The 121896-nt window shown below is 39.9% G+C and overlaps 2 protein-coding genes and 1 long non-coding RNA gene across 3 annotated transcripts; all 3 read left to right on the top strand.

The window, feature by feature from the left end:
* The first annotated feature begins 2876 nt into the window (after positions 1–2876).
* Positions 2877–59066, top strand: LOC119720233 (phosphatidylserine lipase ABHD16A-like). Its single transcript, XM_038189854.1, has 19 exons — positions 2877–3014; positions 3946–4002; positions 4629–4695; positions 6309–6395; positions 8842–8927; positions 10988–11058; positions 13094–13278; positions 17251–17393; positions 18856–18919; positions 22500–22549; positions 23632–23796; positions 25062–25125; positions 25301–25364; positions 26786–26842; positions 27719–27781; positions 28384–28460; positions 30808–30906; positions 33177–33226; positions 57214–59066. Exons 1-19 carry the CDS (start codon positions 2946–2948, stop codon positions 57325–57327), a joined length of 1632 nt encoding a protein of 543 aa, XP_038045782.1. The 5' UTR covers positions 2877–2945; the 3' UTR covers positions 57328–59066.
* A 14492-nt stretch (positions 59067–73558) lies between these two features.
* Positions 73559–106441, top strand: LOC119719943. The gene is made up of 8 exons (XM_038189427.1): positions 73559–73893; positions 84867–85090; positions 95330–95389; positions 97182–97466; positions 99193–99513; positions 102971–103103; positions 105400–105451; positions 106101–106441. The coding sequence occupies exons 2-7, from the start codon at positions 85009–85011 to the stop codon at positions 105416–105418; spliced, it is 900 nt and encodes a 299-aa protein (XP_038045355.1). The 5' UTR covers positions 73559–73893; positions 84867–85008; the 3' UTR covers positions 105419–105451; positions 106101–106441.
* A 12959-nt stretch (positions 106442–119400) lies between these two features.
* Positions 119401–120984, top strand: LOC119720835. Its single transcript, XR_005270127.1, has 2 exons — positions 119401–119454; positions 120108–120984. It is a non-coding gene; the product is annotated as an uncharacterized LOC119720835 (long non-coding RNA).
* Positions 120985–121896: the final 912 nt, after the last annotated feature.

Below are 121896 nucleotides of genomic sequence, written 5' to 3'. Positions count from 1 at the left end.
CCGATGATGAAGTCGTCCTTGGCATATTGTAGTGGCTGCAAGATGCGTAACAGTATACCCTTATAAAGTACTACATACTGTGGGTCTCATCTTCATTTACATGTCTTTAATAGGTTTTCCCGCACATTTTGAAAATCAAATTCATACACGGTTACTTCAATTTCGTCTCGAGAAAACTGGAAGGCGCAAATGCTACAACGAATGTATTCATTGGTCATTCCAAATGATCAATACATTTCAACATTGTCCTTTCGATGTCGTCAGATTTCAATGGAATTTGTCTCACCTGATGATCATCTAGAACGATTAAATTGATTTCAAGAATGGTGTATTGGAAGACAAGAAATTGAAGGTTTAACAACCAATCCAAAGGACAAGAACAAGAGCTGAGTTGACTGTTGCCGAAAGATGTGAAACTATAAATGCATTTTGCTTTTCATAAGTACATAATTAAAGGCCTACTTATTTCTTGCATGAAATGGAAAGTACGAATTTTTATTTGCCTGTGTATATATTCTTTCAGTTGTGGATACAAAAAAAGCAAGTATTAACATATTATTTTGCATAATAATTATAACATGAACAATGCTTATTTAAGGTTATAGACCTACGTCAAACAGGGAGAAAACAGACACAAACAAATAAAGTGAACATGTTTGAAAGTAGAAATGAACAACAGCTGAAAACGTGAAAACATCGAAGATAGCATACAATCATGAGACGAATTTGAATGAAATGTATTGACATTGATTGCAAAATTACCGAAATGGCTTCATCTGACGTTATTAAGTTCGGCATTTGCAGACGACACAATTGATTGCCTTTCACGAAAAAAAAAGTATGGCTAAGGTAGGCCTAGGTCTATATGAAATTACGAAAAGACCGAAGATAAAATTGAACATGGGGAACAGCAAGATCATGAATTTTCGACGTAATGGAAGTAAGCCGTTTATGAATTGTAATGAAAAAAAGTTTTAAAATGTGTGGGAAAACTTATAATAGACAAAATTTCCCGCGCCTTCATTACCTAATTGATGGTAGATACGTGCGCTACATAAGAACTCTGGTATATAATTATTATAAGGCCTATGAGGAAAACTTTGATTTTGTTGGTCAGAATTTGAAGTATATAGGATTAAAACTGGACACAATAAGATTTAGATTTATACGGTGAAGAATTTTTTTTAATTTTTACTCAGCACAGAAACAAGAATTCACAGTATCAGGCAAGTACTTATGTATATTGGGAGAGAGTAAATTTGCTTGTGTAAGGACTCTGAAACAAAACTGGTTAAAAATGAATAAAACATAATGACTGTCTTGGCATATCACCAACATCATCATGGGAGTATGAAGGTTGAGCAAGAACCATATTAACTGAAATTGTAAGAACAATTAAAGGGCTGGTCTAGTGTAATTAAATCACTTCAAGTAATATGTTTGGGACCTCCTCGGTGCGAGGGGAAGGTGATGCATGCTTGGGGGTTTAACATCTGGAATTGTGATTGTGGGCTGTTATTGAGAAATGGGGAATATAACTGGAAAAATGGGAAAATATATAACTTAATATTTGCAGTGTATATTATACAAGAAACTTTGATCAGTGCATTATATTTGCTGCAGTGTTCATAAGTCCACTGCGATACAAGGTCTTGAGCCCCTATCTTGTTTCTAGTAAGCGTTGTCATTTTTGCTTTGATTGGAGATTGATTCCAATTTTTGATCGAAGTACGACCAGATAGTTGTAATGACTCGAATCACAATTGTTGGTGACCCGACTCGACTCGAGTCCCTCAGGCTGCGGGTAAATGACTCGAGTCACTACCGTGAGCAAGTTCTCGACTCGAATTGAGTCTCTCACCACCAGAAGACTCTACCCGACTTGAGCGAAAGAATAAGACTCGATGAGTCACAAAAATTAAAGCAAAACTTTGCGAAACATATTTGCAATGACTCTTCAAATACGTATCGGAAACTTTCGCAGATCGATTTTAGGGGGTTTCGTGAATAACCCGCAAGTGCTTAGATGAGGGTAAAATAAATTAAAGTTAATAAAATAATTTGAAAGGAAAACACGATCAAACAATATTTATTTACAGGGAAAGTTAGTCTTGCACTGGCTTGTGGAAAGAGGATGCTCAGCACTAAGAATTTAGAGAAAGAATAAAATGGTGTTGTCGGAGAAAAAAAGGCAAATATTCAAGACTCTAATACTCAGGGTATTATTGTGGTGATTTAACAGATAGATTTAACTGTGATTGCAGTTGCAAACTGTTAACTTTCAATAAAGCAACTGCCTGCTGTGTCAGGGCTAAATATTTTCGTTTTTGCAATGAGCCGGGTCTCAGTAATTATTTCAAACAGTCAAGGTCATTCAGGAACAAAGCCTGTCTACATGTACATGTTTTCAAATGTACATTTGACAATGACTCACGCCTGGCCTGAGACAAATAACACCAAATGGCCCACCGTATGACAGACGGTGGCTGTTTTTTTTTCTATTTGACACCTCACATGGACACAAAATTTTAACTTTAGAAAATATTTTGCCTTTTATCTTGAGAACAAAATATGCGTGATTCAAAAGTCTTTTTGCTAAAGCTTTGGTCTGCGGATAAGACTTGTATAAATTTTACGGTGACGAAATGAAAACGCCAACATGGACACACAAGCTAAATAGAGCCAACTTTTAGCATAAATTTGGGTCATGAAATGACTCCAGATCTCCTGGAAATATAAGGATTTTTGTACGATGAGCATCGAATGGAAAAGATAATGAATATGCAGCTTCTCTACTCATTCGTGAAAATCGCGGATGAGTTGACCACCAACAGACGGCAGATTGCAGCTCTAGTTCACCTTGGCGTCATGCGCGTTTACCCATCTGCCGTAAGCGGCGCTCTTTCCCATAGCCATATCATTTTCACGACGACTGATTGTCAAGGATGGCATCGCTTCGCCGTTGTATTTTTGGCCCCCAACTCTACAGGATTCATGCTCAGCAAGATGCTCTGGTGAGGAGGATTTTGGATAAGAAATTTTATTTAGCATCACACAACGCATGTTGGTATCACTGTACGTTGTACAAAGTGTTTAACACTAGGCTACAACATGCACCGTTTGCCCAAGTGTGACCCAGTTTCCGGACACGACAGTTTGAATGGGGCTCGTAGTGTACTGTAACGTTCCATTATGCGCCTATCAATTGTTTCCTCCACCCCTCCCCTCCCGGGCTGCCCCACCCAATACGTGGGCATTGTCACTTTTGAAGTGACAAAATCCCCACCCCTCAGGCGAAATTTAAGTGACAATCCCCGACCTACTCCTAGAACTATGACTATGCTCATAGTCATACATGACAACCCAATGATAAAATTCAGGGCTGGGTAACTCCAGCTAACCATGCCCCGACTTACATACGTGTTACGGTGGGGCACACTAGTGATTGCCTTTGAACTTTCCATTACATAGTACGCCAACATTAACAATTTGAGTGACCAAAATCCCCACCCTGGGGTATGAAAACGTGACCAAATCCCGACATCGGACCTGGGGCAGCGCGGGGAGGGAGGGGTGGGGGAAACATTTGATAGGCGCGGGGCATTAGGGCCCCTTAGCTGTTTAGTTTCGATAAAAAGACGACTCCAGTGTGAAATGAAAATCGGACTCCTATGAAAATCGGACTCCTTAGTCCTTTTCCCTATTAATGGTTAATCCCTCCCACGTGACAGGTCACTCTCCGGTATAGCTGGAGTTAAGCTTCAGCCATGTCATACTTCTAGTATGTGAGAATCGTGCACAGCGAGCGCGTCAGAAGGGCCAGCTTGCAGACAAGCTTGCCAGAATTTCTGTAAGGGCCCCATCCATGTCTGCAAACCCTTAACGTTGTCCCCAATCCCATTCCCAATCGTAACTTATAAATTGTTTCCTGTTCTTAATTTACAGGGACATGAGTACCAACCAAGTGTTTTGGAACGCCAGGGAAACAATGTTGTCAGAATTGTGAGTGGCTGTGACTTTTCTAAAGGGATTTCCAGTTGTAATTTCGAGCTCTTTACCCAGACTTAGACCCTGGTTGTGGAAAATCCCTTAAAGCAAAATTCAGCAAACTTTACTCATTCACATGTGTATAAGACAAACAAGGTATTAGCCCTAACCCCTACGCTCTTTTGGCTAGTAAATGTTAGCAATTCTGCAAAATCCTCCAATTGCCACCACATAAAAATTTGATTCAGCCTCAGTCCTCCAAACTAATCAGTTATTTGTTGACTCTGTTCAGTGGAGGGGTCTAGCTGCCTCAATCCCTCAAAATCCTCCGACAATCACTGTTAATGGGTTGGGGCAGTGCCAATGACATTCAAAAGCAGTGTGGTATTGAGCGAAATGCAGGACTCAGTTATGCACGGATGAACATAAACAATGCAGGGTACAGCTTACGTGCTAAACACAATGCATCAGTCACAATCAAATGACACGTGTGTGTCATTCAGCCTCAATCCTCCTAATCGCAAGGAGCCTTGGAGATATATGTGGTCGCTGCTGGAATCATTTAATGAACATTACCAACCAACCACCAAAATATATTCATTTAGTAAATGTATTTCAACATGTTTTTTTTTCATTAACAGATCTCATTGTGCTGGTCCTTTTCTTACTACACATCTCCGTTCTTATTGGCCTACTTGTATCGCAAAAGTAAGTGCATGTATCAAATATGTAGCCAATTCCTCACGTAACATTCATTATCCCTAACAACCCTGAGCCCATCAAGCTCCAACAGCGGGTTTTGCTTGATTTTGGCAGGGTTGGTACCGAACACTGGCCAGCTGGTGTTGGACTTTGATTGACTGGGTACCAAAGGCCCAGGGAGACCCTGTTGAATTTTGTGAGGTTCGGGGCAGAAGGGCATGAGATTTGTGAACATGTTGGAGTTCACTGGTATTTTTTCGTGGGTATGCTCACCCACGGTCCTCAGCACAGCTTGTGGTCAAATGTGCATGTACATATTGCTTTATTTTGTTAGGTTTGGTACCATCCCTATCCAATCACTCGACAATGCATAGGCCCATCCATACCAAGTCAATCATACTCCAACAGTTGGAGTTTGGCAGGTTTAGTACTGTTCCCCGTACAAGGCCTGTTGGAGTTTGGCAGTTTTGGTACCAGTGCTTACAGACCTGTATGCAGCTGTTGAAATTTGTTAGGTTTGGTATACTTTCTAGTGCAAGAGCCTAGGGGGTTAGGGTTACATGTTGTATGTTACCATCCCTGCTGGAGAGATTCTGTTTAACAATCAATCTTTGTGCTTGAGTTTTTTTGTGGAAATAAACTTGAATGACGAGGCTTTTAATTAAATCCTCCTACAGACATATAACTGTCCTAAACCATCCAAAAATCTGTCCACTTCCACTCCCATAGCTTTTGTACAGGCTGGTTACCATCTGCCAGAACCCCCATGGATTAAATCATATAACAGCCAAAATCTGTTTAAGGGGTTTGAAAGAAAGGATGACCTTGAATACTGCTTTGTGCAGCAGCCATCTTAGAGGGCAATGTCATTGTTTTGCTGGGATATGCATGAGCGAACCTTCTTTACATTCATTGTCACTGAACTAATTAATCCATCATTGACAAGCACTCATCAGGGTTGACCTATCATATCTATCAATGTCAGTTAAGGCATTGTTCCTGTATTTGCAGTCCGCTGAATTACATAAAAGCTTTGGAAAAAATGGGCAAATTACACTGTGAGGTTTTTAGCGGTACCTCATAATATATCTCATATTAACCCTCGGTGTGGCCACGTGGTGATAAAATTCTCCACATTTTCCAAATATGGTCATAACTCTTTTTTTCAATGGGCCAATAAGGCCAAGATTCCATGTAATCTTCACCCCTAATATACACCACAAGCCTGTAGACTCCCATTGGCCAGACCCTAACCACTGCAGAGTATTAAAGGAGTGTTGAAAGACAGCAGCCCCAAGAGTCGCCTAATGCCTTTGTGCAGTAATTGGAGATCTTAGTGGCCAACCCCTTTGTGCCGCCGATCTCTCCGTGTCAACCCCTCTTGTGACTCGAACTTGGACTTGACCTTTGTGACTTGTGACTCGGACTCGACCTGCATGACTCTGGTCTCGGACTTGGGAGAGGTGAATCAGACTCAGACTCAACGTTTGGTGACTCGAATACAAGTCTGACATTTGCACACTTTTAACTCAAACATGACGCAATGAAAATAAGTATTGGACCAATGAAATTTCAATATAGATGCAATTAATCGTTGGTCTAATTTTGCTGTTTCACAGATTATTTCAGCTATGAAGGTATGCTCGGTATTGGCAAGGTAGTAGGTACAGTCCTACCCATACTTGCCTTCGCACTGTGTATCCGAGGTGAGTTGCTTCAATGTTAAAAGTACATGTAAAGTATCTCATTTGCAGCTACCCAAGAAGTTTACAGATAGAAGGCCCTTAATGACATTAAACTCCCTGTGAAATTAAGTCATTTTGAAGAAAATTGGAAAAGAAAGTCATTTCCAAAGATGCATTTTTGGAAATTTCCGTTAGTATTCCCTTTTTTATGCCCCGCGGTGAAGCCGATGGGGCATACTGTTTCCGCCTTGTCCTTCCGTGGGTGGGTGGGTGTGTTAGTGGGTGGGTGGGTGGGTGGGTGAGTTTGTCTTACATACGCAGTGTGGACTTCCGAACAAAAGACGTCCACATAATGTAGGTAGCACCGACGTTGTGTGGACTTGCCCCACGTCCACACAGTGTTTCCCCATTTCTGGAAAACAGGTTTAGAGGCATTTTTGGGTTAGGTTTATCTGTAGCAGAATGAAGAGAAACACTAAAGGGAATCATAGAAAAAAAATTGGGTTGAAAGAGTTTTCACAGTTTGAGAAAAATGAGTTTTTTCACTGGTTTTTCTTAACTACACGAAAGCAATGGAAAGTCCACACTAGTCATGTGAAACAAGTATGGGTGGGTGGGTGGGTGGGTGTGTGTGTCCGGACAAATCTTGTCAGCGCGATAACTTGAGAAATACTTAACATATGAACTTCAAATTTGGTTTGTGGATTGTCCTTGGTAATCCTAAGAAAGTTTTTGCATTTGGGGCCGAAAGGTCAAGGGTTAAGGTCACAGTGGCTGAAACAATAGAAATTTTGTCAGCGCGATAACTTGAGAAATACTTAACATATGAACTTCATATTTGGTTTGTGGATTGTCCTTGGTAATCCTAAGAAGCCTTTTGCATTTGGGGCCGAAAGGTCAAGGGTCAAGGTCACAGTGGCTGAAACAATAGAAATTTTGTCAGCGCGATAACTTGAGAAATACTTTACATATGAACTTCAAATTTGGTTTGTGGATTGTCCTTGGCAATTCTAAGAAGCCTTTTGCATTTGGGGCCAAAAGGTCAAGGGTCAAGGTCACAGTGACTAAAACAAAAGAAATTTTGTCAGCGTGATAACTTGAGATATACTTTACATATGAACTTCAAATTTGGTTTGTGGATTGTCCTTGGCAATCCTAAGGAGCCTATCGCATTGGGGGTCGAAAGGTCAAGGGTCAAGGTCACAGTGACTAAAACAAAAGAAATTTTGTCAGCGTGATAACTTGAGATATACTTTACATATGAACTTCAAATTTGGTTTGTGGATTGTCCTTGGCAATCCTAAGGAGCCTATCGCATTGGGGGTCGAAAGGTCAAGGGTCAAGGTCACAGTGGCTAAAACAATAGAAATCTTGTATTTAATCTGAGATCATAGGGATTAGGGATTAATTCATATAAAACCTACAGAAGACACTAATGCTGTCAATGAACGTTCCATTTGACCAAGGTACATGTAAGTTGATGTTAGAGTGGTGTTATGTCATGGAAACAGTCACGGTTGCGGGGCATTTGTGTTTGTAAACACACTTGACTTGTTTATCCTGCAAAGCCATGAATGGGTGTGCACAAGCATTGACACGACACACACTCGCATGTAGTTGCTACAATTCATCGGTTCAGTGTGTGACATCACGTAGCTGCAATCGTCCGAGTGAGAAGATGTCCCATAGACCCAGACCCGAACGCTGATTTCGGGCCTAACTTTTGAATTGAAATTGAGATCCCAGAATATGGTTTGCTCAGAAGATACTGAATTCACTGAGCTACATCTTCATTAGGGTAGTGGTTCAGCACCCTTTTTTAGATTTTGAGCTCTTTTGTTGCTTCAAGCCAAAAAAATGCACAATGATAAATGATATACTCTACCCTTAACAAATTCCAAACAGTGTTTTTGGATGGGCAAATTTGAAGCCATTGAGGGCTTTTCAAACTGTCCAAAAAAATTTACAGACGACCTTTGTACAACCCTGTTAAGGCCAAAAATAAAATTCTGCTTCCAGTTTCCCGATCGACCATATTTTTAAGCTGCGATCCTAAAAATGTTATCGGCAAGTCAAAAATAAATAAATAAAAAATGAATAAATAAATTTAAAAAAATTTATCCTGTTGTCTTCTGTGTCTTCGCAAAACACTTCTCAACAATCCTTTTGCGTCAAAATTACTTGAATGTATTGTTTGCCTACTTAACATTCGCTATTTCTTTGGAAGAAACCTCAATGGTCAGGTTGGTACACCTTATATCGAGCAACCAAAATCTGTGTTTGATAATTTTTGTATTCCTCCTTGGCAGTCGCTATCCAACTTCTTTGCTTGTAGGTCACAGTTTGTGAGCCCCTTCAGCTAAGTATTTACTTGAATACATTTTTTAAGTGTCATTTTTTATCAAGTTTTGTCCTGAAAAGGTAAACAAATTAAAACTGGATTTCTATGCGTGCCTTTTCACTTCAGGGATCGGCCGTTATACTAATGAAGAATACTGCTCCTTCCTGGCATTGCTGGAAAGTGCCAAAGTAAACGACAGTCAGGAACTAAAGGTGAGACGGACACGCTGGAGAATGATACTCAGCAATGGAGCTATTTTTAGGGCCAATGATTTTCCGCGATCGCGGAAAACGGACGGAATTCGCGTAATCTGCTCCTCGAAACGGAAAACGGAATTTGAATCTGAAGAAAATAATTTCTGCAATTTTATTGATAAAAAACATAATTTCGTTAAATTTATTGAGTACAAAACGAATTATTGATGATTGATTGAACAGACGAGCAGTGGCAGTGCAGTATACGACTTGACTGTGGTGAAGTTAAATACTACATGTATGTCTGTACATTGATCGGCCGTTGATAAAATAGCAATCTTTTTGGGGCAGTTTTCCCGCGCTCCAACCAAACGACTATTTCATTATGGTCTTGGAATTATTTACTGTGTACATGGTATATGTTTAAATGCCTTTTTATGTATTGAATAAATGTGAAATGGAATTTTTCAGCCTGAAACGGAATTCAGGATTTTTGAAAACGGAATTTGCACTTTTCTGAAACGGAAAATCATTGGCCCTATATTTTGAAATATTAAAGTGATAATTCACTGTACAAATGAGCCTGCTGGACGCATCCATGTTGGTGCACAAGACAGGAAAACTCAAAACTTAGTAAGGTTTTACTAAGGTTTTTTTTCTAACTGCATATGACACTGTAGCAAAGAAAATGGGTCTCAAAGTTAACACAGCTAAAGCTGAGTGTATGTGTATTGGAAATCCAGCAGATTTTTATGTTGATGGAGTAAAGTTGATAAATGTTGACGACTTCAAGTACTTGGGCAGTCAGGTCAGCAAAGATTGCTCAATGAAAAAGGAAATCAATGCTCGAATCCAAGCCACATCCTGTTCTTTTGGCAGACTCAGAAAGAGGGTGTTTGATTCTAGAGATCTAACAGTAGAAACCAAGATAATGGTCTACAACCAATGTCTCATGCCCTTACTCTTATATGGAAGTGAGACTTGGACCCTTTACTACCATCAAGTTTGTCAACTACGTACTACACAGCAGAGACATCTGAGGCTAATTTAAAGATTGAGTGGGACGACTTTATCACTAATGATGAAGTCCTAGAGTTAGCTGGTGTTGAGGACATTGAGTTGAAACTGGTCAGGAACAGGCTGCGCTGGTTCGGCCACGTTGCAAGAATGGACGACGAAAGACCAGTATAGAGCATAATGTACTGTGAACTTGCCAATGGCTCAAGATCAGTTGGCAGGTTGGACGTCCTAAACTCAGGTTTAAAGACTCTTGCAAAAGTGCACTAAAATGTGGGAATGTACTTGATGAGTGGAGTAGCACTGTAGATAATCGTCCAAAATGGAGAAAACTTGTTAATAATACATGTCAAAGTATAAATGACAAAATACTTCAGCAAAACAAGAAGAAAAGAGCCAGAAGGCACATGAAGAAAGAATCTATATTGAAACCCATTTCGGGCAGATAGGCGATGTATATATTTATCTTCAAGTAAACTTGAATCCTCGATCCTGATTGGTCGATCCGTGGCAACAAGCTGTGCTACATATAACCATGTAGCACAGCCACGGTCCATACCGCACTCTGCGTGTTGTGTATTCCAAGGTGGGCACGCCATTACACGCACCTGTAATTTAGATAACCGCTGAAAATCTTTTTAGTGCGTCAAGTTTGCTTGAAGATGAATTCGTTATCACGCTCGCGCTCGTGAAACACGGAAAATGTAGTGCGTCTGTGTCCCACATACCACTCGGCCGGGACACAGACGCACTACATTATTCCGTGTTCCACTCGCGCTCGCGGGATAACTTATAATATTTTACTACAGCTATTTGCATATCTGCGTTTTGTATTCTTTAGCAGTGCGGTATCTGCGCCGATACACCCAAACCAGAAACACACAATTAGTAAATGAGCATTTCATTTTGCTCTGGCGCTGCAAACTTATGCAAATGCTTGCGCGTAGGACTGAATCATGAATTAGATATCAGGGTTAATTGACTCTGTCACAGACATAACACTTCCTTTCATAACGCTGGCATTGCCCATACTTTATCTACACTTTTTGTCATTGTTACAGAAGAAGCTCCAGTTTTATGACTTTGAATTCAGCCATTGGCCAACAGATTTCAGATGGAATGACATCAGCGGGTAAGTCTGCAATACCTTCTCTTGTCTCTTGTCTGAATGGCTAAGGCTGTGGCTATTAACAGCAGTGTTATAATAACAGCCACAGCCATATTCCTTGCTCCACATTATTCCTTGCCCACATACTTGTAAAGGATACAATTTGTTCCTGTTATTTGGACTTAAGTTATTTTTGTCATACGATGGATCATACGCTCTCTTTGCTCCGTCTTTCCCCTCATTTGGGTTACTTACGTTTGGCAAAAATCACCACATTTTGCTTGCTTTTGGACCTCAGAATGTGCGTGGTGAACGAGATTTTTTTTTTCAATCAAAGAGGGTGCTGTTTGCACGCGGCTTTGTGTAGACTTCGTATCAACCGCTTTCAAGGACTCCTGCAACTCCCAGTACAGCTAGCTGTGGCCAGTCAAGGTTCGAAAACTTGATAAACGATGTGAACGAGAATAGTGTGCACGTGCGGTACCGCACCGTACCGTGTGCTACATGTATCTATATACTACAACCCACCAGTCTACTCTGTTCGTGGCATTCGCGGTCCGGTCACTTATATCGCCCTATCGCGCGAGTATCACGTTTCAAAAACACAAATAAAAACATCCACAACGACTTAGTTTTTGCGATCGTGTATTTATTATCACTGAAAGCATTATATAGTTTGATCAAAATTTTAACAGGTAGGTTTAATACTGAATTTTTCACTAGCCCACCGGGCAACCAAGGAACCAAGTTTAGGTAGCCCGGAGCATTTTTCGCTAGAATTTGTACGCCAGGCTAGTACTATTTCGAGGCCTGTATAACGTCAAGCATTTAGTCTTGCCTTACCTTCTACTTGGCTACCCGAAGACTTATGGGATTATTCTGATATCGTTTTTATAATACAGCATGGTTTCATTTAACTGAACTGTCACGTACCTTAAATGTGATCCGTGGACAACGTTTAAAACAATGTTTGTGTTCAAAATTCTATAACTCGAAAAGTGTATGAGTGATTTGAATGATTCTTGTACTAGGAGAAAGCTTATTAATTGGGCTTTCACATCCTAGATCGTGAAAGCCCTGGATGCAGAACTTCTTAACAAAATAAGGGGCGCCATTTGGGTTTCCTTAATACTCACCCTGTAGATTCATTCATGAGACACCGTATATGTAGGTCTTCACAAGCCAATCACAAGTCATCAGGTTTCAAGACCAGTCACAAGCTATTCAAATGAACGGTGACAAAGACATTCCTTTGTCATTGTTCATCACCTGTTACTCTTAACCTGACTTGTGATATGACTTGTAATTGATTAATGAAAGGTTTGCGGAAACACCGTATGCGAATAATTGCTCAACTAAGAGAATGGTTCTGAAAAGAACCAGAGGTATAAACTTGACGTTCCGGTCAGTATGCTCTGACCGTCTTCAGGAGAGTGCCTAAACTCTAAGAAAGTAAATACTTAAGTAGCAAAAGCGAAATCGATGAAGTGTGAAGTTGCATCCTGTGTGGATGCCAAGTAGCTGGGATCCTAGAGCAAGCTTGGTGCCCACTGAAGTGGAACAGTAGGGTTGCAGTGTCAGTAGAGGGAGGACCTAGGGTATAGGAGACCCATCAGTCTAAGGTGGTAGCTGAGGACCTAGGGTATAGGAGACCCATCAGTCTGGAGGAGTGGGAGCCAGATGTCGTTGAGGTGAAACCCGATGTCTTGCGGAACTGTGTTGTGCTTGCGGATCTCGATGGCTTCCCATATGCGTCTTGGATGCCAGAACTGGATCGGTGCGATGAGTTCGGCCGCATCCCAATCAACTTTGTGGTCGTTGATGTGGGAATGTTTGACAATGGCCGATTCCGGTCAGCATACTGACCGGAACGTCGAGTTTATAACTCTGGTTCTTTTCAGAACCATTCTCTTAGTTGAGAAATTATTCGCACATGGTGTTTCCGCAAACCTTTCATTATTTAGTATCTCCACCATGCAAAGCCTCAAATCTTGTAATTGATTCAAATACATCTCTAATAGTGACTGGAAATGCTGAATTGTCTCTACTCTTGTTATAGTGATAAAAGCAAGATCAAGTCCTCACTCCTCAATTGGCCCAACCCAAGGCAAGCGGCATCGTCCGGAAGCCTGCTGTCTCGACTTGCTGGCATGCCCATGCAGTTCCTGAGCTACACCGTCATGCATACCGTGGGGAGAATGCTCATCTATCCAGGGCACACACCACTGTTCAACACACTCGTCTGTGAGTAAACCAACCGCAACGGACAGAGTCTTTTTAGTTGGACCTGAAATTCACCCCATGATTAAAGATAATAATAATAATAATAATAATAACTGTATTTTTATAGCGCTTTTTGCCAGAGGATACAAAGCGCTGGGGGAGAATGCAACCAAATCCAGGTAAATGAAGTATATGAACATATGAGACCCATTATGTAGCACCTTTTTGCTAGGTGCTGCGGCGCATAATTGCTGCCACTGCCAGAAACACCGGGGCAAACCCCTCCTCTTAGCGACAAGTGTTACTGGGTTCTTCAATGTGCATTACACAACACACGGGACCTACGGCTTTCCGTCCCATCCGAAGGACAAAGCAATAATGGTAAAGTGCCTTGCTCAAGAGCACAAGCACCATGTTCCCACGGTCAGGATTTGAACCCGTGTACCACGGCACACGAGTCGAACACCGTAACCATTGGACCACAGCGCCCCATGCTATTTTGCATCTCGCCTCGAAAAATAGATTTGTTGTCTTGTGATGGACGTGTAATTGACTCAATTGCTATTTTCCTAGCAATATAAAAGTTATGCAGTTTTGAATAAAACATTGAACAAAAACATCCACCAACGTTAAGTAATTATTATTTCTTCACAAAATTTCAAATTATTGACTGCCAGACAATAATTGGGTTCTTGTAGGGCGGGTTCATTTGTGCGCAACATGGCCCTTTTGCAGAGGGTTGCAGACGTCAAGAAAGGATTTACCCTATAACCTTCCCAAATTCTCCAAAATGCTCTTTGCAAAATGGAGGATTTTGCAGGATTGAGGCTACCCGTTCCATTCACAAGTACCCCCTCACCGGCAAAGAGAATACAGTTGGGGGTGACCGACTGACGCCATCTTGCCCGACTGCAATTCATTTGGCGCGAAGCGCGGCCACTGCGTGGACATAGTACAAATCCCCTGGTGAACGTGCGTCACATACAAGGAATGGTGCGTGTTAACCAGCGAAATGTTCCGCCCATGAGACGTTGTTGCTAGGTAAAAGGGCGCCCTCTTTTGTTGGTGCATGGAACCCATATGGCACAAATGTGTTGCTGATTTCGAAGGATGCACTGTTTCAAGGTCATGAAGGTCTTAGGCTGGACCTTGTGTTACATCGTGTGTTTATGTTCTGCGGTACATAAATTTAGGCCAATAATACAATGTATACTTGAAATCCTCCACACTGCTCCAGGATGTCATTGGCTCTGCCTCAATATACCGGCAGTGATTGCTGGAGAATTTTGCAGGATTGAGGCAGTGTCACCCCATTTTAAGGACCACATGCAAGAAATAACAGAGGATTTTGCAGGATTGAGGCTACATGTATGTTTATTTACATGGAGGCAAATGGAGGATTTGCAGGATTGAGGAAGGTAGAGCCCAGCAACATCTACTTTACATGGAGCTTGGTTCCCTTTGAATGTTTTCGTCACCATTTTCACGAAGGGGCGAATTTCATGAAAATCGTCTGTTTTTCAAAATTTGGGTTTTTTTGGTGAAAATTAATAAATATATCAATATCTACAACCTGGTGAGGCTATACTTTCAAAAAATTAATTAAAATCTTAATTAACCTAATTAACGAATGGGCGAATTTGCCAAAAGTGCCGTTTTGCGTTTTCACGAAGGGGCGAATTTCCGCACAATGTGGTATTAATACATTTTCAGTAAATAAATACATTGTAATACATGGCGCGTATATCACGAAGGGGCGTGCAATAAAACGTTTTCACGAAGGGGCGTATTTCAAGGCGCATGCGCAGTGGGGCAGAATCTGCGCGTACTGTCCAAACAATGCATTGACTCAGACCGCAGAAGGGCGAAATCTGCGCATAGTCACTTTAGCGTTTTCACGCAGGGGCAAATTTTCTAATTGGTCTTTTTTTTTTGCGTTTTCACGAACAGCCACTTCTCTTAATTGATTAATTCTGCAAAACTAATCACCAAGTTTTCTTAAAGTTTGCCACATTTAGGAAGGTCAGAAGCTCTTCTTTCCTCTGATATCTAAATGTTGCATACTTTATGCATCTTTAGGTTTCAAATTGTCAAATGAAAAAAGGACCAACTTTAAACGCGATTATCTCGAATGTTTGTTCAGACAGTGAAATACTAAATTCGCCTCTTCGTGAAAACGGTGATGTTTTGCTGTTGGTTTACCATAGAGTGGAGGGTTACAGAGGATTGAGGAAGATTCTAAAGAAACAAGCTCAGTGGGATCTCCGGGAAGCTGCGGGCCAACAAATTCATGTTCAAGAATGAGTCACGTGATTGTACCATGTAATTTCTGGAAGGAGTAGTGTTTCGAGTTATAAAAAAAAATTAGGTTTTGGACCCTAGGAACCCATGATGACCTTTGACCTCAGTTTGGTCATGTGACATGTTGGGGCTGGGCTACTGGTACTTTTGACAAAGTTTGGGTAAAATCGGTCAAAATACGTAGGAGCAATAGACAATGTCAACGTTTGTTACTAACGGTGCCCTCAAACTTGGTAAACAAGCACCCACTTTTGTTGGCACACGGAGCCCATAGGCCGCAAGGCCCTCTTATAATACAAAAGTTTCTGTGGGATCACAAAATATTAGTGAGATCGCGCTTGAGGAAGAATTTACAGATATTGAGTTATCTTCACCCAGGGAGCAAGGATCAAACTCATACATTGCTATTAGTGCGCAGGCGTAAGTTACATCACAAATTAACCACTAGAAGCACTAGTAGGAGAAATGTCTAAAAATAGCGTTATTCAATGTGGTACATCATACTGGAATAGTCTAGATGACTTCTTAAAATCATCACCCTCCTTCTCTGTCTTTGTTAAAAACCTGAGATCACATCTACTCAATTCTTATTTGAACAACTAGTTATAATTTATGAATCTAGATGATTATGCTCTCGTATCATACCAGTTTGTGTTTTTTAATTTTTGTTTTTTACGTTTGTTCGAATAACTAGTTATAATTTATGAATCTAGAAGTATGCCCTCGTCTCATACCAGTTTGTGTTTTTCTAGGTTGTGTCTTTCTCACTGTTGTCCATTTTGTCCTTTGTCACTGTCTCTGTTTTTCTCGGTCATGTCCACTTGTCTGTCGATAGGTTAGGGTACAAAAGCATGACGCTAATTCACCTTATACCTAAATGTTGTCGTAAATTTGTTCTAGTATTGATCCATGTACATTATTATACACAACTACATAATTCATTGCATTTTGCTCTGTCTATAATATGTTTACACGGCACTGTAACATTTTATTGTGTGGAAATGGCAACATTGAATTAAATGTTTCTACTACTACTACTACTAGTCGACTAATAGTCCTTGTTGGAACTTGCTCTTAGTGGTCCAGCTGCACACATCAATCACTGAAATTGTTAAAGATATAGTCCATCATTTGTAATTAGTGCATTTTGTTCGTTTGAAGCAACAAAAGTGTTCAAAATCTAATAAAGGATACTGAGCAACTAACCTGATGAAGTTTCAGCTAAGCTTCAGCTGTACATTCCGAGAAAAACAGCATTCTAAGATCTCAATTTTAAATCAAAAGTTACTGAATCATGTTATGAATTGTTTTGTAATTGCAGCTATACGCGGCGTCGCGCACTGATCCGACGAATTATAACAACCGCGCGCGCGTGTGCGTCGTTCCAATACTTGTGCGCGCTGCGCTGAATAACAAAACGAACTACTAATTTAAATTTTCCTACGGTGCTTCTTAAGAATCATCGTTGGAAATGCCTTTTTTCGTTGATTACTTCAAAATGACAGCTTGCCAGAAAGAATAATTTCTCAGGGAGTTTAGTTCCCTTACTATCTTTCAACCAAGTTTGTTTTTCAACAGTAATTACGCCAGTTACTTTTCGGATGGCTGCAAGTGATGGACTATAGCTTTAAATATTTTTGTCATGTACATAAACATGATAACTGTGCTGTTGACATTGTTTCTCATTCACAGGGCCTGCTTTAATTGAAGGGAGAGCCAAGCTGTTTGAAAACAACGGCGCCGTGCGCTCCAAACTCATAGCAAGAGATGGCAACGAGATCGATATCGTGGTCATCGATAAGAGAAACAAGGAGTCATCACACGGCAACAAACTGGTATTGATGACTCATTTGAAACTTTGTCGTTTGTGATATCCTTTGGCTTGGGTTATTATCAGCATCCAGATTGCAACCGGTCTTAACATAGTGTTTAAAACTGGCCAAACACATGTTTAGTCCCTTATTGAAACACATTACATGTATCTAAAGGGAAGATGCAACATTTGCAAACATCAAAAAAACGATATGATCAAATAATGATAATAATAATGTAAAAATTTCTACCGCGCATTTTCCAAATAAAATTGATCAAATGCGCCTTACAATAAGAACAATAAGACTTTAAGTTATTTAAAAATTCAATAAAAATACACGAAAACCTACAACAATTAAGTCAAATCATTAAGATAAACCGGTACGTGAATACTACAGATAAAATACAAGTTACTCATTTAAAACCCCATTAACTGTTAAGTTTGAAAAGAATAATCCCCGTTCAATTAAATAAACAGAAAATTATCACGAAATGTCTTACTGGATTGTTAGGGAATGACATTCTAAAGCACCGACCCTGTGAAATCATGGCTCCTGGTGTGCTGACATTTTAAAGAAAAATTGTATTTTTCCAACGCTGGTCGGCCGACCAGCGTTGGAGAAAACTGGCTTTTTTTCAAAACTGCTCTAAATTGTTCATAATGAGTTTTTTGCATTTTGTTTGCAATCGATTACACACCTGTGAAGGGGTACAAGCCTGCTGGACTGTAACCTTACATTTCCCCCGGAAGTCGCCAAACTGCTCTGTTTCTTCTTAAGTGGGGTCAGGGAACCAGACTACAAGAGCATGATGTTTTTTGAGGTTTTTCCAGCATGTTCAAGCCCAAAACGTGAACAAGTCGGTTTAACAATATTTGCTATAATATTCTAATCCCTCAAATCCATTTACTACTGAAACGGCAAACATTGTATATTCCCTTTAATGTAAAGGTCTCCGTTAAAGGGAATATACAACATTTGCAAACATCGAAAAATAAAACTATCAAGTTTTTGCGATACCTTAACAGGATGTTGGTAAATGACAGTCTAAAGCATCCTGTAAAATTATGGCACCTGGTATACTGTCATTTTCAAGAAAAGTGGTATTTTTGTATCAATTTCCAACGCTGATCGGCCGATCAGCGTTGGAAACAACTGGCTTTTTTTCAAATACTGGCCCCAATTGACCATTGCACTTGTTTGCAATCGATTACAAACCTATAAACGGGTACGAGCCAGCTAGACTGGTTCCCTGACCTTACAATTCCCCCAATGTATGTAAACTGCTCTGTTTCTTCTTATATGGAGTCAGGGAACCAGACTACAGGAAAATGATCGTTTTTCTTGGTTTTTATAGCATTTTCGAACCCAAAACCTCCAAAAAGTTAGTGTAACTATATTTGCTTTATATTTCCAACCCCCCAATTCCACCCATTTCTGAAAATTACAGCAAAAGCAAATGATGTATATTCCCTTTAATCTGCAGGTTATTTGCTGTGAAGGAAATGCTGGCTTCTATGAAGTAGGCTGTCTGGTGTCACCATTAGAAGGTACGGTTTTTATCCGCTCATTAATTATTGGCCCAACCCGTCCACATCTGCCCATTGTGCTGCTATGGACTACATGGGTATTTGGCAGTTACACCACCTAAAGACAAAAGTTTCTAGACATCTTCATCATCATCATAATCATAAATGCCGGCCTAATGGGCCATAAGCGCTCTTGGCAGACTTTGCTTTAATTATCAGGTTAAAGGGAATGTACATCATTGGCTTTTGCTTTAATTTTCAGAAATGAACTATTTAAGAGGTTAGTATAATAGATCAAATTATTGTTGCACTGACATGTTTGAAGTTTTGTGTTCGGAAATGCTGGAAAAACCAAGAAAAACAAAAATGTTCAAGTAGTCTGGTTCCTTGACTCCACTGAAAATTAAATGGATCAATTTATAGATGCCGTAAAATTGTACGGTAAGGGAACCAGTCTAGCTGGCCTGCCCCCATTCATGAACATGCAACCAATAGGAAACAAAATTTGGACTGAAGAAAAAATGATAAATTTTGAGCAGTAGTTGAAAAATAGTTAGGTTTTTCCAATACAAAAATACCATTTACTTGAAAATGACTTCACACCAGCTGCCATAATTTTACAGGATGCTTTAGACTGTCATTTACCAACATCCTAGTAAGGTGTTTCGTAAAAACTTGGTAGTTTTATTTTTCGATGCTTGCAAATGTTGTAATTTCCCTTTAAACAAAGAATTGACTGGAAAGGCGCTCGAAACAGTGACCTACAAAACTCCATACCAGAGACACTGCCAACATAGGGCTAGATTGTTCAGTTGCTAGAGTGCCGTTGTGGTGTACAGGAGGACACATGTCCGATTCTCGCTCAGGTCAATTTTTTTCCCAAGGTTATGGGCTCTGCGCCAACAAGAGAGGGCGCTTTTTTAATACTACTTTTGAGAGTCCACTGGTCGGGACACACCACATTTGCGTTCTGTTTCGCGTGCATATAGCGCGAGGTACGCACAACTTTTTAAAATCGGAATGTGTTCGTAGCCATAATGTCTTCGTGTGGGTGTCAGGCGTCTTTGGCAATGCATTTTAATTCGAACATCTCTCTCGATTGTCTCCCCCAACTTTCCCTTTCTTGCCAATGAGGGGGTACTTGTGCATGGAATACAAATTGACTATCTATTGACCCAGAATAATATAGTGTGTCTGTGTCCCATGTGCCACAAGGGCGAAGGCTGAGTGGCGTATGAAACACAGACGCACTACCATGAGCATGATTAGGATATAAACCAAGTTATCTCCAAGCATGCTTGATGCACGGTATAAAGATGGCAGGCGCATGCTGTTGGAATTTTTCAGCGGTTATTCTATTACATGTAAGGGTCTTTATATGTGAGCTGATTCGGTGATTAATTATGCAAAAAAAAGACTGCGTCTTGACCTGGACATTCTGACCATTCAGCGGACGCTTTCTATATCGGGTCTCGTCATGGATATCTGTAAATACAACCTAGACACGACCTCTATTATTCTTTTTTACGCTGTGAAATTGAGGCCAAACAAAAAAAATGGTGTGTTTACGGTTACGGTCTGGAAAAAAATCCAGGTAGATAGGTAGGGAAATAATTTTATTTTGTATTTTTTTTTAAATTTCAGTTCTGCAGGCTCATACGTGTTCTTTTGCAAAATATTTGTATAAAAACATTATTCAAACATTCAAGATACTCAATCGATACATTTCATTCCAAATTAATTCGTACCGTCCCAGGGTTCTCCCCAGGATTTTTCAAACCTGTGGGGGAAGTTTTGCTGTGATTCAACAACCTGCGAAGCCATGGCGTGGGGTTCGGGGCCCGCTTTCTAAGGGCCCCGGAAATTTTTGAGAGAAGATCTTGTAGGCCCCTATTTTTTTGAATTAAAGAAAAAAATCAAAATTACATTTACAAGTAAGTTTCAAATTAAGAAATTAAAGTGAAGAAAAAAATCATTTTACTTCCGATTACATGCCTTTCAAAATAGCGTCAATAGGTCGGAAAAATTATTTCGCCAATTTTTTGGGGGTGCTGATTAATAGAGCATCTTGTTTATTTTGTGCCTGGATTATTTTCATTTGAGCCACGAAAATTACCAAGACTGGCCATCAAAAGTGATTAAAACTTGCCTCACCTAATAACAAATATTTTTGAGGTGGGTGATTCCACTATATGCTTAACATACATCACGGCCGCTGGCGCCGCCGACATTCAGTCTGGCCGGCCGTACATCGCGCCGTGCTCACGGCCCAGTGTCAGTGTGCATTACTGCACTGTGTGCGGCCCATCCCACGTGGCCGAAAATCTTGCACTACTGCAGAAACACGCTACGATGTTATGCCACAAGTTGGAGCTTAGCAATCTTGTCATTTTAATGGAAAACACATACACAGAAAATAAAGATCAAGTTCTGTGAATTAATTCACAGAAATTCTCTTTCTCCACCGATGTTTGTTTAGTATTTTACGACCCAACTTCGGCCGACGGCACAACATCATCGTGGTACGACATTTGTATAGGCAGTAGTCACCGGTTCCGGTCCTTCATTATAGTATTGATTCCGTTGGCATGCAAAGGGAACCAGTGTACCATGCTGTATGCGCTGCATGCCTGTCAGCTGGCGGTCGACAGAACCTGTCATCGTGTGCATTTTGATCACACATGCATCAGAAAAACAGGATTTTTGTCAAGATTTTGCATGTCAAGATGAAATAATGGCGTATGTAACGATTATATTGTGCATTTAAATGGCGTGAATAATAATTATATTGTGCATATCGGGGGCTGAAAATGTGATCGGCATTTTTGTCGGGCCGATTCGCAGTACGCACGTTTGTACGTGGGGAGAACCATGCCGTCCGTCAGCCAGGCGCACCAGTTCACCCCGATGTGTTTGTGCAAAAATAATCCTACTTCATGTAGTTTGAGAATTCAAGTTTTGAGATCGTTGCGATTTTCGCACGTTTAACACAGGTATGTTTGTGTCAAATCATGGTCAGTTTCAAGTGTGGAAAATGGTCTATGTTCATGGCAATTAATTAAAAGTACTTTTTGAAATTTGTTCATTAAAAATGATCAATATCAACCTTCAAAATGGCAATACAAAGTTTGAGGTCGGCAATTTGGCCTAAAAAATTTCAGGTCGGTCGGGTTACCGTAAACACACCATTTTTTTTGTTTGGCCTGAGCAAAAAAGTCTGCGTTCACGTGCTCTTTTTATGTTACGGGATACGCCAAGCAATAAGAGAGCTGACCATTCACGGTCGTGTCTAGGTTTTGTAGATCTGTGCGCGCCCGGCCGTTGTTGTATTTCAAAAACACTACATCTGCTACAAAACACTAAATTAAACACTACAAAACACTAAATTTGTATTCCTAGATATATTAAATGTAAGGATCAGAGTTAGGGCTCCATTACATGTGTGTGCAGCAGGTAAAGCACGCGCAACTCAGAATAGCGCGATCTTGCAATATGCACTATGCTATCTGGGATAATATCACACTGTTGTTGCCATTAATCAACCAATCAGGATCAAGGAATCATGTTTGTTTGAAATGAGTTTGTTTTATTTCATTTCTAGCAAAGTACTCGGTGTTGGGCTGGAACCATCCAGGATTTGGCGGTAGCACTGTAAGTATCTTTTCTTGAAATTAAAAGTAGATTTGGGGAAAGTGTGGTCCTTGTTTTATTTTTTGTCCTCCCCTGGAAGGTAAGACAGTTATTTTTAATTTTATAGTTGACAGTCACTGTGGTAACAGTGCATGCCATTGGCCCGCAAATCAATCGAAAAATATCTGTTTGAATGTCGACGACCTACAATCCTAGGGCTGTCACACATTAACTTCAACCAGGCTTCCTTGCAAAATTTGATACTGATGAGATTTCCCTTAGCCCCCAGAAAGTCAAATTTTGTGCCTAAAAATTACAAACCAACGGACTGAAATAAAGCAGCCATGACACCCTCGTGCCCACTTAACTTCGCTTAAAGGGAAAATACAACATTTGCAAACATCAAAAAATAAAACTACCAAATCATTTTGAAATACCTTGCTGGACTGTTAGTGAATGACAGTGTAAAGCATCCTGTAAAATCATGGCACCTGGTATACTGTCATTTTCAAGAAAAGTGGCATTTTTGTATCAATTTCCAACGCTGGTCGGCCGACTAGCGTTGGAATAAACTGGCTTTTTTTCAAATACTGGCCCCAATTGACCATTGCACTTGTTCGCAATCGATTACACACCTATGAACGGGTACAAGCCAGCTAGACTGGTTCCCTGACCTTACAATTCCCCAATGTATGTAAGCTGCTCTGTTTCTTCTTATATGGAGTCAGGGAACCAGACTACAGGGAAATGATTGTTTTTCTTGGTTTTTGTAGCATTTTCGAACCCAAAACCTCAAAAAAGTCAGTGTAACTATATTTGCTGTATATTTCCAACCCCCCAATTCCACCCATTTCTGAAAATTACAGCAAAAGCAAATGATGTATATTCCTTTTCTGACCACACTTAAATTGAAGTCACGAAAATAAGAGCGGCACTTAGTAAAAATGTTTAATGAATACTGCTTAAATATTAAGACTCATCTAAGTTGCATATTGCCTATGCTTTGATGACTTAAGTTGTTTTGTGAATATGGCCTCTGGTCAATAGGAACCCATCACACCCGGTCACATATTCATATATTCCTCTTGTTTTTCCTGTACCAGGGCAAACCTTTTCCTGAGAATGAGGCCAATGCAGTGGATGTTGTCATCCAGTATGCTATCCACCGACTTGGGTTTGAGCTGAAGGATATCATACTCTTTGCCTGGTCAATAGGAGGGTATACAGCGAGTATTGCAGCAAAAGAATATCCTGATATAGGAGGTGTTGTAAGTAGTTATTATCCATTCTTCTGTTTTTTCAAATATTGGTAGTACTGTCATCTCAAAGCTCATTTTAATATTATTGTATAAAAAGACTTTGAAAATCTGCTTGACAATTTATCCAGGTGTTTTATGATCAGAAAGTCCTGTGAAAACTGCACAGTTTGTCATGGAAACGTCTAAGAAATGAAAGGTGGAAAACTTACAGAAAAGTTGTGCACTGTCATGGAAATAACTGTGAAATTTCATGAATTTTTGTTGTGAAATTTCAAGTATTTTCTAGAGCCTGAATACTGCTTGGCATCTGGCATTGAAATGAACTGATACATGGTACCCTGTAGAGACATGTGCATAATAGGGAACAAAAGATTGTACACCTCTCCACAGGGCAATTTCTATAGGTGAACACGTCTCCACAAGGTTGATTTTACTCAAAAACTAGGCATTTCCCAGGTGTGTTGATCTATCGCAAATAGAAGTATTTTATGTGAGAGATATCAATTCCGAATTTCAGCCCAGGAAATTAGTTCTGGTTAAAATAGGAGCATTTTGAAACTACACTTTCAAACTCTAAAATTTTAGTACATGAGAACAAAGGAATGACTCCACAAGAATACATATTCCAGTTTATAACACCTCACCCACAGACTCTGTAACTTGATTGGCCGAGGGTGAGTCCCATGGCAATGTATTTTTTGCTATCTTGCTGTGCACGGCCAAAAGTACTATACCCGTAGCAACCAAAGTACAATGCCCATAGAAACCAAAGTGCTACCCATAGCAACCAAAGTGCTATACGCATTGAGTGTGCAAATTAATGTTGTGTAATATTGTTTCCAAGCGCTAGCGCTAGAGATGGGTTCAAACATTTCGTGAAGGGGTAGTTTGGAAAAGTGCAAGTTAATTTTCAACTAATTTTGTATTCAAATGCATGTAGAAGTAAATTGTTATTGTATTCGCATCAAAGTAATCAGTTATAGCTTAAAATCAAGCAGAATCTGTGGGAGAGGTGTTATAAACAAATATTGACTGCTTTATCTCGTGGTGTAGTAAAACTAGCTTCGCCTTGGTGATCCATGGAGCTTCATGGATCACCTCGGGAGGCTAGTTTTACTACACCACTCGAAGCAGTCAATATTTGTATAATATGTGCACATACATGTATTATGTTACATTTAGATGTAACTTTAGAAGTATTCTAAAAATGTAAAGTTTCCTGCAATGAGGTGATGCATAGCTGATAGTTTTTTATTGTGCCCTTTTTGAAATAGATTCTAGATGCAACATTTGATGATCTAGTGCCTCTAGCTATTCCGAAGATGCCTGAATTCATGAGTAAGTGAAGTTGTTATTAAGACCTACGTTTGCAGAACTAATCTCATGCAGACTAAAAAAAAAAGTTGGGTACAAAGTTTTTCTTTTACCCTATTGTCCATATTGAAATTACTGACAGTATGCTTAATTGAGTCACTAATGTCGTCAACCTTTTATTTCCTTGTCCTTTTATTAGGCAGTTTGGTGGTACACTCCATACGCAACTACATGAATCTGAACGTATTTGATCATCTGTGCAAGTAAGTTTGGCATCCCAAACTATTTTGCCTGTGCCAATCATCAGTTAAGGGGACGGGGATGTTTTTGAGTCTTTCGTGAGTCCGCAAGTCCCAATTCAACTCACAAGCTATGCAAATCAGCTTTGACAAAGACATCCCTTCGTTATTGTTTATCCACTGTTACTTATAACTGGACTTGTGCATGGACATGTGATTTACTTGTGACTGGACTCGACTACATTCCTGTGAGGGAACGCATTACAGTTACCCAAAGTCAATGACCATTGATTGATCATTGTAATTTGCTTATTTTTCACTACTAAACGTACTCTGTGCACGAACAGCTCTTGATGTGCTTTTTTGGCGGCTTGTGAAGGCTCCTTTTGAGGAACACACCGCATGGGCGCACAAAATGGTTCGTGCACGTAGGGCATGATAACACACAAATTTTGTTTTGAATTAAATATGCACAAACCTTTAACGTATTTGTGGGAGCAGTAGGCATACAGGCAGTAGGCTAATGCATACCAGTGTCTCTCCATTGTGATGTCATTTATAAACTTTTTAGGGGGTATTTGTGCATAGATATTGTGTGATATTTGACCTAAAAGTGCCTGGACAAATGATCTCTTCCCTCACAGGTACCGATTTATACTCCTGGGTGGAGAGGGGCAATTGTATTAAAGTGTATTGCCCAAGGACTCAAACGCCTTATGTCTTCCAAGTGGCATATGGGTTGAACACCATAACCATTGGCCCACCCCACTCTAAACCTTTGATGGCTGACAAACATTTTACACTCTGTGAGATGACAACAATCCGAATAGAGTCTGTATTCAACATTTGGGTTTTGTCCTTCATGGACATAATCTCATATTTACTGTATAATTGGTGCTGTAGGAGGGTGTTATGCAGGATGAAAAGTACAAATTTACTTGGATCAGAGTCCTGTGTATACTAGTGCAACATCTTGCCTCGGTTTGTCAATCAGTTGAATTTATAACGCCTGACTCAATCCCTGTCATTTGATCGTTGGATCGTTAATCACACGTCATTGAATTTTCGCCCCAATACAGTCACACCATAAAAATAGGAGTTCCATTCCACGGTAAACATAACTTCCATTGCACGGTCACACACGGCTTTTGGTGCTGTACGTTCATAGTACCAGTTTACAAGTTACCAATCAGATGACGCGTATTTATTGTATCAAACAAATAATGAAGGAAGAAAAAAAATCATTGCATTCAATGACAGATGGAATGTTCCATGCTAGTCAACTTCACCTCGTGGCATGGAACATTCCATCTGTCTTCTACCTCATGAAATTATTCTTACCATTGCACTCACGAACGTTCATTTGTATACTGCGATATAATACATATTGATCAGAGCTTTTATATTTTTTCCCCTGAATAACTGCTTTTCCTTATCTATTGCAGATACCCTGGACCTATTCGATTAATACGTCGTTCAAGGGATGAAGTCATAACTACATCGTAAGTAGCTCTTGTCAAAAACAGCCGCTGTTATGAATTTCAGTATTTGCTACTCCAGCCCGTTTAACAAGCAGTGTTATTTTAAAAGTGGTCGAGGAAAGTTGATATTCCAAGAACAAATTCGATCAGATCGCGGAAGCTGCGGGCCAACGAATGCATGTTCATGCATGAGTCAAGTGATTGTGCCATGTAGTTTCTGAAAGAAGTAGTGTTTTGAGTAAAAAAAAGATCAGGTTTTTGATCCAAGTGATCCCACAATGACCTTTGGCCCCAGTTTGGTCATGTGACATGTTGGGGCCGGGCTACTGATACTTTTGACAAAGTTTGGTTGAAATCGGTCAAAATATTTAGGAGCAATAGGCAATGTCAACCTTTGTTACTAGCTAAACGGATTGACAGACTAATGGACTAGTGGAGAGACATGATAATTTGTTGAGCTGCTATCCCGTCAGCTAAAATGTCATAGAATCCATACATGATGATGTGTAATATTTGGCAGTCTTCAAAGTTCCATTACGGGTGTTGGCTCCAAATTTTTCTGACAGTTTCTGTCATCCATCATAGCTTTGAAGGCTTGCCTACCACCTAGTTAATGCGGCACTGTACGATCTTTGCCTACTATAATGGTGATGCTGGCTATCCAGTACCCAGATATAGGTCAGGTCACATTGGTCAGTGAGAGCCACTTTGCCCCAAACGGCTCCAGCTCTCTCTGGTTTTATGTGGATTCCTCAAGGAGTAAATACAGTGTAATACAATGTAGAACAAGTTCTAATGGGTTTAAACAATTCACATCTCTTCAATAAATAGAATATTTTGTATGAGCTTATAGAGTAAAGTTGAGTTTTTTTCTCTCCGATATTTTCACTTCCACAGTTTGACTCCAGACATAGCCACAAACAGAGCCAACAATCTGCTGCTGAAACTCTTTGAAAATAGGTGTGTATCAAGATGAAAAATGCCGGAAAAAGTGATCATTTTCCCCAATGCGCCCACACCAAGGTCTTGCTTCATTAAATATCAGCCGGTGCCACAGTAAAATGGGCTCAATGGAGGAACAAGTGACAGTTTAAAAAAGTTAAAAAGCACTATAACACCTCACCCACAGATTTGGTTTCTTGATTTACTATTTTGCCTTAGCTTGGAAGATAGCTTGTAACTGTTCCTGGTAACCCAGCCTCTTCAAAATCAATTGGTGGGTGGGGGTGGGGCTGGATACCATTTGACTTTTGGGAGCCCTGTTCAATCTTGTAAAGTCTTGGCCGTTATCGGAAAATAGGTGGCACCATTCGTTGCTGCATATTTGCAGACCAAAATACAATGAAAGAGCCAGAGGGGAAGGGGTGAAGTCATTCAACCCCCCCCCCCCCTTCCCCGGTTTAAAGGTTTTCATTTTACACTTCAATCTGGAGTCATTTCAAACAACTCCAACATTTCATCCTTGCACACAGTTGCCCCTGACTGTTTCAAGCGTTGAACTTTACTGAGATTCAAATCTCTGAAATGGGTGAAATTCTATTTTGTTATTCCTTATTATACAGATATCCCAAGTTGATGGATGAAGACACAGTCAAGGTGCTGTGGCAGTATATGCAGGCACCAGACCAACTCACTGCATGTAAGCAAAGATTAATCATGTTAACAGTCATGAGATAACAACCTTCATTAGAAACTCAAAACATAAATACTTGAATTGTAATTGCGCCAAAACACACAGTCAAAGTTAACATGCCGTTAACCCTTTACACTATATAGGTCACAAATGGGAATAAGTACGGCTAAACTCTGAAATATATTTCTCCTGAATTCATTGACAAATCTGAGGAATTCAAAATGTGAAGAACTGAGCTTTTGCTTGGGAAGGACCACTGATTACACCAAACCATTGACCTGTACTTTTGATAATAATCCATTGTACACGTGGCACCCACACAGAGCCTCAAAAATGTAAGCCGTCAATATTTACTGGTGGGGAAAAAAGTTCCCAGATATAATACCTTGGCTTGTTTCAAAAGTAACCAACTTCTACAAGTAGTGTTGATTTATTCATAAGATGGGTTTGCCCTTCATCTACTACGCATTTTTATATACACTGTATACAGAACAACGCCATTATAATGGACATGATGGGGTCCATAAAAAAATGTTCGTTATAGTGGTCGCTCATTATAAATAGTGATTGTGCATTGTAATGGAATTGAATATTATGAGAACCAAAGGGGGATGTTTGTTATAGCTAAATATTCGTTATAGCGGTTGGTTATAGTGCCATTTTATTGTACTCAGTATTGTCCCGAGTGATTGCAAGAAAAACTACTCGGGTGGGACTCGAACGCACGACTTCCTGCTTACTAGTGCAGACGTCTTGAATTGCCACTATCTTCCGCATGGTGGACGTAGTGTTTCCATGACCAGACAATCCTGACAGCTAACCGTCTCGTTGGTCATGTAACCGTCACATTTTAAAATAGAACATGACGCAGCAAAGCCTAGCTGTCCCTCGTAGGAGTGCATCCTTGAGGCATTACATATGCACTGGACATGCAATTGCAGCCATCCGAAAAGTAACTGGCGTAATTATTGTTGAAAAACAAACTTGGTTGAAAGATAGTGAGGGAACTAAACTCCCTGTGAAATTATTCTTTCTGGGAAGCTGTCATTTTGAAGTAATTAACGAAAGAAGGCATTTCCAACGGTGATTCTTAAGAAGCACCGTAGGAAAATTTAAATTAGTAGTTCGGTTTGTTATTCAGCGCAGCGCGCACAAGTATTGGGACGACACACACACGCGCGCGGTTGTTACAATTCGTCGGATCAGTGCGCTACGTCGCGTATAGCTGCAATTCAAAATAATTCAAAACATGATTCAGTAACTTTTGATTTGAAATTGAGATCTTAGAATGCTGTTTTTCTCAGAATGTACAGCTGAAGCTTAGCTGAAACTTCATCAGGTTAGCTGCTCAGTATCCTTCATTAGATTTTGAACTCTTTTGTTGCTTCAAACGAACAAAATGCACAAATTACAATTGATGGACTGTAGCTTTAACATACATGTACTGGGAAATACGTGTGACCTTGAAATTCTAAAAGCAAGCCATGAATGTAAGAAATAAAATTTTCAAAAGTGAGAACAAGCATGACATATTTTGTTGGTAAATAGAATCCATGTAACACCCGATAGCACCCGCACTATCGCAAACATATCCAAGTGTCTACTAAGGCCAAAAAAAAAAAAATAGTTCTGCTTCTAATTACATGGCATTTGAATATAGGGTAGGTAGGTAGGGAAATAATTTCTTTTGGGCCTTTTTTTTTGGTGTACGATCATATCGAGGCGTCTGCGTGTAGTCAAGGGTAAAAGGTAGAAATTGATGGTTTTGGGTGTTATTTTTTTCTCTCCATTTTTCCCATTAAAAAATTAGGGTAGGGGCTGTCAGAATAGGGTAGGTAGGGAAACCGGAAGCCGAACTATGTTTTTTTTGGGCCTAAATATATTCAGTAAACCCCGGACACTTTTAGAAATTCCTGCCCCATTTGGTCATGTACTGAGCTGCCTACCTTTCCTAATGTTTGTCAGAATTGACCTATCGCCGTTTGCGAGTTAGCCACGCCCCTTAGACAACCCTATGGAGTTTTTGTACACTAAGTTTTGTTTGTCTCAGATTTTGCGCCTTCCGCATCCATTTTTATATCATGTAATTGGACAATATTTCACAAGCTGCGTTGATGCAATTCTACTGCGATTCTACCGCGATAGGTCAATAGTCAAGAGTCTATTGGTCTGGGACCAGACTAGAACTGTTACACATGACTTGTGCAACCTATGCCAACTTTTCGATTTGGTGACGGTCACGTTCTTACCAATAAAACCAATTGCCCTAAATCACCCATGGTGAGTTGTGAGTATAACACTCCCCAACAATTCATGGCTGACTTATTTTTGTTTATATTTGTGTATCTTTCAGTGTCCTTCTATGAGACCTATGAGGTTGAAGATTCGGCATGCCAGCGCGTCATGCAGGACTACGTGCTGAGACACTCAGGCAGCTTTCCTATGCTCATAGGTAAGTAAGTGCAGTTCATGGTGCAAAGTATCCTGCTTAGGAACACAAGGCATTTTTATTGGTCACCAGTTTCACAAAGGGACAGGCATGTGGATTTTGAAGAAAAAACGTTTTCGAGTTAATTGCAACAGAAGTTTCGCCATTTTTAAATCTGCATAAACTACTACTTTGCAACAACTTTATGCAATAAGGAAACCTTGACGTTATTCTTTGATAGGTAAACTTTCATTTGAACCCAGTATTATAATTGATACAGTGGTTAATTAACCTAAATTAACTAGTAAAGATGCCCATCCCTTCGTGGAAACGAAAATCCCACTTTTCCACATTCTTGTTCAATGTGTTTTTCCATAGGGAAGGGGCGGCGTGATTACGCGCGCGCAGCTGAGAATGTAACAAAGATGCCCGTCCCTTCGTGAAAACCAAAATTTCTGTTGACCTACTTTTACGCCTTTCTGTGCAATACGTTTTGTACGTGTTCAAGGGGCAGGCATGTTTGCGTCTCTTCGTGAAATCACAACATGCAATTATCGAGATGCCCATGACGTCATTCATGTTATTCAGGAATTAATGATGTTTTGCTTACGGAAACATGTCGGACTGCTTAAGTACCATGTTTTAAAGCAAAGTAGTGAACAAACGCGAAATCGAACAAATTGTCAATTTTGACATGCCCGTCCCTTCGTCAAAACGAATTGCTCACATGTCCATGATTTTTGTACATGAAAAGTTTATAACCAAAATGTGATATACGCCATTTTGTTCCCTTTTAGAATCCTGCTCTCTCCTGGCTGCCCAAAAGCAATTTCGACAGCTGTTACATGTATATACTTAAACACAACTTAAGCATACAGTGAAGCGAAAAATGAAATTTTGAGACACCTGTTATACTGTTTTTATTCTTTAATGTTTTATACCCATGCAAAATTTTCACCTTTTTTGTTTCAAATGGATATGTCGTGTTTTGGAAATATTCGAAACTCGCCGATCAAGTTTTACACATGCCAGCTGCAAATGAGTGCCCTGCCGGTCAAACGTGGCATGCAAAGCCTGCCGGTCAAAGTTTGCGTGACAGATGATTGTTCCTAACCAAAAAAAAAAAGAACTAGGCAGTTTAGTACTAAGGCAGTTAGGGTTTAAGGAATAAAAACATGTACTCATACCATCCAACAGCAGGCAATGATAATGTAACTTGATCTACAGAATAACACACACAAAACCAACTGGATTATGACCTTTTACAAAGTGTCCATTTAGTTGGTTCTACTTATGGTAAGCTATTAACTCTTTCAGTGCCCGCGAAATTTGAAAAGTTTAACCCTAAAGTGCCCAACTTCGAGCGTTTTTGTTAATTGTTCGAAATTCTGTAAAAAAAAAAGTAAATAAATTTTACTCACTAAATTTGTTGTTGTTGCTCTCTGGTATATCCTTGATATATTGGAAAGTCAAAAGTAGTCACAAACATAGTGATACACCCTGAAACACTGGCCTGAACACAGGGGAATTCCGCACTTTTTGCAGAAAATACGAGATTTAGTGCTGCGCCCTCTCGCAAGAACTCGAATGAAAAAATAAATACAGGTCGTACATTCATGAAAACGGTACCATTAGAAACAGCGAGAGCCCCCCCTTTTGATAACATATTTACTCTACCTCGTACATGTACGAGGTTTGGCAATTTTAAGTACGAACATTTACGAACATTACCTCGTACATGTACGAGGTTGGCGCTTTTGTACTAGCAAATATGCCTCGTACATGTACGAGTTTGGCACTGAAAGAGTTAAACTCTACTAAGTGCATGTGAAATGGAAAATTATGCCCCAATGATTAGAGTATTTCACACGTTGGCAAGGATCTTTGGATTGCGTGCGTGGGCACATCACAACATTGAGGATTCTATGCTGACAGGGTTAGTTAAGAATTTCTGTGCTACTTCTACTAGCACAGAATAGAACAGCATCAGAATTCTGCTATCAGCAGAACCACGTAATTGGACCCTTGTGCTTGCCTGCAGGCAAGTCCGTCATTTCACTGCGAGGTGTGAAAGAACAACCGCACCGTGCTGGCCACACGCCGACCTGCATTACTTCTGCTCCAGATACCAACTAGACTGATTGGATAACCCAATCCCATCAAGTCCCATCACCAAAGTACCCTCTGCCCACCAATCATACAAATGAAGTAATCTAATTGTTTCATTAGACTCATCAATTACTTCAGGGATGAATTACTTAATTGAAGCGTAATTAATTGTCTGATATGTACAGGTGACAAGGACCTGCAGTCGGTGACAAGGGTGCAACTTGTTCTATACTTGGTAAGTTGCGCTTTTGAATTCCAGCTTTTTATCAAGCAAAATTGAGCAGAGTCCTTTCAAGATTCGTTCCATTATAAATGTACACCCCTCCCCCCCCCCCAAAAAAATTGTTCTGGATCCACCCTTGCATCCCTCCCCACGGATTTACGCCCCTGAACACCGACATTTTGATCTAGTAAGTGGGGGAGTGTGTCCTAGTGGCTAGATTTGCGACTCGTAATCAGAACATCGGGGGCTCAAATCCTGCTGCATACGTGTATGTTGTGTCCTCGGGCAAGCCACTTTAACCCCACTTGCCTCTCTCCACCCAGAGTACAAGTTGGTGTAGGCATTAGGTGGGGAGAAACCTGCAATTGACTTGCATTACATTGGGAGGAGAGGGGAGTGTAGAATTATTCTCAGTAGTGGAGTGCCGTGGCCTCGTGGTCTGGAGCATTGAATTCGTGGTCTGCGGGTAATTCTGCAGGTTGTGGAATCGAGTCCAGCCTGCGGCTATGGTGTGTGTGCCCTACGGTGTGTGTGTTCATACTTTGACAACGTTAAAAGATGATTTTATCATCAATTTGTGTGTGTCTGTGTGAGTGTTGCTCAAGTTGGGTGTCCACATCACAGACTTGTGTGAATGTGAAAATAGAAGAAACGCAATGTCTTGACCGAAACATTACGAACGTCAGTCTTAGACTGGATTCACAAGTTTGAAACAAACAATCGAAAGCGAGTGGAATGCTGTGGCCTCTTGGTCAAGGGCACTGGATTCATGGTCTGTGGGTAAAGCTTCAGGTTGTGGGTTCGAGTCCAGCCAGGGGTCATGGTGCGTGTGCCATTGGGCAAGGCACTTTGTCACTCATTGCTTTTCTCCACCCAGGAGTAAATGGGTACCTGTGAGGGCAGATATGGTTATTGTGGTTGATTTAAGCTGCTTTGCGCAGCTGAAGTGGCAGCATCGAGCTGTATACTCCCCAGGGAGCTGAGATGGTATTTGGAATGTTTGTCCAATGAGTAGGGTGATATTGAGGTAGCACCTTGAGCACCAATACTGGTGGAAACGTGGGCTTTATAAATACCCATTTATTATTATTATTATTATTATTTTTTCATGCCCCAGAAGCATGAGATAAACACTGGCCCGATGAGCCATATTGTCCTGGAACAGACAGTTCTTTTAGTAAATCCTTTTGGCAGAGTATCTCAATTTCCCATACCAATATGTCATCCCCCATAAATAATAAAAAAAAAGCATGCATGTTTACGTTGCTTGCACTGCTTGATACAAATGCCAAAATACAGAATTTATCGATTGGAATTATTGGGTCATAAATTTCCAGAGTTCACCTAAAAATTTATTATCCATAGTTTATACCTAAAGCTTTTTTTCCCCAAGGCCATTAGTAGGAATCTCCTACATTGTTTTCTGAAATTTTATAGTTCTGAATAATTTTTATGACATGAATACATGTACCACTAGGTTTGAAAAGCAATAAACAGCAATCATAGCATTGCAGTATGGTACATGTACATGCTTCAAGTACAACACTTTGCAGTTGCTGGCCTTCCATTGTCATCCATTTTCATTCCTGATATGTATGCTTGGGTTAATCAATGCAAACCAAAAAAAGTAGGTTTCTCTGCGCTTGCTGTTCTTTCTGTAGATGCAGTACTCGTATTGAGAAAAATATTTTATAAAAAAATTGCTCTTATTATGAAATAGTTCTTGACTGTTCACTGAGCTATGACCCCTTTGAAATTAGAGGTGTGCATTTACGGGTACTCAGGTAACCGTTAAAGAAATCCAACCCCAAAATTCCAATCTCGGAAGTTGCTGTCCAGATTGTTCATAAGGTCAGCACGATAATACTACCACATGGGTGCGTCAATACAGCATGATACAAGTGTGTACAGTGAGCTTTTATAGCTTTACGGTGAAAACTGCAACTTTCGCGAATGTCATAAACATGAAAGTTGTTTTATTTTGCCACGTAGCCTGGTTTTCACTTTGAAAATTCCCCACAAATGAAAAACCTTTCTATTTAATTGTCAAGACTTACTCAGTAATTTGTAAAGTTGGTGACGGTGTACGTACCCGATTCCATAATCTGGATGCAGTTCATGACATCAACGGTCGGGTACTCGGATACACGGTTCCGATGCACAGCCCTATTTGAAATGATTTAATTTGTGTCTTTGTTATTGATTTTTTTAGTGTTTTCCAAGACCCTAAGCCCCATTATCTTGGTTAAACAACCACCCACATATACTTAGTCTATAAGCAAATCGAGTATTATGCTTGCTGCATCAATTGGTCGGATAGCAAGCCACTTGCATTTTCTTTTGAGGAAAGCATCTGCTGTACAAGTATTTACACAGTAAGCTGCTCAAAGCAACTACAATAATATGAAAAGGACACCCGTCAATTCTGCGTCTACTCTGTAGATCAGTGAACCGATTTCAAAAGCTAGGGATATGGTCATCCAAGATCATCATCCTTTAGAGTTGTTTGCAAATTTTTGGAACAGGACCACTGTTGAGGCCATACTGCATGCAGTATGTGACAATCTTCAAAGCCTTCATTGTAAGATTCAGTGGCGAGTGCACAGGCTCAGCAGTGGCTTAAGGGTCTGTTATTCCAGGGAATTGGCTTTTAGGGAAAGGTTGGTTTGTGTAACTGGACTAGACTCTAAAATCCTTTGGCTTCCGTTAAGACGTCGAGAAATGACCAATACGGAGAAGAACAGATGTCTCCAAATCTTTAGCGTGGACACATCGTGTGGCTTTATGTTTAACGTGACCCTCATTCTAAAGGTTTGCGACTTTGTTGAATTCGTGGAGCTTATGGAAATACTTTGCATGTAGGACCTGTGAACTTTTGAAACAACTTTCAGAGTAATTTAAGGGCACTGAGTCTAAGTGAATTATCAGAGATTAAATACATGTACATAAAATTGTAGATGATGCCAGCACTATACAGGAGAATTTTTTTTTTTTTCAAATGAGCGTTAGTATCTGGAATGAGGTCAGATTGTTAAAAAACGTTTTTGTCTCTTTAAAACCCGAGGTAACTGGAGACCATAGAAGTCTTGGCGTGAATGCGCAATATATGGGGACTGTTGCGATGACAGCAGATTTGTGAGGCTTATTAAAGCACAGATAGGCATCTGGCACGAAGAGTGATGGAGATTATAGTATAGGTGCCAACTGACAAAAAGAGACACACACAAAAAAAATCATACATGTACTTGCGTCACGTATTTTGACTTTTGCTCTTGAGCATAATAAGCTGCTGCTATCTGTTGACCAATTAGCTGGTATGTCCTGAAACTTTAGTAATATACGAAATAAGACGGCCTGATGTTTGTACATACACAAATGCGGGAACGTTGTCACTTATCACGAAGGCACCCTTCACTGTGGCGAAAACATTGTGGTAGCTACATTCAAACAATCGGTCATCAGGTCATAGGGCAGTAGTTTTGCAGCATTTGCACAATAACTGGAACAAAACTTACACCATTGAAAGGGGCCTCGCGAGGGTATGGTGATCACGTGCCCGTATTCGTCTGAAGATATACAATCTTCCGCAGTGGCAGTAGTTGGGTTTACATGGTGTACGTCATCATTGGTAATGCTTGTAGCGTGTGTTGTGGACAGCTGTTGATTGAGTGGATGTGTTATTTTAGGCTACAGTAGGTTGTGTGCGAATTACAGCCTCTAGTGTCGCACAGTGTAAATAAGTACTATTGACGGACATTGTTTGTCAGAAGTGATTGCTGCAGTATAAATCTGTGTCAGCTAATGTGGCGAAGACATTGCAGTTGTTTACTTCGTTCGTGAGGTGCCTCCGCATGTAGTGCATACAAAGGAAAGAGGTTTAGACGACTTACGTAGCGTGAAAATTGAGGACAAAATGTCATTTGGCTTGAAATGCCCTGAAAAAAACATGCACATTTGTAACAGTATGTTGATATATTATGTTAGCTTTTTTTATTTTATGACCTGCTAAAAGTAGGTCATAAAATAAAATATCAAAAGATGAGACAGACTAATTAAATGTATTCTAAATGATGTCATAGGTATCAAAAAAATGCTTTTCATACATTGCACAGTACAATGTACACGATCTGCTTTGAATTGTATTGAGAGCTATGATTTCATAATTCTGTACTTGCTCTTGATTGATCATTTTCGTGTACTAAACTCATATTGTTTTAACAAATGATACGAAATCAATGTAGCGAAGGTAGACTCATATTAACTATCATTTGTAAATCTCTCAAGCTAAGTTATTTATTTGAAATGCTTCCCATATTTATTCTTCTCGCCTTGAATGTGCCTTTTAAAAATCCTGTTACACTGTATAAAAGTAAACTGTCGGACGATGACGATAATAAACACATACAATCGGTGATAGAAACGGCAGCGCTCAGCGCTGTGATTTATGTTACCAATCATGCAGTGAAACCCAGGCATCTCACGACTGGAATAAAAAAAAACCTCTCCAAAAAACCTGACAATTTACGACCTTATATACCGCGCTGGATTCTGATTTTACCGTAAATTAAATTGAAGAGGAAACCGAGCCATGGAGCCTGTTGTCGAGGCGTTCTCGTCTTTCTTGAACTGGACTCTTACCGTTGCGGCAGGTTGAGTGATTTCTCCAAAAAAGATGGAGTGGCCGTGTGGGAACCATTTCTTGTGTCTGTATGTGTGAATTCACGCGTTCTGACATCACCGCCCCATTAGGGCTCTGGTTAATACTTCATCTTGAAATGGATACTGCCGTTACGGTAATGGATCTCGGCTGTTTGTACAGCCCTCGAAAAAAAATTCAGCAATTTTCTTCTGGTGTCGGCGTGGAATACTTCTCCTTTAGCTCCTGCATATGAGAGTGTTGTTTGTTTCAGTTCCCTGCTCTAGTTTCAGACTTTTGTTTTTACTATTGTCCCTGAAGATGTAGATCATTTCAGAAAATGAATTAGCTTGCGAACCACAAAGCTCTTTAAAAAGAGCATGTCATCATTGCAGCGTGCACGTTCATTTCCCCAAGACATCGCCAAAAGGCACAAGTTTTGCATATATTAATATGTTAACCAAGATTACCTCGATTGCTTGCTGGTGACATCTATGGCTAGGTGTATCCACGTCCACTTGCTAGCGAGGAACATTAGCTACTTTTGTGAAAACAATCTGTACAGCGCGTCCCAAAAGATCCGCCACTTTTTTTGCGAGGCTCTAGCGTCGGCGCAGAAACACGTACCACCATTATTTTTATACCATTTTAAAGCTTGAAATCTGAATGTTATCCCTGGCAAGTATTGGTTTGATTGTTATAAGAGTTTTAAAACTATTCGTGTTCAAATAAACGCATGTCGAAAACAAGCTCAACCGAATGCAAGGAAAATCGATGATGTGATACATCAGATACAAACTCAAGTCACACTTTGAGCGCGCTTTTTGAATAGGTACATACTTGCACGTGAATTTCAAACTTGAACTTGATACGAAGAACAATATTGTGAATTCATTTAAGGTGTACTCTACATGGATTGAAAAGAATAGGAAACACAAAAAGTAAAAGGCAACGAATCGTCACATCATGAACATGATGAACCATTTCCACATTAGGGAAAATGCGCATGATTGATTTTCCTTGAAATCGGTTGATTTTGTTTTTGACATGCTTATGTAAACACGAATTATTTCAAAACCCTTTAGAAAGTCAACCAATACTTAACAGGTATAACAGTTAAGAATCCAAGCTTAAAATGTTATAAATATAATGGCGATACGCATTTCCGCGGCGACGCTAGAGCCTCGCAAAAAAAACTGTTGCGGGTATTTTAGGCCGCGCTGTATATAACCTAAAGAATGTGTGCTTTCTAAACACGATACATGTAGCTAGGCAGTGACACTCAACCGTTTCAGATATTTTTAAAACATATTAACTGTTTACTATGATAACGTACACTGCTATTTTCAAATGCAAACCAGGGATATTGCAAAAATGAGGTAAGGTTAGGAGTCATCTAACAAAAAAACCTGTGGGAACATTTATCCACAATAGGCCCATTGGAATGGGTATTCGTTGCAGGATTCTTCAAGACTTCCCCTTGTTCAGAAAATCTGCAACTTATACCCGATACAGTGGCCCTATTGCGGTGAACGTTTGTGTATTGCACTCGGGTTTATGTGTTGCATTCGGGTTGCTAGTGCTCATTTCGAAGTCCAATCGAGATTCCTGTACATTATGTCGGGAGGAGCAATTGGTTCTTTTAGCTGGGAGGCAAACAGGTGTTAAAAAGCAAGGGTGGGATGACTTCTGCCAGTTGCCCCACTAAACCAATGTGCGTGTCTCGCCTGCAGCCATATCCGGACAAGGGGGCTTAGCACGTGCCCAGTTGCGAAACAGAATCGATGCTGTTAATTAAGCATGAAAATAGGAAACGGAAAAAAAACAGTACTGAAAGCTCTTTGCGAGCTAGGGGCACATGTGCAATTTGCGTTGGCTTCATGTTGGCTTCGCTGCCAAAAAAATACAGTATAAATTGTGTACCGGTGGCATCCCGCCAGTTTAAACATTTATACCGGCGGTTCTATAAGGGTCATTCTATAAATTCGGGGTCCACTGTGTTTTTTTTCTGTCTCTGTTACATGTGACATCTATGATTTTATAATTCCTTAATGCAGTCGACCTCCAAGAGTGATGAAGAATTGCAAACTACCGTACCAGCCGAACAAAAACGAAATCGTTTGAAGTCGTTCTTAGTGATACTTGAATTGTAAATTACCACGGTAACAGGAACAGAAAAAAATGGGACATTTTCGACCCTTAATTTATGGTAGCGCCAGAATCACAACTCCAGTTGTACCACTTATGATAGTTTATGTTTTTCCTTTGAATCATTGCAAGACACTTAGGTTCTCGTTCAGAAAACAATGGGACATTTTCGACCCTTTATTTATGGTAGCGCCAGAATCACAACTCCAGTTGTACCACTTATGATAAGTTATGTTTTTCCTTTGAATCATTGCAAGACACTTAGGTTCTCGTTCTCTTTCCCCCTTAAATTAAAATTATCTCAAAGACAAACTCAGAGGAGAAAAACAGTCGATGAAAATGAGCAGCGACGACGTGGATTCGAACCAGCGATCTTTGTATCCATAGCTCATGTCACTATCCAAAATGCACGTAGCGGGTTGACTAAATGACAGCAATGCTCTTGATATCATTGTTCTGTTCTCATGATTAAACATACTGGCCCGTTGATGTAAGAATAAATTGCCGTACGTGGTACCACTGGAGCTGTGATACTGGAGCTACCTTAATTTATAGAACGACCCATATCGACAACACTTGCTTCAAGTTTAGCACCGCTGTTTTAACCATTACCCCTTAAGCAATTTACTAGAAAGTATCCTGAATGCGCCAAAATCCACCTATTGTGTCATGCACAAATATTTTGATGTTGGTGACTGCTCAGTATGGAGGTATCCTGAATCCATCAAAATCCTGCAGTACCGCTAGGCTTACAATCCTGAATCCATCAAAATCCCCCGGTTTTCAATATCATATGGAGGCATCCTAAATCTGCCGAAATACTCCAAAACAGGGGTATGGATTTTGTTTGATTCAGGGTGGTTATAGGGTTAATCACTTTTTTTTTAATGTTTGGACATTGAACATCACTTGGAATCAATCACTCAAACGAAACAACCAGTCAAGATGCATTTTGATCCAAAGTCGTGTATGATTGATACTTGTAGTTTAGTTATTTTGAAAATGACTTCACTTCTAGCAGTTAAAATGTATTTCTTTTATTTTCAATTTGTTTGTTTCCTTTCAAATGTGAACACTGGCCGTGTCATCACTAAGACTGTTCAAGTACATACATGTACATGTATACTGTACGGCATGTAAAAGTATGTGATCATTGGTAATAAACACATTGCTTCAGATTATCTCGATATACTAAAATACATTCCACCATGATAATGTACAAATATTTAAGTTATGATTTTAGCACATAACATATTAAGTCTTGATTTTTTTCAAATAAGAATATCCTTTACTAAATACTTCGCTCCTGCGAATGTACGTTAACATGATATTATCATCATCATCATCATCAGGCTAAAATTTGTCCATTTGTTGGACAATGGCCTCATCAATGAACACACCATTCCCCTCTCTGTCTAGCCAATCTTGTCCAGGTAGCCGTACCCATACATGTTGTTATGTCACATCTCTGCTCCCGACAAACCAGCTAAATCATACACAATAACCAAAATAAATTTAATTTATATTAAATCAACTGTTTTAATCTTGCAAGTGTAACAGTCACCCGCACTCTTTTTTGTAAACGTCTTGTTGCAACAGATCTACTGATTCCGTAAATACAATGACATTGCGATAACATTCAAAAATACAAATTATGCAAACCATGTATGTACCTCTTGGTCGTCTTGGCTTAACATCATTATATGTTCATAAATTCGCACGATCCTGAGATAGGTGAAAAACTAGAGATAAAACCTTTTACTGTAAATTTTAGGACAAAACTCTGGGAAATTCCTATCTGACCCCCGAATGGCGATCAAGCACTACTTGAATCGATTTAACGAGCTCCAGGATCTGCTATATACTTGTAAAATTAATGAAACCAAAAAGTCAAACATTACTTCTTATGAAAAAAAAAACTATTGTGTGGCATGGTGACTGCGAATGCCACCAACCAGCACTCCAACGCCTTATAACCACACCCTGCTACTCGCATCGATGCACACTACTTTGCATACCAAATGCAACACTAACTACTCTGCATACCGCATGCACGACTACTTTGCATACCAAATGCAACACTAACTACTTTGCATACCGCATGCACGACTACTTTGCATACCAAATGCAACACTAACTACTTTGCATACCGCATGCACGACTACTTTGCATACCAAATGCAACACTTACTACTTTGCATACCACATGCACCACTACTTTGCATATCCAATGCACCTGTAACACTTAATCTCACACTTACAATGAGATAGTAATTCTCTTTTTACGTACCTGCCAAAGAGAATTTATAATTCTCCATTTTCTTTTTTGTCTTCCTCTTCTTCGTTTGCCTATTCATGGTTGCCTATCTGTCAGTTTTATAACATTACATAGGTGATAACTAATAAGGTACACTTTCAAAAAAGTCTCGCCGACATCAGTATGAAATTCTGTTGACAGTTTCTGGCACCATTGCTGCTGGTTGCAAACTATTCTCCACAAGCGTGGCAGCTCTTTCAATCCATTAAAAAAACTCGGACAGTTATGGAAAAAAAACTCACAGTGGCAGTTAAAATTTCAATAAATAAGTAAAAGAATCCTTGAACAATCAGAGAATGTCCCTAGTGGCGATATCAGCGTGCAATCCAAGTCTGGTTTCCTGAGCTGTAAAACTACATGTATATAGAGTGCTGTGAGCATTTTACCATCTAAAGCTCTCGTAAAAACAGAGAACTAGGCCACTTGAGTATAAAATGATCTTGGTAATGATTTATACTTCAGTTTTAATGGCTTTTACTTCAGCCCATCCGTTTGGAATCTGGGCGGCCTTTGGGTAGAGAATTTAGCACTAAAATGTCAGGTGCAGAGATTTCGTTTTATAGACTTTCTTATGCAAAGCGATGACGGAATCGAGGACTTATATCCGCTGGGGGATATATATTGTTTCTGTGAAACTTGCAGGTGCTGTCATGAATGCTGTGTCGTGTAGGTGATGCTGGCTATAGAGTAGTGAGTTCTTAAGGCAATTGGACCGGGCGTGTTTAAGTTTGAAATGGACTAAGTAAATGTTGACAGCGAGAGCACTAGTAAGACGAGAAAGACTTCACAGACAGGCCTGCTGGAATACTGTTTTCTTGAATCCCACAAAAGTGTTCCAATATTGTTTGTGTTTGAAATACCGTGAGCAAAATCGGGAATACAAAAAAAGGGTGAGAAAGAAACCTGAGAACAAATAAGTTACATTGGCAGCAGTCAGGAATGCTCTTTTATTTCAAGGAGTCTGTGTTGAAATCGTTACAGCTGTAGTTTTTTACCCCTCAGCCGAGAGGCTCGAGGGGTATTGTCATCGCCTAGGGCGTCCGTCCGTCCGGATGTATGTATGTCTGTCCGTCCGTCCGTCCGTCCGTCCGTCCGGGCAGCTTAGTTTCCGGATGATAACTTGAGTTAGAAATGTTGTTTGGGGTTGTAACTTCGGTAGGGGGTTGCCCTTGGGAGTAGGCAAGTTGGGATTGGTTTTGAGGTCAAAAGGTCAAAGGTCAAGGTCACCGTGGTGAGTTAAATGTAAATGGTTTCCGGATGATAACTTCAGTTAGAAATGAGATTTTGGTGTCTAACTTTGGTAGAGGGTTGCCCTTGGGAGTAGGCAAGTTGGGATTGGTTTTGGGGTCAAAAGGTCAAAGGTCAAGGTCAGCATGGTGAGATAAAGGTAAATGGTTTCCGGATGATAACTTGAGTTAGAAATGAGATTTTGGTGTCTAACTTTGATAGGGGGTTGCCCTTGGGAGTAGGCAAGTTGGGATTGGTTTTGGGGTCAAAAGGTCAAAGGTCAAGGTCACCGTGGTGAGTTAAATGTAAATGGTTTCAGGATGATAACTTGAGTTAGAAATGAGATTTTGGTGTCTAACTTTGGTAGAGGGTTGCCCTTGGGAGTAGGCAAGTTGGGATTGGTTTTGGGGTCAAAAGGTCAAAGGTCAAGGTCACCATTGTGAGTTAAAGGTAAATGGTTTCCGGATGATAACTTGAGTTAGAAATGCGATTTTGGTGTTAAACTTTGGAAGAGGGTTCCCCTTGGGAGAAGGCAAGTTGGGATTGGTTTTGGGGTCAAAAGGTCAAAGGTCAAGGTCAGCATGGTGAGATAAAGGTAAATGGTTTCCGGATGATAACTTGAGTTAGAAATGAGATTTTGGTGTCTAACTTTGATAGGGGGTTGCCCTTGGGAGTAGGCAAGTTGGGATTGGTTTTGGGGTCAAAAGGTCAAAGGTCAAGGTCACCATTGTGAGTTAAAGGTAAATGGTTTCCGGATGATAACTTGAGTTAGAAATGCGATTTTGGTGTCTAACTTTGGTAGAGGGTTGCCCTTGGGAGTAGGCAAGTTGGGATTGGTTTTGGGGTCAAAAGGTCAAAGGTCAAGGTCACCATTGTGAGTTAAAGGTAAATGGTTTCCGGATGATAACTTGAGTTAGAAATGCGATTTTGGTGTCTAACTTTGGAAGAGGGTTCCCCTTGGGAGAAGGCAAGTTGGGATTGGTTTTGGGGTCAAAAGGTCAAAGGTCAAGGTCAGCATGGTGAGTTAAAGGTAAATGGTTTCCGGATGATAACTTGAGTTAGAAATGAGATTTTGGTGTCTGACTGAGGTAGGGGTTTGCCCTTGGGTACAGGCAAGTTGGGATTGGTTTTGGGGTCAAAAGGTCAAAGGTCAAGGTCACCGTGGTGAGTTCAATGTAAATGGTTCCGAATGATACCTTGAGTTAGAAATGAAATGTTGGTGTCTAACTTCGGTAGGGGGTTTCCCATTGGTACAGGCATGTTGGGACTGGTTCTGGGGTCAAAGGTCAAGGTCACCACGTTGAGTTAAAGGTTAATGGTTTCCGGATGATAACTTGACTCTGGCTGAGGGGTTTCAACAGCAACGCTGTTATTTTTTTTATTATGGAATGTAACTAAATGCTTGTAGGTTATCCTGAATTGTGAACATTGCTAAGTAGATGTGTATTGATGGTTCACCATCTTTTACCTGTAACTTCCTATGCATTTTACAATGAACTTTCCTGAATCTTCCAAAATCAATCACTGTTCGGAAAGCTTAAAGTGCACTTGCAAATTTAATTCTAAAGGAGCAGCATCAAACCTCATGTAAAAAAAAAGTCATGGCTTGGCTCTGCCTTCCTTAATCCTACAAAATCCTCCAAAACTTCCTGTTGGATTTCAAAGGATCTGTAAATGTTCTTGAAGGGTTAGGTAATGTTAGCATTGTTGGTGCTGTCTTCACGATAGAGCGTTGGTTGATCTCCAAAAACGATAGAAAAACTGGACATGTCATGTGATTGTGACGTGGGCAAACAGGGCTGTTTTCTTTGCTCGTATTCATGTTTAATAACGGCACATATGACAAAGAAAAATGACGAGTTTCAACCAAAGTGGACCTATACATATTCTTTAGATATTGACTTTCAATGACGATAATAATAATACTGGAGTCTTATAGCGCACGTATCTACCAACAATTAGGTACTCGAGGCGCTAATGAATTTATTTTAAAGACAGGTAAATGTAGTATTTGAAATATGAGACCCATTTTATGTAGCGCCTTATGATCGGGTTTACAAGGTGCAGTGGTGCATTAAGCAGCCACTGCCAGAAACACCAGGGCAAACCCCTTCTCTTAGCGATTAGTGTTACTGTGTTATTTTACATGCATTACACAACACACGGGACCTTTACGGCTTTACGTCCCATCCGAAGGACGAAGCAATAATGGTTAAGTGTCTTGCTTAAGGACACAAGTGTCAAGACCGGGACTCGAACCCACACTCTGCTGATCAGACACACCACGGAGCTTGAGTCCGGTGCTCTTAACCGCTCGGCCATGACACTCTATGGATGACATGTGATGACGTTATCATGACGTCACTTCAATTTTAATGTGACTTGTGACATTTTCAGAACCTTTCCAAACCCAAAGACTCTGACTATACTCTGACTAATCTTAGGTCAGGTAGACGCTACGGCTAAAAATAGCGTGACCAAAAACAGGCAGGATTCTGCCCGTTCGCAACTGATGGTTTTTATTTACAAACAAAATGCCTGTTATCAGTTTTGAAAACATTGAGTTAATAAATTCATTACTTGTATTAAAAGAAATAATAATAATTTCAATGCCAGGCATGTTACCCAGTATCTGTATTAAATTTCTAATGTAGACATTGTTCTTCCGGTATGCACTCGTACGTGGGCTGGGCTTTGCTGCATCATCATCCCTTTTTGAATCTGACGGATACCTGAACTATAGGAACTAAGATTTATCAAGGAATTGTTTGGTCTGGGTACCAGACAACTGGCGTGACTATGCTGTGAAGACAACCAGTCCAGAACTCCCGGATTCCCCTGAGCCACATCTGAGTTGCGAATTCAGTAGACCGGAAAGAATCCAACGTGTGCAGCTGTCGAGACTCCAACACCAAAATAGCCCATAACTTTATTTGGCTTTTTTTTCTGCCGGCCACCTGTCATACTTATGTGTTCTTGCCTCGGGACATGCGCTCGCTTGTCAGTATGGATCCTTTATTATACAGACTCTTCACGTGGTTAGAAGTGCACTGTACTTCCCTTTCCACTTGTCAACAAATATCCACATTCAGGCTTGAGGCATGCATGGTTTATATTTCTTCATGTTCACATTATCAGGGCTGTTGGGATGAAGGGTTGAATCTCGTGTTACATGTACAAGGGTAGAGAGACACTGGTTTCCTCATGAAAAATGAGATACGGATGCATGTACATGCTGAAATTAATGCAGCAACTTATGAAAGCATCCACATCTGCCATTTCAAACATCAAAATTGCAGGTTGATTCTGATTGTTGTCGTGTTTGTGATTTGGACTTTTTAAAGGGAATATACAACATTTGCAAACATCGAAAAATAAAATTACCAAGTTTTTACGAAATACCTTAATAGGATGTTGGTAAATGACAGTCTAAAGCATCCTGTAAAATTATGGCACCTGGTATACTGTCATTTTCAAGAAAAGTGGTATTTTTGTATCAATTTCCAACGCTGATTGGCCGATCAGCGTTGGAAACAACTGGCTTTTTTTCAAATACTGGCCCCAATTGACCATTGCACTTGTTTGCAATCGATTACAAATCTATGAACGGGTACGAGCCAGCTAGACTGGTTCCCTGACCTTACAATTCCCCAATGTATGTAAACTGCTCTGTTTCTTCTTATATGGAGTCAGGGAACCAGACTACAGGAAAATGATCGTTTTTCTTGGTTTTTATAGCATTTTCGAACCCAAAACCTCCAAAAAGTCAGTGTAACTATATTTGCTTTATATTTCCAACCCCCCAATTCCATCCATTTCTGAAAATCACAGCAAAAGCAAATGATGTATATTCCCTTTAAGGACTGTCTTCAGTTGATAACATAAAATTACTATAGGCTACGTGTATACACATATGCAGTGATCGTGGTAAAGAAAGAACAGCAGTTTTGCTTTTTCGATCTAAACACAAAAAAACCCTGGTTTTAATTAATTACCTGTGGTAGTCCGAAAATGGACAATTTAAATAGGTCGTGAATTTTGATGGACCAAAAAAAAAAAAAACCAGTGGACTCGTAAACATGTACATGTGTATCTCATAATGGTCTCGTACTTTGGCAAATATCGACCTCCAAGAAAATGTGATCATGTCCCGAAGAAATACTCAACGACAGTCCTGAATAGTCGCCAGACCCCTGGGGCCAATTTTGCACCTTCCCTTCAATCCGTGCTCCTCTTCAATTGCACTCTTGGTACCTCGACATACTTTTTTCCCTGTCCACATAAATCAGGCAAGCACTCTCATTTGTCAGAATTTCATCACAACTATTTGTCCGCGAGGGTTACTGAATATATTCCCCAATTACTAGGGTCTGTTCGCAAGCAGAATATAGGATCCCGAGTATGTCATGCGGAACTAATATCATTTTTAGAGTGATGAGTTTTAATCAAGAGCATTCCGACCTGAAGTACGGTCAAATAATATTTTACTTTTTATCTAAAATGGGAAATACCTGCGTCAGTCACCGATGTCCTGAAGCCAATAATCCAGACGATCTGACGGAAGCCAGGCCGGTTGGAATTATTTGGCCTAGATCGGGATCGCGCGTCATCACCATGGATCAGGCGCTTGCCTCTGCTCACATTTCGTCACGGTGTGATTACATTGCCACTGTCCTTGATAAGCAGTTGAGATCGGAAACATGAACCACTTTCCACTGGTCATGTAGCGGCGTTTAGGCTCACATTCCCTTTAAAGTAATCAGATGGTTGTTTGGTGATTTAGGTGACACTGTCTCGGCAGCTTTGTCGAAGAGGCTGACGTTTTAATCATCATTTTTGCTCATATTTAATTATCTTTAAGGCAATCTCTCTCATGAAAACCAACAGCAAGATAACAATCATTGAACAAGAAAATCATGATAAATAAATCACTGCAGTGAATGTGAGGTATCATTTAGAATACAGTAAATCTTACTTATTGGTGAACTAAGAAACCAAGTACAATGGAAAATAGGACCAAACATTGTGCCACAGTTCTACATCGGGTGCATACCTATGTTCCCCAATACCGATGTTCCCGAACCCTTACCCTAATATTAAGGATTTTGGGGAACATCGGTTTTGGCGAACATCAGATAGACCCCTTCTACATCATACATATACCCGTTGTATGTTTATGCTGAAATACTACTAGTAATACGTTGAGATTTTAAACTGGGACATTAAAATACGAATCACCCAACATGTACCGGTGTACGTCGGTATGTGTAGGTGTTACGGTACGTAGTTTTAGTTTGCATGCAATTTATGCAGTCATAACCCGAGTAATGTACCCGTATTTAAGTACCATTAATGTATGTGTCATTATAAGATTTTTGCTCCCCTCCCCTGGTTTGTTTTCCATGTTTTCCACAGTTCAAACTATAATTTTGTTGTTATGTCACAAATGCACATTACTGCAAGCATATTATTAGTATATTGTGTCTGTGTACCACAGATATCCTGTCTGTTGGCAAAGGCAGCAATCTCGCTGTGTACACTTTAATACATTTCGCACCTTGAAATCACACCTCTTCAAGAACTATCTCCCAGCAATCATCAGTGTTTTGAAGACCCAAGGTTCAACTCCCAAAACTCAGAAGAAAAAACAAGAATTGTATCTCTCCAATTTACTTGCATGTCATGTTCTTCTTGCCTCGCAGCTTCAAAGTCATGGACACAGCAGTGTCTTCTCCCTGAGGGTAGATACAAGAAGCAATCAATGCTCCTTATGACAGTGGTTAAATTGGGATTTGTGAAATGAGTCAAAGATGGCTTTGGGTGCTGGCGTTGAAGTAAAATCAATGGTTTAGTTTGATGGCTTCCTGGTCAGGTCATCAACACTGGAATACAACCCTTCTACCTGCGAGCAGTGTCTGAATAAATTAGTCTATCCATCATTTAGTAGGCCTATTCCGTTTATGACTATCTCGGCTTTGAACCGATTCATAACACGTCACTACGTGCTTTGGACAACTCCGTGAATTTGCCTCACAAAACTACCTCAGCGTATGTTGTGATATATATTTTCTTTCTCTTTTTTTTCACGGGAGTGACCGGCCACTGACATCGTTCTTGACCTTCACAAAATTGAATTATTATTAAGAAGGTGTAATAATTGTTGTGATTGTGTGTTAACATAAATACAATCAAAGAACGACTGGTTCAATTTAAGTTTTGTAATCGTCAAACTTATTATTAGTCGTAGAACTGCTCATCTAATACTATGCATCGTATATATATGACTAAGATCTCAAGGTTCAACGCAGTGGAATCCTAAAACAAACCTTAGTTTGAGCTGAATCTGATATATCTGTTGGAGTAGCTTAAAATGAAAGTGCTAGTACCCAAATATCAATACTATACCTAAATGTTTGTTTTGTAATCGTAAAACTTATTATTAATCGTAGAACTGCTCATCTAATACTATGCATCGTATATATATGACTAAGATCTCAAGGTTCAACGCAGTGGAATCCTAAAACAAACCTTAGTTTGAACTGAATCTGATATATCTGTTGGAGTAGCTTAAAATGATAGTGCTAGTACCAAAATATCAATACTAAACCCAAAAGTGTGTTTTGTAATCTTAAAACTTATTATTAATCGTAGAACTGCTCATCTAATACTATGCATCGTATATATATGACTAAGATCTCAAGGTTCAACGCAGTGGAATCCTAAAACAAACCTTAGTTTGAGCTGAATCTGATATATCTGTTGGAGTAGCTTAAAATGAAAGTGCTAGTACCAAAATATCAATACTATACCTAAATGTTTGTTTTGTAATCGTAAAACTTATTATTAATCGTAGAACTGCTCATCTAATACTATGCATCGTATATATGACTAAGATCTCAAGGTTCAATGCAGTGGAATCCTATAACAAACCTTAGTTTGAGCTGAATCTGATATATCTGTTGGAGTAGCTTAAAATGATAGTGCTAGTGCCAAAATATCAATACTAAACCCATAAGAATACATGTACCATTTATATAAGCTTTAAAGTAATAAAGGCCTATTGAAAATCCCCATATTTCATTAGAAGGCGGCTATCGATAAAACGTCTTTAAAACTTGACCGAGTTTAAATCGGTCTGTTTTGTATGTTTCAGGTGCTTTTGTGTGAAACCTGGCCTTTATGGCGGAGTTCAGCCTTAACCACAATGAATCGCTACTTACTAAAAACCGCCTTATGTTCCTTGCATGCCATCCATCATTCATTTTATGGCCTAGGTGGTGCAGCTTTTAACCTTTAATAATCATCCCTTCTCTGTGTATGAGGCTGAGAGCATCTATTCATCTTAATGATTTCAAGTAGACTATTATAGTCCAACACCTTGACAGCTGTTCAACAGAGTCTTGGTTTCTCGGCTTTAATGGCCCTCATACTTTTGCATCCTAACTCTATTCTATCATTCCCCTTCTACTCTAGTGGATGGGACACGTGTGGGTTGAGAACGTGCACATTGATCTTCGGAGATGGCATTTAGAAAAACGGTAACATGTGGTTACCAGTGATGGTGTTGTTTGCCTTTTGCTTTGAAGGGGCCCTAAAAGGGTTAAATCTTACATGGAAGCCAAAGTTGTGTACACCTGTCGAAAGTAGCCATTTTCGAGGGCAGTTTTTTTGTTCCAGCGATAAACATGATGAACAATTCTAAATATAGGGTGTGTAGAAAAACAAACGAACCCTCAAAGTGTCCTCTTTTTTCACAGTGTTTAAAAAAAAATACATCGCAAATTTATATACATATTTAGAGAGTATAGGCCATTGGCTTTTCAACAACGAAAAAAATAGTTCCAATCTGGTAAATATTTATTCAGTTATGGCCCATTCAAAATAAGTGCCGAATTTTCAATCTGCCCACGGTTTCAAATGTCATTTATTAGGAATGTAATGAATTTGGGGTGAGGTGGTTGTTGTAGATGTTGTTGTTGTTGTTGTTGTTGTTGTTGTTTTTGCAGCAGCAGCAATGGTCTTTTATCCTTTTGGAAGTAATGGTAGTAATTTCGTGTTGTTTTTGCAGCAGTCATACTATCAGTCGCCGTGGACATAATGAAAAAGCGGTGCTTGTTTTCAATTGGCCATAACTCAATAAAAATGATCCGATTGGAAATGTTTTTTCGTCGTTGAAAAGCTAATGAACTATTCTCTCTTAATATGTACAGATATTTTTGCGATGTATTTTTCTAAGCTGTAAAAAACATTACGCTCTGAGGTTTCGTTTTATTTTTTAGACACTCTGTACATTGCAGTAGGTGGACCTTAGATTGCCTTATGCTTCAATACATTTTTCGGATCTTTAAAGGGGCACTAGGTCCTGAAGTCCCCCAAAATGTCATGTTTTTGATGGCTTACTTATCCTCACATCGGGTTGAAAGGAAACCAACCAAATATCTTACCGTTCCCGAGAACAGACGAAAAATACCTGGTTGTTTACATCGGACACGACGGAGTACGAATACGATTTTCCTGTCGTGTTCATACAATGTCCCATATACGTTGTGTGTGTCTATTATATCACACATACACAGCACCGCGCTTCTGAGCAGATGAAATCACAGCCAGCACCCAAGCAGCTCAACTTTTGGGGGTCGCAAAAGTGGACCCCGAAAGTCGTTCTCGCGCGCAAAATACAGGAATAACGCATACGCCCAGTTTTTAAAGGATAGTTGTGTGGATGTTTATATCCTACTTTTAAATGTTCTTTCCGATTAACATCATTTCGTTCAAAGCGCGTTTTGTACTGTAGCCCAATCGGGCTGTTCCAGGACGCAGTAACATGTCAGTCATATGTGCAGTGATTTTGTGTGAAGTAATGAAGTGGTTTCATATTCCGACCAAAGAGCTGTTTGAATACTGATTCGATTGATATTTATCATGTTTATGCCTTGATGCTTTTAAACCATCTCAATTTCCCCAATTTGCGTGGTGGGAAAGTGTATATACGTGTGTACTTGGAACTCCATAATGATAGGCTTCTTGAAATATTTTCAATATGGTGGACATGAAATATCATGCAAAGCAGATGATCACCCGATGGAGTTGAGTCAGAATCAGAATTGCTAATTGCATTACATATGTGCATACAATTTTTATTAGTGACCTTGAATTCCTAATAGACTGGAAAGGGCTCTGTTCTCTGGAGTCCCTAATGCGTTCATGGGTGGACACATGTAACCATCATATTAAATTACAACCACGAACGAACATTTTGTGGTACCAGCATAAGTCATATGGATAACTGTGGGGAGACAAAATAGACCCGTGTTGCTGTGGTTACTAATGTTGCCAGAATTTGATATGGTTAGAAAGGCCAGCCGCAAGACAAGAGAAATATAATTTCATTTCTATACTTCTCCGTTGTACTAACGTCACTTGAAAGTAAATTGCATTACTTTATCCCAATGCAGCAAAGAATTCTTTGACAGATGTCAATTTAAAGTGTGGGAGCATTACCTTATACATGTGTACGTAAAACCGCAATCTATACATAGTCTATACATATGGGAAGTTAGGGGTACCGCCATTGTAGCCGTTTACTTCCCTACTTTTGTTCTTTGTTTCTAGTATTTCTGATACCCTGTTAAGGTTACAATCGGCGCAAGATGTAGGAAGGTACCGCTAAAAACCTTTAATTCCATCACCCGGACGTAGGGATTAGGCCTACACCCCCCGCACAACTTGTGTCCCGTTCTTTTGTTCGACTTGATCAGTCCCACTCCAGTTATACATATCTATCTTTCGTTGTCTTTTTTCCCCGTGCTTTATTCAACTTTCATTACAAATTGCCCTACAGGTGTTATATTGGATTTTTTTCGTAGTTGTCTGTAAAGGTTCTTGTATCGGATCCCATAGGATGCCTACCATAGTTAGCCTTTCCTGTAAGATAATGCACCGGGTGTAGGTCTATAAAGATGATGCTCCAACCATATTTGGCTTGTATATATAAGGCTGTGAAGCACTTTTGGTATGGACGCATGTGCATAACTAGTTTATCAGCTTTCTATTTAATATCGTACTTGGTTCGTGTCCGACACTTGTGTTCAGAGCTACGGCTATATCTGTTAGTGTGACGATGTGCTGAAGAACGTGTACATTGTAGATGTATTTGTTTACTACCTAGACGCAGCTCTAGGCAAGAGATTTGAATGCAGCCTCGCCTCACTGTAGAAACGAATGATTGAGCTCCAGCATGTTCAAAAGATAAAGCTTAAACTTCCTTTTTTGTTAGTTGGCCTGCTTCAGTGCATGGCAAGATTCGTCCTTTGTCATCCATGACTGTGGCGTTCTTGAGAGTTAAAGTTGCGTTCCCCCTTGCTATTTTCGAGTATCATACCGGAAAATAGATTCCTTTTCTAAATTGCTATTTATCCATAAAAAAACCCAAAAGTTATTCATTTTTGAATGAGACATCGTCGACCGAAACAATCCGCCCATGTTAAGTTACTGAATTATTACTTTACTGTTTCGAATTATTGGCTGCCAGACAATCATTCCGATCTCGCGGGGAAGGCTGGTTCCCACCCCACATTCAGTATCGATAACGTACGGAGTGGGAGCCAGTCTCGCAGAGTAGATCGCAGATTGGTTCTGGTTGCGCTCAAAACAAAAAGCTTTTTTTTCAGAGGGTTGCAGACGTACAAAAAAAAGTAAAACTTGAGGTTTTTTAACAGATTTATTAACAGGGAAAAATCGAATTTGTTGAAGAGCCCAAGGAATGCAACTTTAAGTAATTAGTTATCGATGGAACACATAGCAGCGGTAAACCATTCTGTGTGAAGCAAACATCCTGGCAATGTTCAGTCACAACTAAGACAAGCCAAGCTATATGTTTTATCTCTTTCAAACACTTTATGAAAGTCTTATCACCGCCTCTTGGAAGATGTGGCGAAAACCTTCTCGACCTTTTTAGGTATAAACATTTCTTCATCGTGTTGTGCACTTGTGCTACGTGCACTTGAAGCAAACATCCTGGCAATGTTCAGTTACAACTAAGACAAACCAACCTATATGTTTTATCTCTTTTAAACACTTTATGAAAGTCTTATCACCGCCTCTTGGAAGATGTGTCGAAATTTCTAGACCTTTTTAGGTATAAACATTTCTTAATCGTGTTGTGATCTTGTGCTACAAAAATTAACCATGGAAAGAGTTCCATACCCTGGTCCTTGACACCCTATGCACAAACCCTATGAGACTGGTCTGAAAAATTCCTGGTTTTTTTTCAGTAAATGCTTCAATGTTTTCCCTGTTAAATTTGACTTTTTAGGACATGTTATCGCCTTCTGATGGCTGATACATGGAGGTTACTCCATGGAAAACTTAGTGATGTCCATGTATGAAATTCTTCCCCTAACCATAACTCGTTCAGTATGAAACATGCATCTTTTTACTTGCGAAAGACACTCGAAGATACTAAACTTATTAAAAAGGGTGAGTCAAAAAAGCGGAACCTAAACCCCCCAAAATGTATTTCATATTCAAAAAAATATGTTGCACCGAAAATAATAATGACTGGCAAGCCAATTTCATAAGCCTCTTTAAGATGAACAAATTACTGAAATTGCTCAATCCGTTCAAAGAATATCACCATTTAAACGCAATGACCTTAAAATCTGTTTCATCCAAAAAAAGCAACTTATTTTGTCTGTTTGGAACAACAAAGAAAATGACACAGAATACTTGTTTCAACAACTGTCAACAACTGTAGTACACAATATCTTTATTAACAACCCTGGTTAGGCAAACGGTATGATTTATAAAATCCATTTTTTTTTAAGACGGGCCTTCAAAAGGACTTTGTGAATATTTTTAACTTTTAAACTGAGGTTTTATCGATGATGGTGTTTGAAGACAAATGTGACGACGATTCTTGAAATCACATTTTTGGACGAAAGAGGTTTAAGGGTCATTGTGTTTAAATGGTGATACTCCTTGAACGGATTAAGCAATTTCGGTATTTTTTTTTCATCTAAAAGTAGCTTATGAAATTGGCTTTCCAGACATTATTTTTTTTGGGTGCTACATATTTTTTTTAATATAAAAAATTCACATCGGAGTTCTCGGCTCACCAAACCCACTTTCTGGATGTCACCGTCCGCAAACAAGGCAACTCACTAACCACTGACCTGTATTCCAAACCCACAGACACCCACCAGTACCTCCACTCCTCCAGCTGTCACCCCAGGCACTGCAAAACTGGCATAGCGTTTAGCCAGGCACTCAGACTCAGAAGAATTTGTTCTAATGATTCCGATTTCTCCCGCCATACACAGATACTGAGGAACAACTTGGTGGCCAGGGGTCACAGCTCTCGCCAAGTTCATCGTGCCATTGCCAGAGCTAAAGCTATCCCCAGAAATCTAGCTCTCACGGGAAAGGCCCCTGATGCCATGGCCAAACCCATGATTCCCTTGGTCACCACGTTTCACCCCAATCTCCCTCCCCTTCGTAAAATCACTAATGACAATCATCATATCCTCCATACTTCAGATCGCCTTGCCCGCGCCATCCCCAACGGCCCCACATTGGCTTACAGGCGTCCTCGAAATCTACGGGACTTGATTGTTCGAGCTGAAGTCCCATCCTTAGATGCATCCCCTCCCACCCAGCATGGTACTTTCAAGTGCAGTTCCAGATGTGTTGTCTGCCAGATTCATATCCAGGAGTCTGACTCCTTTTCTGGCCACTCTTCTGTCACTACCCACAGAACCATTGGTAACATCACTTGTAACACCCCTAATGTCATATATCTCATTTCTTGCAGGGTCTGTGGAGTACAGTATGTAGGTGAGACTAAGAATACGCTCAAGAAGCGTTTCTATGCCCACCGGTCAACGGTCAACACCAAGAAACTAGACACCCCTGTTGGTCACCACTTCAACCTGCCTAACCACTCCATTTCTGATATGATTTTGCAGGGCATTGAATCTCTTGGCCATCGCAAGGACTCAGTTCGCCTCAGCAGAGAGAAAGTGTGGATGAATCGTCTTCGAACTATTCAACCACATGGTCTCAACATCCAACTTGGAAATGATTAATCTTTTTCTTCCTCCATTGTCTTCTGTTACAGATAATCCACCTGGTCTTCATTGTTTGTGTTTACCCATCTTCCCCCATCTTTCATCCCTTTCCACCTCCATACTGTTCCCCCCCCCGCATAATCCCCCTTCACTCCCACACTCTTTTGTCCGTTCCCACTCCCTGTGACCTTTGATCCTTCCCCTTTCTGGTCCCTCCCCTGTTCATACCAGACCCCTTGTGGTTTGCCATCTCCCTTTGTTTCTTTGTTCTCTCATCCACCCTCCCCTGCATCTTTCCACGCCTGTCCCACCTAATCCTCCTTTTGTGTTTCTTCTTTCACCCCTGCATGTTTGTGTGCACCCCCTTGTTAATGTATGTGCCTCTGTCATTTCTGTTTTAGCCTCTGAAGAAGAACTTGCTAAGTTCGCAACGTCAGGCCACATTAATTTTTAGATTTATAAAATATATTTGTTGGGGGTTTGGGTTCCGTTTTTTTTTTTTTTTTTTTTTTGTGACTCGCCCTGTATATCACACACCTATATTTTCTTTACAAACAAACAAAAATAACAAACTTATTTATTCATTCATGTTTCTTTTTCTCAAGGCCGGCAAATACATGTCCGACTTCGACGCCACTCACTGTACTCCTCTACCATCGCTTCTGTTCGACATGCCCTGGTCTGTTCAGGAGGATTCATTTGACACTGACATGGACTAAGGAAGACTTACCTAGTCCATCAATCGGTTTGATGTAACGTGCTTGGTTTAACTTAGTAAAGCACATGGATTGATTACTAAAATACTTCAACTAGTCAGAGAAATTGATTTACCTGCAATCCTGTTTACATGTCGTGTAACTAACGAAACTTGTAGAATGAAAGGTTTTAACCTGTAAGTGCCACTTAAACAATCAACTAATTAACTAGCAATCTGGTTTAAATGTGTGAAACGCAGGCATGGACAAAAGAAGACTTTCACCAGTTAGTGGTTTGTAGTAATCAGTTTGATTAACTTGCAACCTGGTTTCATTTTAGTATAGTTAAGTTTATAATCGGTTTTGTACAATTCACAGTACAATAATTCGTTTTCGTTTTCAGAGCGTGACTATAACAAGGAATATTGTATCTTTAAATGGTAACTCGTATTTAACAATTGTTGACTGCTGTGATGTGGGATATGACCTTTTTAACACCCGAGGGGCGCATAACACACGAGCCGAAGCCGATGGTGATATGTGCCCAAGAGGATTATATATGCTCTATCCCACATCACAGCAGTCAACAATTGTTTTGTTATATCGTGCCAATAAGTTGAAAAGAAAAAGATGTGTAACCTAGTAGGCAAGAACTAAAATAAAACACTGCAGTGTTAACTTTTGATGATTGCAAGCTTTCTTGCCTGACATTGTTATATGCAACTCGGTATATCAGGTACATGTATATGAAACGCAGTGTATATGAAATAAACTGTTATTGTTATTGACTGGACACGTGGCCGTTCTGGAGCAATGAAATGACAGTATCAAATACACGATATAACAATCTTGCTTGTTTTGTCACAAGAAATTCATTGATGAATCTTGATGCCTTCATTTTGAATCATGTTTGCAATTCCCGCAATGATATTGTAAGTGTTTTCTCCTTTTTTAATAGAAGTTTTCGAAATGATTTTTGGAAGTGAAAGCAAAGGGCTTTATATACTTGCGACCGCTAGGATATATAATCGTGGAATATGTATTGTTCGTGTTTTTAATTATCAGCCCGTAGCTCGTCTTTAACTTTCAAGATTCTCCTTAACAATTTTGACTGACGTTATCGATGTAACTCTGCACAAAAAACATTACTCCTATACATTTCAAAACGATTATATGTCTATTCTTATCAGCGACGTGAACGCGTGAATTTATAGAACGGAATTAAAATCTTCAAAAGTAAAAGTAAATGATGTGTTCCCATTTCTCGGGAATAAGGTGACAATTTCTTAAGCTGCTAATGTAGGATAGATAGGATTAAACTCGCTCTTTTAAGAAGTGTAAATAATCATTCATAAATACCCAAGACAGTTTACCCATTCCTATTGGTCGAAAGCCCGTCACGTGTGTGTTTTCAACCGCCCGTAAAACACAGCTGCGTTCTGTAATTTGCATATATTAAGGAGGTTTTTTTTTTTTGCACAACGCGCGCGAGGACAATACCATAGACATGGCCAGGGGAGTGTTTCACAAAATATGAAGTAAATTTGCTTCACAAAATATTATTGTTCGAATTTGTCATATTGAGGTATTTGACTTTTTGGCGAAAAGGGTATTTATGAATGGGAATAAATATGTGCTGAGCCGGTTTCAAACAAGTATTTTTAAAGCCTGGATAATGTCCGTCGCCGATTATTATTCCCTTATGAAAATTCACTTTAAAAATAAAAAGAATATTGTGCTCTGAACGCACCAACTCCTTTAAACCTTTTTTCATTTCAACTTTTCACCTTTTCACCTGAAGTTTAGGGTGAGTAAAAAAAGAAGTGGAACCCCAACCCCCAAAAATATATTTTATATTTGAACAAATATGTAGCACCAAAAATAATAATGATCGGAAAGCCAATTTCAGAAAGTATTTAGATGAGAAAATTACTGAAATTGCTCAATCCGTTCAAAGAATATCACCATTTAAACGCAATGACCCTAAAACCTGTTTCGTGTCCCCCCCCCCAAAAAAAAATGTTGTGTGTTCTGACTGTTTGGAACGACAAAGAAAATGACAAGGAATACTTGTTTCAACAACTGTCAACAACAATTACTGTAGTATACAATATCTTTATTGACAACCCTGCTTAGGCAAATGCTATGATTTACAAAATCCATTTTTCTTCAAAAGACGGGCCTTCAAAGGACTTTGTTGAATATGTTTAAATTTTTGAAATGAGGTTTTATCGCTGGTAATATTTGAAGACAAATCTTGAAATCGCATTTTTGGACGAAAGAGGTTTTAGGGTCATTGTGTTTAAATGGTGATATATTTTGAAGGAATGACAAAATGAATTCCAGTCATTACATGTATTTAGCAATTTAAGTACATGTAATTGTTTTCATCTGAAAGTAGTTTATGAAATTGGTATTCCAGTCATTATTACTTTTGGTGCTACATAATTATGGAGGCAGTTGGAGGATTTGCAAGGATCGAAGGTGCATCCTAGCAAAAACAAGCCTAGGAGGTTAGGGTTAATCGAATCATGATTCGGGTTCATCAATTAAAGTATGTCACGAATTCGGTGTGATGTAAGTAGGGGTGTGAAATCTCCGATTTTTAGCGGATTCCCGCGTTTTTGTTGAGCGTACCAGATTTTGTTACAGTACAGTATGCTACTCACAGGAATGGAGTTCTTGAACGGACGTTAAGACACTTTGTGTCTTGATTTTACTCGAATTGGTCAAGGATTTACTCTTTGTATGTAGATAATTAATCTGAATCTGTACCAAAAGTGAAAAAAAATTGCAGATCAAGATCTACATGTATATTGATTTAAAAAACAATATCTGCTGAGATGTTGATTGAATTTGTATGGATGAGGTAAGAGTAAAAAGCTGTGTTTTAGGGTGATTTTTTTTTTACTGTGAGATTCAAATTTAAGTAGACAGCATTAATTGGATACAAAATGTGAGCTTATGAAATGGTGATAGGTAATAAAAGCAACTAATCAATTGGAGAATCCAGTCAGCGCACAAGAGAAAGCTGTTATTCGAATTCTTTTAGAGAATCATAATATAGACCGCTTGCATAGAGCGCCCTCACTGAGGGACGGGTATGTGTCCCTCTACGATACGCAGGAGTACAAGTGCGTTTTATTGTCACTGAAATGAAATTGCAAAAGACCTGTCCCTCCCGAGTGCGCTCTGTGCAAGGGATGTCTTTGAAATCTTTATACTGGGCCCCGCTCCCACAAACATAATTATAAGAAATGGAGCGTTTATAATTGGACAGGATTTACTCGTGCGTACAGACGAAGTTCTATTTTAGTAGTGACGTTCAATTCCTTTTGCATAAATAAAATGTCAGTCAATCATATTGGATACTACGTGCTCTACCTCCACGTTATAGTCAGTGGATCTTACACTTTTCCAGAAAACAGTAAACCACGCACACCATTTCATTACGAAATACGATCTCGTTAGTAGCCCTATTCCAAAAATTAGTCACTCGTCATTGACTGATCGTTGGGGAAACACAGACATTTTGCCGAAGTAACAGCAGATCCGACGGAATAAATTCACGGGGTGTTAGTACCAGTACGATGCTTAATTTAAGTATCAGCTTATTAATAATTCGGTGGGTTACTTCTGGGATACATGCAAATGCAGCAAGGGAACACGTTTAGTTTCTACATCTCGGACGCATAAGGATAACCTGCCAATATGCTTAACCTACTTATTCGCTACGTCAACGGAAAGATGATACATTTTTAGTCCCCGAAATAAAGGTAATCTAGGTTGGAAATGTGAAACCGAATGGGCCATAAAGCGTGGAGCGACTAGACGGAGTACCAGACGGACGTAATTGCAAGGTCTCCTTAGCGAGTTGGGTCAACTGCCTATAGCTGGTTCCCTTCACTGTTGTAGAACGATCTAACGGGTACCCTGCGGGGCTGCTCAACCACTCGAGTTCTCAACAGCGTTCATTCGGTTACCACTCTCGAGTTTGGAGAGGTTGCCGGAGGGATTGCAATAACGGGATCTAGATCGAGACCCTGCGTTGGAATATCTGAAGTGTTCTGATAAGACTTTCATGGGTTCTGCATGGGTTTTGTCTAAAACTTTACAGATTCCCGACTAGAGCTTTAACAAATGCATTCTTGTGTTCAACAATAACTGTTGGTGTAATACAACCATATAGGAATCGGTATCATTATGATTGCTTTACATAACGAAGCTGCCTTAAGGATACAACATTATTCTTTAAACCTTTTGTCAGTCGAAAATGGAAGCCTAAAATTACCTCTAAATAACAATGTTAATTAAAGAACTAAGTTAATATTAGAGAAATGTTAATTTCTAAAAAGGCTTATTAAAAACACTAGCCACATGTAACGATCAATGTTTGCCCTCAGCTACTGTTTCAGGTTCCCTTGTCATTCGCGTGACTGCGTAGAAATATTACTTGCTCGGTCGAATTTCACGAATTCTGCTCGCGATAACCACGCTCGGATTTCAGGAAGACTGTCACGTCTTCAAGTCGCAATTCCGATGCTGACATGACCGGGTTCACTCGATGTATTTGAAGCCATTACGCCCTGTCAATTGAGACACAATCCTTGCCCAGTCAATTTCACAGTTGTGAATAAATCATTGCGCTGCTTCCGAAATATCACTCCGCGCCCCAATTAGCCGCGTGATGAGCGGGAATAAGTCGGATGCCTGACAGAAACGATTGGGCAAGTCAAGTTTGGATGCCTAACGGGCCTGTTCAAGAGCGAAGTACCAAAATGACAGACAGTCAAAGGGATATTAAAAAAAGCAACACTTTTATTATCTACAAAACAGTGTTATTGCTACTTAAGCACAAACATGCAAAAGTTGTTGTTTGTTAATTGTGTTTTGTTGTTGATTTAGTATATGGTAGCCAATCGTTTAGGGAAATTCATGTTCATTAAAGGGAATGTACAACATTTGCTTTTGCTGCAGTTTTCAGAAATAAATGAATTTGGAGGATAAGGATGTTATAGCAAGTATTGTTCAACTGACTTGTTTCACGTTTTTGGCTTGTAGATGCTGGAAAAACATAGAAAACCAATCATGTTCTTGTAGTCTGGTTCCCTGACCCCACTTAAGATGAAACAGAGCAATGTGTATACTTTAGGGAATTGTAAGGTCAAAGAATCAGTCTAGCAGGCTTGTACCCCTTTACAGGTGTGTAATCAATTGCAAAGAAAATGCGGAATAGCTAAATATGAAAAACTAGGAGCAGTTTTTGAAAAAGCCAGTTTTTTTCCAACGCTGTTGAAAAATACAGTTTTTCTTGAAAATGTCAGCACATCAGGAGCCACGATTTTACACGGCTTTAGACTGTCATTCCCTAACAATTCAGTATGGTATTTCGTGATAATTTGATCATTTCGGTTTTTGATATATGCAAATGTTGTATCTTCCCTTTAATACAGAGCAATCATCTGTCAGAAAGTAGTATGGATGTTTCTAAAACATTAAACGTTAAACCCCTAAAAGAATGGGCCCATATTTTTATGCAGTTCATAGGCAAAGATACATTTGCACACATACAAAAATGTTGTTTTATTAAAATTCATATCACAAAAAAATTACATGTACGATTAAAATCAGGATTGCTATCGCAAAGTCCTATATTAAGATCCCGAGCTGACAAATTAAAATAAAGGATTATACTTTTGTGTTTCTCTGAAATGAGGAAAAAAACATCACCTGGGGCAAAGAAGACCGTAATTCCGGATTACTTTATGCTTCTTAAGTACTTATCTTATCAGATGTCTTCAATTGTTGCCCGTCCACCCATCTCCAGTCAAAATAACATTGTGCAGTTGTTACATATATGGAAATACAATTTTCCTATTTTTCATGTATTGACTTATTTGTTTTTATCTTAGCAGAAATGCAAGATTTTTACGTTAACAGGTTCACGGGCAGTTAAGTTTTTGTAGGCTCTGGTTTCTGAGGGTATTGTTTGTTTTGAGGTGTTTTTTTGTCTCTTGTGTTGCCTAGCTTTTGGATGTGTGTGGTTGTGTTATTGCTGTTTTTTTTTTTTTCTTTTATGCATGTATTTTCCTATGTTCCTATGTTTTTATTCGAATTTTTGACGAACCTCTTTTTGGCTTTTTTATGGGGAGGTGTTTGGGTTTTTTGGGGGGTTTAGTTTGGTTTGGTTTGGTTTTGTTGGATTTTTGTTGGGTTGTGTTCTGTTTTGGGTTTTATTGGGTTGGGTTGGGTTGGGTTAGGTCGGGTCTGCGCGGGCTGGGTTAGGTTGGGTCGGGTCAGGTCGAGTTGGCTTGGCTTTGGTTGGGTTGGGTTGATGAGTCGGGTCGGGTCGGGTCAAGTTGGCTTGGCTTTGGTTGGGTTGGGTTGGGTTAAGTCGGGTCGGGCGGGTCGGGTTGGGTTGGGTTGGGTTTGGTTGGGTTGGTTTGGCTTTGGTAGGGTTGTGTTGGGTTAAGTCGGGTCGGGCGGGTCGGGTTGGGTTGGGTTGGGTTTGGATGGGTTGAATCGGGTCGGGTATAGGGTCGGGTTGGGTTCGTTTGGATTTGGTAGGGTTGGGTTGGGTTGGTTTGGCTTTGGTAGGGTTGGGTTGGGTTGGGTTACGTTGTGTTGGGTCGTTTGGGTTGGCTTGTGTTGGCTTGGCTTTGGTAGGGTAGGGTTGGGTTGGGATGGTTAGGCTTTGGTATGGGGTTGGGTTGGGCTGGCCTGGGTTGGATTGGGTTGTGTTGGGTTTTTGTTTTGGTTTACGGTTTGCTTTTTGTTTAGGCGTTATTGTTTCGTTTTGAATATCCATGCACCTTGATTTTGTTTCCATTTGATTGATCTTGAAAATCGAAAACAGTTGAATGTCAACAATTTGGAGATAATCATGAACATTAAATATATATCATTTCAGTGCAAGCGTTACCTGTTTCTCCCGTTATCATTTAATGAACATTGTTTCGAAATCATTTTTTATAAGAAGCATAGGTTCACGTTTCATAAAAACATAGACTTAAACTGGATTATTAATCATGCCAGGAGTATTTATAGATTTTTCTTAACCTACATTTACAGGGACAGTTTATCCTGGATACTAGAATTAAGACTATCAGACTGATCACGTGTCGCATCCTCGAAGCTAAATCCACTGACCTATCGGGAATTATTTCCACACCACCCCGCGACCGAGTCGTATAATCACCCATACCTTCCTTCCTGTGTATCGCAGTCCCGAAAGCCAATGACCGATGATGAAGGGAAGGGGAAGAAAGCTGTCACCTTGATCGACAAAATGCCGCCGGACGAAAATTAACGGCTCTCTGATGATGGTTGTCAGTTGTTGATGCGCCTGCGGGGACGGGTTCCCATGGCGCCTAAGTACTGGTCAGTCACTCGCTGTTTTTTTTCCCGCGCTTTGTTTTTCCCGCTTTTATTCCCCTGCGTTTCGCATATGCCATCTCAGGCCTGGCGAAAAGAAGAGTTGATCGGGTCATTCGCGATACGAATTCATTGGGGGATTATGAAGACTATGTTTCAACTTAAGACATTCGCAAGGGGTGTGGACGGGTTATTGATTACCGCCAAGCCCTATAACTTCTATTTTTAAATCTCATATTAACTTGTTTCAGAGAAGGGATGAAGGTGCATGCTTATTGTGTAAGTATTGATTAAATATAACGACCTTCATACACATTTTAGCCATTGGCATGACTACAGAATGGTTACTTAAATTTGATAATTTGTTGTTGTTTTTACTACATCTATCTGTTTTTATTGTTGCATATGTCTTAACAAAACATCTGGAAAATAGTTAAGAATAATTTATTTCCTATTTGATTTACGGTGTATTTGTTTAGGTTATCACCAATCTGTTAATTCGAATGCGATTCCAAGCTCTTCCTGTTGGAGTGTGGCGGATACACCAGGTGAAGTGTCTTAATTCAACTCGACGTTTCGGTCAATATTCGTTGACTGTCAGCCAGAGAATGCCTAAAACTAACGAATACACAACATCATAATCTTTACATGCACACACGTTTGTCAGTATGGTGGGGCAAAAAACGTGGACATGCCATTGTCCGTCGAGTTGTTTCTGCTAAACCTTATTGCCAGTACCTCTCATTGGTTTTGTACACATTTTCCAATCACGGTTCTTACTTGGGTACATGCACTCAATCAGACATGGACTTTCCTTGTGTGGTCCTCGATTCACCATAATCATGTGCGTGTTGCGTCCGTGTCTCGCACCAGCATTGGTATTCCCGCACGACCTAATTGACTTGACCGATTGCCGCCGACTTTACACATTGATTTCCCTCAATGATTCAACGATGGCATTCCTTTAATTCCGCTTCTTCATCCATGCATTGACTTTACTATAACTTACTGACTTTGGCCTCTACTATGGAAGGTAATTTAAAAAAAAAATTAGCGAAATGAAATATAATGTAATTGAAGTTTAATTATAATTCTACCGATCTCTATACCTAGCACTGAAGGACTTACGTGAGATTGCCCCTGTCACCGGTATGTTTCTTCACAGTTGAGAGAACCCATTGTTGAACAAATGGTTTCCCCACTATATAACCGCACCCGAGGCTCATGCGAAGCTGTCCGTCAGAAAAACGGAATGGGTAAATATTATGGTCATCTCCAAAAGTTTGGGTCGAAACGTAAGTCCTTCAGTGCTAGGTATAGACACGGTAGAATTATAATTAAACTTCAATTACATTATATTTCATTTCGTTTAATATTTAAATTCTACCTCCTTATTCCTAGCACCTCGTAGTCCTTACGTGAGATATTTAGAGACCACCTGACGGACAAGAACAAGAAGTCACCAAAATCATTCGGACTCGTGAACTTCAAAGATCATTTAATCTCTTTAAGCTGTATGTTTCTTCTCATACATTCTTACGAAACTACTTATCGTAATCAACTTAATGATCAACCACTCAGTTGCGTGGTATTTACTTAAACACATTTGCTTCTCGTCTCTATGGACGTTACGAAACTAATTGTCGTAATAAATTAATACTCAACCACTCCTTTGCGTGGTATTTACTTAAAAAATTCTGTTTCTCGTCTCTATGGACTGTTTGCTTACAATAAAGTAATACAGAATCTGGTGTGTTCCACCATTCTACAATTTTTTAGTCATGAGAACCGATTAAGCAAACTTATTTTGGCAAACTATCGGTTTTTTTGTAAAATTTTGCAAAGGTGGCGGACTGTGTCCATCCAGCTGATTTCATAATAATGTTCAGCGGTGTTCCATAACTTAACGCAGCACTGCAGGCTGCAGCACGAGTACTATGGGCCTGAAATGTCCCTGTGTCAATGCCTGACATCGTCAGCGTGGACTTGACCCACCGAGAAATTGTCTCGGTCCCTACAACTTTGTGAGGTCGAACATAACTGAGAAATAAATATATCTTATCTTTCCTAAGTGGGCGTGTCTTTTGCAGGTAAGTTTTCAGAACACGCATTACACAAAGGAAGCTGTCATGAAGATAAACCTCCAATACAACATAAACAGGAGCTTTCCCTGCTTTACTAGTTTTAGTCATACTAGTTTTAGTCAACTCAGAAATGACAAAGGTTACACCCTTAGCGGTAGGATAAGCATTATCTAAATTCATTAATGCCAGTGTTTGGACAACGCTGCCCTGAAATCAGGGATATAAGCATGGCCAGTTTCATAAGGCTATTATTTGGCCCTAGACTTTTAAGGTAATTTAATACCACAGTCACATCCCATGTACATGAATATCTTGGCTTTGGTGGTCGCAAGTTGAACGCGCCAGTCAAAAAGCGTTTGACGAGTGGGTGAGATCCCACGGTGATTCCATTCTTTGGAAGCACCACAGCTGATAACGCACTTCTCAGAGTGTTCAGGCTGCTGTATTGTGAACCATTATGAAATTGTTCATTCAGGCAGGCAATTACAGATGTGACATCAGCTCGAATCGGATTCGTTTTTGTGCGAGCACAGAACTGAAGCCATGTGCTCAGGGCCGTTCTGTAGCATCTCTGGGTAGAAGCTCGCCAGGACGCGATGATGACATCGGCAGCCCTTCCTGATATGCTGTCTGAGTGTTTCCCTGACAATAGGCATAATTTCACGTGGATCTTATATCGCTATCAGATAAATTTTCAGTCATCTTTTAGCATCATTTGAGCATCCCCTTCAGTGGGAATGCATTGCAACATGCAGCAGAGCGTATTCGTTATGGAGGAATCAGAAGACTGGTTTTAGGTGCATTTAATGTAGCTGAATAAAAAGAACACCATCTAAGATACGTGCAACGCACATTATCTACACACAGGGTAAAGAAGGTTATTTTAATAGATAGCGGTATGCTGCAGACCAGAGGCTTAGACCAGATAGGCTACTTTAATACAGTACTTTGTCTTCGGGAAAGCAGGTAGGCCGTTTCTTTCTTATACCCAAGACTGAACAGCTTAGTATTGGTCATGTAGGGTAACAATACAAATCACTGTCGCAAATAATGTAGTGATAACTTGATGGAAATGAACAATCCTTTTTACGCCGTACATTGACTTATTGCCTGCACAGTGCATCATGTCAGTGATAGACTTAAGCAAGTCCAATTCACAAGTGACAGTCGTCGAGATAGGTAACCGGTCTAATTGACAAGTGAGAGTCGGTCAGTGAGATACCCAAGTTCCAATTCACAAGTGACGCTATTAACAGTCGGGGAGATAGCTAACCTAAGCCTAATTCACAAGTGACAGTCAGTCAATCATTTAGTCAGTTGGGTACAAAAGGAATAGGCTGGCTTCTCTGGAAGCGACAATTCTTCCCAAGCGGTCCTCAAAATATTTCTTATTAAGGCTGGCTGAGAATTGTACCTCTTCAGTTCCATAATTATATCTAAAAGCACCGGACACTCTGCTTGCAAGCGTCTATCAATGGCAACAGTTCTGTTGCACATTTCTTTCATGTCGGACGTACACATGTGTCATTCTATATTAGGGTACAGCCTGAGACATTTTTTTCTTGTTCCTGAAAATGAGGTCAAACTGTTCTCATTTGTTGGGTAGTTTGCTTGGTCACTGCGCGATAGTCCGTTCATTATTTTTTCGAATGTTTATTAGTCCGAAGGTTCAATAGCCCGAAGGTTCGTTATATTAAACCTTCGGATTATGGAACCTTTGGACAAATGAACCTTCGGACTATCGCACCAAATGTTCGGATTAACGAAGCTTATTTCATCATGTTCGGACCAATGAACCCCCGAGTGTAGGAAATGTGTGTGTTCGGCTTATGAATGAAACTTCGTTCGTACTGTCAAGCGGACCCCGTTTGCTTTTACGTATATCACTCGTGGGGAGAAAACGCGTCAGGGAGTTTATCCACAGTTGCACAACGCATTCAATTCCGTACTATGGTCCACACTTACAAATCTCTCAACTCCTCTGCCCCTGATTACCTCTCTTCTCTTCTATCAATTCGAACCGGGTCTCACTCCCTTCGCTCTTCTCATGGGAAATTTCTTGTTGTCCAGAAAACAAATAAACTCGCAGGTGATCGGGCCTTCTCTATTGCTGCTCCCCGATTGTGGAATAGTCTACCCATCCCTATCAGAAACTCCGATACTGTGCCAACCTTCAAGAAGGCTCTCAAAACCCATTTTTTTCCACATCATAGCTGGTCGTACGCCCTTGTTGTTTTTCTGTTGTTCTTTCTGTGGTTCTTCTTTCTTTGTTTCAGCGCCTTGTATCCTTTGGCAATTTGGCGCTCTATAAATCCAGTTATTATTATTATTATTTTACAAAATCGTTTACATTTCTGTCAGATTTAACAGGGACAGTAACAAGTTGATCCCAAATTTATAGAACGACCCCTTTATCCACAACACTCCAATGACATGACTACTCATCTTCATGACACTCGTATCTGTGTAGAAGCTTTTTTTGACTAATATTCCTTCTGGCAGCCCAATAAACCCAAGAGAGCGAGGGATAATTCGATCTGTGTCAATCAATAACCATATCCTTCTCCACCCCTTGCACCTCTTGTCAAACAGGACACGTCTTGTGGTCTTATTAAAACAATGGTTGCTGCGCGTAAATCGATAGTGGGCCACGTGACATGGGGTTTTTGTTTCCTGAATGACCGTCGATGATGTTTGTTCACTGCCTCGTGGAAGTGGAACGAAGGCAGCGCCTGTGACCTGCAGCCAGGAATAATAAAGTTGAAAGGATGCTGCGCATACAAATTGTGATCTATTCGATTTTGCTGCATGCACGGTTTTCTTAATGCATCTATCTATATGATCCAGCCATTTTAAGTCTAGTTCCCTTGAAGCGTAGCATTGCATTGCACCATGTTGGAAGTTAGAATAATACCACCAGACTAAACTTTCCCATTAAGCTTTGCCATGGTCTGATAGATATGAACGGAAACAAACTTCATTTAATACTTCAGAGTGCACATAATTGTAGTCGACAGAGATGACAAAGTCCTCAACTGAGCACTACATTCTGTTTTATACAACACCTGAATAAATCCCCGTCATCTGATTGGTGGATCATTGATCACATGTTATTGAATTATTCGTTCCAACGCGCGGCGCGCGGCGCACACTGAAATGGAAGTTCCATTGCACGGTGAATAGAACTTCCATTGCACGGCGTCATCGCTGCTGGCGTTGGCGCTGTTTTAAATCGAGATTACTTGAATATGATGGTTCTCAACCTGTTAAACAGTTTAAATATAATAAACTTCCTTGTCAAACTTTAAAACAGTTTTTAACCTGAATAAATTGGCTATTAAAAGTCAACCAATCAGATGACAAGGATTTATTCAGGTGTTATATAAAACAAACAATGACTGTTTTACGTTCGTGCAATGGAAAGAATCATTTCATTCGGTGACAGCTTCGCCTCGTGGAATGGAACACTTCATCTGTCACCTCATGAAATTATTCTTACCATTGCACTCACAAACATTCATTATTTGTATACCATTCATTTTTTCCTCTTTGGCCTTACTATTGTATCATGTCTCTTGTTTAGCACAGTGATGTCCAGGACCCTTGTATATAGAAATCTGTACTGGTTATATTCTGAAATAAGAATACAGTTACAAAACAAAAGAAACTGAATAAATTGAGTGTCCTGTACTCTCGACAATCATCATATAAACATTGCTTGACATTTAAAGATGTCGTTCTAGTATAGCCACTTGAGTTGTTTCTTGTAAGATCTCTAGTCGAGCCAGATGTTCCTTTCTATCAAACCACTCCCTTCCCTTAAAGCTAACGTTCCAGTTCACTCCATTCATTGAAATTGATTTCACACCTCCGTCGCGGTCCACACTGTTGTTGTCTGCGCCCAGGTCCATTACGATCGATGTATAATTAAATAACTGTGGGAGAAAGGAAAAGACGCTATTAGACAACTTGCGGGTTATACACTGGGATAGAGCGCGCGATAGGCCGGCGATCTATTTTCCTTTGATCTATACCGACTAACACGGGTAATAACCTGACAAATTTACACGGAATATGAAATACGTACGGTGAATGAAATAAACACTGAATATACGATGTCTGGTGCAACATACTGTTTATAGTATCGGCAGGTGTTTTCTCATCGAGGCGTAGCTTTATATTTCTCATAATGGCTCTTTAATCCTGGAATTGGCACTGTTTTGAATAATTCAAATCGATCTTTTTGGCTGCTAACAAAAGCTAGTTACCAAGGAGGTTAACTCAGCCAATAAAATGTTAATTACCAAATAAATAGGCCCATATTCATCAAATTTGATTAATAAATGCACACATTTCTAGATCTATGTGACCTGAGGAACAATTTATTAAAAATTATTTTCGAAGGGGCTCTGCATTTATCTGAATTAGCATTTTTTGCCCTTTCTACATGTTCGGTTTGAAGAAAACGACAAAATGCAATAGATACATACCGGTACAAGTTCTAGACCATTTTTAACATACTCACTGGTCCTTCTTCTATTATACAGGATTCATAAATACCTCAGACAGTTTAGCTATTCCTATTGGTCGAGAGCCCGTCACGTGGCCGGTCTTAAACGGATAATAGACCGCTTGCAGACGCGATCGATAATTGACGCGCGAAGGTGCACGACGCCATGTTATGGGACAAAATGTGCATGGATAGATATACGCCTGTCCCACAACATGGCGTCGCGCGCCTTCGCGCGTCGATTATCGAACGCATCTGCAAGCGGTCTATAAAGACATGGCTAGCTGGTCTTAAATACTTTTCCATTGTCACCAAAAAATGTGGACTCCTAAAAATCCAGTGCCTCTTACCGCTTTATTGGTTGAACGTTAACAATCCTCACGTAGGCATGCGCAACACTACCAGCGAGTCAGAATTTTATAGTTCTAATTTCAAAATGCAACGCCCCAGGTGCGTTCTGCGCGACATCGCGCAGTACTTGCTACGCGCGCGTCAATCTCCATAAAAGGGTTGTTTACATCTTACTCGCCAGCTGAACACTGCATTATTTTGCTAGAGGGATGTTTCAAAAAGCATGAAGTGAACTTGTTGAACAAAATCGGGTTTTTTGAACGAATTATTTGATTTTTTTTTTACCAAAAAGGTATTTATGAATGGGAATAAATATGTGCTCGGTCGGTATTTATCACTCTGTTTATGACCGCTTAGAGTCTGGGTGCTGATAATTACCCTCGCCTCCGGCTGGGGTAATTATCAGCACCCAGACTCTAAGCGGTCTTAAACAGAGTGATAAAAACCTCCGGAGCACACATTTATTCCCTAATAAAGAGTTTGCTATTTTCCATTCAAGTTGAATTGCTGGATATCTCTACCACAGAATCTTCTCCCGATTGCATCTTTCTGTTGATAATGTTAAAAAATATACTTCTAATATGAGGAAGGCTTTTTGGCCGGGTGGTATAGAGCATGCAGTGGGGTATGCAGCGATGGTGGGTGAAATTCGGGATTTAACGTCCCTCACCCACCCACCCACCTACTCAAAAAGGAAGAAGAAAAGAAGACAGAAAAAAAGGAAAAGTGTCAAAAGTCAATATTGTACTGTGACTTTCACGTAATTCAATTGTAGATACTGCCGAAAAGGGACCAAAACGCAGTTATTATGTATATGCACGATTTTTTTTTTCAGAATTCCCCACAAGAATGATTACAGTAAAAAGTGTTAGTAACACCTGCTTGCTCGGTTCTTCCGAGGAAGTGATTCGTCTGATGAGATGCCAGCCCGGTCAGGCAAGCCGCTGCAGCGACCGTGGATGCTGGAGTCGTTCGCCGGGCATTCCACTTACACCTTCCCCCCACGGCGGATTAATTACGTCTAGGCTCTTCATCGCCGCACCAAAAAGTCACCTCGTGCCGGAAGGAAAGTCGGTTGCAGTCACGACACATCATTAGTGCAAATGGGAGCTCATGCCCTACGGGGATCATTGTGAAATATTTTTATGAGGTGTTCCATAAGGCACTTCCGGGGGGACCGTACTTTTAATGTGCCTTTTATTATTAGGAAAGTAGCCTTAGTCGCACATGTTCTTCCGTGTATGTGTTAACAGTAATTCACTTCAAAGCATGCAGGAGCAATATAAAACGATAAATGAAAATAATGACAGAGAAATTTGATCAGAAACAAATAATTTGATATTGCTTGTTAACTAACTAACTAACTAACTAACTAACTAACTAACTAACTAACTAACTAACTAACTAACTAACTAACTAACTAACTAACTAACTAACTAACCAACTAACTAACTAACTACTTAACTAACTAACGGACGGAGATCCCTGATGATTTGGTGCGCTGCTACTCGCAGCTGAAAAGTTACATTGATTGTTATACTTGCAGTTTTTAGTCTGACAATTTGTAAATGTTATTCGAGACAAGCTGAACTCGACACTGCATTCGATTTTTTTTATTTGCAACAAAATTGTGTAAACTACACCTTTAAAGAAAATTACACTGATATATAATAAATATAGCTGGCAGAGCGAATCTAACGATAATTGCATGAAGTGTATGTTTCTCCACATGATTGGTAGCGCAGGCACTTCTACCGGTCGGTTTCTTTGCATTGTGCGATCGCATAGCACTATTCTCCATTATTGTGGCTTTGTAAAACAAGTAGAGGCTTCATCAGAATGCGGACATGCGCAGTGAGATTTTGCACGCGGCGTATAGATAGCGTCTGTTGATGATAGTGGATCGCATCATCACATCATTGTGATGAGGCAGCGCGATCGGTGATGTGTGAAATAAACATACGGCTGGCGTGTCTAATTCGAGCAGTACTTTTGTGTGTTGTATATTAGTTGATGAGCAGGCGTCACGGTGTTGGCCATGCGTATGGAGGTTTGTTAGCTTATAGCCGGTCGGACAGAAATCGTGACTGAATCGAGCCAGCTTCACTCCAAGTGATTTTTGTGCCTGATTGGTCGAGGTTGTTGTATCAACTGGACCATTATAGTTAAATTTCAAAGGTTACTATAGCGTTGTAAACTCCCGGGAAAGTTCCGGGAATCCATTGTGAGATTAATCCTTTCAACTGGCATCAACACTGCTTAATAGTTCAGGTAAGTGTAACTCCATGTATGTATTTTTGTCTGTAATATTATTGCTTCAGTTACAGTTTACGGCGTATATCAGGAGTGCATTATTTATGCGACACATTCACTTTGTTGTCTACTCTTGCGTGTATCGATAAGGTAAAAGGGCGTGTGCTATCAGTATCAGAATCCAAAACGCTGTTGTAAAGGTTGACTAGCGTTGACGAAGCGTGTTGTTACACTAAAACTAGAAACAAAGACTGTTAAGTTAGGTCTTATTTTGCTAAATAATTGGGTTCGTAATCATTATGGCTGTAATTACAGTGTTAAAAATAGCGTGGAAAGTCTAGCTGCAGGCACAGAGATGGTGCAAAGAAATATTCAATGAGAAACTACATTCTCAGTGAATGTATGGCTTTTATTCATTAGAAAGAATTCAAATTAGGTTTTGCCCTTTCCTTGGCGTATAAACACTGTATACTCAGTGTGCCCCCCCCCCCCCCCAGTGAAAGTTGGAAATAATCACTCGGGTGGGACTCGAACCCACAACCTCCTGCTTTCGACCACCGAGCTAACGGGATCGGTTGGCTGGTTTTGAATCAGATGTACATAGCAGCAGGTACCGCATTAAATATTCATAAGATGGAATTTTTGCGTCAGGGTGATGTAAATCAAATTAGCTTTCGCCCTTCATCGACGTATAATCACTGTATACTCAGTGTGTTACCTCCCGAGTGAAAGTTGGAAAAAATCCATCTTTTGAATAGTAATGTGGTACCCGTTGCTGTGTACATCTGATTCGACCCAGCCAACCGATCCCGTTATCTTGGTGGTCGAGTGGTAAGACATCTGCACTAGAAAGCAGGAGGTCGTGGGTTCGAGTCCCACAGGAGTGTTTTTCCCCAAAATTCACTGGGGCGGTGAGACACTGAGTATACAGTGTTTATACGTCGGGGAAGGGCAAAACCTGATTTGATTTACATCACCCCGACGCAAAAATTCCATCTTATGATTAGAAAAAAATATTGTTTATTGATACGGGAGATACATCTGCATTGTCGCTGTGGTGGACATACAATGATTATTTGGGGAACTTATTCCATGTTTTGCAACAAGTGTCCAAATGCGATCATTACCGTGTTATCAATATCCGTATCTTCAAATTCGTATCTTTAAAGTTCGATATTTTGCAGTTGTACCGTGTGACTGCTAATCTAGTATCCAAATGCGATCATTACCGTGTGATCAAATCGTTTCGTCAAATTTGGTCAAGGCTTGTCCTCTTATCAAAAGATGTTCGCGATTGTCTCCAATTGGACTGTCCTTTCCTCAATGGCGGCTCAAAACCCCTGGCCAGGAAAGCCATATCCAATCTATATGAGGCCGTATATTATCCACCTTTTGACGTGGCCGTAGATATCAGGCCTAACGCAAATATGCCGATGATTACCTCTCTGTTAACTGGCTAATTAAATTGCACGCAGTATGCAATGTAACCTTGACTTTGTTGTGGGGGTGTTCCTAATGAGATCTCACCATAGATGAAACCACTTATACCTGGTTACTGCGACAATGTGACTGGGTGAAGGTCACTGCTACGAATAAGGCCTTGCATAAGCATATCTAATTATTACAGATCATTATGATGTGAGTAAAACTGTTTTATATAGCACTCGGATGGTACATTTATAATTGTATCACTGTTTTTGTATGGCGTGCAAATTTAACATTTAATCACGAAAATTTTTTATTTTCTACCAGACATATCTCTATTTTTGCTAGATAGAACTCTATTTCTACTAGACATATCTCTATTTCAACTATTAACTATTAGAAAAAGAGATATATCGAAAAACAATTAGATTTATGTAAATTTCTAACACATATCTCATTCTTTCCATTCTCGCACGCTGTGTCAACTGTGAGGTCATTATTGCCTGACATAGTGCATTTAATTTCTAGCGAGCCAAAGGGTCAACTATAAGAAGGAAACGGCGCGATTTTAGCCTCAACGATTCTATTATTTTTATACCGCAACAATCATTGAAATGGAGATATTCCTAGTTTGGGATAAAATGGTACATTGGCACATCTAATAATAGAGACATCTCTATTTATCTCCATTTTAATTGAGAAAATCTCTATTCCGAAGTGAATGTTAACAGTGCTTCAAGCAACGACTACAATCCATCCCCATTGAGTCACACTTATAAATGACTGTAACATCATCAATCGTTTGTCACTGTTCATTACCTAGTTATTTGAAACTGCACCTGTGTAAAGACTTGTGATTTACATGTGGACGTACTTCGAGGGACTTATAATGAACTCAACTGCACCAATTATAAGCTGTCTCGTCATTTTTATACGCGAGATTGCACATCGTCTTAGTTTGCCCACGTTGCATAGTGTGCCCTCATTGGTGACCTAATTAACCACACGAAAAGTTATAAAATCGGCAACATAATTATTCTGTGCTGCATAAACGTGCGTACGCATTATTTTTTGCACGCATAATTTTTTTCTGGTGCATATAGTATGACGCGAGAAGGTAACGTGTACTGTTATGTGCTTTCAATTCCACTGTCATTTTCCTAGTACCTTTTTTATCCACGAGGATTTAGTAATATTTCAAGGGTCTACCATTAACATTCACCTGTGATTTTTACCATTTCGCTGGATTCTAACTTCAGCTCGATATTGCTGTTTAATAATGAAATAATGTCAAAGAGAGTGATGGATGAAATGTCGTCGCTACTTTTGCAATGATCCACCAAACGCCTCATCGTCACCTGTACCAATATTACAAAAAATGTGTCTCGCATGAGTATATGAGTGTCAATGCAACCCACAACTGTGACCTACAACTATACCTCTTCAGGCTTATCGAGAACCCATCAGATATTTAGGATCTCTGATGGCACCAATAGTACAAGCGATTTATGGCGAAAGGCTCTTGCTTGGTCAGCTTTTAAGCGACTGCGTGGAGGAGCCCACAATGCACATCACAACAAAATTCAACAATCTTACTGTATTTTTATGAATCCTGGGTCACCACACAGAGATGGAAAATAACGCTCAATATCAAATAATGTTCAATATCAAACGCATGGACCGTGTTACAAATGTATGCATCCACAACATCACCCAAACCACACATCGTTGATCAACAAGGTCAGATCTCACCTACTAAGATTTTTTGGTCACAAGTTCCTGTTGGTTTCAAATTTCCTGTTGACAGGAATTGCCAATTATAAATATCTGGTTTCTGCAACTGGTTTCTTCAACTGGTTTCAACTGGTCCCTGTTGACGAGTAAATACCAGTTGGTTGCTAATTCTTTCTACTGGTTTCAACTGGTTCCTGTTGACACCACAAGAACTGCCATGGCGTTGATAACTGGGTTCTGCAACTGGTTTCTTCAACTGGTTCCTGTTGTTGACACAACAAGAATTCCCAGTTGGTACTCCCTGCGGATGTCAGATTAAGAGCCTGTAAGAAGATATTCTGTCTACATTCCATCGCACGGCAGAAAAAAGGCTAGGGCGACCGACAAAAACTTGGGGAAGAGGACAATTAATGTGCTGCTACCAAGGCAACTTGTCAACGTTTCAAGTGACCATAGGTGTTGGAAGAAATGTGTGGTCGTCTGCGTCAAGCGAACGATGATGACTACGAAATCTTGCCTTAGATAATGGTCACCAGATTTTCCAATCGTAAATCGGCATTTCAAAACTGCAGCAAGCAATAACAGCATTTTTTGGGAGCAAAAGAACATTAGAATAGTACCCAAATACTTGTGAATACTTCTGGTAACATCTACCATCAGACAATGCTATGCGTGTAACATCATTGTAATATTTGACACATTCTGTGTTCACGAAATGAATGTTGTTATCGTCATTTGTCTCACACTGTGACTGAATGTTTATTTCACTCCAAGAAACAGTGTTTAGTTCTTACATTCCATGAAACAAAATCGACTGCGCGTGCGATGTTTGGCACAGGAGCATGACCGATCGAGAGTGCAAAGACACCATTATCGATAGTACCTCATGAACATCAACAGCTAGACTTCCAAGTCGCAAAGGTAGGACTTGAAACACGAAACATCCTCCAAACATTCTGCAAATACTTCCTTCTAATATCCGAAGCGAAATTCGCTCAATTCGAATAAAAAATCACTCCATCCGACTAAAAGTATATTGGGGCAAGGAGATCAATTTTTAGAGTGAGGTTTATTCGATCAAATAGATCAAGTTTTCACTCAAGTTTCTACTGATGGACTGATTCTCTTTCAAAGTTTATTTCAATCTCAAGTAAGTGTTGATTTCAAGCTAAATCATCTAGTCCCTGTATACTTCCGTACTGAGAGAGAGAGAGTATAATCCTTTGGAATTGTTACGATGTCATTTCACAGTTCTATTTCCCTATTGAATTGATTTTATTTCACGTTATTTTGTTTAGGCGCTACACCATAGCGCTATACGCCAGCTCATGTTCCACGCGGAGTAACATCAAACGCTATCGCATTATTGTCAACATTCGCCTCCTTCAATCACATTCAGTGCAATAGACATACAGGTCATTAAGTTTGTAATGTTCAACCATTATTGTGGAATTGATTCCATGCTATATGTGTCCGTCGACCATGTATATGTTTTCAATCACTATGGAGAAAAGATAGCCGCATGTATTTATAGAGTCACTATATAAACAGCAGTCTGATACGATAACCGGGTGTATAGTACTTCATTACTGTAGCTATTTTTGATGCTCATGGTATCGATGTTACATTGTATATCCTTTCCATACGCCGTCAATTAGGCAACGTCTTTGTTATTTTTGAGGAGTATTCCACATGGTATTCACTGGCCTTACTCCAAGCAGTTCAGTATCCAGAGATTTGAAGATGTGCACGGTGAGGATATCAATATGTGTTACGGTCGACACCAAGTGACAATCTCTTTTGTGAGTTTGTGATATTCTGAAAACGACATGGGAACTCAGTTTCCCCGGTCCTTTGGTTTAAGAACCTCACAAATTCACACCAGAGCACGAATTGTACTGAAACCGAGGGCATCAGTGCTGTCAGTTTTGTTGAATGGATTAAAACTAAGAAAGGTCCTCAGTTCATACAATGGCTTAGCACTGGGACTCTCTGTTTCAATTCCAATTTGAAATCGGTCTATTGCTGCAATTTTACCAACTGAGTTGTTCAGTATTATTGTAGTGTAGTGTTTATTGTGGAATTCATGCCATGTATCGCTTTCTCCCAAGGAATGAAAACGTAGCCACACCCATGTCTAACAGTGTAATATTGATTCCTACAAGTACATGTAACATTGTTAGAACGATCACGTGTTATTACGTTCTTGAAATCTTACATGGAAAACGCTTACATCGTTGGTACCCACGCTATATTCACCATGTTTTCACACATGAGTGGGAGCAGCGAACTAGTAGACGATCAGCTGTTTCGAGCACAGTACGCGACATGCATTTGAGTTGACGTTCGATTGTTGTGTTTACTGCTGTTTGTTTTCGTGTTTTTAAAGTCCAAAGGATCCAAGACAGGGGTATAACAAAACAATTGTTGACATGCTGTGATGTGGGATATGACGCTTTGAACACCCTCGGAGCGCATAGCACCCTCGGCTTCCCTCGGGTATGCGCCCCTCGATCGGGTGTTCAACACATCATATCCTACATCACAGCAGTGAACAATTGTTAAATGAAGTTATGTTATCCGTGTTAGTTACAGCCGTGGTAGAAATATGTTGTCAGCACATGACGCCCTTGCTATTTAAGAGAGGTAATTACTTAGGTTTTGATAGGTTTGAGTAGTTAGCTGTTGATAACATATTACAGTGTTTTCGTTGAATGGTATTTCATGAAACCTCGTGTGAATTGTTTTTTCGTACTGTAATGATGGCCGTCATTTTCGTCAACCATCGGTTGAAAAAAAATGACGTTTGGTTGGACAAAAACCGAAAGGCCTATTCGAGTACTTTGAAAAAAAAAAAACACTGTAGATCTTAACTCATCATCGTCCGATCAGGATATCTCTCATCGATAGCACACGATTAACCATACCCACCAGCAACCGTCTAGCAACGCAATACATCTCCTCGGTATTTTAATATAAACACGTTTCGTATAATTCTCGTTAGTTTTTTAAACAAGATAAATCATTGTGACATGTCAATTTGAACGAGTAGCGGTAATTCGCAGGATCGCTTTCCGTGTCTGGGACACCCAGGGGAATGTTAGCGCACTTTCGCATGTTCTTTGCGTCTTAAAGGTGAACTTTCGTCCAGAGACCGCCACAGTTTCACAGCTCTGTTTTACAGAAAATCCACATTACGTCCAAATGTGCGTACAGAAAATGTTGAAACCTCGCTTGTTTACACCTGACGCGACAGTGATTTTCGTTTTAATTGGTGGTTTTCTGGTGATTTGTTGGCTGTGAGCCGGCACCAATTGTTATTGTAGGGATTTACTATTCCTCTAATTCTTATCATTATTCTCCTCAGCAAATTCGTTTTCCAGAACTGTTGTCAACATCAAAACTGATATCAATTTTAATTTGAATCGTGGATGCACAACCTACTGACGATATGCAAAAATAGAATGACGTGATGACGTCATCATGTATCAAATTACAGGCAATTAAGGATTTCTAGATTTATTCTTTGAAAATCAATACAAAATTAACAACGAGAGACACGAACTTAACTTTTTCGGGAAATGATAGAATAATCCAGGACCTTCATTTATCTCAATGTGTGCCAAATCACGTGACCCTTCCTTCCGGTTCAAACAGGAAGTGCCTTATAATTTGAAATTGAGTGGAAAAAGTTTGAACCTGCTTGCAACGATGTTAGTCTTTGGCTGGGTTGCACTTTACAATAACATTACCGGTGACGTTATAAAGTGTTAAAGCGCCCTTTAGCGGCAGGTTTAAACCGCCCCCCTTCCCTCATGGTGCGCCACTGTAGCAACTGACGACTCTGTTGCAACAGGTCGATGTTTGACGACCAAAATTGTGCAAGGACGTGTAACTTACACATTGTACGATCTTCCCAACTGTATTATAATTTCGTGAGAAACGCGTTTTAGAGCATGGCGGGATTAGGTTGTCCCTTTAAAGCTCTTACTTTTTGTCGAGATATATGTGTCCTCCACCCGATGTAAATCGGGGCGCTATAAATGCTGCAGCGCATGCCATTATTTGCATCAATTTCCTAGAACAATGTGATAAGGCCAGGGTTTCGGATATCCCTTGAGCAAGTCGGATAATCGTGTGCAAACTTATCGTGTTTGCTTGAAGATCAGATTACGAAAGACCGAGATTTGCAGTTTGGCACTTGCAAAAATATCTTCCGTTGTGGTTTCCCTATCGAGTTACAGAACCTGTATGTTTACGGTATTCTGAAAGTTCAAGGGTCAAACCCCCCTTTAGTAAATTATTTTGTTTAAATTGATAGAAACCAAGGAAAAACGGGTTTTCAAAAGTCAGCCGTACATTTTAATGCAGTTTTAGCTACTGTAGCAATTGCCATACACCTTGAGACGTTCGTTTTGATGTATTTTCCCCTTAAAATTCAACTCCAAATGATGAAATAGTTATGGTTAATTAAAGGGGTATTGCGGCCTGAAATCCCTGAAAATGTCATGTTTGGATTGTTTACTTATACTATTTCAAAATTCTGGTAGAAAGAAAACAAACCTAATGTCTTACCGTTCCCAATAAAAGATGAAACACCCGGTTGTTTACATCAGACGCAACAGACATTTTGTGGCATACCCATTTCAAGTCGTGTCTTTTCAATGCAGCATGTACGTTGTGTGTGTGGTACATAATACATGAACACATTGCAAATACACAAATGTTGTTTCTAAGATGTCCGCAGAGTGCGAACCACTGTGCGGCTGGATCACTATATAGCATTGAACAGCTCCAATTGTTCGGGGGCAAAATTGATCCCCGATATTCGTTCTTGCATCATGGTTCTCGCAGGAATTTGTTTAAAGTGGATATTTACATTCGACTTTTAAATGTTCCTTCTATATTTTTTTTTATCATTCTGTTAAAAACGTGTTTTGTAGGCCGAATGTCCCTTTAATTAATGTTATTATAGGGTCAACTAAATGTGCTCAGCTATTTTAGTGAAAAGTGCCGTAAGTTTAAAGTATTAAGAGCTTTCTTAATTAACCTATCTGAGATATGGTGGATACAGCAACAGATTGCTATGGTTTGGGTAAACACAAAAGACCTTACCCAAATCAAACAGCGCCCTCCTATTGTGTCTGCCATATCTCAAATAGGCTAATGGTGAATCAGAAAGCGAGAGAGGCTTATCAAAAAAAAAGATTTCATTTCTGTTTTGTGATGTTCGCGTTTCGTTCATGTTAAAGGACAGATATTTAAAGGGGCTCCCTGCTTACCTATTTGCATGATGAGTGGGACTTGCATTCATACGAAATAAGCAACTTTTAGCACTTTTGGATTAGCAGATGGGTCCACCTTTAAACTCCTGTACAAATTCCAGAAGTGTATTTGAAGCCTTCGTGGCTGAAGTGATGATTCAATATTTGATATAGAGGTAATGTATTATCGAGTTGTGCAGGCAATCGATTTGGGGTCAGAACTACTACTCTGCTATTCTGTGTCATTGCCAGCGAGGCGCGTGGGATTCTACCTGTCATGTCGTCCGATTAGACATCCTGCGATTTGCTGAAAATGTTGCCTCTAATGGATGTTTGCCGTCCGTGTGGAGCTTGGAGAAAAAAAAGTGGCCCAATAAAAGAGGCGAGGCGTTAATATCATTGCAGAATGGACGACATGTCTTTCTGCCTGCAGTCTACAGACATCCCTAAACGACGTATCGTTTTTGAGATGTTTGCCGATACCTGCATGTGATTTCTCTGAGCAGATTTCTTTTTCTCCTGATGATCAAATTTATTTTCCTAATGACGACCGGAACACACAGACCGAAACGTCCAGTAAACACCTGCAATGTATGGAAAGAATTTTGTTAACGTTTCTTTCGAATTTTTTTTTGAAAAAAAAAAACAATTATGCAGGCATTCAAGAATGCCGGCTTCTGCACCTTTAAGTGACTCATATCCACGAGTGAATCTCTGACGGCATGTTTCCGAGACATATTGATGGTTTTAATCTGGCGTATTCATTCATGTTGGGTACAGCTGTAGCAAACTACAGATGCGAGTTAATCCATGAAAGTTTATGTTGAAGTTGTGAAAGCTGAGTAGAGGTTTTAAGCTCGTTGCAGGTCTACTCAAAACACCTAATGCAGCGATATAAGTTGCACTTTATTCATTGGGTCAGTCTTTCATCTAAGCATGTATACGCGTACCAGTTTCACCATTATTGTCCGACACCGTGCCGCATGCTCATACAGCCAGATTATCTGCCGGAGAACACGTTGCTGTTTCCCGGTAATTGGCCGAGAAGGAGACGCTAGGACGTTCCCTTGATCCCGGGGACATTCCATCTTGACCTCAATTCCGAGCCTGTTAAGGACTCTCCTGTGTCTGCACGTGGGCGTCGCTTCGCTTCTCCCCCGTCCACTGGGGTTCCGAACGCCGCACGGTGCACTTTTCCGCAGAGTCTTGTTTAATTAGTAAGTCTCTCTTAAAGAAGTGAAACTGGAACACACCCCGGCATTGCCAATCGCCAACCATCAAATGTGCAGATTTTTTTCTGTTTTTTTTCCTTTCAGAGGACTTGCTTGAAATGTGCTTCACATCTTCCCAGTGTTTATATTCGGTTCTGCTGTTACACGCGCCTGAGGAGGATTAGTTGGCGAAGCCGGCGTATTACGTTTCAGTTTGATATAGTTATATGGAGAAGATACGGGAATTCCTTGCATACACAATGACATCGTGCCGTCATTATAAAGCCAGTGGCTCGGATTAAATGTACCTTTGAAGTCCCCTAAGCCGCGCCTAATTCCATAATACTGCCAAAGCCTCGCTGACGGAGCACGGAGCTGAACGGATTCTTTGCACTGTGGTCTGAGTAGCTCCTGGCATTTCGTATTGCTTCATAAAGCTGAGATAGAAACGCATCTTGTCTCGTTAAAGGGTAAAATGCCTCTAGTGTTGTCTCAGATTATGCGAAATGAGAGGGATTTTCCCGTGCTCGTAGCCAAGTTTAAGGAATTGTGTGTATACTTTTTGCAAGATACGTCAAATGTTTAGTTATTGCAGATTCTTATTTCTCAAAACCGTGAAAACTCAAAACGAATATTTTTATTGGCAAATTGAACCCTCGTAAGTTTTTCTTTTAGAGAAACAGATTCTGCTTGGATTAAAACATGAAGCTGTTTTTGTTTACGATCGTTCTTTGATTATAAAATTATGAGAATAAAATTTGAATTCAGAAAAAAAATTCCGCTGCTCTTCATCCATTAAAAAATGTAGTGACGAAGTACGTTACCAATTACCCATAGCTATACGTGACATGCACGGGAACTCCTTATTATTTTCACTTTGAAGTGAAGGACATTAATATTGATTTCCCAACGATCGCGATCCGTTCATTGAAAGTTCATCAGGCCTTTTAAATGTTGCAAGATGTCGGCCATCATATAGCTTCCCAGAGCTGTCTTTGACACAAGTCGCGATGGATCAAATCTAAATTGTTCACTTTCTCGTCCTTGCACGTGACTTTAATTCAAGTGAGGGCTGTATTGGACTGATTGCTGGCGCAATTAACTCTGGACGACAGAAAAAAATCGTGGAAAATTGAAGTAAATTTAACGATGGTTCCAATTAATTTAATGAAAGAGCATTGGAGTCCATTAAATTCCACATCAACTCCAGTCAGTTCAAACAAACAATCAAGTGTCATTCCTCATTTCTTGTACCCTGGACAAATTAAAGAGGGCCCTAGGGGGTCCAATGATTGAATAACATACCAAATGAATGTCAACCAAAAATGATTGTCGTTCCGGTATTTTGTTCCCGCAGCTTGATGCCGTCGTTCCTAATGATGCATGCACACCGCTGATTTGGATGGCGGGCACGTGATCGGAATCACTGAGTGAATTGTCTCGCGTGGAGGAATAATCCTGTGACGCTACTGTTAGACGCAGGGTAGTCGTTGGACAGGATGGATGCATTACTTTCGACCGGCGTTCGCTTTCTACTCCTCGCAGTTCTGGAACTGTCCCTGTTCCGTTCTGTCATTACAGGTAAGGCTGTATTCCAACCTAATTATTTGTCATTTTGGACAAAAAATGTTGCAACCTGACGCCACTTCCGCGATTGTGTGCAAAGTCTATGGAGAGTCAATACAATTTTCTAAGTATTTCCTAACAAAGTTGAAAATGTTTCTCAGTCCCAGATTCATGCATGTCCTGTCATCATTTTTTGGCAATGACTGACCTTCATTGAGATGATATATGAAGAAAAAAAGTGGTGTCAGGTTGCAAAAAATTTTCCGTAATTTTGATGTATTAGATTCTCGTCAAATAGGTACTTCTTAAATGCACGAACATTTGCCATTACTCGGAAACGTACCTACTGATTAACGAGAAAATGTGAATACTCTGCGAAAGTTCCGTCTGAAATGGTATCATTCGGAAGGAAACAATCATTGAAGATGATTTCAGAAAATGAGTCCACGGGCACATTTTGTTTACGTGACTTAACAATGGAATCCAGTTACGAGATCCCAAAATGTGCTTTTTCTCAAAATGTACAGTTTCCTCTCAGTTGAAACGTCAACAAGTTTTTTTTTTAGCAATTTGGTTGCTTCAAACGAAACAAAATGCACCAAAAGCAAATGTTCCTATGTTTTCTATTTACATTTACCCGATAGTAATGTGGGCCTGTATGGTAACCGTATCTATACTTTCCGTGTAACTCACATTTATATTTTGCGGGTTAGTTTGGAAAGTGATGTTTGGCACTGTTTAAGACCCTACTCAAAACCCATCTACTTATCCTTTAACTTTGAACATTTCTCCAGCCAATCATTTTCGTCAGTGTGTTGGTTTTTGTTTTACATATGCCGTGTTTTTGTGTATAATTTGTAATTTGAAAGATTTACTCTAATTGTACACCTGTATGTTATTATGCCTGTAAAGCGCATTGGGGTCTTATTGACAGAATGCGCTCTACATGCAAGAATGGATTAATATTATTATTATTAATTGGCAGCAGTATTATACGGGTTCATGTTATAACGCTTTGCACAAATCGACTGTGATTGCTATCATTATGCGTGTTTTTGCATCCATTCCAAACAGATGCTTTGCCTGAAAGGCGGGCAATTGACTTTGTCCTTGGGATTAAAATTTCAAATGAGGGAACCATACGTTGTAAATTTAAAAAAAAAAGGCAGCAAGTAAATAACGTGTAACAAAAGTATTTCATTATTTACAGCGATGTTCATTATTACATTCTCAGGGGCGGATCCAGGAATATTTGCGGAGGGGGGGGGGGGGGGGGGGGGTTCAGGCCCGTCAGATTTGTTTATGTCTGACTGTAGTGGACAAGCGGACATAATAGATGACGCAGCACATTGTTACTGATGCATATTGTTATATGTGTGTGGGTGTACAAGCATTACATTCACTGTGTGGACTTCCGAGCAAAACATGTTCACATAAACCTGTTTTCAGATGCGTTGTGTGCAGTTGCCCACGCCCACACAAGGTACGACAAAGAACTGTAGTAAACGACATCTTAATATCTTAACATATCTTAACAACCCTGATTATAGGCAAACAATTCGATATATAAAATCCACTTTTTAACAAAACAAGACGGGCCTTCAAAAAGGACTTGTTGAATAGTTTAAGGTGTAAATGAGGTTTTATCGCTTGTGATGATTGTGAAAGAATTGACGAAAGAAGTTTTAGGGTCATTGTGTTTAAATTGTGATATTCTTTGAACGGCTTGAGCAATTTTAGTATATATATTTTTCATCTAACAATAGCTTTATTTGTGGTGCTACAAATGCTTAAACATGAAATATAATTTTGGGGGTTAGGTTCCGCTTTGTTTTTGCTCACCCTGAATGATGTTGAAGCTCACACACGTACTGGCATTTATACTGATGAAAACAGCCATGTACATTTCCTACTGCTTACATTGCATAGGCCTATAGCTCGTGGGAATAAAAGATCCCATGTTCGTAGATTGCTGCCTTACCGTCATCTTTGATTCAATACTCGATTATTTCCTATCGTTGCCGATGGGCTACACTTCGCCTTCTTTAATCGACTTTTTTTTTCCATATAAACGTCCTTGATTCATCCAAGCGGGCTAGAGTGATGCATCAGCAATCATAGGTCACATCTGCATGTAAACTTAACCAGCGGCGATGATTTGTTTTTATCGATGAGCGAGTCTGAAATAGCAGAGGAGAAGCACAATTCCAGAAAAACAGTGCATGTTCCGTGAGCAATCGCTCTGCATAGCTTTATTGTTACCCCATAGTACAGCGTGTCTCCATAAACATTGTGCATGAAGAAATCGCTGATTTTCTCAAAAGTTGGTCAGACTAGCTCATCAAATTTTATAGCATTTTCAAGCCTGTGGTCTTTTTTATAATTGTGGAATAATTAAAGGTTTGCGGAAACACCATGCGCGAATAATTTCTCAACTAAGAGAATGGTTCTGAAAAGAACCAGAGGTATAAACTCGACGTTCCGGTCAGTGTGCTCTGACCGTCTTCAGGAGAGTGCCTAAACTCTAAGAAAGTAAACACTTAGGTAGCGAAAGCAAAAACGGTGCAATGTGAAGATCTTGTGTGGATGCCAAGTAGCTAGGATCCATGAGCAAGCTTGGTGTGCCCAGTGAAGTGGTGCTACTTAAGTGTTTACTATCTTAGAGTTTATAGGCACTCTCCTGAAGACAGTCAGAGCATACTGACTGGAAAGATATACCTCTGGTTCTTTTCAGAACCATTCTCTTAATTGAGAAACTATTCGCACATGGTGTTTCCGCAAACCTTTCATTATTTAGTATCTCCACCATGCAAAGCCTCAAATCTTATAATTGATGAAAAAAAATCAAGAAAATCCAACCCAGCTAACCAGAGATATCTTTTATTTGGTTAGGCTATGTATTTTGGCCTGCTCAATGTAATTTCCACACGTATAGTATTTGCACGCGTATATACCGATTATTGGGTTATTGGTATGTGTTACGCAGTGCTTGAAATATTGCATGACTTTTATATTGCATTTGGGTAAGGGTGTTCACAGATAACATTTGGGTACATAACGTTATACATGTACATGTATAATCAAATCTCAAAGCATGCAGTAACTGCTCTAATTGCACATGCATTACTCGAGCGTCAAACGGACCCTTTTGACTTTCTTCGTTAACATGCTTAATACAGGATTCTAATTGTGCAGGAGGAAAATAATAAACCCTTACAAAATCAACGATATCTCTGGTTTGTATTGATGTATTAACTTGATATTTTCACTAAATATTATAAACAAGACAATAGGCTTTAAAATAATACACAATTTGATTAACTAGTATGACCTCTTTTTGAACAAATCAGCAACTTCTTCATGCACAATGTTTGTTTGGGGCACGCTGTAATTGTTTTGATTTGTTTTAACGCTATTCAGCATCCCAGACAGGAACCATTAGCTGAAAGTACGTGCTGGTACTGTTAACATTTCACACCCGAACTACAATCCATCGGTAAATAATACATAATAATGAAATAAACAATTGGTCAAGGGTGTACGAACATTCCTCTGGAAACCCCTCCGAGTACGGCAAATTTAGGTGATGGGATTGTGTCTTTGATGATGCAAGCATGTAATTTGGCACAGAGTGTGTCATGAAAAAAGATATTTGATTATAGGGCCATCACTTATTTGTCCTTTGAAAAAAAAATAGGTAGAATAACCAGCAATGGCAGCCATTTTGAAAATTGCGAAAATTGCTTGATATTCTACCGATATTAGTGGAGAAAAACCTGCCACAAAGCTACCCCAGTTCCCGGACATTTTTTTTAGTCACACTTGTTTTGACTTGTTGCGAATCTTTAAATGGATTTTTCAAGCATGATTGATGTGAAAAGTACATTGTATGATTAGCTTGTGCTCCATTCTACCTTGATCCCAGAGAAGATTAGGCATAACATGGCCTACAGTAGGTAATGTTACCCGTATATAATTTTATTCAGGGAAACATTTCATACGGCTTATTAAACAGGAACTATTGTCACGCAAATGACATGCTCAGCCAAAATTAAGCTGTGATTCGGTCACTGGTATTATGACATAAGATCGATAATATGCAAATTAGAAACTTCACTGTGTTTGGTATATAGTGCATACTTTTTTCCAGCCTCACGTTGACATAACTGGTGGCAAGGAGAAAGCTGAAGCTCTAGCTAATCAATTCAGTAGCATCTTTACTAGAGAGGAAGCGTCGCAGTTACCATGCGAGTTACCCTGACATGCCTGACATAAAAATGTCTGTAGGAGGTGTTCTGAAACCGATTAAATCAATGGACGTCTCCAAAGCAGCTGGGCCAGACCAAATATCAAACAGAGCCCTCAAACTGGCTGCGGATGAAATCGCCCCCATCCTTGCGCACATCCTCTAACAATATTTGGACACAGGTGAGCTGCCCCGGCAGATTGGAAAAAGGCCAACAACCCCTTTGTTCAAGAATGGTGCTACATCTGATCCAGCTACTTATAGACCAGCGTCCCTAACTTCAGGGTGTTGCACATTTCTGGAGCATATTGTTGACAGTCAGTTGATGAAGCACCTCGACCAGCATCAAATTCTATCTGAAAATCAGCATGCCTTCCGTAGAGGACGTTCATGTGAGAGTCAACTCATTTTGACTTTCAATGACCTTGCCCGTAATCACCAACAATGGTATCACCACTGATGTAGTAGTGTTGGACTTTTCAAAGGCATTCGACACAGTACCACACCAGAAACTCCTTCAGAAGATCGATCATTACGGCATCAGGGGCAAGATTAAAAACTGGATCTCTGCATTCCTAAACAACCGGCTGCAGAGGGTTGTTGTCAACGGTGAATTGTCCAGCTGGCATAAAGTTCTCAGCGGTGTGCCACAGCGGACTGTTTTGGGACCGCAGTTGTTCCTCCTTTTCATCAACGACATTCAATCAGCTGTGAGGGGCGTTACCAGGCTATTTGCCGACGACTGCCTCATATACCATCAGATCAACACCAATGAAGATGAGAAGTTGCTGCAGGCCGACCTCGACAACCTCATTGGATGGGCTACTACGTGGGGTATGCGATTTAATTCGAGCAAATGTAAATCGATGCGAGTCTCTCGTAAACGCAACCCTGGTGAACCTGCCTATGAGATGGATGGAGTGGGTCTTGAAGCAACTAAGGAATTTACGTACTTGGGCATAAAAATCCAACATGATTGGGGAGGAGTGCGAAAATCAGACGCAGCATGCTGTTACCAAGGCAACGAGAGTCCTCAACTTCATCAAACAAAATCTTTTCATTAGCTCTAAAAACGTAAAGGAAAGGTTATATTTCACACTTGTCCGGCCACTCTTAGAATATGGTGTAGCAGCATGGAACCCTTGTAAAGTCAGTCATCTGTCTGCGATAGAGAAAATTCAGCGCAGAGCTGCACGCTTTGTTCATGGAGATTACGCCAGACAGGGTAGTGTCTCCAACATGTTATCGTCTCTTGGATGGGAGAAGTTAACTGACAGAAGGGAAGCCCACCAGATGACTCAACTCTACAAGATCATCACTCACAGACATCGATGCTTCAGACTATCTTCAACCAAAAATGCAGAGATCCGGGAGGGGGAACAACAACCAATTCAACATAGTACAAACATCCTCAACTGCATTCAAGAACTCATTTTTTTCCAAGGACAATTTAATTATGGAATGACCTGCCCCAACACATCACTGACTCTTTGACGCACAAGACCTTGAGGGACAACTACTACAACCACATCATGACCGAGACCTAGGTGCCGACACCTCCCCGTGACCCCCCAGTCAAGATCCCCAGAGGATGTTTCAGGAAGAAACCAACCAAGTACCAAGTACGAAACTAAACCTTAAACGGAAATAGTGCCTAGGTGGCGTCGCTCGGCAAACAATACGGTTATTACGAGGCTCTTGGTTTTTAGTTTCCCACGGGCGGTCTGGAGCAACAATGAGTCTCTCGGCATTTGATTTCTCACGAGTTGTCTGGGGCTGACGGTATAATGAGAATGCGTCTACCTGCGCATCCTCTCGGCCCTACAAACACAGATACAGTGTCTGATCAGCTGATCATGGTTCAAAAATACTTGTAGGCCTGTGAAGTGTCCGTACGCTCTTATTTACAACGAATGAAATTCCACTCTATCTGGATATTGGGACCAGACGTCTAAGAATGAATATCACCCGGTTAGATTGAAAAAAAAGGTTTGGAAATAAAGACACTTCTGGAGTGGAAACTCAATATATTTAATTGAATCAACTTTATGGTAATATTAAAACAAGAATTAAACAAACACACTGCCCAAAAATGCCTTCGAGCTTGAGTGACTTGCAAATATACAAGGAACCTGACGCTGCGATATGCAACATTTTATTGAGAAAGATTCCACGACGACTGAAACAACAGACCACATATTTTAGTTATTTGTAGTAATAAAATAACAATTTAAAAGTGGATAAACTATAATCATAAAACTTAACTATTTCTGAAAAAGTTGGAACTGAATGCTCCGTATTTAACAATAAGCCTCAGTACTTAATGACGTCACACTTTGTTTACGTGTGTGCTTTCCTATGGTGCTCAGTGGACCGTGGGCCCCCACTGGCTCCATAAGAAAGTGCACATGTACACAAAGTGTGACGTCATTAGTACAGAGGCTTATTGTTGACTGCTGGGATGTGGGATATACCGTTTTTAACCCCCTCTCGGGTGTTAAAAACGTCTATCCCACATCACAGCAGTCAACAATAATTGTTGTCGCATATCTGGTTACCCGACGCAGGGCTATTGTTTACCCTTCATTGATCGCAATGTTCCGATTAGTTCTAGTTGTAATAAGACGCATCAAGTTAAATGTTCATTCCAGCTGAAATTACCCAGGCTATCGATCGTGACTACCAGATAATGTCAGGCGAATCGTACAGCTTCACGACCGGTAAAAGGCAAACAATGTTAATGATATATTAAACAATCTTCATCCAGTTCAAGGGTGGTTTGGATGAAGCAAATCCTGCCTATAGGTATAGGCCTAATAAACAATTTCTCTCGCACGAGTCATTCTCATTCCATTTCATCAGTTCATTTCTCAAGAGTAGCTGCACGCGTGCTCTCACTAAGCAGCATCAAGACGGTTTCCTATTAAAGTCTGACATATTAGACGCAGTTAAAAAATTCCGATATTCTTGTCCATCCGTCTTAGGTAATGCATGACTTATCCACGGTAGGCCTATTAGGCCGCCTTTACTTGAGCTGCCAAACCGAAGTAGGTTAAACCTATAGACTTCAATGATCTAATACGGTCCCAGCCTACCCCGTGTGTGTTTTTCCTCTCTCCATCTCGATGGAGCTAACCGATTTCCAATAGCTCTTAACCCTGCTGCCCCCTTCACAATCATGAATACCAAGAGGTGCTCTGTGGCTGGCCCATCGATAAAACAAGCGCCTCTTCAAATCTCGACAGCCGTAACCGCACGCACCCGGTATACCTAACGTCTAAGCACAGTCGATAGCGGCTAGAGCGAGCTCAGTCCATCATTTGCAGTTATCCAAAAAGTTAAACTGACGTAATTATTGCTAAAAAACATTCTTGGTTGAAAGATAATGAGGGAACTAAACTCCCTGTAAAATAATTCTTTCTGGCAGCGCATGCTGTCATTTTGAAGAAATCAATGAAAGAAGACCTTTCCAACAAAGATGCAGCGTTGGAAATTTAGTAGTAAATTAGTAGTTCTTTTTTTTTTATTCGGCGAAGCGTGCGCAAGAATTTACATGACGCACACGCGCGCACGGTTGCTATAAATCGTCGTATCAGCGCGCGACATTGCGAAGCTGCAACCGGCTCAGTGAGAACGTGTCTCGGACGCTGAATTCAGGCCCAATTCAAAACATGATTCAGCAAATTATGATTTGAAATCAAGATCCTAAAATTTTGTTTTTCTCGAAATCTACAGCTGAGGCTGAGCTGAAAGTTCATCAGGTTAGTTGTTCAGCACCCTTCTTTAGATTTTGACCACGTTTGTTGCTTCAAATGAACAAAATGCACACATTACAAATGATGGACTGTACCTTTAAGCCGTAGATGTAGATTTAATGCTAGGTTCACACCGATTTTTAAGCCGAAATACCACGAAAACAGCAATTCTTGAGTAAATTGGGGATGGTTCTTGCTTGCCTCGGGATGATCGTGTTATTTCGGTGAAAGATCGTAAAAGATCGGGAAGCGCCCAACAAATTTGAACGTGTTCAAAATTGTCGGGGTGATTCGGGAACCAATTTCAATTCTTGGTTTATTCCAGTTGTCTTCACAACTAACTCGGGAATGTGTGAACCTAGCATAAGGAAAGAGGCCACCGGATGCCGATCTGTCGATATTGCAAGTCAAGTCTGGCTTTGGTCACTGCAGCTCGAAATGTGTATCAAAAAGTAAACATTCATTTTCCTTCAAAATTAGAGTCTCAATTGACACCCTTAATTTGTATTAAACATACCCCTCACTTTTTTTGCATTTTTTAAACAGCGTGGTAATTATTACGCAACATTTGAGACTCACACTGCAGAATACGACATTAAAGACAAGCAGAGTTGTTCTACACGATGACTGCTCTATGTTCCGACACCCCTATGTTCCGACAACCGGCACATGAGACTGTTTACTCCGGGTTAGGGTTAGGGTTAGGGTTAGGATTAGGAATAGGACTATGTGCAGTCGAAACATAGGGGTGTCGGAACATGGGAGTGTCGGAACATAGAGGTGTAACCGTTCTAAACCTCGAGTAAACTCGCAGGTCCTCGCGGAACGACATTTTACCGCACTAAAGCTACAATGTATGGTCCATTTTAACCTTGTGGAAGCAATTAAGTAACTTGCCGAATTTATTGATCTTCTCAGAAAGTTAAAAGTGTTCAAAGATAAAATAAGGTGTGAGATAAAGATGCATATCTCTCGACAGATTTCACATGTCATCATTATATACAGGGTGGCCCAACAAAAAAACCTGAACGGCACACTCCTACACATTGAAACTCGCACCGCCTGTACCAATGGATGGAGAATCTTTTCAGAAGAAATACGACACCAAGATCTCCCGATTTGGTCCAGTAGTTTTTGCTGCAGAGCCTATTTTGTGAAGCACACATCTTTCATGTGGGTATTAATAGAGCGCCACCAAAACGAACGCGATGGGGTCAACTGAAAATGTCCCTTATAGTGGTTGTTCGTTATAGTGATTGTGCATTATAATAAAATTTAATATATAGGTTTTCCAGGCCAATTTCCTGACATGTTCACTCACTGCTAAAAATCAGTCTTTCATTTTCGTCTGAGTTTGAATGCACGTCTTTAATCCCATTTCAATTCAACGAGAGTTCAATCGTTTTCATTGTCCGTGGAGTCGGTTTTGAGAAACAGACGGCCAAATCCGTTACATGTGCATTCATTTACGCAAGCACACCTTGTCGCGCAGAGTTTTGGCATTCAATTTCGTGAATGTGCAATCAAAAGTACATTTTTCTCATTCAAAATAGCAGATTGCATCGCATAACATTGAACTAAAAGTGAAATAGAATGGCCAGTGTTTGAAATCGCCCTCAAAAAGCGAAAAGGAAGTCTTGTAAACGAATCTGAATGAGCATAAACGAAAGGTTCTGCTCAATCACATAATTGATTGATTTGAAATGGAATCGAATGCTCTAGTAGCGAAATGAAACGCGTGTTAAGAGCGATTCTCAAATTCAGACGAAAATGAATGACCGATTTTCAGAAGTGTATGAACATTTTAGGAAATTTGCCGGGAAAACCTTTATTTCGGGAGCCAAAGAGGATGTTGGTTATAGCCATAGTAATGTTCATTATAACGGTGTTCGTTATAGCGGCGTTTCACAAAGTCTCGGGCGCGGTTTAGTATTTAATTCATCGATACAAAATGACTCCCGACTTATTTTCACAGAACAAAAACTACTGGGCCGAATCTGGGGATCTTGGGATTAATTGTTCTTTTAACAGATTTCCCAATGTATTGGGCCTAGGTTGTTTGAGTCTCATGGTAGCGGAAGTACGCCGTTCCGGGGTGTTTGGGCCAACCTATTGTGAATTGGCTATTGCTTTGGAGGCTCGTTGGTCTATTTCTTTAATTCTGTTCGGCCTTGCCCTTTCCTTAATTTTAATACAATTTATGTATGACATCCGATTGATTGTTAAATTGAAGTTGTTCTGTTTGCCTAATAGTTTTGCACAGTGGCCGCATGGATGGGTACGCCTTACCACGCCCCTTGACGGGCTGCACAGGTAAGATGTGGTTTTAAAGTTGGTGTATACGTGCTTCTTGGCTGTTGCACCTTGAAAACAATATTTTCAAATTGAATTGATAATTTTATATTAGAACATTAGCTATGGGCTTTCCAATGAGGCATCACATGAAAAAAATCGGCCCATGACAAGTAATCAATTTATTCATTTCAACTTTTAAATTACCAGCGGGACGCTCCTTCGTTCTGAATAGTGTGCGCAATTTCTGAACTGGAGCGCGCCATTTAAAACCATTTTATAACCGCTGTAAGGCAGAGTTTAAGTCAAGTCACCAACGCCGAGTCCGAGTCCGTGCGGCCCCTGGTTACGATTTTCCGGGGTGCCGCGTTTTGTCTATAGAGTAAAAAAGAACGCTACGTTCGTCGCACAAATAGGTAGCGTTATGTTTTTTTCTTTTGATGAAAATACGTGACTCGAGTCACGAGTCACTAAGCTCGAGTCCGAGTCATCATGGTCGAGTCCGAGTCCGAGTCCGAGTCATTTTCCAATGTGACTCGAGTCGAGTCCGAGTCACGAAAAATGTGACCCGAGTCCGACTCGAGCCCGAGTCCTGGACTGGAGTCCTATAACACTGCTGTAAAGCCTGCCCAAAAAAAGCAAAAAAAAAAGCAAATTTATTTGTTACTGGACATTATATTCCTTTTAATTTCGTTCGGAAAAGGAAATCGAAATTTTAAAAAAATCGTGCATTTTTATACAAACTGTAACTACGCCACGGCGTTGTTTACATGCATTGTTTGTCTGATGTTTGATTGTTTTGTTACTTGTTCAGTTACAAGCATTCAAAAAAACACGTGAAGTCTGATTCAAACTTCATCCGAAAAAAAGTTATTACAATTGTGACTTGATCAAGAGATATGTCTCTTCACTCAATCTGAGATTTTGAAGCGAGGACATTTCAGGCATATCAAACATGATGTCCATAGCGTGCTTCGTAGCTACGTTATTAGATAAAATGCAAGATGAACATCTTCAAATTAGTTTTTGATACATTTGGCGTATATCGCTGGTTTAATGGGCCAGATATAATGTGACTTATTTCCCTTGAAAAGCTCTCGTTTGATTTGTTTTCAATAACTAAATTGTGTGAGTTTTAACACTTTTTTCTGTGGGCTTCAAAAGGCCATCAGCGTTAACCATGAATACTCTTGGTATTACTTATGCTAATGCTATTTGCTACACAGATATTGAAATTGGGTCAGAAATATAGGTTTTTCCGGCCAATTTCCTAAAATGTTCATTCACTTCTGAAAATCGGTCATTCATTTTCGTCTGAATTTGAACGCACGTCGTTAATCCCATTTCAATACACCGAAAATTCAATCGTTTGCATTGTCCGTGCATTCGGTTTGAGAAACAGACGGCCAATTACGTTACCTGTGCATTCATTTACACAAGTATACCTTTTCGAAATTGATTTCAGGTACAGCTTATTTGATTGACGGTTAATGAAAAAGAAACCCCTTATTGTATCTGGTGCCGATGGCGTCAAAGTAAAAGTGAAATAGAATGGTGAATGTTTGAAATCGCCCTCTAAGAGCGAACAAGAAGTCTTGTCAATGAATCTGAATGGACATAAACGAACTGCTCAATCACTTAATTGATTGAACTGAAATGAAATCGAATGCTCTGGTAGCGAAAATGAAACGCGTGTTCAGAGCGATTCTCAAATTCAGTCGAAAATGAATGACCGATTTTCAGTAGGGAATGAACATTTTAGCCCATAATAGTCGGTGTCCTAATTCTTTCTGTTGTTTGCTTTTATCTACAGAGCACTGGGCTGATTTCAGGGTCCGTCTCAGATACTCCAACCTTACCCACGAGACGAACATCTCCGAGGAGTTTCAACTCGCGTTGGACACGCTTGATGACGACACGGTCCTGTTCGAGTTTTGTGTGCAGAACAAGACGCTGGTGCGCGAGGGCTCGATCGACGACCAGGTGTTGGACTGGCCTGCCGGCCAGTACTGCATCCACAGCGTGGGTAAGATCGCGAGGAAAGACGGCGGAGTGTTCGAGTGGGTGTTGGGAGACTGCCCGCGGGGTTTCAAGTCTGGTGAGTAATGGACACTAAAATGAGCACCAGACAACATGAATATCGCCAGTTTGTGCAGTGCTGAGAGGTTCACACGTTGAACAGAAAACTCTAAACTCAACAGTGTCTTCCTGAAATGACATCACAGCAACAGCGCCCTCAGTTGTCAGGGAAAGCATGGAAAATATCAAGTGTTTAACCCTAAAGGGACCGTGGGTCGGAATGCGGCCCCCTCAACTTTTTCCGCGATAGCCTTGTTTTTTTTTTCGCGACTCGAGCTGTTCTGACTTTTTAGCCTCGAGCCTTGCGGATCTTTTGATACCAAAAGCATAAAAATCGGACCACGGGTTGCCGCGCCGTAAAAACTAATTACACAGACCAGAATTACAATTCGTACATATGAATAACTAATTAGCCATCATTCCAAAACCCTTTGACCTATAGTCATGAAATTTCTTGGGTATGTTCATGAAAAGTTGTTCTATGCATGTACTGAGTTTCAAAATTTTTCGTCACTCGATGGTCGAGATCTTACGGGGGCGGAATCCGCCTCCCCCCAGCTGAGAGATGATCAAAATAACCCGGCCCCTTTAGGGTTGATATGTGTAGAAGTTTGCACACACCAACAAATCCTGAGTAACCTTTAAATTTGGAGATAATCTTAAGATTTGTATGTCAACTTCTCCCATAATGCAATTTACAATATGTGCTGGATAAAAGTGACCATGTTAGTCGGCACTGCCGTGTGGGCATGACTATGGCACGCCAAAGCGGAATTTATTCAACCCTGCACGGCAACTGTCAACATTTCAAAATACAGGACAACTTTTTTTAATTACACAACAATAACATTTACCGTTCAACATTACAAAAACACATGGCAACGTTTTGAAACATGCCTCAAAATTTATTTCGTACCAGCCCGCTGAAAAACATATGTCAACACTGTAAAGATATATGTGCCAACCAAGTGAAAAATATATATATCAATATTTAAAACACTATTAGTCAAGATTCGCATGAAAACAAAAATATATGTCAACAATGTTATGCTCCAACTTCGTGAAAAATATATATCAACACTGTAAAGAGAAAATGCGCAAACCCGCTGAAAAATGTCAGCATTTTCAAAAAAATCATGATTAACGTGAAAAGTACATTTCAACTTTGGAAACATATGCGCCAACTCGGTGAAAAATATTTCATCATTTTTTTAATTTTTTTTTTTAACATTCATGTGAAAAATACACGTCAACTTACATGTACACCTGAAGAATACATGTCAACATTGCCAACACAATCTTGAACCACGACGTTTGAAAATTTGAGCCATGGTGTTTTGGAAAATTGAACCGCGACGTTTTGAAAGTTGAAGTAGGCCTACGACGTTTGAAAAGTTTAGCCACGACGTTTGAAAAACGAACCACGACTTTCTGATAAATTGAACCACGACGTTTTGAAAGCTGAAATAGGCCTACGAGGTTTGAAAAGTTGAACCACGACGTTTGAAAAGTTGAGCCACGACGTTCGAAAAACGAACCACGACTTTCTAAAAAATGGAACCACGACGTTTTGAAAGTTAGACCACGACGTTTGAAACATAGAACCACGGCGTTTTGAAGTTGAAGTAGGCCTACGACGTTTGAAAAGTTGATTCACGAAGTTTGCCTGTCCTTTTTAGGACACCATGCTGTACTGGAATCTCTATAATTGAAATATTTAAAGAATTTTGATTTTGATTTTTCAGGAGTGACGGCGTTACCCTTCAAGAGCTTCCCAGGCCAACGGATGGTGGACCCAACCTCGCCCCTCTCCCTCACGTACCCGAACATAACCCTGGTCCACTACTGCTGCTCAAACACTGGGAACGTCGACACTGCCATCGATTTGGGAATGGTGGCGCCCTTCTACCTGATGCCCTATGGAGAGCCGCGCTGTCAAAAGGTGCAAAACATGGAGTCGGACTTGCAGTTTATCGAGTGGCCCTTGGCCGAACAGCGGTGGAGCGGGACGCACCCGTACTCAGTTAGAGGAAGGAAATTCTTTTATTGCTACTACCAACCTATGGGTATGTTAAAAATATATATATATATTGACAAAAAAACCACATATATTTATATACCACATGCAGGGTCTTAATAACTAATTGATCAGTAACAAGGGGCAAGACGTTTAGAGCGAGATTTATTCTGTCGAGTAGATTCAGTTTCCACTTCAGTTTCTTGGGGGGGGGGGGTTCAGTCTACAATGAAGTATTTTGTTTTACAGTGTTAATCGTCTGTTACCTACTTTCAGTGGGTGATTGAGTAAAATTTCACCTTTTGAAACATACTCGCGTGACATTTGTTAACATTATCATTGATGACATTGTTAACATTATCATTGATGTACAACAACGTACAACCCACGGTCGGCATGTAGCGGGCTCCCTTTGTGAAACTTTCCTGCCCACGAATCTCCTTTTCTTCCCCAAAGAGTTCTTGTTATACAGGTGTACTCAGTGAAAGATGCACTGGACGCCTTGTTCAACCTAAGCAAATCCAAAGAATTACATGTACATAAAGCCTGAAATGGCTTTGTGCATTAGCAATGCACAATGGTTACAGCTATGCATTGATAAAGAATTCGGCGCCTAAGTTTGAGCAACATCACTTGACAGTACCGTTTGAAAAAAATACTGATCGCCTATCACATTCTCAAACGTTAGTTCCGCAGTTGACCGAAACATTATATCATTATGAAGAAATTTACTGTTCTGTATTTACGAGTCAGGGCCATTGATCGAAAGCGAAGTGAAGACAGCGAACAGTTTTATATGACGAAATGGCGCGATTGAGGCAAGTGCTTAACTTGCTCGGGCTCAACAAATTATTATGAAGTATGGATGAAAATTCATACCACGGTTTTGGCTCAAATTCAACGAGTACTGTAGTCATAATAGTTTTGGCATCTTTTCACTGAACGTTGAATGTATAATAAAGTAGATTCAGGGACCAAGATATAAAATTGCCATCTTTTGAATAAAGCCATTGTTTGGGTATAATGAGAGCAGACATGGCCACCTCATCATACTCAGAAGTACTTACGAATCCGCCATGTGATCACTGTACGCCAGACTTGTATGACTCGTGACTCGGACTCAGACTCGAGTCCTACTCGGGTCCTATTTTCCAGGATTCGGACTCGGACTCGTGTCACGATGACAAATGACTCAGACTCGGACTCGACCCTGCGGACACGGACTTGGACTCAGACTCAGACTCGACCTGCATGGCTTCAGATTCGACCAAAGTAACCACAAATCACTTAATTTTTGTCAACAATATAATTGATTTGGGAAATCAACGTGTCGAAACATGAACCCCAGCGTCCACACTTGATATTCAATGCAAGCTTGATAGTGTTCGGTACCAGATTAACCTTTCCAGACACTGGTGCCTTGCCTTATTTGACAATGTTGTACGAGTATATTTCAAGTTCATTAATTTAGAGAAAAGCTGTGAAAAAATGGAAACGTTTGCACTGTGAGGTTTTAGCAGTACCTCAACATTTAATTCTAATGTATTATACTGAAGGTGACTTGTGACTCGGACTCGTGACTCAACCTTTGTGACTCGTTATACTAGGACGCGACCTTCATGACGCGTGACTCGACCTTCATGACTCGTGACTCGGACTCGATGTTTGGGGACTCAAATACAAGTCTGCTGTACACTTTAGGGCATTCAATAGAGAAAACCATAGTGCATGCTAATGTAAAAAAAAAAGCAATTCCCCCGTGACGAATTATCTTAACAGAATCTAGGCACGATTCTTCGCCCTTGAAAAGGGCCTTGTGATAGAATTGTTAGCATGCTGGGATTTGTCCGAGTATGGCTGCGGAATTCCTTTTCGCCTCATCATCGCAGGCTCTGCGGATCCATTCCCGTAGCCGTGTACTTATTAGTCTCAAGGGCCATATCTACTTCATTAATTATATTTGGATCTTGATTTATTAGATAACGAAGCGCATCCCGGGCACTTCATGGTTATTCATCGCCAAGAATACTCGACGGAAATCTCGCCTTGCAACATGCCGCGAGCAAAAATACGCCAAAAATTCGCGTGCGCACGCGGATTAGTTCACCGCGCGCAAATGAATTCACGCCAGTGCGAGAAGAGTTCACTGCGTTTTATTCACTGTCCAGAGATACGGCGCTAGAGGAGATATAATTACATGCATCATGTAAAATATAGGCGGGGTTGGAGTACTATCGTCGGGGTGATCGCCTACGTTGACTTAGCTGCAAAGCGGAAAATATTTGCTTACCAAAAGATGAACAAAATCCAGTGTTGAGAAAATAAAACCAGTCTCGGGTTGTTTGCAGTACTGCTGATACAATCAGACGTATATAATAACGCCAAATCTAATGGTTTGCGATATTTCCAACAGTTTAATTTTATGATGGGTCTCATATGTTCATATACTTCATTTACCTGTGTTTGGTTGCATTCTCCCCAAGCGCTTTTTATCCTTTGAAAAAGGCCATATAAATACGGTTATACGTGTAAAGGTACCACTAAGGAGACACGTTATCGTAATTTCTTCGCACGATGGGAGACATCGGTCATTAGGGGGACATTTTCATGTCTCCCTAATGTCACATCCCCCCTTTAGAGGCACATTTTTGTGTCGCAATTAAGTTATATTTGTTGCTCGTGGTCTGATTAGTAAACATACCGAAATTCGTGGGAAAAGGACAAGGGAATATTGGGTTAGGGGCACATTTAAGTTTGAAAAGTTTTGTGCACAAGTCTATGGGGATGTCTCCCAAATGTCCAATCCAGGGTATTATTATGATTAAATTATATACATTATATCCGGATAAATGCCTATTTATAGCTTTTCCTTCTTACTTCTGACGATTAACTACATAACAGGATCTATTCGACTACAATAGTATATCGGATAATGTTTTGAAAACTACTTGAAGTAAACCAATAGCACGTATAGCGAGTGTCCTATCAATTGAATAATAATGTGAACTTTGCCGATAAATTTGTAATACAGTGTGTATCTACCGGGTGAGTAAAAAACAAAGAAGGAAACCCAAACGTCAGGACCATTTTTTTAAATGAAGTTCTGCATGTAGCACTTTCAATATCTAGGATATGAGAGCCCATTTCATAAGCTTTCTTTGAGAACAAGAATCATTCATGTAGTTGTCAAGTTACGGAATTTTAAACACAAACACCGTTTTAAAGTTCTGTCCACGGATCACCAAAAAGGCAAGTTGTCTTTCAGCAAAACGACAACAAATCACATAGGGATGTATGTACATGAGTGGTTTGAATGATTCTTGATATACTAAATGAAAGCTTATTAATTGGGCTTTCCATATCCTATATTTTGAAAGTGCTACATGTAGAACTTCATTAAAAAAATGGTCCGGACATTTCGGTTTCCTTTTTGTTTAACTCACTCTGTATATAATGAAGATGAAGAAAATAAAGTATTGTTTCGTATTTTGTGATTTTTGTTTCAGGGTTGGGAATGGAACACGACATAGTTATTGCTACCTTTTGCGTTGCCATAGGGACACCCACCTTGACAATGATAGTAATATGTTTGTGTAAGCTTCGCGCTAAGCTTTCCGCAAGGAGGAAACATTTTAAAAGGTAAGAGTGCATTGGCCGGAAAAATGGTTCAAAATAATTGCATGATCTCTGTGAAGCATTTTTCCAAACCCTTTAATTAATTTTGCTGGGATCTGTTTTGTCAGTGTATCTTATTTCTTATAATTATAAGTTATTTACTATTATTTACTATTTTTTCATAAATATTTTTCATGTCACTTGTTTTTGTGGCAAAAATTGCTCTTGTTTTGTTATACAAAAAACATTCAGTTATAGTCTGCCGCATATTGGTCACCATTTTCACAAGTTACTTCACTAACTAAATAATAAGAAACACTCGTTTATGTACACACTACAAGGTGACCTGAACAAAAATGCAATCCTAAACAGTTGCCTTTAAAAAAAAAAGGGATAAGTGGAATTTTTATGTTTTGGGTATCAGATTAAAGCTGAGAGCTTTTTTTCTTTTAAAACTGTAACAATCATGAAAATATCACTTTGGGTTGCTGAGAAAATGCCAATTAAAAGTAGTCATTTTCCATCCTGTACACAAAAAGATACCACAGTAAGGGATTTTCACTGCACCTATTTGTGCATGTCCTAATCTTCACAAACAACACGGCGCATAATATGACAAGAGTACAAATGAATTTGATTGAGATACCTTTTATTTTCTACATGAACAGGTATCTCATCCTTTTTAATCCTATTTTGATCCTTTTCAGCATCATTAATATGTCAAAATATATGAGACATGGCACAAATGAATGATAATTGCACAGTAGGCTTACAGTTAAATGTTTCACTGTTTGAAGTATTTGTGTACAAGATGAAAATGACTACTTTTACATACTAATTGGCATTTTCTCAGCAACCCAAAGTGCCATTTTCATGATTTGTTCAGTATTTGAAAGAAAAAGCTCTCAGCTTTAATCTGATACCCAAAACATAAAAATCCACTGATCTCCGTTTTCAAGGCAAATATTTTAGGGTTGCAATTTTTTTGGGTCACCCTGTATACTGGTGAAACAAATTCAATTTAATATACTGAACCCCTGGATCGGTGCGGTTGTGACACGCTGTGAGGACCATTAAATCACTATTCAAAACGTCTGTGGCAATAAAATGTGGAACGAAAAATTTTACGAGGGTTATACTGCAATGGCTGAAGAGCTTTTATTTCTAGAAGGGAAGAAAAATAATTGCATGGATACAGCGGGACGGCGTGAAGATACCGAAATGAAAAACGTGCCATCTGTTTGCAATAAAACCAACCCACCATTTTTATCACTTTAGGCCTACATGGTAAAAAAATACACCGCCGTAAGTCAACCAACGCTGTTTTATGGAATAAATTGACAAAGAAAAATCGTATTTTGTGTTTATTAGCTTAATTGTGTATAAAAATGATGAATTGTATACACTTGCCTAATTGATGAATTGTTCAAAAAGGCGACGTCCGAATTACATCCCTACGGCCGAAAATAACATGGAAGCGGCCTTAACTTCTAGAAATACAAGCTCTTTCAGTCATGATACTTTTTTAATGCAATCCTTGAAAATAAATGCACCTTTGTGTCTCTCTTTACTTCACTTCATATCTTCATATCGACATTTTCAAGGGTGTTTTGGGGCTGCTTGATTTTGTACTATGCTCATTTCCATATTCATGAGCAGAACTGTGATGTCATTAATAGACGTCAGTGCTACAGCTGCTTCAATACCAAAAAAATGCCACGCAGAATTTTGAATAGCATTTGAAACGTTGCATGGTGCTAGTGTATACTAATGAGGTTTGCGGTAAAACAATCTGGAATAATCTCTTTTTGAGAAGACTTCCAGAGCATACTGATCGGAACGTCGAGTTTCACAACCAACCGGTTCTTTTTCCTAATCACACATCTTCTAAAAACGGAATATTCCACATGATGTTACAGTACTAGTAGGCTTTTACATAATTAATTGTTTCCTTTGTAAATTGTTCTTGGGGTTTTGTGATTCATTGTTGATTCAGGATACGACAAACTGCTGGAATATTTTAATGGGCAAAATTGTGGGTTCACAATTTGCCCCTTAACTGTAGAGTGACCTTGTACATGTACCTATGTAAATGGCATCACAGCAACAGCGCCCTCGGTTGCCGGGAAAAGCATGCAGCATTTTGAATGCTTACAAAAATAATGTACTTTCACAAAAGAAACTTAAACCAAAAGGGGATGTCTCAGAGTATTCATACATTTAAAAGGGTTAATGGGTATTCGCACAAAACTGTTCCAGTATAAAATGCATGTTATAACCATTTAATGTCTCTCTTTTTTGTGGTTTTGTTTTTGTTTAGGTTTCAATCTGTCATGTGACGTGGATGTCACGTGCCATGGCTACAGCGCTGTGTAAGTATAGCGAACAATAATTCACTGGCGATGGGAAATATAAATTCAAATTGTAAGTGTCTGGATCTTTACCAGCTAAACGAAAAAAGCTCAATTTTACAATAATTTGAGATAGATTTGCTTCCAGTTGTAAAATGTCCTTCGCAAAAAAAGTTTTGACTGCCTCATTTTGACCTCTTGTTCCATCTTGCTCAAGTTTAACCTACAGGGTGACCCAAAATGCACCTCTAAAACATTTGCTTTTTTCGAAAACGTGAAGTGTGAATTTTTATATTTTGGGTATCAGATTCAAGCTGAGAGCTTTTCCTTTCAAATACTGAAAAAAAATCATGAAACAGCACATTGGTTGCTGAGAAAATGCCAATTATGTAAAAGAAGTGAATAATCATCCTTTCCAATAGTTCTTTAAACAGTGAAATGTTTTACTTTAAGCCCACTGTGCAATTGTCTTTCATTTGTGCAATGACTTTGATATTTGACATATTTATGATGCTGAAAAGGTTTAAAAGAAGACTACAAAGGATAAGATACCTGTTCAGGTGGAAAATAGAAGATATTTCCATCAAATTCATTTGTACTCTTAATAAACCCACTTTTATCTCAATTTAAAAATTCGTCAGTAATTAACCACTGATCGCTTCTTTCTCAGTTCAGCTCAGGTTTGGTGAGGGCGTGCTTATCCTGTCTGAAAGCTGTCGATCATCTCGATCAGTCTCGCCATGCAAGATGAAGACTGAACAAGTTCGATCGAGGACCACTTGTTGACTGGTGGTCGAGTTGTAACAAAACTCATGCCCGGTGTACGTCTTTAAACGATGGGCAAAACGTCATCACGAAACTAATTTGTCACGTCTCCCTGCAGTACATTAGGTTGCGCCCCAGCCTCTGTTGTAACCATCGATGTAACCAACCTCGGCACTGCCTCGTCCCCATTGTGTCGAGCAGTATTTGCTCCCACTACCTGGTCTCTCTCTACCAGCTACAATTGGAAACGAGTGACTAATAATAAAGTAGGCCCTGGGGACGAGGTTGACCTCGGCAAGATAGTGGCGAATAATTTGTATAGACTAGCATGAGTTGGACTGAGGATAGTCGAACTATGGTTAACTGGAATTCTGGCTCGAACTTGCTCAAACCAGCCACCAGGAATGCAACGGGACCGTCAAGTCTGTAGGCAGGGAATCATGCAACAAGCCACTTAACTTATAGCCCTGTTTCCAACACTGATTCTTGATCTAGTGCTGTTTCAATGTGAACACCATCTTAAGTTTTTTCAAGAAGAAAAACATTTGAAGTGGGAATTTTGATCATTGCGCCTTTAAAGCATGACATGTTTTGTCATCATAGAATCCCAATAGGGTTGGCATTTTAAATGCGTTTTGTGAAGGCTCTTTGATCAAGGATCTCGCGTATAAAATTGAATGTGCGCTAAATAAGCTAAATAAGCTTGCCGACTCAATTACATGTATCGGCCAATTAACGCACAAACAACGCATACAAATGATGTATACTTCGTTGTGACTAAGTTTCAAAAGAAATTATTTTCCCTTTTTTGCTAAAAAAAAATCGGTGTGTATGTAGAAATAGTAGAAATTGTATTTGATCAAATATTTTTAAAATTTATTTAAGCATAAGGAAAGTGGGTTGTAGAATAGTGCTAAAAAAAAACCCAATGTAAATTCAATATCAAATATCGAAAAATTAATTGAAATAGAATCTATCCAGATATTTTGTATTGCAATGTTAAATTGTATAGGGGTGCAGGCCAGCAGTGGCGGTTCTACGGGGGGGGGGGGGGGGAGGGGGGGGCTAGGGGGGCTGTAGCCCCCCCCCCCCCAAAAAAAAATTGTCTACCAACCCCCCACAAAAATCCATTAAAAAAATTGGACTAGCAAAATGTAAGAATGTGACGTACATGCGAACTCCCCCTAAATGCGGTCTCCCCCTAAATAAATAGTCGTGAGAAGGGTGCATTTGTACACTTTTAGTTAATATAGTGTGCCTGGTTGTAGGATTTTATCAGCGCTCCCTATTGAAAATATGGCACAAGCCCACCCCCACCCCCCTATTGATTTTCGGAGGCCTAAGTGTCCGGAGAAAATAACCGGTCTACATTTCAGCACGCCTCCCTGAAACAAATTTTGATCCACCCTGCTAGCCCCCCCCCCCCCCCGCAAATATTGGCACTAGAACCGCGCCTGCAGGCCAGTAAAGAACTCCGAAATTGCGTACGCCGGACAAATCACGATTTGCATGCCCTCAAAGTCTCCGATATTAGAGCATTTTTAGGGCCATGAACTTGAGAGTTTGAAAAAAAGAAGGGTGGAAGCCGTGCAGAGGACTGCGAGCTCGTATTTCCGTGAAATTCGGATGACATTCATAGGCCCTCAAATGGTTTTATTTTGTAATGGGGCGTACGCGTCCTTTTTAAAATTGTGATGGCCTTCATAACTACTTTTTGGGGGTGATTATCATTGGATTGAATTTCTCCCAAAAAGCAATGGTTAACCCCCAAACAAATTGAACAGAAAATGAAAGTTGATGAAATCAGTTTTAATCTGATGTGTGTCTCAAACACCTTGGAGAATTGTGAGTATTTGAAACAATATTGGGAAGTGTACGTAATCATCACTGAGGTCTATGTCAGTCTTCTTACTGATCTGCAACCATAAAAAGAATCTCAGACAGTTGAGGAAGTAGGCCATCACTGGGGGTGTGGTCGGTATCGAGGGCAATTGTGCTCATTGTGATTTTTGTCAAGGTATGCACCCCTGTAGTTGAACAATATGTGAAAGCATTGCAGTGGTGGCAGCTTATTGGGTGCTATCACTTTTTAAACAAATGGCGGCCAAAAACAGGCTTGTTTCCACATATCATTAATCCGGTAACAAGCATAGTGGCGGCCATTTTGAAAAGAAATAAATAAAAAATAAATGGGATAACACTCAAAGAACTGCCACTGCTCACACTGCAAAGTTATCACACACTTCCCAACTCTAGACGTGCATAACTTGCCGAAAATCGCTATGAGCATTGCTCCTTTCGATCATTTGATACCGGTGGCCCAATTTTTGGACTAAAGCTGATAGCCTAAAGCAAACTATATGTACAGTTACTCTGTAAATGAGATTAACGAGGAAATGCAATGATAATATAAATATGTAAACAACATTGAATTTAAATATTTTAAATGCATCCATTGTGGAAATACATTACTTAGAGACGTGTACTTTATGATAGGCCTATATATAGTTTGTGTTAAATTACACATGACAAGCAAGTAACTCCGAAACAATTTCCCTTCATTGTGAACACAAAATAAATTTAGAAACGTCTTATTGACATTGTTAATTATAACTTTGAAAGAAGGTGGTAATGGTACATATTTTGAATCCCAAATTTAATTGCTGTAATCACAGGAAAGCATATTCATTGTCTTTCCTCCGCGTTATTACTGGAAGTATAATTCGCAGGCCATCCTTCGCACAGGGTCATACAGGCTATTCCTGTGAAATACAGGGCGAGTCAAAAAAGCGGAACCCTAAAACAAAGAAATATATTATCAAAAAACATATGTAGCACCAACATTAATTGTGACTAGGAAACCCATTTATTAAACTACTTTTAAGTAAGAAAATAATTTCAATTGCTCTACACGTTAAAATTGTATCACTAGGAAACGATCTAAACCCTAAATTCAGTTTCGTCTAAAAAAGGAATTTATTGTGTGTTCCGACTATTTGGAACAGCAAAGAAAATTGTTTCAACAACTGCAGTAGGCATACCCAACAATAGGATTCATAAAATCCACTTTTGTTTTTAAAGACGGGCCTTCAAAAGGACTTTGTTGAATACTTTTAACTTTTAAACTGAGGTTTTATCGCTGGTGATGTTTGCAGACAATTGTATACGACAAATCGCATTTTTTAGGGTCCTTTCGTTTAAATGGTGATATAATTTAAACGGATTCAGCAAAGGAAGTATTTTTTCAACAAAAAGTAGTTTATTTAATTGGCTTATCAGTCATAATTATTTTGGTGATACATATTATTATAAAAAAGATATTTGTTGCTTGGGTTTGGGTTCCGCTTTTTTGGACTCACCCTGTCCAGGTATAGGGTACCAGTGAAGTGTGAAAATTGGACTGTATGAAATATGGACTCATTTGTTTTAAAGTACGAGATACCAGATTGAGTCCACGTTCCATTAGGTGCACTGTAAGATTGGGACAATGAAATGCGGACTAATTGGTTGTATTGCGCATGCCTTAGTGACAGGTCGCGTGTGAGGGTTAGACACCACATTAGGGTAAAAGAGAACAGATTTCGTAGGAGTCCACATTTCACATGACACCGGACTGGGACCCGCGAGCTTCTGCATGGACGTCAAAATGCGTACCGCTATTTTTTTTGGGGGGGGGGGGGGGGGGGAGCGATATTAAAGTGAAGAGGGTGAACCGCATATTCAAATTCGTTCTCTTGTATTAGGTTCTAGACATGTTTTTCCAAGAACGTAATTTTTTTTTCATATTACAGGTTTTCGGTAATTGCAAATATAATTTCATTTTGATGTTTATATTAAAAACAATTATGGGAACGGAAAAGTGATACTTATGCTTGTAAATTTTTCGAGAAAAAAAAGAGAACAAAAGTCGTGTGTTTTGCAAAATTGGAGTATAAATTCTCCTGTTAATTGTTTCCAAAAAATCGCACGGCTTCTATTATAATTATGCACACAAAAACGTTTAACACGGCCAAATTTATGCGTAGGTATATAGGCATTTTTATTGTCCTTTGGCAACTGCCGGATATGAAAATCAATTATCCGTAAAAGTATAAAATGCATGCACTACAAACCGGTAACGGACCGCCGGTAATTGCATGAAAGAAAATTGAAGGGCAGAGGAATTACAGTGACAGACAGGATGATCATACAAAAAAAAAAACAAGTTTAATTTCATTACTTCTTTGACGTTTGCTCCATTCCAAATATATTTTCCGTTAGCAAAGGTATTCTGAACTATTCACATGCTCGTCACATTTATGGTTAATATATGAGCAACATCAGTGAGCAACATCGGTGAGCAACATTGGTGGAATGTGACCGTACAGTACTTTTGTTTAGCATTCCACATAAATAAGGCTTTATACAAAAATATCAAAAGTCGGGCATCTCTTGCAATTCAGCATCTTTTCAATGCATTTAAATTTTCCATCTCCAACTTAACACCAGTATCAGGAGTTCATAAACATGTGTACTACAATATACAACAGCACATGTACAATTCAAAGCCAGTGCATGTAGGCCTACATGTACATGTAGGATCATTATTTTGCAATGACCCAGGAAAGTACCTCACAGTTTAAGGACAGAAACCTTGCTCAAAGTGAAGATAGGAACAGGTAACAAATACCTTATGAAATTATTCACCTAGTGAAATGGTATATCGTTTCGAAGAAAAGTAACACTGAAGGTTGGTCACGGGCAAACTGTTTACGTGTGTTGGCAAGAGAATCCAGGTACAAGACCAAATCAAAAAGTTGGCTCTCATTTTCTCTGCTTTCTCAAACCGTATAGAATCCACCGAGTTGAAACATGTTATGTTATGCACACTAATAAGACTTGATGATACTTTACTGCTTCAAATGAAAAAATACAGGGTTTATGTATATGTACCTTTAAATCAACCTATACAAAAGCAGGTTTCATCAATATCTGGCATTAATTCATAAGGGCAATAGACCTTTATCAGGGTACGCCATCTTGAAAATCATAGCGAGGCAAATAACGCCCACAAACATGGCGGCGTTAATAGTTTGTGCAGTGAACGAGGGACTCTCGCAAACTTACAGCAGATTGACAATCTTAAAAATGGATGGATATCTCAATTAGGTTTCCCCGAAATATCAAAATGGCGTACCCGACATAGACCTTTATCATGCTGCCACCATTTCAGTCATGTTCCCTGTATCCAATAACAGTACTGAATTATAATTTTTTTGTGCAAAAAAGGAACCAGACTTTCTCCTTCCAACCTCGCTTTGGTTAAGTTGATTTGAATGGGGAAAAATGAAGATTGCCGCAACCTGATAATGGTCTATTCCATAAACTCACGTTATAATTCGAGGGGGTCTTAACTCTGTGCCGTTATTCTATAAAGTCACAGCATTTATAACGCCAAATATTTAACCTCTGTTGGCTTGGCTAAAAGGTGTTTTTTTTTATCGGTAACTCACGTAGGACATACCCTGCATTTAAAATTTGTCTCATATTGTGCACTGATGGACGAAACTTTTTATAATTAGTGCCCTTGCATCATAACGATGTAAGCCAGTTCAAAAAATAATCAATCATAAAATCTCTTGAGGGATTTATTTCGGTAACTCACGTTACGGTAGCTCACGTTACAGTTTGTCCGTCATTCTTTGGTGCAAGTTAAAACAGACAACAAAACAAATCACTCTTTTCGTACAAAAAAATGAACCTTTCTCTCTGCCTTCAAAACAAAACCTCACAAGAACTGTTGCTTTTTTATGTAAAAAAAACAATGTGCCAAAATGACTACCTAAATCCCTATAAGCACCCAAAACAGTTTTCATGTTCTTGTAATCTGGTTCCCAGACTCCACTTCAGATGAAACGGAGCAATTTATAGACGTCCTGGAATTGTAAAGTTATACCAGTCTAGCTGGTTTGTACCCTTTCATAGGTGTGTAATCGATTGCTAACAAAATGCGGACTAACTAAATATGGCAAATTGAGGGCAGTATTCGAAAAAAAGCCACTCGGCCGACCAGCCTTGGAAATGGATACAAAACTACCGCTTTTCTTGAAAATGTCAGCACACAAGGTGATATGGTTATACAGGATGATTAAGAATGTCATTCACTATAACAGTGGGTATTTCATAATAATTTGGTTTTTGATGTTTGCAAATGTTGTACATGTATATTCCCTTTAACCCTAAAAGGGCCGGGCGGATTCTTTTTCCGCGAAAGCCTTGAAAAAAAAAAAGAATTCGCGACCCGAGCTGTTATGTCTTTTTAGCCTCGAGCCTTGCGCATCTTTTGATACCAACAATATAAAAATTGGACAATGGGTTGCCGCGCAGCGAACAACGTTTCGGTGAAAACTTAATTTTACCATATACGTCGTGTACACAGAGCAGAATTACCATTCGTACATATGAATAATTAATTAGCCATAATTCCAAAAACCCTTTTACATATAGTCATGACATTTCTTGGGTATGTTTATGATGAGTTGCTCTATGCACGTACCGAGTTTCAAATGTTTTCGTCACTCGATGGCCGAGATCTCCCCCCCCCCCCGGCTGAGAGATGGTCAAAATAACCCGGCCCTTTTAGGGTTAAACGGACAACCTATGGAGTACCGAAGTGAATACGTCACGCGCACAAAATGTGTGTGAAAGACATTGGCGTGTGATTCAGCCTGTGAACCAACACGCGCACGTACTCCATTCGTTTGCACTACACTTTCTGGTTCTAAATGACATCACACTTCTGTACTCCATACGTTGTTTCAGCCAATAAGGGAACTAGCCTATTTGCTCCATCGCGGGCACCTTTCATTTTACACAGCCAAAACACTGCCGTTTAGAAATTGTAACAATTCTTGTTTTAACTTTGGCAAACATACAGATACAATTTGCATTACTTGCAAAAACTGACAAATGTTTTCCATAAACCTACACACAAAAGTGGTTGGATACTTTTCTGCCAAATTTGAAACACATATTTGGTATGTAAAACAATACACTTCAGAGAAGGTTCAATTTCTTTTCAGCTGAACTTGCCAAAGAAAGTTTGTCAGACGAAATCTGTCTGTTTAATATATGCCATATTTTTAAGTCAGGGCGTGCCCTAACTATACATGGGTGTATAGATTGTAGTTAAACATGTTGCTAAAACGAATTAAACTGTCACTTTCATATCACCCTATAGAAAATTTGTTTACAACAGTAATATTCTCAGCAGCATAACTGGGGTCACACTCACAAGGAGGGTAACTTTAGGGGCCCTAATTTTCTGGAAGGGAGCAAAGTGAGTTCTACCATACATGAAGTTTCAACCAAAAAAGGCCTTCATTGTTTCCTATCTCCAAATTGCCAGCTAGTCTGAGTATCACCCATTGTCCGAGGCAGCCCTTTCTGTAGCCAACGTCAGATGTATCTGAGCAATGCAAATTATGCAATACCGCACGCCAGCCAATTAGAGTCCACTCTAGAAATTGTGACATCATTTCAATCAGAAATGTGGACAAAGCTGTTGATTGGTCAATTTGGCTGCCATGTTTATGCAATACAAGCTGGTTACCAGAGGCCCCATGCAGAGCAGCTACTGAATGGTCAGAAACTCAAGATCAAGACGCAGTCTGGTTTTGCATGATAAATGCCGAACCTGCTTGCATATCATAGCCATTTGCTGTGTGCAAAGGTCTATTTCATAGCAGGGACTAGGGGAAACAGGGGGGTGGCTAAGCAGGCAGGCCCAGCCCCCCCCCCTCCCCCCATCCTAAAAATGGCACTGTGACAGCAAATCTCATTTGTTAATACATGTATACTCATAATCGGTCCGTGCAGTCCAGATAAAATGTCTCACATGAGCAACACATACTCTGCCCCATGGTCACTTAGGCATTTTTTGATGGTTGCTATGACGGTGACGAGTCGACGATCCATCGCCTGCAGGTGAAGCTCTGTCAGGATGGGAGCTAGAGGATCATGGGATAGCACTCTCCTCATCACGTGGCTAAGGCGGCCATCTTGAAGGGACAGAAGCTTATCCCAGGTAGATTTCCGGATTCTGTTTGGAAAAGGGATGGCACTATCCCATTCAGTGACACTTCTTATCTGGTGACTTGTATGGCTTAGTATGGGTTGTAAGCATGACTGAGTCTTTGCCGGTTATGTCCGAGTGAAATGTAGAGTGGGCGGACATAAGAGATTAAGTGACTATGATAGGTTGGGTAATCAAATGTGATTAAGGGTGCGAGCAGAGGATTTTGTTCGCAAATCCTCTTGTTAGCAATAGCATGCTTTCGTGCCTTGCTGTTGGGCACTCTTCAGTTGCAAATAGGTGATTCAAAAAAGAATCGAGGCTGACTCGCGGAAAAGTTGTGGTTGGGATTGGTTGTATTCCAATCATGTATCGTAAGTTTGAAGTGTTGTGGTTACAACCATGTGACTTTAGTTGGTTTCAACTTGTTCCTCTAGTGAGGAGAGCAATCGGGTTCGGTTAGTTTTTTGGAAGAGCCGGAGTAGGTCGGGAGTGGGTTTAACTCTTGATTTTGTTTGGGTAGTTACTCCCGGATATGATTTAAGGCTTTTCTGAAGGCAACGAATTATGATTCGGGAAATGTTTCCGCACAGTAGTTTGTTGCCTTGGATTATGTTCCAGTGATGGTTGTTTATTGCTCGATTTAAGTGACGGTGTGTTATGGTTGGGTTGTATGTCGTGGTGAAGACAGGTGGAGTTTGTTTTAATTTTTCTTCATCCTAAGATTGTATGTGTTAAACCTGTGGGCAAGTTTAAAATTAGTGGCTTCCGGGTATTTTCTAGCGTTTCACTAGAATATGATTTCGGATGCCAATTGGTGGTTGAAAGGATGGTTTATAGAGCGTATGTTACGCATTATTAATGTAAATTGTAGTCTTCACTCCAAATAATTATTGATGCTGCTTACGAGTGATTGCGGTTTGGTTTAGCAGAAGTAGGTAAGATGTTGAGGCCTTGTCCAACAAGCAAATATTTCGGTTTGCGATGGTTTTGCTTTGGATAGAATGGTTATGAAGGATTGATATTTTGTTCTGCTAATGAGCGCAAATGATTGGAGTTGGCTCGTTTGGTTTACGATTGCATTTGTGAGAGAAGTCGGGTTAGACTTCAGTTGATGTATTGATCTCTTGGTTTCTTGGTTGAGTTTCCTTCTTGCCATGGTAGTTGAGGGGTTTGTGGTTTGAGTATAACGAATAAGGTAAGATGGGGTGGGTTATATTCCAATTTATTTATTATAACAATGGCAGAATGGTGGATATTTCTCTTTTGAGAAGGTTGTGTTAGTAAGAGACCGAGAAGTGATGGTTCGTTGGTTTTCTCTCAGGGTTTGTATGCACGTATTGCGTGCGTGAGATGGCGCATTGAGCCGTGGCGGTAGTGAATGGTACCATATGTGTGTTGTGATTGGTCACTGTATTGTCCAATGGGCGTGTGGGTGCAGTGGCGCGGAAAACCTTGCGAGAGTTTTGGATTCGTAGTGGAATTTCTGGCCAGTAGTGTGTTTGTTTTTAGTTTTAAAAGCCGTATTTTGATTATTTTCTTTGTCAGAAAATAGTTGAAACTTGTGTAGGCTTTTAGATATTGTTAATCTCTTTCATTTGGTAGTTGTTTGAGTAAGAAACTATCTTCCTACCGTGTGCGGTATCGGAAAAACACGTTGTGTTTCGTTGTTTTGTTTCTTTATTTTGTTAATACGAATGCATATTTATGTGGAGATGGTACTTTTTCTTTCCCAAATGTGGGTTGTTTATTTTGTTTGTACCATTCAATGTTGAGATTGATTTATGATTTTTTTGGGGAGGCCAATACTGTTTTGAACCCTTTGTTTTGGGGTTAGGTTTGTGGGTTTTTGTCTTGTTTTGTGTTGTTTGGTGTAAAATGGGTATAGTTTATCCGTCTGCGGATAATTTGTATGTCCATTTATCAAGTGCTTATGCTTCTGCTAGCATAGCGTTTTTATGTTGTTATAACAAGTCAAGATCATGTTTTCCGTATGCGGAAATATGGTTGTTGGTTTTCCGAAATGAAGTGTACATGTGGTGGAACGTGAGATATTGTGTCTCGTGTGTGGCAGACTGATTGTTACAAGTCTGTGGATGTACTTGAAGTACTGAGAAACAGAGATAGAAGCAACCTGAAGATACCTCGCTTGTTAATCAAGACGGTATTCTCGGGCAGTTTTTGATGGCCATCGACCCACAATACCCCGGGGTGGGGCAAGGAGTATAACATAGAAGTTTGGAAAAGGGATGGCACTATCCCATTCAGTGACACTTCTTCTCTGGTGACTTGTATGGCTTAGTATGGGTTGTAAGCATGACTGAGTCTTTGCCGGTTATGTCCGAGTGAAATGTAGAGTGGGCGGACATAAGAGATTAAGTGACTATGATAGGTTGGGTAATCAAATGTGATTAAGGGTGCGAGCAGAGGATTTTGTTCGCAAATCCTCTTGTTAGCAATAGCATGCTTTCGTGCCTTGCTGTTGGGCACTCTTCAGTTGCAAATAGGTGATTCAAAAAAGAATCGAGGCTGACTCGCGGAAAAGTTGTGGTTGGGATTGGTTGTATTCCAATCATGTATCGTAAGTTTGAAGTGTTGTGGTTACAACCATGTGACTTTAGTTGGTTTCAACTTGTTCCTCTAGTGAGGAGAGCAATCGGGTTCGGTTAGTTTTTTGGAAGAGCCGGAGTAGGTCGGGAGTGGGTTTAACTCTTGATTTTGTTTGGGTAGTTACTCCCGGATATGATTTAAGGCTTTTCTGAAGGCAACGAATTATGATTCGGGAAATGTTTCCGCACAGTAGTTTGTTGCCTTGGATTATGTTCCAGTGATGGTTGTTTATTGCTCGATTTAAGTGACGGTGTGTTATGGTTGGGTTGTATGTCGTGGTGAAGACAGGTGGAGTTTGTTTTAATTTTTCTTCATCCTAAGATTGTATGTGTTAAACCTGTGGGCAAGTTTAAAATTAGTGGCTTCCGGGTATTTTCTAGCGTTTCACTAGAATATGATTTCGGATGCCAATTGGTGGTTGAAAGGATGGTTTATAGAGCGTATGTTACGCATTATTAATGTAAATTGTAGTCTTCACTCCAAATAATTATTGATGCTGCTTACGAGTGATTGCGGTTTGGTTTAGCAGAAGTAGGTAAGATGTTGAGGCCTTGTCCAACAAGCAAATATTTCGGTTTGCGATGGTTTTGCTTTGGATAGAATGGTTATGAAGGATTGATATTTTGTTCTGCTAATGAGCGCAAATGATTGGAGTTGGCTCGTTTGGTTTACGATTGCATTTGTGAGAGAAGTCGGGTTAGACTTCAGTTGATGTATTGATCTCTTGGTTTCTTGGTTGAGTTTCCTTCTTGCCATGGTAGTTGAGGGGTTTGTGGTTTGAGTATAACGAATAAGGTAAGATGGGGTGGGTTATATTCCAATTTATTTATTATAACAATGGCAGAATGGTGGATATTTCTCTTTTGAGAAGGTTGTGTTAGTAAGAGACCGAGAAGTGATGGTTCGTTGGTTTTCTCTCAGGGTTTGTATGCACGTATTGCGTGCGTGAGATGGCGCATTGAGCCGTGGCGGTAGTGAATGGTACCATATGTGTGTTGTGATTGGTCACTGTATTGTCCAATGGGCGTGTGGGTGCAGTGGCGCGGAAAACCTTGCGAGAGTTTTGGATTCGTAGTGGAATTTCTGGCCAGTAGTGTGTTTGTTTTTAGTTTTAAAAGCCGTATTTTGATTATTTTCTTTGTCAGAAAATAGTTGAAACTTGTGTAGGCTTTTAGATATTGTTAATCTCTTTCATTTGGTAGTTGTTTGAGTAAGAAACTATCTTCCTACCGTGTGCGGTATCGGAAAAACACGTTGTGTTTCGTTGTTTTGTTTCTTTATTTTGTTAATACGAATGCATATTTATGTGGAGATGGTACTTTTTCTTTCCCAAATGTGGGTTGTTTATTTTGTTTGTACCATTCAATGTTGAGATTGATTTATGATTTTTTTGGGGAGGCCAATACTGTTTTGAACCCTTTGTTTTGGGGTTAGGTTTGTGGGTTTTTGTCTTGTTTTGTGTTGTTTGGTGTAAAATGGGTATAGTTTATCCGTCTGCGGATAATTTGTATGTCCATTTATCAAGTGCTTATGCTTCTGCTAGCATAGCGTTTTTATGTTGTTATAACAAGTCAAGATCATGTTTTCCGTATGCGGAAATATGGTTGTTGGTTTTCCGAAATGAAGTGTACATGTGGTGGAACGTGAGATATTGTGTCTCGTGTGTGGCAGACTGATTGTTACAAGTCTGTGGATGTACTTGAAGTACTGAGAAACAGAGATAGAAGCAACCTGAAGATACCTCGCTTGTTAATCAAGACGGTATTCTCGGGCAGTTTTTGATGGCCATCGACCCACAATACCCCGGGGTGGGGCAAGGAGTATAACATAGAAGTTTGGAAAAGGGATGGCACTATCCCATTCAGTGACACTTCTTCTCTGGTGACTTGTATGGCTTAGTATGGGTTGTAAGCATGACTGAGTCTTTGCCGGTTATGTCCGAGTGAAATGTAGAGTGGGCGGACATAAGAGATTAAGTGACTATGATAGGTTGGTAATCAAATGTGATTAAAACAATCTGGAATAATCTCTTTTTGAGAAGACTTCCAGAGCATACTGATCGGAACGTCGAGTTTCACAACCAACCGTTTCTTTTCCTAATCACACATCTTCTAAAAACGGAATATTCCACATGATGTTACAGTACTAGTAGGCTTTTACATAATTAATTGTTTCCTTTGTAAATTGTTCTTGGGGTTTTGTGATTCATTGTTGATTCAGGATACGACAAACTGCTGGAATATTTTAATGGGCAAAATTGTGGGTTCACAATTTGCCCCTTAACTGTAGAGTGACCTTGTACATGTACCTATGTAAATGGCATCACAGCAACAGCGCCCTCGGTTGCCGGGAAAAGCATGCAGCATTTTGAATGCTTACAAAAATAATGTACTTTCACAAAAGAAACTTAAACCAAAAGGGGATGTCTCAGAGTATTCATACATTTAAAAGGGTTAATGGGTATTCGCACAAAACTGTTCCAGTATAAAATGCATGTTATAACCATTTAATGTCTCTCTTTTTTGTGGTTTTGTTTTTGTTTAGGTTTCAATCTGTCATGTGACGTGGATGTCACGTGCCATGGCTACAGCGCTGTGTAAGTATAGCGAACAATAATTCACTGGCGATGGGAAATATAAAATTCAAATTGTAAGTGTCTGGATCTTTACCAGCTAAACGAAAAAAGCTCAATTTTACAATAATTTGAGATAGATTTGCTTCCAGTTGTAAAATGTCCTTCGCAAAAAAAGTTTTGACTGCCTCATTTTGACCTCTTGTTCCATCTTGCTCAAGTTTAACCTACAGGGTGACCCAAAAATGCACCTCTAAAACATTTGCTTTTTTCGAAAACGTGAAGTGTGAATTTTTATATTTTGGGTATCAGATTCAAGCTGAGAGCTTTTCCTTTCAAATACTGAAAAAAAATCATGAAAACAGCACATTGGGTTGCTGAGAAAATGCCAATTATGTAAAAGAAGTGAATAATCATCCTTTCCAATAGTTCTTTAAACAGTGAAATGTTTTACTTTAAGCCCACTGTGCAATTGTCTTTCATTTGTGCAATGACTTTGATATTTGACATATTTATGATGCTGAAAAGGTTTAAAAGAAGACTACAAAGGATAAGATACCTGTTCAGGTGGAAAATAGAAGATATTTCCATCAAATTCATTTGTACTCTTAATAAACCCACTTTTATCTCAATTTAAAAATTCGTCAGTAATTAACCACTGATCGCTTCTTTCTCAGTTCAGCTCAGGTTTGGTGAGGGCGTGCTTATCCTGTCTGAAAGCTGTCGATCATCTCGATCAGTCTCGCCATGCAAGATGAAGACTGAACAAGTTCGATCGAGGACCACTTGTTGACTGGTGGTCGAGTTGTAACAAAACTCATGCCCGGTGTACGTCTTTAAACGATGGGCAAAACGTCATCACGAAACTAATTTGTCACGTCTCCCTGCAGTACATTAGGTTGCGCCCCAGCCTCTGTTGTAACCATCGATGTAACCAACCTCGGCACTGCCTCGTCCCCATTGTGTCGAGCAGTATTTGCTCCCACTACCTGGTCTCTCTCTACCAGCTACAATTGGAAACGAGGTGACTAATAATAAAGTAGGCCCTGGGGACGAGGTTGACCTCGGCAAGATAGTGGCGAATAATTTGTATAGACTAGCATGAGTTGGACTGAGGATAGTCGAACTATGGTTAACTGGAATTCTGGCTCGAACTTGCTCAAACCAGCCACCAGGAATGCAACGGGACCGTCAAGTCTGTAGGCAGGGAATCATGCAACAAGCCACTTAACTTATAGCCCTGTTTCCAACACTGATTCTTGATCTAGTGCTGTTTCAATGTGAACACCATCTTAAGTTTTTTCAAGAAGAAAAACATTTGAAGTGGGAATTTTGATCATTGCGCCTTTAAAGCATGACATGTTTTGTCATCATAGAATCCCAATAGGGTTGGCATTTTAAATGCGTTTTGTGAAGGCTCTTTGATCAAGGATCTCGCGTATAAAATTGAATGTGCGCTAAATAAGCTAAATAAGCTTGCCGACTCAATTACATGTATCGGCCAATTAACGCACAAACAACGCATACAAATGATGTATACTTCGTTGTGACTAAGTTTCAAAAGAAATTATTTTCCCTTTTTTGCTAAAAAAAAATCGGTGTGTATGTAGAAATAGTAGAAATTGTATTTGATCAAATATTTTTAAAATTTATTTAAGCATAAGGAAAGTGGGTTGTAGAATAGTGCTAAAAAAAAACCCAATGTAAATTCAATATCAAATATCGAAAAATTAATTGAAATAGAATCTATCCAGATATTTTGTATTGCAATGTTAAATTGTATAGGGGTGCAGGCCAGCAGTGGCGGTTCTACGGGGGGGGGAGGGGGGGGTAGGGGGGCTGTAGCCCCCCCCCCCCAAAAAAAAATTGTCTACCAACCCCCCACAAAAATCCATTAAAAAAATTGGACTAGCAAAATGTAAGAATGTGACGTACATGCGAACTCCCCCTAAATGCGGTCTCCCCCTAAATAAATAGTCGTGAGAAGGGTGCATTTGTACACTTTTAGTTAATATAGTGTGCCTGGTTGTAGGATTTTATCAGCGCTCCCTATTGAAAATATGGCACAAGCCCACCCCCACCCCCCTATTGATTTTCGGAGGCCTAAGTGTCCGGAGAAAATAACCGGTCTACATTTCAGCACGCCTCCCTGAAACAAATTTTGATCCACCCTGCTAGCCCCCCCCCCCCCCCCCCCGCAAATATTGGCACTAGAACCGCGCCTGCAGGCCAGTAAAGAACTCCGAAATTGCGTACGCCGGACAAATCACGATTTGCATGCCCTCAAAGTCTCCGATATTAGAGCATTTTTAGGGCCATGAACTTGAGAGTTTGAAAAAAAGAAGGGTGGAAGCCGTGCAGAGGACTGCGAGCTCGTATTTCCGTGAAATTCGGATGACATTCATAGGCCCTCAAATGGTTTTATTTTGTAATGGGGCGTACGCGTCCTTTTTAAAATTGTGATGG

Source organism: Patiria miniata, unplaced genomic scaffold, assembly GCF_015706575.1.
Source record: "Patiria miniata isolate m_02_andy unplaced genomic scaffold, ASM1570657v1 HiC_scaffold_9, whole genome shotgun sequence".
NCBI lineage: Eukaryota > Metazoa > Echinodermata > Asteroidea > Valvatida > Asterinidae > Patiria > Patiria miniata.
This window is presented reverse-complemented; position numbering and strand designations above follow the sequence as displayed.

Bases quoted from the DNA above. Each gene is read 5' to 3' on its own strand.
- LOC119720233 (XM_038189854.1), top strand. From the start codon at position 2,946: ATGGCATCGCTTCGCCGTTGTATTTTTGGCCCCCAACTCTACAGGATT. The intron at 4,003-4,628 runs GTGAGTGGCTGT...TTTCATTAACAG, and splicing joins GAAACAATGTTGTCAGAATT to ATCTCATTGTGCTGGTCCTT. The intron at 33,227-57,213 runs GTAAGTTGCGCT...CTTTTTCTCAAG, and splicing joins TGCAACTTGTTCTATACTTG to GCCGGCAAATACATGTCCGA.
- LOC119719943 (XM_038189427.1), top strand. From the start codon at position 85,009: ATGGATGCATTACTTTCGACCGGCGTTCGCTTTCTACTCCTCGCAGTT. The intron at 95,390-97,181 runs GTAAGATGTGGT...TTTTATCTACAG, and splicing joins CCCCTTGACGGGCTGCACAG to AGCACTGGGCTGATTTCAGG. The intron at 99,514-102,970 runs GTATGTTAAAAA...TTTTTGTTTCAG, and splicing joins TTGCTACTACCAACCTATGG to GGTTGGGAATGGAACACGAC.